The sequence below is a fragment of the Acinonyx jubatus genome, chromosome B4 (assembly GCF_027475565.1).
Source record: "Acinonyx jubatus isolate Ajub_Pintada_27869175 chromosome B4, VMU_Ajub_asm_v1.0, whole genome shotgun sequence".
Taxonomy (NCBI): Eukaryota; Metazoa; Chordata; class Mammalia; order Carnivora; family Felidae; genus Acinonyx; species Acinonyx jubatus.
Window position 1 is genome coordinate 101264364 of NC_069387.1, and position 118412 is coordinate 101382775.

At 37.8% G+C, this 118412-nt stretch overlaps 1 long non-coding RNA gene across 1 annotated transcript; it reads left to right on the top strand.

Annotated features, from left to right (window-relative positions):
- Nucleotides 1–3729: 3729 nt before the first annotated feature.
- On the top strand, nt 3730–55566 carry LOC128316444 (uncharacterized). Its single transcript, XR_008300370.1, has 5 exons — nt 3730–3948; nt 16612–16861; nt 24771–24887; nt 27063–27147; nt 55037–55566. It is a non-coding gene; the product is annotated as an uncharacterized LOC128316444 (long non-coding RNA).
- Nucleotides 55567–118412: the final 62846 nt, after the last annotated feature.

Here is a 118412-nt window from a genome sequence, read left to right on the forward strand (position 1 = left end):
GAGTTAGGTGGAACAGTGTCCTAAAGTAACCACAGTTCATAAAGGCATGAATTGAAAAGCTGAGCTAGCAAGGTAGGAGTAACAGCTCACAAACACATGTGGGTAAGAAACATAACTTGTATCATTTTCCTGTGATTGAAACTAATATCCATTTTGAGTGCTGGTTACCGTCAGTGGCTGAGATATCATCTCAGTCATTTCAGGGTTTCACCATCCCATACCCCAAGCTTGTAGCCAATGTCTAGGATGGTTTATAGAGGATCAATGAAGGGGTATGGAGGCTTTACATCTTTCGTTGCTTGTTTTGACAAATTCACCCAGGACTGTGCTGAGATGGACATTATTTTTCTGGTCCTGTTCATCAACCCTTGCAGGTTGCTGCTAAACTATCTCTAGCTCATGGTTTAGTGGGAAGGAGAAAATTTTGTTGGTAGTTGTCCCTTTTGGGACCATGGGATCTCTATGAGCTTAGTCTCTCTCAGCCTATACATTCCCTGTAGTCAATATTATCTCACTGGTCCTGCACCTTACTGAGCCCTGGATCTCAGAGTCTCCGTGTAACATCTGAGAGAGGGAAGTCCAAGACTCTTTCATTCTCCACCTCCCTCACTCCTCTGCCACAAATCCTGGATTTGGACTGTGGGTAATGTCAGGGCATGGGACTCCTGTAGAGACCCAGAATCCATATTCTTGTCTTCCTTTCTCTGAGTCATTATCTTTCCCAGATCTGATTTCCAAAGTGAGCCGTAAACACTGCCTCTAGTTGATAGTATGATCTCACAAGGATGCTATTAATAGCACATATTTATGCCTTAAGCTCTTTATTTAGCTACTTTTGAAGTTATAAAGCCCAGGTCGTAGAAACTCAAAAGTTAAAATATTTGACACTTTTGTTGTTTATTCTTTTTTTTTTTTTTTTTAAGAGAGAGAGAGAGGATGCAAGTGAGTGAGGGGCAGAGTGAGAAAGGGAGACAAAAAGAGAGACAGAGGGAGAGGGAGGGAGGGAGGGAGAGAGAGAGAGAGAGAGAGAGAGAGAGAGAGAGAGAGAGAGAAATGGGGCTCACCCAGGGCCCGTGTTTTACCCAAAGGGGTGGCTTGTGTTTTACCCAAAGCAGGATTTGTGCTCACCCAATGTGGGACTCAAACTCATGAACTGTGGGTTCATGACTTGAGCCGAAGTTAGATACTAAACGGCTGGCCACCCAGGCGCCCCTGTTATTATTCTAAACCACCTAAACTGCTGCCTAAATCGGAGAGTGGGTCATATGAGAACAGAAAGTATGGAAAAAGAAAATCAAGTCAACCGAAACACACAAAATTAGTGATTTATAACAAAACGAGAACAATGCATGGAACTGAAAGTGAACTCCTAACTCAAGTCCATGAGCCAAAAGTTGGTTGTCAAAGCTCAGAAGATAGTCCCAAACTTAGACAGATTATCTATGTATCTATTATCTATCTATCTATCATCTATCTATCATTTTCCTCCCACAAACCTAGACAGGCTTAAACAGGCATGAATTAAAAATGAGGTATAGTAATCAGTGGCAATGAGAAAGGACCAGAAGCAGGCTTAGAATAATTTTAAAGACTCTTTAAAGGCAAGGACTTATGCCTCTGGTTTGTATCCAGATATGACCTATAGCAGCACCAAGAATGAATTCATTCTTTTAAGTTCAAAACTTTATGATGACACTACAATGGATTAAGAATGACTGGAATCACACTGAAGAATAGATTTACAGTTTACACAGACTAAAGTGGTTTTGTAGCTCACTGGTTATGAACATGGACCCTAATGTCCTTTGTAGCTCAAGCTCATTCATTCCATCATCCTTATTGCTGTGTTGTAACATTGCTTCTTCAGCCCCAGTAGCCCTGAAGACTTCTTGCTTTGTCATTTATTGTCCAATTTTTGTGAACACTCCAATGTGAGATTTGGCTTCTTTTCAGTCTATATATTACATTTAAAAACAAAATATAGTTGATGCTTGAACAGTGCAGGGATTGGGGTGCTGACCCCCTATGCAGTCGAAAGTCCACGTGTAACCTTTAACTCCCCCAAAACCTAACTGCTAATAGCTTACTGTTGACCAAAACCTTACTGATAACATAAACAGCCAATGAACATGTATTTTGTATGTGTATTATATACTGTATTTAGAATAAAGTAAGCTAGAGAAAAGAAAATGCTATTAAGAAAACCATAAGAAAGAGAAAATACATTTACAGTGCTGTATTTGTTAAAAAAAATCCTCTTATAAGGGGACCTGTACAGTTCAAACCTGTTTGTTCAAGGATCACCTGTATATGGAAATATATGGACTTGGTGTAGTAGAGAGTTTATTTGGGAGCCAGATAAACTGAGGTTACAACATTGACTCTAGTATGTTGTATGTACTATGTCATGTGTCCTTGGGTAGCATTATTTTATATAGTTCTCAGAATCCTATTGCATCATCTATAGGAGACCAGTAACTCTCACCTTGAAAGGTTGCTGAAGAAGAGTTGATGACTAATTCCTATACTGCCAATATCCTATGAGTATATGAAAAATGTTGATTGAGTTCAAACATTTATCTGGACCACCATAGTAATAAAAATAATGAATTATTTATATTCATGTAACACATTTAGATTCTACTAGTAGTACTTATGCACCTAAAAAAATAATATTATAGGCAAAAAAAAAAAGAAATGATAGTCTTTAGTTGACATATTTAACTTTCTGGTTTTGTTTTATTGGTCTAGTTTTTGGCCATAACATATAGTACATGTCTTGATTTAATAAGGTGTCCTTAATCTGCTGATTTCAGGGTGGAATTGAAATCCTAAGTATACTGACATATATTGTCAACCTTCCTCTCTTCCGACACATTCCTTCAGGGATATTGAAGTATACTTTGTCTTTAAAAATCCTCTCTTAACCCTGAGGCCTTCTGCTATTCTATCATACTAAATAGTTTTTTTCCTGTCTAATCTTCCATCCAAAGTTGAAATCTTTGATTTTGCGCATAAGAGTTATTTCTTAGTTTACCACTCAGCTCTCAGGTACTTCTAATGAACAGAAAGTAACCTAAATATTTCAAACAGGACAAAAAAAGAAACTGTAAATTACCTGCTGCAGTGCCTCAAATTTGGTGTACAAAATGGAAGCTTAGATTGTGGGGTTCAATTGATCCTGTCATTTCTGTTCTGATGCTGTGAAAGTTTATCTGCCATGAATTGATTATCCGCCATGCAATTTCTGGGCCTAATTTGGAGATTAAGAGACAACATCCAGATGGCATTACCCTTTGTTTGGGTCAGGGAAAACCAAGGAAGATGAGAGGGGAAAAAAAAAAAGAACAAGATAAGAAGGTAAGGGAGATCATAATCAGGGATATTTTTTGGTTGTAAGACATAAAGGCCCATTTAAGCTCTCTTAAAGGAAGATGAATTTTTTAACAAGAATTCTGGGATATCTTAAAGGATCCAGGGTCAGAAAATCTACCTTTTGCTTCATGAAAAAATGGGAAGTTGTCAGTAATTAAGAAAGATTTCTTTTCTTATATTCTTGGTCTTGTATCCACTTTCTCTTTTCACATGGCCTCATGTTTCTGCCTGTTTCTGAGTGTCTATTATTTAACCTTCTTCTCTCTGAAATGTGGTTCTTGCAGCTTCCTTATCAGTACAATTACACCCAAATGCCCACCCTGGTTCCTGACACTACAGTACCTCTTTAACTCTAGTTGATTCCCAGGTTCTGGAACTCCTAGTTCAAATTCTTGAGTGAGGGGCTCTGGTGGACCAGCACAAGGGTCAGATGCCTGCCAGTGATCCAATCAGCTGTTGACCCAGGAGGAGCGAGGTTATTGATATAAACGGCTAAGACTGTACAGAGACGTGGCCTCTCAGAGAAGAAGGCATGAACTAAAGAAGCATTTGAAAATGTGTTCATGACAAGCAGTAGGCTGAATACCCAGGGTGGTTTTAATTCACAGTATGGTTGCTGAGGAACAGTTTGGAAAAACAGCATATGGTAGTATTTCTAAATGTGTGTGTGTGTGTGTGTGTGTGTGTGTGTGTGACAGAGAGAGAGAGAGAGAGAGAGAGAGGGAGAGAATGAATATCGGATTCTCACTACAGAGAACCCCAGACCTAAACAGGAAGGAAAATAATCTTCCAGATACCAAAAATGAGTCTAAGAACAGTAGGTTGTCCTAGGGCTGGAGGATGGGAATTGTTTAGACTATCCAGAAAACTGAACCTGGATGGCAGGACCCAGAGGAAAAGCCTTCTGATGGAATGAGTGTGTGTGTAACAAGAACTGTTAATAGTTCAGTGCAGCTTTAACTTGTACGTGTCCCTAGAGCGGATGTCCTATACTCTAAAGGGTCCAGATCATTCAAGCCCTCCAGACTTCTATGCGAAGTATAGATGAAATAAATAAGGCAAACAAAAGAAAGTTAATTGAAGTAGAGAAATGACAGAGCTGGGGACAGGGAGAGGGAGAAAGAGAGCAGGAGGAAAAGGAGAGGGATGGAAAGGAAGGGATGGAAAGAGATTGTTTGGTACTTTAAACTTAGACCAAGCTAAGTACTGGGAAGCTACTTTAGAAACAATCTTTTAAAAATGTACACCCAGAAATTCCCATCCAATAGGGTAAGTTAGCTGGGTCCTTGGCCTCCATATGAATGTTGTCCAGAAATGGAGTAGGGGTAAAGTGGTGCTGCTAGAGCTGAGCCAGAAGGGAAAGGTTTGGGTCCAGAGACGTAGTTTTTTGCTGGAAAATTGCTATTTCCTTCCTTCCTTCCTTCCTTCCTTCCTTCCTTCCTTCCTTCCTTCCTTCCTTCCTTTACGTCTTTCTCTTCCTCCCTTCCTTCCTTTACTTCTTTCTCTTCCTCCCTTCCTTCCTTTACTTCTTTCTCTTCCTTCCTTCCTTCCTTTACTTCTTTCTCTTCCTTCCTTTACATCTTTCTCTTCCTTCATTCCTTCCTTCCTTCCTTCCTTCCTTCACTTCCACTCTTGGTTGGGTGCTAACGAAGACAACACTCAAGCTCTAACAATAGATGAGTTGGGTGTCAAAATCTAACATGCTGGTCTCCAAGTAGAATTTAAAAATGAAATAGTCATAAGAAAGTGCTGGCACTGATTATTCCTGGGGAGTAGGATTGAACTTGGGGAGGAGTAAGAAAAGGGATGTTACTTTTCGTTTCATACTACTTTCTAGTGTCTGATTTTAAGAAAGAATGAAAAAGTATGAGCACCTGGTTGCTCAGTTGGGTGAGTGTCCGACTTCAGCTCAGGTCAGGTTTGTGAGTTCGAGCCCAGCATTGGGCTCTCTGGTGTTAGCACAGAGAACGCCTCGGATCCTCTGTCTCCCTCTCTCTCTGCTCCTCTCCCTCTTGTACTCTCTCAAAAATAAACAAACCTTTAAAAAATAACTGAAGTGTATATTAACTTTATAAGAAAACAAAAAATATCATCCATGTCAAGAACTCACAGAGATGCGTTAATAGTGAAAACTAATATTAGTAGTTTGGTTGGAGTATTAGGTTTTAGTATAGGTGGGTTCGTTTTTAAACGTCTGAAGTTTATCCTGCTTCCATAGCAACATTTCAAGTATTGAAATGCTCCTCCTTTGCCTTCTTAAAAAGAGAATATTTGACGATTCAGTAATATAATGATTAGAGTATGTAGCAATTTACAGGAAAGGTCACAAAGTTCAGTATCTTGAGATTTATGTGAATCTCTAGGCTAAAATAGAAATACAGTCTAATGCATAATTGGAACATAAGATGTTCTTTTAAGAGTACGGTATGTGATTCCAGGATTCTAGAATAAGGGTATGGAAAACAACAACAAAAAATCTGTTAAGTAATAATGACTTCACTACAGCCAATTGTTCTTAAGTACTTTAATATTAAATTCAGAAGAAGGTGGTACTGTGTTATTATTATTATAATCATGGCACTGTTATTTAAAATGACTGGAAACCAAATCAAATCCAATATGTTGCCTAGCAACTACAAGAAACAAACACTTTGTTTCTTAAGCTAACTGACATTAAAACATTACCAAAGATTCCTAAAAATACCTGCTTCAGAGTTCAGTTCTCAGTTAATCTTTTTAGTTCTCAAACATGCTTTTTTCCTGTTGGAACATGTGACATTAAAATTCCTCAGATGCACTTTAGTAATTATCTCCGTAATTCATCTACTTTCTTCTGTCTCAAACTCCAGATAATTTGAAGTTGCTTTCATATTAGTATTCTAAAATGATAAATTAAATGCCTATAAACATGAATAATTTAGCAAAACTTTTGGCTTAGAATGTAATTTTTGGTGCTACAGACGTGTGCTGAAGAAAGAAATGGATCGCAGGTGTCTTTTACGAGTAGAATCCCACTAACTGGGTCCTCATCCTGAAAAGACATGATTCCTGAGGGAGGAGGAGGGACACTTCATAGCTCTATCACGCAGAGCAGGATTAGAAGAAGTAGATCTTGCAGATGAAGGCCTTGCCTAAATAGGAAATCTACAAATCACCTAAACAAATGTGATTCCCTGGAGGGGAGTTAGTTTATACTCCTGCTATGAGAAATATCAGCCAGTCACTGTTTTTTGACAACACATTTAAAGTATTGAATATTCTAACAAGAACAAGTTATCTTTTGTCTCATTTGCTTAGAGATAAATGGAGATAAGTCAGGCAGAGAAGACGTAATGTGGATAGATAATCAACTGACTGTTGTGTATTTAAAGTCAGAGAAATAAAAATAATGATGCTAGCGAATATTTATTAAGCATTTATTATGTGCTAAGTACTAGGTAAATGCCCTACATTTAATCCTCATAATTTCACTTGAAGTAGGTAGCTAGAGTTACTCTTTTTAAATGTGAAGAATTAATGGATAGAAAGTAACTTGCCTAAGGTTGCACATGGAAAGTGGCAGAACCAGTTTTAAGCCTGAGTCAGTCTTGGTTCCAAAGGTCTGGTTCTTGACCATGCGAGTATACTTACATCCCTACTTATTGTTTGGAAATAGCTATTCGTCTATATTTCTAGGTTTGTATTCTGTTTTGACATTTTATTAAGATTGCCAGATAATTAAGAGATGGATGAATTACTGGAAACTAGAACATTTGTATTTTGCTGAATTTAATCTAGGTAATCAATAAATCTTACAACAAAACAAATAATGCCATCTTATACATGTCGGCTATATGCCAACTCATCCTATTTTTCTACTGTGTTTTGTATAATTTTATTCCTCTAGAGCCTAGCTCGGAGCCTTAAGTATAAGTGTTCGGTGAAAAATTGTTGAATGAGTGAATCCTGTTTATATTTCGATCTTAAATGTGATTACTTGTAGTAGTTAAGTCTTTCTGTGTGTTGAATTTGTCAGGATCTAGATATGGTAGCCTCAACAGAAGCACTATGAATCATGGTAATATTCACATATTCATATATATATATATGTATATCACTCAAAACATCTACAAAGCATATATATACATATATATAATTATAATAATAATTATTATTTAATCCAATAACCCTGTGAGATGGGTCCTACTATCCTTCTTTTATGGATAATAAAACTGAGGCAGAAAGGGATTAAGGAATTTGTCAAGGTCATAAAGTTTGTAAGTAGTGCAGCCAGAATTTGAACACAGGCTATCTGGCTCCAGAGACTGATGGCCTCGAAAGTGTCAAGAGAAGAACTGAGGAGTGCCAGCCTGCCTGGGAAACATCAAGCTGTCTTTGCCTTCTTTTCCTCTTCATCCAATTTCATATTCTTTTTTTTATATTCTTTTTTTTTAATGTTTATTTGAGAGAGGGGGTGGGGAGGGGCAGAGAGAGGGAGACACAGAATCCATGAAGCAGGCTCCAGGCTCTGCGCTGTCAGCACAGAACCCATGAACTATGAGATCGTGACCTAACGCCCAACTGACTGAGCCACCTGGGCGCCCCTTCAACTTCATATTCTGTTCCGCACCTCACCCCTACTCCTTTTCCCCACTCCCAAGAGTTACACTTAGGGCGACTGAATTATTTATTACACAGACAGGGACACTTTTTCGAGGAAAAGGCATCATTAATTGGTTGAACTACCAGGGCAAAAAGTATGAATACAGACTGCTCTGGAAACTGGGATTTTGAATCACCATAAATATACTGAGCCTGTTTTTCTTGTTTCTTTATTGTTTGAGGTTGTATGATGTTAGTAGAGTAACACATGTGTACCGCCTTTGATTTTGCCCGTGTGTATTGCAGGATATTAAGCTGTTTCTAATAGTTTGCTATTAGAAAATGGCCATATGTAATCTTCTGCCTTCATATTCCACACATACGCATGAGTAAATCTGCAGGACAATCTCTGCTAGGCTAAAAAGCATGCATACTTATAGCTTTGATGGTCTTTGTTATGTTATACTTCAAAGAGGTTTTACCGATACTCGACATGCATGGAAGTGTGTGAGCCCAGTGCACTTGCCAGCAGAGGACACAATAAATATCTTGGGTCTTCACCTATCTGATAGGTAAAAAGTGATATTTCAATGTGAAGTGTATTTGTCTTTCTCTCATTTTTGTTTTCTTGTCTATTCTTGTTCTTTCCTTTTTTTCCCTTTTGTGTGGATGGCTTTGCTATTTGATTTGTGTGAGCCCTAATATAGCCCTTTGTGATACTCGTTGAAATGTATTTTCCAAGTCTATCATTGGTCTTTTTGTGTTGCTTTTAATAGTTTTTGCTATACAGAAATTTTTATTTTCTTAGAGTTGTATTTATTTGTTCAATTATACTTTTAGGTTTTGAGTCACACTCCCACACTCCAGTGTGGGAGGTCTCCCACACACGAAGACTGTCTTTTTTTTAAAAAAATGTGCCATAATTTCTTCTGATCCATCTGAAATTTATTTTGTATTCTGGTGCTACAGATAGGATTAACCTGTTTTCCAGATGACTACCCAGTTTTCCAAAACCAGTAATTAATCCACCTTTTGCCACCATTAGTAATGCCACTTTCATTATATACAAATTCTGGTACTTATTTGGGCTTTTGGTAGGGCTCCGTTGATTCCTCCCTCTACTCATATGCAGGTACAGATTGTTTTAATTACTATAGCTTTATAATATGTTTTAAATATCTAATAAGGTTATTTCCTCACTGTAGACTTTTTTTCTCCCCAGAATTATTCTTTCATGTTTATTTTATATATTAACTTTAGAATTAGCTTGTCTGGTTGTAAAAATTCTACAGTTATTTTAATGAGATTATGTTAACTTTTAAATTATAGTGGAGAAAATTGGTATTCTGATTACACTGTGTGCTCCTATCCAAGAATATGCTATGCCTTTCCAACTGTCCAGGTTCTCTGTAGATCTCTTCCTCAGTGTTTAAAAAATTCTCTTCATATGGATCTTGTGAACTTTATTTATTTTTATTCCTCGGAATTTTCTTTTACTGTTGCTATTATAAATGCAATTTTCTTTCATTGTATTTTCTAACATGTTATTGTGTGGCCACATGAAAATGTGTTTAATTTCTTTTAAAGAATGGCTTACAAACACATGCATACATCCCAGATATAAAACTATATATAAAACAAATATGATATTCTTTCAAAAAACATAAAGTTATTATTAAAGTTATTAGAATTATATGTTTATGCACAGCATACAATGTATCAGTCTATGGACTTGAATATTCAGATGAATATATATAAGGATTCAATATCAAAATCAGCACACATATATTACATTGCTTTAAGCTACCGCTGGGCTTTCCTTCCATTATAGTCAGGTTGTGAATTGTCTCTAATTTATGAGGAAGAGAATTTTAGCCAGCTGGTAAAGGCAAGAGAAGACCAATTTAAATTTATTTCCTTGTCTTTTGTTTCTCTTTTTTTAAATTTGTTTTTAATGTTTATTTCATTTTGAGAGATAAAGACGGAGCAGTAGTGGAGAAGGGGCAGAGAGAGAGGGAGACACAGAATCCGAAGCAGGCTCCAGGCTCTGAGCTGTCAGCACAGAGCCTGATGTGGGGCTCGAACCCACAAACCGTGAGATTATAACCTGCGCTGAAGTCGGCCACTTAACCAACTGAGCCACCCAGGCGCCCCTCCTTGTCTTTTGTTTCTATCTCTTCTCCCTCATCAAGATATGTCAGTGACATCAACTGATACATTCTAAATTCTTTCAGAAAAGAGAAGAGAGGAAAAAAAAAAAACAGCAAAAAGCCTCAACAACCAAAAAATGCATTGTTCAAACTCCTTGGGTTCTTTTAGTCTCAGAGAAAAATTCAGGGAATTCCTTCTTTCTGTGATATAATCTTGTTGGATTCAGATTATGTTTACTCAGTTTATTCCATAATTAAGAAAGGAGAAACATTTTCCCTTTTGGTAACAAATGTGTTTTACCCCACATAATTCTGTAGCTATTGTAGTGAAATATAAAGTTTTGTGTTAGACCACACGACCCCTTGTTACCCACAGTTATGTCGCTTACTGACTCTGTTTTGCTGTTCTCTTCAGTCACTGCTGGGCTCACATGCCTCAGTTAGGAGGTTTTTTTTTTTTTTTTTTTTTCCTTTCTTGGTGACTGTACCAACATGGCTACCAGAAGGAGAGGTGTTGACACATAAGTGAGGTGCTAAGGTCATTGGCTAGCAGTGGACTATTGCTCACACCTTCTTCTTCTTCTTCTTTTTTTTTTTTTCCTGACTGAAGCTGGCTTTGTTTGATTTCTGCCCCAAATGAGGTTTTTAGAATATGTGAGGAAAATATCTTCAGTAAGAGAAAACAAACAAAATAAAAAAAAAAAGTTTTCCCCTCACCATCCAAAAGCTTTGTGATGATTTTGTTTCTGAAGATAATTTTAGAAAATCATCTCCGTACCATGAGAACACACATTTGTCCCTGTTCTTGACAGCCAAAAGTGTTCAAGATGAGGACTTCTCTAAACAAGTAGCTTCACATGAAATGATTATGAATGTTTGGAAATTCCATGCTGGATGTGTGGAGAGGAAAGTGTCACTATGTTAGGAGGTGAACATTTTTGCTTGGACTGAATGTATACTGATGTCTCTCAAAGGAACCATTAACTGTGTAATAGGTAGGGATGCAAGTAGGATGTGATTTTCTAGCTAAATAGTGCCACAAGGCAGGCTTGGAAGTCAGACAGACTTGGATGGGAAATCTGGCTACATAACACACAAGGATCATGCATTTGGTTCCATCTCTTAATCTCTCTAGACCTCAGCTTCTTCATCATCTTAACTGTGTGTGTTGGGGGGGTGGGTGTGGGTGTCTCTGTGTGTGTGTAAATGCTCTTTGTCAAATCAGCTAAGATATATAAAAACACCAAACCAAGTGCTTAAAAAATAGTGGATACTCTTAAGTTTAAAAACTAGGCGTGGTAAGAGTGTATTATAAACATCAAAACACTGGAACGTGTAATTACCATGACAGTCAAATTAATGGGCATTTGATTCAGCTACACTGAGCTGTTAGTGGCAGTGAGCTGTTAGTGCTATGAAGACAAAATGATGTGGGGACTGGGGCCCCTGGGTGGATCAGTCGGTTGAGCATCCAACTTCGGCTCAGGTCATGATCTCACAGTTCGTGAGTTCTAGCCCCGCATGGGGCTCAGTGCTGACAGCTCAGAGCCTGGAGCCTGCTTCGGATTCTGTGTCCCCCTTTCTCTGCCCCTTCCCTGCTCATGCTCTGTCTCTCTCTGTCTCTCAAAAATGAATAAACATTAAAAAAATTAAAAAATGATGTAGGGACCATCTCTTTCTTTGGGAGCAAAACTTCATGCCAGCTGTCAGTCAAAGAGGAAGAATTTCAAACAATCAGTCTTTCTTAAAGTACCGCTGCCATAAACCAAAGAAAGATTTTCCTATTTATAGTGTGACACCAAAGGTTGGCTGGACATTGTTTCAACAAGAATTTACTAAGTGTATGAAAATACCCAGTACGGGCTCAGTCTCCTTCTCCAATGAGATTATTGTCTCATTAGAGAAATCAAGATATCCATGCATAAAGCAATGAAACCCAGCTCTGTACTGAATTGAATTATGTACCGAATTTCAAAATGCATTTCAAATTGAAGGATGCCAAAGCCAAATAGAAAGTGCCTGTTCAGATATTGTGAGGATCTATTACTCCTGGTTGCCTGAGATCACTGTCCACCTTCTCTGCCTACTTCTTTTGGAGAGTAGCTCTTCAGCTCCAATCACATGGTTGTGGAAGGGACTATCTATCATGTTTTTCCTGACTTGCTCTTTATATACTCCCAACCCTGCCCCCATTCAGAGGTGGGTAAGTGACCTGGGTTATTCTAGCATATCACCCTATTGCTCACAAGGATTGGTCATAATTAGGGAATGGCTCTAGCCAGGCTAGATGGAATACTTTCCTAAGTATCTTTTTATTTATTTATTTATTTATTTATTTATTTATTTATTTATTTATTTATACAAGAGAGAGTGTGAGCCGTGGAGGGGCAAAGAGAGAGAGAGAGAGAGAGAGAGAGAGAGAGAGAGAGAGAGAGGGAGAGAGAGAAAGAAGTGGGCTCTGCGGTTCTTAAACTCATGAACCCTGAGATCATGACCTGAGCCAAAGATGGATGCTGAACCAAGGGCGCCATGCAGGCACCCTTCCTAAGTATCTTTTGAACTCGAATTGGGGAATTTTTTTCTCTTTTTTTGTGATGAAGATAATAAGATGTGAGCCTTGAGGTGATAAACATTGTTTCAGCTTTGTGGCGAAAATTTGATTGTGAGAATGATGGTCATGGTCAGAGAGAGGTGGATATACCAAAGGGAGAGAGAAAGAGGGACATTGAGGCCCTGGTGCCCTTGGTTGCTGACCCTGAGTTTTGAACTGAGTTCTTGTCACCCTTAGTCAAAGAGTCCTGAGTTAAATGATGATGATGATGCCATCCTGTAAGACATTGCTTGCTTCATTTGCCTATTTTGGTCACCAGGGTAATGACTACAGGTCCCATTTAAGTGTGAGTTAGCCCTCTTTCTGTGACAGTTTTCAAAGGAATCACTTTTTGTGCACTCGAGAAGAAAGTATATTCTGTTGCTTTGGGATGCAGAGTTCTAAATATATCTGTCAAGTCCATCTGATCCAATGTATCATTCAGGGCCCTTGTTTCTTTATTGACCATGTGTCTAGATGATCTATCCATTTCTGTAAGTGGGGTGTTAAAGTCCCCTGCAATTACCACATTCTTATCAATAAGGTTGCTTATGTTTATGAGTAATTGTTTTATATATTTGGGGGCTCCGGTATTTGGCGCATAGACATTTATAATTGTTAGCTCTTCCTGATGGATAGACCCTGTAATTATTATATAATGCCCTTCTTCATCTCTTGTTACAGCCTTTAATTTAAAGTCTAGTTTGTCTGATATAAGTATGGCTACTCCAGCTTTCTTTTGGCTTCCAGTAGCATGATAAATAGTTCTCCATCCCCTCACTCTCAATCTAAAGGTGTTCTCAGGTCTAAAATGAGTCTCTTGTAGACAGCAAATAGATGGGTCTTGTTTTTTTATCCATTCTGATACCCTATGTCTTTTGGTTGGCGCATTTAATCCATTTACATTCAGTGTTATTATAGAAAGATACGGGTTTAGAGTCATTGTGATGTCTGTATGTTTTATGCTTGTAGTGGTGTCTCTTGTACTTTGTCTCACAGGATCGCCCTTAGGATCTCTTGTAGGGCTGGTTTAGTGGTGACAAATTCCTTCAGTTTTTGTTTGTTTGGGAAGACCTTTATCTCTCCTTCTATTCTAAAAGACAGACTTGCTGGATAAAGGATTCTCGGCTGCATATTTTTTCTGTTTAGCACACTGAAGATCTCGTGCCAATTCTTTCTGGCCTGCCAAGTTTCAAAAGAGAGATCAGTCACGAGTCTTATAGGTCTCCCTTTATATGTGAGGGCACGTTTATCCCTTGCTGCTTTCAGAATTTTCTCTTTATCCTTGTATTTTGCCAGTTTCACGATGATATGTCGTGCAGAAGATCGATTCAAGTTACGTCTGAAGGGAGTTCTCTGTGCCTCTTGGATTTCAATGCCTTTTTCCTTCCCCAGTTCAGGGAAGTTCTCAGCTATAATTTCTTCAAGTATACCTTCAGCACCTTTCCCTCTCTCTTCCTCCTCTGGGATACCAATTATGCATATATTATTTCTTTTTAGTGTATCACTTAGTTCTCTAATTTTCCCCTCATACACCTGGATTTTTTTTATCTCTTTCTCCCAGCTTCCTCTTTTTCCATAACTTTATCTTCTAGTTCACCTATTCTCTCCTCTGCCTCTTCAATCCGAGCTGTCGTCGTTTCCATTTTGTTTTGCATTTCGTTTAAAGCGCTTTTCAGCTCCTCGTGACTGTTCCTTAGTCCCTTGATCTCTGTAGCAAGAGATTCTCTGCTGTCCTCTATACTGTTTTCAAGCCCAGCGATTAATTTTATGACTATTATCCTAAATTCACTTTCTGTTATATTATTTAAATCCTTTTTGATCAGTTCATTGGCTGTTGTTATTTCCCGGAGATTCTTTTGAGCGCAATTCTTCCGTTTGGTCATTTTGGATAGTCCCTGGAGTGGTGCGGACCTGCAGGGCACTTCCCCTGTGCTGTGGTGTATAACTGGAGTTGGTGGGCGGGGCCGCAGTCAGACCTGATGTCTGCCCCCAGCCCACGGCTGGGGCCACAGTCAGACTGGTGTGTGCCTTCTCTTCTCCTCTCCTAGGGGCGGGATTCACTGTGGGGTGGCATGGCTCGTCTGGGCTACTTGCACACTGCCAGGCTTGTGGTGCTGGGGATCTGGCGTATTAGCTGGGGTGGGTAGGCAAGGTGCACGGGGGCAGGAGGGGCAGTCTTAGCTCGCTTCTCCTTAGGTGATCCACTTCAGGAGGGGCCCTGTGGCAGCGGGAGGGAGTCAGATCCGCTGCCAGAGGTTTGGCTCCGCAGAAGCACAGAGTTGGGTGTTTGCGCGGAGCGGAGCGAGCAAGTTCCCTGGCAGGAACTGGTTGCCTTTGGGATTTTGGCTGGGGGATGGGCGGGGGAGATGGCGCTGGCGAGCGCCTTTGTTCCCCACCAAACTGAGCTCTGTCATCCGGGGGCTCAGCAGCTCTCCCTCCCTTTGTCCTCCAGCCTTCCCGCTTTCTGAGCAGAGCTGTTAACTTATGACCTCCCAGACGCCAAGTCGTGCTTGCTGTGGGAACACAGTCCGTCAGGCCCCTCCGCTTTTGCCAGCCAGACTCGGGGGCTCTGCTTGGCCGGCGAGCCACCCCTCCGCCCCGGCTCCCTCCTGCCAGTCCGTGGAGCGCGCACCGCCTCGCCGCCCTTCCTACCCTCTTCCGTGGGCCTCTCGTCTGCGCTTGGCTCCCGAGACTCCGTTCTGCTAATCCTCTGGTGGTTTTCTGGGTTATTTAGGCAGGTGTAGGTGGAATCTAAGTGATCAGCAGATCGCGCGGTGAGCCCAGTGTCCTCCTACGCCGCCATCTTCCTCCAGGCCCTCAAAGGAATCACTTTAAATCAGAACCAGTGGTGTACATATGTGTAATATTATTCAGCCATGAGGAGGAAGAAAATTCTACCATTTACAACATGGGGTGGGGGAATTGGGGAGATGTTTAAACGTCAAAACTTGTAACTAGTAGATAAATAAGCTCTGGAGATCTAATGCCAACGCAGTGATTATCATTAACAATACTGTAGTCTAAACTTCAAAGTTGCTAAGACACTAGTTCTTATCTATTCTCAACACAAAAAAAAATTATAGGTATGTGACATGATAAAGGCACTAGCTAATACTACTGTAGTCATCATATTGCATGTATAAATGAATCAAAGAAAGGATTAGTTTAAAAGAACCTAAATGAGTAGAAATTGAATTTATATAATTGAGTACATAGCCTCCCTCTTTTTATATTAAGTGGAGTACTCCTGATTTCACCATTTACTGGTTTTATGGCTTTGGTTTATTTTTGTTATACTTATTTACATGGCTGATATATATATATATATATATATATATATATATATATATATATGATGATTATATATGACTTACCTAAGAGGCAGTATAGGATAATGGTTAAGAACATAGTCTCTGGAGAAAAGACTTCCTAGGGTCAAATCCTACCTCTACCATTTATAGAACTTGTTTGTGATTTGTTGGGACCTGGAGCAACCTTTAGTTGTATTCGTTTCCTTATTTGTAAAATTGTAGTAATAGTGGTATCTACCTTATAAAGTTGAGATGCAAGTCTCATGAGTTTGTGTGTTTAAAGCTGTTCACATAACAAGTACTATATAAGTGTTAATATTTATCATAATGACCTTAGTCATAACTGGATTAAATTCAATCAGTATGGTAATGCTTTCTTCATGATTAGCACTCTGTAAATGTTAATTGCTGTGGCTGTTGATATTTGGGTTTTGTTCCAGCTCTACATTGACAGTTGGCATGCCACCATCAGATTAACTTTAGTAAAGTAACACTTTTGTCAGGTTTTACTTATGCTGAACCCTTTGTAGCTGCCTATGACCTATAGATCATGGTCCTTTTCAGACCATCTCTACTCTAATTATTTTAATCTATTCCCCAGGATTGCCTCACATGATCACTTCACTTAGTTAAAAGATTTTCTCATCACTCATTGTGCTTCAAGAACTGTGAGGAGACTGAGATTTATTTGCAGACTAACAAATTAGCCTACCACGACTTCATGGATGCTGGCAAAAGACATGAAATTCCTGGGACATTACTCATAGCAGAGCAAGGAGCATGAGCCTCATGTTTGCATCAGTTGTCCTTGCTCCAGGAGTCCACTGCTGGGGGGATGCAAAGGTGCCCAGGTAGGTGTTCCACATGCAATGGGCTTGTGTCATGGCTGAGGAACTCCAAACTTAGGGTGCCTAATATTCTCTGTTTGGAAATCAAAACTCAATAAATGGTAATTTCATAAAGCTTAGTTGCAACGTAGAATCCGAAAGCACATTTGTTACTATGCTGCACTAAAAACCACTGGTCTATCTTGCATTTTGGATGAGTCTTGTACCCATGTATGATTTTGTGCCACCATAGATCGGTCATTGAAAAATATTAGTTCCCTGAATCATATAAATTCTATAAATGTTGATACATTTCAATATATAATATTTAAAAAATTGTTAATACTGTCACCTCAACAGAAAAATCAAGTTTTGGGAAACAATTTGGTTTCACAGCATCAGGTACAAGATTTCCAAAAGTCTAATTTTCCTAGTATTTTAATTAGGATAAATATTACACTTTTTGAATAGTCCTTGAAAGAAGTGTTTTGAAAATCCTGCTTGCAATTCAAACTTTGACATAATTGCTTTTCTTTGAGATAAGTATCATTTCAATATGTTAGAAACACTTTCTGTGTACTTTCCATTTCGTCTCATACAACATTTAAGAGGTTTGTACTCAAGAGTAAAGATTTTGACAGGGCACCTGGGTGGCTCAGTTGCTTAAGCATCCGACTCTTGATTTCAGCTCAGGTCATGATCTCAGATTCATGGGACTGAGCCCTGCATCAGGCTTCCTGCTGTCAGCCTGCTTGGGATTCTCTCTCTCTATGTCTCTCCCTCACTCTCTCTCTTTTTCAAACTAAATCAACAAACATTGGAAAAAAAAGAGTCAAGATTTTGAAAAATTAGTAATTTTTACTGCTTCTTTAAAGATATACTTGGGGCGCCTGGGTGGCTCGGTCGGTTAAGCGTCCGACTTCCGCTCAGGTCATGATCTCACGGTCCGTGAGTTCGAGCCCCGCGTCGGTCTCTGTGCTGACCGCTCAGAGCCTGGAGCCTGTTTCAGATTCTGTGTCTCCCTCTCTCTGCCCCTCCCCTGTTCATGCTCTGTCTCTCTCTGTCTCAAAAATTAATAAACATTAAAAAAATTTTTTTTAAAAATAAAGATATTCTTAGTTAATGGTGGTGAAGAATGCAATAGCATTCTAGCATAGTTGGCTGCCCCTAAATCGTCATGCTAAGTTGCCACCAGCTGTACCACCACTGTTTTTTCACACCATTAGTGCAAATGTTAACACAGTTAAAACAGCAGAAAATATCTTAGTATTACTCTGAACATAATCTTGACCTTGTGGGTTTCTGGGAATGGTCTCAAATACTGCTGGATTATTTGGGACCATTTTTTGAGAACTGCGGGGTTAGTGAAATCTGTTAGGAGAATGTTATAAAAGGAAATTGAAAGGAACCTGAACACAGAATGTAAAGCATGAAAGAAATGCAATTTGAAAAATGGAGCACACTGATTCTGATTTGTATGAAAAGTTCAGGTACAGATATATGGTAGCCATTAATTAATGAGACTGAATACAGAATGTTCTGATTTAAGGATTTATATGAAGGCGGCATCCACTCATGTTGAGGTCATGGGAGTTTGCATTGCAGAGTGGTTTAAAGCATGGTCTGTCTCGGCTCAAATTCCAGTTCTGCCACTTTCTTAATCAGTTTGTGCCTTGGCTTCATCATCTGTGAAATGGTAGCATCTACCTCAAGTGGTGGTTATGAGGATTACATGAGTTGATAGTCACAAAATGTTTAGAACAGTGCTTGGCACATAGTAATACATCTATGTGTATATTAATCCATAGATATAGAATCCATAGATATACATGATATATATATATATATATATATATATATATATATATATATATATAATTTTGCTAAACAAATGAAGTAGAAAAGGGAAATATATGAAATTCCTCTGGGAGAGTATTGGGAGAGAAGAGAGCTGAGGGTTAAGTGCAACTGATAGGAGCCACGAAAGGAGACAATATTGAAGGAGGCTATGGGAGTGGGGGGGAAACTCTGGAAAGTGGTATCCTGAAAGCCCAGGAGTAGCGTGCAACAATGTGGTCAGGAAGAAATATGAACCATGAGATGGCAGATGATGCATCTGCTTTATTCTAAGCTCAAATCCTTGGAGTTCACACAGTACCTGATGTATAGTAGGTGCCCAATAAATATTTGGTGAATGAAAATGTTATACACAAGTCAGAAAAGATAAAGGCCTGAATATATTATGTTTAGCAATAATAGGTCAGTTGGGTGCTAAAACCCCCTATCTAGTGCCAAACTAATGTTAGAGTTTGATGTGAAAATCTTAATCTGCGCTTTAACTCTTAGAGTTACGTTCTCTTATTACCATTGTCTCATTACAATTTTATAAAACCAGCCTGAAATCTCATTTTTCAATAAATAAATTCTGCCCATGATCCACAGTTATATTTTTAGTCTTTTTTTAAAAAATCTAAATGGCAAAATTAGTCATTAGATAGAAGACCTGGTCACCACCCAGGCCACTGAATGACTCAGATTCCATAATTTGACCTCATATTGAAAATATGAGAGCCAGAGTTTATCTGATGAGTAACAGTGTAGCAGTGTTTTCTGCTTTTCAGTTTTACTGTACAGAAAAACAGAGTCATATCTAAAATACTGGTTTTTCTTTTATTTGGGCCAGTGGCAGTATATTTCTTTTTATTGAGAATGCTCCGATTATAAAAATCTCCACGGTGATGGTGATTATAATTGAATACCAGCCCCACATTTTCTGGCCTGCTTAGACCAATGGGTTCCATTTAACTGGTGTCAGAATGAATTTTCTAATTATTACATTAATTTTGCCACTGCCTTGCTTAAAAACTTTCTGTGGAGTGTATATTCAACCCCTTTAATCTGGCCAAATTCATTTTTCTGAATCCCCCTGCAGAAACCCTATACTTTAGTTACACTGGTCTGCTTTTCTTTTCTTGAACTCTCCATTCCCCTACTTGTTTATCTTTTGCTAGATCTATTCTTAGATATCTTACAGTATTTGTTTTGAGTGGAATTTTTTTCTGTTATATTATCCAATGGATTATTACTGGTGCTTAAGATTATACCATCGATTTTTGTATATAGCCCTTTTAAGCATAAATCTGCTGACTCTTTTTAAATTGAAATGGCTGAATTTAGAGGCCATTGAATTTTCTGTGTAGACAACCATATTTTCCACAAATGCATAGCAGTTAGGTCTGTTCCCTTCCAATTATTATGCCAAAGAGTTTTATTGGCTTGTACTTACTAGAACCTACACTAAAATGTTTAATAGAAGTAGTGATAACTGGCATGCTTGTCTTTTTCCTGACTTTTAAAAGAATGCTTCTCAAGTTTCATCATTAAGCTCCTTGATGAATAACAATATATGTGAGTCAGCATTCCAAATGGTTAAGACCTAGACTCTGGAGTAACTTGCCTGGGTTTAATTTCCAGCTCTGTCACTTAACTGCTGTGTTATATAGGATAAATTAACTCTGGCTTCATTTTCTCATGTGTAATATAGGGGATGATAGCACCTAATCATAGGTTGTTGTAAAGGTTCAATGAGTTAATACTGATACATAGCAAGCAGGATATGTGTTTCTTATATAAATATATTGATCATTTGAAATTTCTCATTCAGTATACTGCTTGAATTTATATTATTATATCGAATGGCTTTTACATTCCTAAAATGTCATATTTCATAATGAGGTTTGCTCATATGTGGAGTTTAAGAAATAAAACAGATGAACATAGGGGAAGGGAAGGCAAAATAAGGTAAAAACTGGGGCACCTGGGTGGCTCAGTTGGTTAAGTGTCTGATGTCTGCTCAGGTCATGATCTCATGGTTTGTGAGTTCAAGCCCCACATCAGACTCTGTGCTGACAGCTCAGAGCCTGGAGCCTGCTTTGGATCCTGTCTGTCTCTTTCTCTCTGTCTCTCCCTCTCTTTCTGTCTCTCTCCCACTTGTGCTCTGTCTGTCTGTCTCTCTCAAAAATAAATAAAATGTAAAAAAAAAAAAATAAAAAAATAAGATAAAAACAGAGAGGGAAGCAAATCATAAGAGACTCTTAAATATAGAGAACAAAGTGAGGACTGCTGAAGGGGAGATTGGTGAAGGAATGGGCTAAATCAGTGATGGGCAGTAAGGAGGGCACTTGTTCGGATGAGCCCTGGGTGTTGTATGTAAGTGATGAATCACTAAATTCTACTCTTGAAACCATTACTACACTATATGTTAATTAACTTGGATTTAAATTTTAAAAAATGATGAGATTTAAAAAATACATTGTTCATTTCTATTCATTATTGTATTGGAGGTTTTAGCCAAGGTAGTTAGGCAAGAAAAAGATATAAAAGACATGTAGATTGGAAAGGAAGAGATTAAACTACTTGCAGATGACATGATGTTGTATATAGAAATCCTACAGAATTCTCACAGGCACAAACATGCATGTGCATGTGCACACACACACAAACTATTAGAACTAATAAATTCATCCAAATTTCAGGGTACAATATCAATATTCAAAATTAAATGTATTTCTATACACCAGCAATAAACAATTAAAAAGGAAACCAAGAAAATAATTCTATTTATAGTAGCATCAAAAAGAATAAAATATTTAGGAATAAAGTTTAAAAAAGTTACACACTGAAGACTCTAAAACATTTTTGAAAGAAATTAAGGAAGATCTAAATGAATGGAAAGATATCCCTTGCTCATGGATTGGGAGATATATTATTAAGATGGAAATATTCCTCAAACTGATCTACAGATGAAATATATATATAAAAAAATTCCAGCTGCCTTTATAAAAAAAAGTGACAAATTAATCCTAAAATTATATGTAAATGCAAGAGTCCCACACTAGCCAAATCAATCTTGAAAATTAACAAAGTTGGAGGACTCACATTTCCCGATTTCAAAATGTACTACAAAGTGATAGTAATCAGTGCTGTGTGGTACTGGCATAAGGATAGATCTATAGATCAATGGAGTAGACTTGAGAATCTAGAAATAAATCCTTCCACTTAAGATCAATTAATTTTTGACAACAGTGCCAAGGCAACTCAATAAAGACACACAGGTCATCTCAACAGGTGGTGCTGTGACAACCAGATCTCTACAGGTAAAAGAATGACATTAGGACCCTACCTTACAACATATACACAAATTAACTAAAAAATGTTTAAAAGCTAACATCATAAAACCCATAGAATAAAACATAGAAATAAATCTTGTGACCTTGGATTAGACAATGGTTTCTCAGATACGACACCAAAAGCACGAGAAACAAAAGAAAAAAAAAAGGGGATTGCATCAACTTAAAAACTTTTGATTTTTAAAGGACATTATCAAGAAAGTGGTAAGATAAACCACCAAATGGGAGAAAATATTTGTAAATCATATATCTGATAAGGGATTAGTATACAGAATACACGAAGAACTATTATAAATCAACAATGAAAAGACAAGTAACCCAATTAAAAATGGGCATAAGATTTGAATAGACATTTCTCTAAAGGAGATATACAAAGGCTAGTAAGCGCACAAAAAGATGCTCAAAATCATTTGTCATCAGAGAAATGCAAACTATAATGGGATACCTCTTCACACCCCTTCACACCCACTAGGATGGCTATAATAAAAGATTAGGCAATAACAAGTGTTGACAAGGATGTAGAGAAACTTGAACACTTGTACATTTCTAGTGAGAAAGTAAAATAGTGCAGCTTTTCTGTAAAAGAGATTGTCAGGTTCTCACAATGTTATACATAAGGATTACCACATGACCCAGCAATTTTATTCCTACTATGTAGACACTGAAAACACAGACCCACACACAAAAAATTGTTCACAAATATTTATATCAGCATGATCCATAATAGCCCCAAAGTGGAAACAACCCAAATGTTCACCAACTGATGATTAGATAAACAAAAGGTGGTATATACATCCAATGGACGTATTATTCATCCATAAAAACGAAGTACTAATACTTGCTACAACATGGATGAACTTTGAAAACAAGCCAAAGGAGAGAAGACATTCATAAAAGATTAGTATCATATGATTCCACTTATGGTAAATATGCAGAATAGGAAAATCCATAGAGACAGAAAGTTAGATCAGTGGTTTCTAGCTAGGCACAGGGAGCAGGGCCTGGCAGTGACTCATGGGTATGGGATTTCTTATTGGGGTGATGAAAGTGTTCTGGAAAGCCTGCACAACTTTGTGAATGTATTAAAAACAACTGAACTGGACACTTTAAAAAGGTGAATTTTATCTCAAAAATGTTTAAAAATGCATGGTTGATTTAACTTTCTAGTATTTAATTCAGGATATTTGCATATATGTTTATGAGTGAAATTGTTCTTTGCCTTTTTTTCTTACACGGTCTTTATTTGGTTTTGGTGTTTGGACCCAAATGATCAGACTTCTCTCTTATTCTTATGTATGAACTGTCCTTGTTTCTCTTCAGGTCTAATTCCACCTTAGCACTAGTTCCTAGCCCCTCCTGCCTACTTAAGGACTTAATTCCAGAAAATTCTCCATCTATTCCTTATATTGATATTTCCCCCTCTCTGTTATCTCCTTGATAATTCTACTAAGTATTAAAAAATGATGTAATACCTCTTATTGTGAAAGCACTCTCCCTTGACCCCACATCCATCTCCGGCTACTACCATGTTTCTCTGCTCGTCATGATAGTAAAATGTACTGAAAAATTAATTTGTGGTCACCAGCAACTTCTTTTCCTTCCATCCTCTCTTGGATCCAATTTATTTTATTTTTTTATGAGAGAGAGAGAGAGAGAGAGAGAGAGAGAGAGAGAGCAAGCAGGGGAGGGGCAGAGGGAGAAGGAGAGAGAGAATCTCAAGCAATATCCATGCCCAAACTAGAGCCTGACATGGGGCTTGATCTCATGACTGAGATCATGGCCTGAGCTAAAATCAAGAGTTGGATGCTTAAGTGATTGAGCCACCCAGGTGCCCCTCTTGGATCCATTTTAATCAGGCTTTTGTCCTCATTTGCACACTAAAGCCACCAGTTAAATTCTAATGGTCAGCTTTCTGTTATCGCCTTACATGAACTATCAGAAGCATTCGATTAAATGATAACTCTCTTCTTGAAATATTTTGGATTTACTTTTAGGATGCCACTTTCTTGGCTGTATGATTGAAGGTCATGGCTTTTTGCTAGTTGTCAAGTCCTACAGACCATCACACTTCCTTGCCATATGGGCTTCTCCAACATGGCTGCTTACTTCATCAAGACCAAAAGGAGAGTCTCTGACCTCAAGAAGACCTCAGCCCCCGATACTGTCAGACTTTTTACCTAAGTCAGACCCACCAGGATAATCTTGCTTTTGATTAATGCAGAACAAATTGATTTGGGACCTTAATTACATCTCAAAATAACTTCACCTTGGCAATATTCTATTGGTTGGAAGCAAGTCACAGGTCTTACCCACACTCAAAGACTGGGGATTCTATAGGGCACAGAACACCAAGGGTAAGAACACATAGGGGTCACCTTAGAATTAGGCCTGCCACACTCCTTAACTGTTTGATCTCTAAAATTGTAATTCCTCAAGATTTAGTTCTTGTGTGCCTTTGTCCATTGTGCTGAATATCTTGCGCCTTTCCACATTTGCTTTCTCCCTTCTCGTCTTTCATTTGTGCCCTAAGAGGTTATTTGAGTGCACTGTATCAACAGATTTCCTTCCCTCGTCTTCCTGTTGGAAGCTGGGAAGAGGGTGAAGTTGGGCTATTTATTCCTCTAGACTCCTAACTGCTGTGTTTCTTCCCTTGACTAAAAGTTATAGCTTTTGTCAGGAGGCCCTCTCCATTCAGCCACCTCTTCTGTGTTCCCAGTAACTTCTCCCTTCTCTTACCCCTACAGGTTTTCTGTTGTTGGGGTAGTGCATCGTCCCTTATTCTTTACCTTAAACCCTGCCGCACCACTTAAATGGACCCTTTATTGGACTCTTCTCAAGGAGTGTACTTCCTGGACTGATGGGTAAGTCTATGTGTTCATCCTTGCTGATCTCATCAAGTCTCATGGATTTTAATTTAATGATTCCACTGATGACTCCTAAATTTTTAATAGCCTGGACCTCTTCCTTGGGATTCCTACTTGAAATTTCCACTTGGATGTCTTCTATATATCACAGACTTAATATGTGCCAAACCTCCCAACTCTGATTCTCACCCAACTTTCAACCTCAAGCCTGACCTTTCCACATACTTTCCAGTCTCAGTAAATGGTAATATCATTCTTTCAGCTATGGAGGCCAAAAAGTCTGGAGTTATTTTTGCCTTTCGATGCACCATTCAATCTAACAGCAATCCTCTTCCCTCCTTCCTTCTCTCTCTCTATTCAACTTATATTAAGATTTTAGCCACTTTTTACCACCCCCATTGCCTCCACCTTGGCCCAAGCCATCCTCATCGCTAACCTGGATTCCTTGAGTGGACGTTTAGCTAGTTTTCTTGCCTCTTTCCTTGCTCCTACCATTTCATTCTGGTCTTTTTTGAACAAGGCTGTCCTAGTGATCTTCTCGGTGTAAAAGTCACATCTTGTCTCTTGTGTCCTCAGAATCCCTCAGTGGCTTCTCACCTCACAGAGAGTAAAAGCTTAAGACTTTAAAATGGCTTGGTAGGCTCTGTGTCATCTGGCCTTCTGCTATAATTCTGACTTTTCTCTTTTACTCCTCTTCCTTATTCCACTCCAGGCTCCTTGCTGTTCCTTGAATGTGTTGTGCATGGCCCTGCCTCAAAGCCTTTGAACTCCCTGGGACACTTGTCCCTTACCTATCTATGTGGCTGGCTCCCTAAAATAACACCTTTTCACTAGGTCTTCTCTAGCATTTTCTATAAGATAGTACCCTTCCTTCCAATTTGGTGCTCTTTTTCCTCCTTACCTTAGTGTATTTTTTCTTCCTAGGACTTTCACCCTCCGACATACTATATATTCTCTTGTTTATTTGTGATCTGTTTCCCATACTGTCCCCTCCCCTGTAACTGGAATGTAACCTGAATACATTAGGGACTTTATTTTGTTCACTTATTTTTCTCCAGTACCTAGAATGTTGCCTGGCATTTCGTGCTGCCCAATAGATAATTGTTGAGTAAACAAATTGAGTCAATTGATGAAAAGGTTTGTGTGATTAGGTGTTATACTGGTTTGACAGACAACTCCTATAAAATCTCTAGAGTTGTTTTGTTTGGGGGCTCCTGATCCATAGTAATGTTGGAGATAAGGCTGATACAGTTATGGTGCTAGGGGATCTTTGGATCACTTCTGGTCTTAAAACTGTGTCATTTTTCCTCATATTTTCTCAGGTCCAACACTTCCTAATAAACCATAGTCCCTAACAGCAAGCCAACTGTTTTTTAGCCTCCTCCATGTTTCTGGTAGTCCCAGTGAATCTGCAGGCATCCTGCCTGGTTCTGGCTACTCATCTGCCCAAGCTTTGCTCACTACATTGCCCCTCTGTTCTGTTTCTGGTCTGTGGAGATATTTGTCTTGATTTCATACCCTGCTAATGTCATAGGGATTTTATCTTTTTAGACATTTCCAATCATGACCGAGGGTTTGGAGCAGAGAGGGCATGATAATTTATGAACTCACTAAACCATCTTGACTAGAAGTCCCCACGCACTTCCAAACAATGTCGGAATCATTGCCAAATTTAAAATCTAGGAGATAGCACATAAAAATTCAGGTTTATACTTTATTTTGAAAATTTGTAACATCTGGCAACACTCAGTCTGCATTTCTGCCTGTGACAACTGAGTGGAGGTAAGTAAATACTGAGATCTTTAGGCAGCTCATGTACTCTACAAGTTGCCAAGTTCTCACCACAGCACATTTTCTTCAACTTGACAGAAATGCTTTCGCTCCTTTGCTTTATCTGCCTCACCCCTGTAGGCATTTTAATTTGTGATTGCTATTTTGGGTATATGATGAGCTACAGCATCAGGTAATTTAATAAGAGGTTAAAAAATAAAAGCCACCAAAACCAAAAACATACTCTTTATTTTGAATAGTATTATGAAGTGGGGGGAGAGAGAGAGAGAGAGAGAGAGAGAGAGAGAGAGAGAGAGTATTCACTCTAGTGTGAGTTTTTTCTCCTATCTCTTACAGTCTAAAATTTCCAAACTTACTAAGCCTGCAACTTTTTTCTTTTAGGCCAGACTTCTTCCCTTAAATAATTTTCTTTTGGATAAAACTCTGTATCAGGGAATACCCTGGAATTGAGTGATGCCATCACACAGTGAGTAACACAGCACTGAGAATGTAATGTGTCTATAAGATCTCTCCAAGTCAAGAAAGAACTAACTCATTTGATGACACTGACAAGCTTTTCTTCCTGAATCAAACTGAGCAGTTATGAGAAACAGATTTTTCGTATATATAAGAATCTAGGTGATCAGCTCCTTTTGCCCAATTACCACAGATATTCTTTCCAGAATAATCTGTGGCCAGTTTCAAGCATTTTTATACTTCTTGAATTATAAATTTCTGGTTTATACTAAATAGTGACTTCTGTCCCTAATGTACAAGTTTGTAAAAGAATGGAATATACATGGATGGACATTTGCCTAGTTTCTGAGATGTGCAGAATATCAGAAAAATCTGCCGCTCCCCCTGTTTTCCCTGCCAGTGAGTCATGTGTTAGAGATGATGATATTTCTCATTTATTGAGGTTGATGCAATTAAGCTATTGTTGAATAGCAAATAAATCCTCTTATGTTTGTGCCATTTGTCATCTCTTTATAGATTTCAAGTTTGCAAGGGTGCTTTACACAAGGTTACTTGCTGCTTTCTGAATACTCTGCCAGAAAACTTAATTATTACTTATTAGTTCCATACTTACTTATGGCATTTGCTTACCTGTGCCTAGGTGAGGGGCCTTCTTTGTAATTCAGATAGTTTAATTTTTGAAGTATATATATATATATATATATATATATATATATATATATTTAAAAAAATTTTTTTTCAACGTTTTTTATTTTATTTTTTGGGACAGAGAGAGACAGAGCATGAATGGGGGAGGGGCAGAGAGAGAGGGAGACACAGAATCGGAAACAGGCTCCAGGCTCCGAGCCATCAGCCCAGAGCCCGATGCGGGGCTCGAACTCACAGACCGCGAGATCGTGACCTGGCTGAAGTCGGACGCTTAACCGACTGCGCCACCCAGGCGCCCCTGAAGTATATTTTTGAAGGTATAATTGTACCTTGTTTTTCTGTTCAATTGTTTCCCTTCCAAAAGTTAGAATTCCTTCAAAACAAACATTTACTAGAGTTTAATCTCTACATTTCCAAGGAAGAGTCACATGGGACAAGGTTGAAAGCAAATCAAATATTCAGCACAAAAGGGAGAAATAAAGTTAGATACTATCAATATTTGTCTAATCCAAGTTTGTTTTTTTCCCCTAAGTTTGAGTTGCATCAATTCACCTTGAATTACAAATATTTTCATTTATTTTTTAAAATTATTTTGTTGTTTGAATACAAGTCTTGATGGTCGATTTCATTCAGCATTTGAGGCAATCTTTAGCTGCTTACTCAGGAATTAGAAGGCAAGTTACAATTTCTTGGGAAGGTACGGTTCATAGAACGGGATAGGAAAATGAACTTTATGGACCCATCTATATCATCTGAGCCTAAGGTTAGACAATCCTGTTTGAGCTGTCTAGATTTAAAAGTGTCCCTTAAGTCAGAGTAGGCTATTTCCAGAAGTTCTAACAATTTCCTTTTCCCTCTTTACTTGTGTTTAAAGCCCAAAGCCCTCCATAGTTAGTTTGTTTGTTTATTTAAATCACCCTACAAATTGGGCTACACTGTCTTTTGAAGCTCTGGGATATGTTGGAAGTGCATGTTAAAATTCTGACTGCAATAGAGTTATTCTCAAAAAACAGCCCTGCATTTTCTGCCTCCCTAGTAATAGTGTGATGGGTATCCCTTCCACACTGAACTACAACCTACCTAACCAGGACCTGCAAGGCATCTCCTTTAGTTGGACTTCTCAGGTGGCCAAGACAGAGAGTCACTTACATGAATGGGGATATTTTGTAAATACACGAGCACATGAACAACAAGAGAAGGAGACTCCTTAGCGGCTGGGGGATTCCTTCATGGAATCCCATTCATCATTGCTCAGCGTTCAGTTACCACAGCTCTAGTGATCTAACAGCATCTTTGGTGACCTGGACATTTGCCTGCTCTCAGAAGTGGGCATCCATTGTTCCTTTCAAATTCCAATACCGTAGCTTTCCTTTATTTCTGATTCTCTCTTTCTCTAACTCATTGTCCACTGTTTTTCCCCCTCATTGCTTCTGCCTTCTTCTATTCTCTCCTCTCTTTCATTCTCCGATTCAAAAGTACTTTTGATTTTATTTGAACTTCTAATGGCTTACTACTCAAAGTCTAGTCCTTAGCTCAGTCGTATCAGCATTAACTGAGAACTTGTTAGAAATGCAGAATCTCAGGTCCCCCTTCCAGACTTGAACCATCTTCTGCATACTAGTAAGATCCTCAGATCTGGAGAAGTGTTGCCCCGATGTGCTAACCCCTTAACTTTCTCCCAGCCCCACAGCTTCTATTTTCTCATCTTTTTTCATGCTTTCACCAGCATTATTTAATTGAGATCCCACAGTCTATATTTGAATGATGCTCACACTGATAGTCTTAACTCCCTGTCCTTTCGTCTCTTAAACATTTCCTCCCATTTATCTGACAAAAGCCCAACTATGGATGAATGGATCTCTGTTTTCTCTGTGCCTATGAATGAACAACTGGCACTGCCACAAAAGTCACCCATCAGGACAGATTGGTGCCGATACATCGGGCACTTTAAATCTGCCAATTCTTTGCTCCCCTGGTAAATTCTCTCCCTCTATTTTCAAAAATTGGTTTAAGCATTCTATACTCTATTCAAACCTCAAATATTCTTAGCTTCTCCTCAGTCTCAGCAGATGACTTCACCTCCTACTTCCTGAAGAAAATAGAAGGGATCAGATGGGAACTCCCTCAGCTTCCTGCGACCAAATTCATACAGTTCCATCTGTACCCATGTTTTTCTCTTTTCCTTCTATTTTAGTGTAGGATGTAGTCTTCTGATTATTTAAGGCCAATCTCTCCACCTGTGTTTTGCATCTCATCCTTTCATGCCTTATCAGGGATGTAACATTATCAATTCTTCCTTTTCACCTCTTCTCTGCTGTTTATTCTACATATCCATCTCAGTTGGATTATTTCCAATTACATTTAAAGCTGTTCATATCTCTTCTCTATTAAAAACAACCACCTTTTCTTGACTCCCGCTTTCCCTTCCAACTCCTTTTGGTATTTCTCATTTCTTAAATTCTAAATTTTCTAAAGGGCTTAATTATTTGCCGAGTCCATTTTTTCACCTCAAACTCACTCCTCAACTCTCTCCATTATGACCGTTGTTTCTAGCTCTGCACCAGAACCACTGTGGCTCAGGCCACCGATGACCTCCACGATTTAAACTAAATGAATGTTTACCAGTAATTCTTTTCTGATCTCTGAACACTCTTGTCCCCTCTGTGTTTTTGGTAATATGTTAGTTTTGGCTCCCAGGACACAGAGCTATCCAGGTTTTACTTCTTCCTTTCTAGCATTTCCTTCTTCGCTACTTTGCAGATACACCCTTCTCTGTTTGGTATGTTCTGAGCACTTTCCCCTTTTACTTTACATTCTGTTACAGGTTGGGTTCTTCAGATCAGATGTTGTGCAGAGTTTGGGATGCAAAGTGTTTATTATGAATCAACATCTGTGGAAAGAAAGCAGAGGTGTGAAAAAGAAGTTGAACTTTGCTGCAGTCCCAACAAAGCTTTGGCCAATCTGGGCATGAGCGCGGGGGCATTCTGAATCATGGACTCATCCACCATGAAACTGAAATGGCTGAGCCTTCATACATCTGCCTTACTCATTCGCTAGATGTGGGGTGTCCAGGAAGAGCATGAGGTCTGGTGTGGAGATTCTCTTACCTGAGGCAGATGCTGAAGGAGCTTATAGCTGAAGAATATCTGTTGGGAGATGTGAGTGGTGCATCTTTGTGTCTATCACATATTCTCTCTCTAGATAGTATTTTCCATATGCATGGCTCATCTTCATTGAAAGGCTAATGATTCTCAGATTTATACCTCCAGTCCAGACCAGACCAGACCAGACCAGATCATGTACCTAATTGCCTATTCAATATCTCTACTTGAGTGTCTCAAAGAGTTCTCAAGCTCATGTTTAAACCCTGTAACAAATCTGAATATCCTGTGAATTTGTTCACCTCTCCCCTTTTCTACTGCTATTGCTCTAGCCCACACTACCATTTTCTCTAGCCTGAGAAGTCACTCTGTTTGGTCTTCTCATATGAGGTCTTCTCTTACCTCTTTCATCACTTTGTTATTTTTTAAAATTTATTTTTATTTTTAATTTTTTTAATGTTTATTTATTTTTGACAGAGAGACAGAGAGAGACAGAGAGAGAGAGAGAGACAGAGCATGAGCAGGGGAGTGGCAGAGAGTGAGGGAGACACAGAATCTGAAACAGGCTCCAGGCTCTGAGCTGTCAGCACAGAGCCTGATGTGGGGTTCGAACTCACAGACTGCGAGATCATGCCCTGAGCTGAAGTCGGACACTCAGTCGACTGAGCCACCCAGGCACCCCTATTTTTATTTTTATTTGAGAGAGAGAGAGAGCACATGTAAGCCAAGGAGAGGGGCAGAGTGACAGAGAAAGAGAATCTTAAGTAGGCTCCATGCCCATTGCAGAGCCCAGCGTGGGGCTGGATCTCATGACTGGGAGATCATGACTTGAGCTGAAATCAAGAGTCGGATGCTCAACCGACTGAACCACCCAGGTGCCCCTCTTATTGAGTTATACTCAAGTATAATTTTGAGTATATTACCATAATTTTGAGTATGTCCCATACCTTGAGGGACTTACCTTTGTTGTTTTAGGTAGAAACCAAAATAATAAATATAGCCCTCTAGGGCTTCGGTGGTTGGCTCCTATCTGTGTCTCCAGCCTAACTGCAATCTACTCTTTTCCTCAGTCTCTGCATTCCAATGGCACTGATTTATTATTTATTATTACTTTTTAAAATTTTCTCTAATGCGTTTACAAGAGTCTCACAATATTGTTCTCTCTACTAGTAATGTTTCTCTCTAATTTAGCTTGTTAGCTCTGTTTCTTCTCCATATTTCAGCTCAAGCCTCATTTTTTTTCTGGTTAGCCTTCCTTAAGCCTCCCATATTAGGTCAGCCTCTGAAAGTATTTTGTTTTATTTCTTCTTAGCACATGTATTAGAATGTAAAGATATGCTCCTTCATGTGATTATTTGACTACTATTTGACTTCTCCATTAGTAAGCCTCATGAGTACAGAAAACCACTGTCCATTCTTCAGTGTCTGTAGTACTTAGTGCACTGTCTGACTCACAGTATGTTCTCAATGCATACTTGTTGAATGAATAAAAATGTCCTAAGCTAGAACACCTGATAGAATTAGTAGAATTAGTAGAATTAGTACCATTTAATATGGAGTCCATTATGCAAAATTTTTGTTCCAAGCTAACTAACAAGCTCTTAGTTCAGCCTATCAGTTGCTTCTGTAGAGGAAATTGGTGGAGGTATGTGTAGTCCAATCACATGGACTCAACCAACCTTGCATTAGAAGTTACATGCGGTTGCTTTCTGAGAAGGTGCCTATTGGTATAACAGGTGTTGGAGAATGACAACCTCCTCTCCTGGTTAGACTTCTAGTTTATTTACATTAAAGATTAGATGACATTAGATCAGAGTCTTTGGTGGATGTAAGAAATATAAAACTTACCCATACTTCTCTTTACTGACTGTCATATATAGTACCATTCTGAGCAAATCCTTAGTAAGCATGTCTATTGAATGTGCTATTAATTCTGATTGAGTAGAGTAGGAAAATTACCTTAGGAATGCTAACTGTAGCTAATGGACATTGCACAAAATCTAAACATTTTGTTCATATAAATGCACTAACATTAATGGCTTTCATTTGACTGGAAAATTCTTAAGGTGATTTGATAACACACAAAGTTCACCAATACCAGCCAGGTCTGAGACTTCAGCTGGGGGCAGCTGTTTAATGCTGCACGATTAAGTCCTTTCAAAATGCAAATTTAAAAGAACACCTTATTCAACTGCAGCTTCCAGGGAAATTTAGAAAGGCAAATGCAATTATGCAAGTTGGACAGCTGCCAAAGAAGGAGTTGGCCAACATCTTTAATTTTGCAAAGAAGGTCATTACCAGTTTTTATATATAAATCTCCATCTGCCCCTGGAGAGATAATGAATCCTCTAGGGTACAAAGTGAAGAGATGTTTTTCATGGAGAATCAGTATTATGTAAACAATAGTGTTGATGCCAAGCTACATAGAGCATCTGCTGTCAAATAGACAACTATACTGTCTATATCAGACAATGCTAAGTAGCAACCAAAGTCTAAAGCTTTCATTATGCATGGACTTTTATTTTTGTATTGTGAACAACTGTCTGATGATATTGGACAGAAGACAAGCATGTCACTTATCATCTTGTCTCTCAAAAAATGGCTTATAAGAAAATCTAGTTGAACATATACAACCCACATTTAGAAAATAAATGTTAGTAAATACTTACTTCTGATATTTTTTACACCCAAAGTAAAATCTTGAGCTCAGTAAAAATTCTTTTAGTATATTTTATCGTCTTCTTTCTTTCTTGGGAAACTAAGAAATCAACTGAAAAGAATTTATTTTTTTATATCAAGAATTTATAAATAGATTGGCTCATTCAAAATGTATTTGTTTTATTGGGTCCCAGCAATGCCCAAGGCAATGTATTGAATATTAGAGATACAACAGTGGACCAAACTAGACAGTCCCTAGCTTTCTTAGTATTTATAATGCAGTGAGTGGGGAAGACTATAGTGAAGTAATCACACAACTATAAAGCTATGACTGTATCAAGAGGAGTCAAGATTTCAATGCTACAAAAATTGAAATTAATCTGATGGATGAATTGATGTGGTCAAGGAGGTCAGGGAAGGCTTTTCCTTCTCTGAAGATGGGGACTTTGAACAGAGCTCCAAAGGATGAAAAATGAGAGACTTGCCCAGCAAAAATAAGAGACTATGAGACCATTCTGTGTTGGGAGGTTGACTGTTATGAAGGAAGGACTGAAGGAAGACCAGTGAGGCTTCAGTGGAGCAAGACCAGAGAGGGTGTGACATAATGAGGGGGTAGCAGGAACTGGATCTGCTGGGCTCTGTGCACCACGTTAAGGGTTTTGATCTTTTCCTTCAGAGAAATGGAAAATGCTAAAGCATTCTGAGCAGAGGAAATGAGATCCAGTTTGTATTAACTCCTAAGTTTACTGTCAATTACATTTGGATTGCCAATATATATTAACTGAATTATCTGTGGAATAATACATGTGTGCAGTCTAGTTGCACATTTTACTTCACACTATGTCCTTAAGTATAAAGAGATATTTTGAAAATTAATTTGGATACCCATCAGCATTTTGAGGATGAGTAATGATTTGATTAAATTGGATTCATTGAAAAAATTAAAATAGCTTTGCTTTTTAAGTATTGAATCAATTTTGGTCAATGAAGGATTTTAGAAAGTGAAGATTAGTAAGCATTTTGAAGGTAGATGAATAGAGGGTGACACCAAGGAATAGAATCATGGGAATGTGTGGAAGAGAAAGTGAAAAAATAAAAGATTAAGCTTGGGTATTCAGAAATATAAAAAGTATAAGTTTAAGTCTGAATGCAAAGGGGACACTTGAAAAGTAAAATAAATGAAGACAAGTGACATGCTTTTAAGTTTTCCTTTTTATCCATTTTGTCAGCCTTGCATCTCTTCCTTTTGGTTAAGGATTCCCTCATATTGTTAGCCCATGTGGTTTGAGTGGAATTTACTCCACCCATCAGCTCCAGAGGTAGTCACTCAGAGTATTCCGTTGCTTAGGTTGAAATGATTGATTTAAGGATAGACCTGTGATCCAAGAAGATAAATAGGAGTCATTTTTGTAATAATTTCTGAAGCTAATGGGAAAGATGTGCTCTCTTTTTGAGGGGGATGGCTACTGTAAATGATGGATTAAGATTCAGGTGTTCTCCTTTACTGCCAATAATGAAGAATTTTCCTGAAAAAAAAAAAAAAAACACTAGATAGGAAAATGGTGTCAATAAATGGAGAAAAAGACAGTGACAGTGATTAACCCCTGGAACCAGATATACTTTGAAATTTCCAGTTATATAGCCTCATCAACTTTCTTATGGGTTTAAGCTAGTTTGAGTTGGGTGTATGCCATTGAAACCATGAATCTTTCCTTTGCACCAAACTTTCCAAAAACTCATATCTGGATCAATCTAGCAATCTGTCATCTCTGTATACCTGGGGTCTTAAAATTGAAGAGTCATTACAAGAATAGCTCAGAGTTGCAAAGTACTGCAGGACTTTACATGAACTACCAGGTTGGTGCCATGGGACAGTCATGGTTCATAACATAGTTGGGACCTCAGAACTACCTGGCAATATTTTTTGTGTATCTCTGGTTAAGGTCACTCCCACTTTACTCAGTAGTTGTATTTTAATTTCATTTAAAAAGTCTCTATTCCACCAATTCTACCTTTACTCTCAGTAGATGATATGCTGCTTTTTACTTCACTGAGAAAATTGAAACCATCTGGTCATATTGTCTCCCTGCTTATCAGTGGCTCAGAATTTGCACTCATTCTTTCTTCTTTTCCTCTTGGCACACAGGAAGAGAGGTCTTTCCTCCCGCTCAAGATTAATTCTATCTTGTGCTTTGGTTTCCATTTTCTTCACTTCATTGGGGACCTCTGTTGATCTTCCAGTCTCCTGTGTTATCAATTTCTGTCCATTGGTTCTTTATGTGTGTATATTCTTGCCAATTAAAAATAATCCTTAATTTTATATCCTTCTCTACTTATGGCCCACTTGCTCTTCCTTCGTTCCTTCGTTCCTTCCTTCCTTCTTTCCTTCCTTCCTTCCTTTCTGTTCTTTCTTTCTTTCCTTCTTTCCTTCTTTCTTCCTTTCTCTTTCATTGCCACACTTATTGAGCTAGTTACATATCTCCATTTCCTCACCTTTCCTCTATACTTTAACTCACAGCAGTCTGACTTCTGCTTTTACCTTGGTTTAATCTAATCAGGTAGAGGTCACCAAGGACTTTCATATTGCCAAATATTTTCTCTCCCTTTCTTTCTTGACCTCTCTGCAGCACTTGACATTGTTGATGGCTCTTGCTTTCAAATAGTATTCTTTTTTATCTAATGTGCCTTGAGCCTTTCCAGTGATGTTCCTCTTAGCTCTCAGGTTGTTTTCTTCTATAGCTCAGTGTTTCATGACTGATATATTAAATAGTTATTTTGGGCCAGGCCCATTAACTTATATAATTATAGGCACTATTATTATGTTTTACATAATCATTTACATAAATAATTACATAATTGTTATGTTTTACAAATTGGAAAGTTGACACTTTGAGAGGTTATATAACTTGTTTAATATCATGCAGCTTGTAGGACACGAGTCAGGACTTGAATCCAGATCTGCTTTGTATTTTTAAGTAAACTTTTTAATGAATATAATATACAAACAGATATATGAATAGTTGATGAACTTTCATGAAGTGAACACACTGTGTAACCAGCAAACAGACCAAGAAGCAGAATGTTCCCAGTACTTCAGAGCCCCCTCATATTATCACAACATTGCCGCAGAAGGGTAACCAATATCCAGACTTCTAACACCCTGGATACTTTGTTTGTTTTTCAACTTCATGTAAATGGATCATGGAATCACACAGAATATATTTAAAGATTAATTCATTAAATTCTGTGTAAGAAAACTCATTCATTGTTATTACATCACTACTAAAATGTACTTTATTGTATAGTTATATCATTATCTTTTATACTTTTGAATGGACTTTGGCATGTTTGGAATGTTTCTTTGGCATGAATATTCTTATATATATCTTTCAGTGGACATTATATATATTTCTGTTGGCTATACTTCCAGGAGTAGACTAGCTGGGTCACGGGATGCACCTATGTTGGTTTTAGTAGATACTGACCAATAATTTTTCAACTAATTTTATCTTAATGATTGACTACTTTAGATCCTATATGCCTAAAATAAGCCTATTGTTTTCCCAGTAGAATAGAAAGTTTTTCTTTGTTTATTGATCATATCCCTTACATACACCGTTTACCCAGAATTATACTTATATGTATGGAGATATTTTTATTTGTTCCAGTATCAAGCTTTATTATTATATTGATTGAAAACCTTATTTCCTCATTCACCCCCAAAAGTAGAATCTTAGTCTGAGTAAAATTTTTTTCAGGTGTAGTTTGTTCTCTTTTCTTCTTATTCAAATGCCATGGACACATCAGCTTGAAGTTACTACATTATTGTGTTCCTCCACATGTGGCTGCCTTTCATTTGTTCATATTTAAACACTGTTCATGGACATCGTAGTTAAAGATACCATAGTCACATCCTTTTGCTTAAACATCTTTCCTTGGGAGAGGGGAGAAGATTTGCTTCAGTCAGTGCCACAGCAAGTGATTAGTGCCACAGCAAGCAATTATTGTTGCACAGTGCCCTAATTGTCATTTCTACTTGGACCAGCTGAATCAAACCCTAGAAAATCATGTGTGATGGAACACATACTGCTAACCCGGTGGTTTTCTGTCAAGAAAGCCCATTGTGAGGACTAATTTTCCACTGTACACTTTTGAATAAAGTCTCTCTTCATTCTTTGAGAGATTCCTCTATCCCACAGATATGCATAAGTTAAAGCCCAGCATTACCAAGCTGCAATGTTATGTGAACATATGCAAGCAAAAATGCCCCAAATAATATCCTCATGTGTTTGGCTGGTTTGTATTTACTTCTTGCATCACTCATGCTCCAGCTGTTTCTTCTACCCATTTTATCAAGTGAAGACTTGCCAAGGCATCCATTGCTACTCTTGTGTCAAGGCAGGGAACAATATCATCTATGTTTTATTCTTCTTACATGGGATTCCTCATAAACCAAAAGAAAAAATACATTTTTATTGAAATATATTTGATGTATAACATTGGGTAAGTTTAAGGTGTACAACATATTGATTTAATCCACTTGTATATTGTAATATGATTGCCACTGTAGTGATAGTTATCTCTATTACATCACACGATTAACATTTCTTTTTTGTTGTGGAAATAATTGAGGTATAGTCTCTCAACAAGTTTGATTATTATTATATAATATCATTGTCTATATTCACCATATCATGTGTTAGATCCTTAGGACTTATTTAATAGATACATATTATTAAGCAGTTTTTAAGTGCTGTAGACACACATAGTTTATGATCTCTAAACTCTTGGGGAAAAATAATCTTTTTTTGAGAATGAATGCTTTAACTTAATATAGAGACACTGTACCAAAAAGAATAAAATACTTAGGGATAAACTTAACCAAAGAGGTTAAAGATTTGTACTCTGAAAACTATAAAACACTGATGAAAGAAATTGAAGATGACACAAACAAACGGAAAGATATTCCATGCTCACGGATTGAAAGAACTAATATTGTTAAAATGTCTATACTACCCAAAGCAATCTACAGATTCAATGTAATCCTTATCAAAATATCAACAGCATTTTTTTTCCAACAAAACTAGAACAAGTAATAACTAAAATTGGTATGGAACCACAGAAGACTCTTAAGCGCTAAAGCAATCCTGAGAAGGAGGAACAAAGCTGGAGGTATCACAATTCCAGATGTCAAGTTATACTACAAAGCTATAGTAATCAAAACAGAATGGTACTGGAACAACAACAACAACAACAACAACAACAACAACAAAAAACAGACTCAGAGATCAATGGAAATAATCTTTTTATTCCAGAAATAAACTCACATATATATGGTCAATTAATCTATGACAGAGGAGGCAAGAATGTAAAATAGGGGAAAAGACTGACTTTCCTATAAATGGTGCTGGGAAAATTGGACAGCTACCTGCAAAAAAAAAAAAAAGAAACTTCCTAACATCATACACACAAATAAACTCAAAATGGACTAAAGACCTAAATGTGAGACCTGAAGCCATAAAAATCCTAGAAGAGAGGACAGGCAGTAATTTCTCTGACATCAGCTACAGCAACATTTTTCTAGAAATATTCTCCCGAGGCAAGGGAACCAAATGCAAAAATAAACCATTGGGACAACATCAAAATAAAAAGCTTTTGCACAGCAAAGGAAATTACCAACAGAATAAAAAGACAATCTACTGAATGGGAGAAGATATTTACAAATAATATATCTGATAAAGGGTTAATATCCAAAATATATAAAGAACTCATAAAACTAACACCAAAAACAAAAATAAAAACCAAACACCCAAAACCAATCTGATTAAAAAATGGGCAGAGGACCTGACTAAACATTTCATGAGTGCAAACTGGGCTTTAGGCTCTGCACCTGCTTGGGATTCTCTCTCTCCCTCTCTCTCTGCCCCTTCCCTGCTCTCTTTCTCAAAATAAATAAATAAACTTTATTAAAAAAACATAGAGGTATTGTGATGTAATACACTAGTGGTCAACATTCAGAGTTCCATAAATTATTTTTCTATATGAATAATGTGGAAAGTATGTCTCTAGAAGTGAAATAACTTTTTTTTTCACTTTTCACCTTTTAAAACTAAGCTTAACATTCACATTTACTGTGATTCTGCAAACCATAAGAAGTAAGAAATTTTATGAAGTGATTTAATATATGACTGATTCATTTTCTTTAAATGCTAAAATACTGGCTCAAGATAAGCCAAAGTGACAAAAAGCCAGAGTTAGGCTTTGACTTTGTTTTTGTGTAGATTGAATTACTCATGTCTGTTGATTAGCCCATGATTTTGCTTTTTTAATTTTGCATGTTGTCACAGGTACCTAATATTACCTGTGTTCAAAGGAGTAAACAGCAAATAAAAGGAATTTCTTTTAATGTTTATTTATTTTGAGAGAGAGTGAGAGTGAGAGACAGAGAGAGAGAGAGAGGGAGGGAGGGGCAAAGAGGATCTGAAGCGGGCTTCTGTACTGACAGCAGAGAGCTCCATACAGGGCTTGAACTCATGAACCCTGAGATCATGACTTAAGCCAAGGTCAGATGCTTAACTGACTGAGCCGCCCAGGCATCCCTGGGTTATTCACTTATGTTGTAAGTCTAAGTATTCTGTCTTTATTTTCTCTCATCCTTTCAATAAGGTGAGAATCTTTAGTATCTTCCTCACTATTATACTTGAGAACACTAAACTGTTTCAAAGAGTTTCTTCAGTTTCATTCAGAGGGTTATTTTTTCTTCTTTTTTATATTACAATTTTCCTGAGAGGGAAAAAGCTGTTGCAGATTTTGGTATTGGTACAAAAATAAGTTCACTTGGATATCCAAGGAGTCAGGTCAGTCTTTTGAACTCCTCTGTAGTCTCTCGATTGTTGTGTCATTTATGTCAGGTAACTTAAATGCATCAAATTCCTCACTGATAAAACAGCAACTATAATGACATATTTATTGAGTCAGACATTGTTCTACCTACTTTATATACATTAATGAATGTAATATTCACAAGAAATCCTGCGCTAGCTACTAGTATGATTCCTGATTTATAGCTAAAGGGAAGATACTATGATTATCCCAATTTTCCAAAAAAAAAAAAAAAAAAAAAAGCAAGAAAGAAAGAAATGTGGGGCGCCTGGGTGGCGCAGTCGGTTAAGCGTCCGACTTCAGCCAGGTCACGATCTCGCGGTCCGTGAGTTCGAGCCCCGCGTCAGGCTCTGGGCTGATGGCTCAGAGCCTGGAGCCTGTTTCCGATTCTGTGTCTCCCTCTCTCTCTGCCCCTCCCCCGTTCATGCTCTGTCTCTCTCTGTCCCAAAAATAAATAAACGTTGAAAAAAAAATTAAAAAAAAAAAAGAAAGAAAGAAATGAAATTGAGGCCTGGTTAAGTTGAGGTTAAGTTTCACACCCAAGGGACACATGTAAATGTGTAAATGGCAGAGCTAGAAGTGAGTGGAACTCTACCATATTGTCTGTTACCTACACGGTCGATTTGTGAGAATTAAATGGACAATTCTACTAAAAACATCTCACTGGGGGTGCCTGGGTGGCTCAGTCGGTTGAACATTTGACTCTTGATTTTAGCTCAGGTCACGACCCCAGGGTCATGGGATCGAGCCCTGTGTCAAGCTCGGTGGTGAGCATAGGGCCTGCTTGGGATTCTCTTTCTCTCTTCCTCTGCCCTCTGCCCCTCTCTCCCACACACACTCTTTCTCTCTCAAACAAAACAAAACAAAACAAAACAAAACAAAACAAAACAAAACAGACAAAACAAAACACCTCACTGCGAAGTTTGTCTAATTAAGTGCTCAGTAAGTGGTGACTATTATTTTTATTGAGACAGCATGACCGTGAGAATGGAAGGTAAGGTGTCATAGTCACTGTGGATCTCCCTAACTTGGAACCGTGCTTTGCGATGAATGGCTGAATATAGTAATGAGTGCTCTTAAGACAAGATTAAATTAGACATAATTGGTAAAAAACCATATATAAAGGTACAGAATGTTCTAAGTGCATCATAAATGGCCTTGCGGTTTGTTTTTATAGTGATAATAAAGTTGAGAAAGGGTTGTAGGAGTAGGAGAAATGAGACTAAAAAATCCTTAGGGGGGTCTGGGTGGCTCAGTTAGTCAAGCGTCCAATTGTTGATCTCGGCTCAGGTCATGATTTCACAGTTCATAGGATCAAGCCTCAATTTGGGCCCTGTACAGAGCCTGCTTGGGATCCTTTCTCTCCCTCTCTCTCCGCCCCTCCCCCACTTGTGCTCACTCTCCTTCTCTCTCAAAATAAATAAATAAGCATTTAAAAACATCTTTAAAGATGCTGTTACAACAATTTTATTGATATGTTTTTTTAATTGTGATTACAGTTACTAGCAAAAAAAAAAAAAAGGAAGGAATAAAAAAAGAAACCCATGATAAAATGTCACTTTGTTGTAAATTTGTCACAGCCAGAAGAAAGGAAGGTATTCTGTGATTTGCTGGAATTAAAAATTAATGATTATTCAATCTTTGGGAAATTTTGTGAATGCATAGCTATTACAAATTACTTTGAATGAATATCAGAAACATTATTAATGTAAAATTTTTGTTAATTCGTCCCTTTTTGAGAAGGAACATACTGCATTGATATATATGTACATATATACATATATACATATTCACACAAATATTTCTAAAAACATGGTGATGCTTTGTTGTTCTTCACTCATAATACTCAAATATCTTATTTTAGTAAGATGTAGTAATGACTTTAGGAAGTCATTCTTACTAAAGATAAAAAGGTGAGGGGCGCCTGGGTGGCTCAGTCAGTTAAATGTCCGACTTCAGTTCAGGTCATGATCTCACAGTCCGTGAGTTTGAGCCCCACATTGGGCTCTGTGCTGACAGCTCAGAGACTGGAGCCTGCTTCCGATTCTGCGTCTCCCTCTCTCTCTGCCCCTCCCCCACTCACGTTCTCTCTTTCTCAAAAATAAATAAAAACATTAAAAAAATTAAAAAATATAAGATGAGACCTCAGCATTAAAATAAAGAGTCTCTGTATTAAATTTCTTATAAAACTGTTGTGGTCAAAACTTTTAATTCTTGGAGTGCCTGGGTGGCTCAGTTGGTTAGGCATCCAACTCTTGACTTTAGCTCAGGTCATGATCTCACAGTTTGTGAGTTTGAGCCCTGCACTGGGGTCTGCTTGGGATTCTGCTTGGGATTCTGTCTCCCTCTCTCCCTGTTTCTAAACCGTGTGCTCTCCCTCTCTCTCAAAATAAATAAAAATAAAGTTATGAAAAAATTTAATTATTGAACATTAGATATGCTATATTAGGTGTGGCCAGTAATATTTTAGGCTAAGAAAACAGGCCATCAGTTTTGTGAAACTGTATCCTTTTGGATCACATTCAAAATTTTATACATTTTAAAAAGTATAAACAAGGTTTATTCTAAACAAGACAAATATATAACTGTATGGTTATGATCACTTATGTTTAAATGATGGGAGGAACACTTTCAAAAGTTAAATTTGTTTAAATAATTGTAATTTCTAGAGACATTCTACTTGACAAATTTCTGCTGTAATTACATCTCTAAAGAAAGAGGAAAGCAGGGGCACCTGGGTGGCTCAGTTGGTTAAGCGTCCGACTTCGGCTCAGGTCATGATCTTGCAATCCGTGAATTCAAGCCCCACGTCAGGCTCTGTGCTGACAGCTCAGAGCTTGGAGCCTGTTTCAGATTCTGTGTCTCCCTCTCTCTGACCCTCCCCCGTTTATGCTCTGTCTCTCTCTGTCTCAAAAATAAATAAAGGTTAAAAAAAATTAAAAAAAAAAAAGAAAAGAAAGAGGAAAGCAGACATTCTTCTCATGCTTCACTTACTAGTTTCCACCATAGCTAACAATGTACAAATGCATGTTCAACCCTCAACTTGGTGGTATATGTACTATGAATGCGTAATTTTTTTAATGTTTATTTATTTTTGAGAGAGAGAGAGAGAGACACACACACACACACACACACACACACACACACACACACACACACAAAGCATGAGTGGGGGCAGGTCAGACACAGAATGGGAGTGGGATACACAGAATCGAAGCAGGCTCCAGGCTCTGAAATGTCAGCACAAAGCCCGATGTGGGGCTTGAACTCACAAACTGCGAGATCATGATCTGAGCTGAAGTCAGACTTCTTTTTTTTATTTAAAAAAAAAATTTTTTTTAACGTTTATTTATTTTTGAGACAGAGAGAGACAGAGCATGAACGGGGGAGGGGCAGAGAGAGAGGGAGACACAGAATCGGAAGCAGGCTCCAGGCTCCGAGCCATCAGCCCAGAGCCCGACGCGGGGCTCGAACCCGCGGACCGCGAGATCGTGACCTGAGCCGAAGTCGGACGCTCAACCGACTGAGCCACCCAGGCGCCCCTGAAGTCAGACTTTTAACCAACTGAACCACCCAGGTGCCCCATCTTATGTGTATTTTAATATTAGATTCAACTAAAACATCAGGAAGAAAATATTAGAATTAATAGAACTTATATTTTCATTTTCTTTAAGACAAATAACTACTAGAATTTTTTTTAAAGTTTATTTATTTTGAGAGAGAGACAGAGGAAGAGTGAGCTGGGTTGGGGGGTGATCAGAGAGAGGGAGAGAGAATCCCAAGTAGGCTCTGTGCTGTCAGCCCAGAGCCCGAAGTAGGGCTCAGACTCACAAACTGTCAGATCAAGACCTCAGCTAAGATCAAGAGTCAGATGCTTAACTAACTGAACCACCCAGGATCCCCACTACTAGTCTTTTAAAAATCCTCAAATATCGATTAAAAAATTCAAATTCAGTGTTTTTTAGTGTTGAAAATTTATTTTTTAATTTAAATGCGTATAAATATTAAACTAAGTTTAAATTCCCAATGCTAAAATACATACATACATACATACATAAATACATAAATGTATAAATACATAAATAAGCAAACAAATAAATAAATTCCCAATGCTTATGGTTCTTACACGACCAACAAAACTAACACACATGTACAAACTACAAAACCAGTAAAATATAAATTAGCGACATTAATTTAATGTGATGGAGGAGGTTTTGCTGGAAAGAAATTGTTAGTTGTTATGTGAATACTGACCATTAAAGGGCAGGCTCTTTGGAGCTTTCTATGTCTATACTATGACATATTTTGTCATTAATTTTGTCACCATGTTTACAAGTTGGACTATAAAGAAATCTTTGTACAGCATGCCATGATATCACTGGTCTTCACTTGGTACGGAGTCATCATTTAGGTATTCAGTCCATGGCTGTTCTTTTCTCATTAACTAATGAGAAGACTCCCAAGGATCAGTTTGAGACAATGATTTACAGAATTTTCCCTTCAGAGACTATAATGTCCTTTAAACTCATTTTGTTAAAATTTATGAAAACATGTCTGCTAGTCATTAAGGTGTGATGGAACAGAAAAAGAATGCACACTTTAAAGGAAAAAATATGAATAAAGTGGATTTCCTGGAAAGATTGCTGCTGATTATGGACATTTTAGAGCTGATGTAATTTTCTAAATGGCCACGAATTTACAAATACAATATTACAGTAAGTTTTAAAAGATGTTGGGTATATCAGGATCATCACAGGTGCCATAATTCTTAAGAATTTTAAAGACTTATTAAAGTTCTTATTGTCTCATTAAATTTTGATCCCTGTTACTGCATTTCTTTAATAAACCAAAAGTAAACTCAACTTTTCTAAGTAAAATGAATCTTTAGCACTGTCTCTAAACAATTAGCAAGATACTCAAGTCTTGATTTTTCTCTTAGGGTCACTGTAAACTTTATTTGTCTAAGTCAAGTCAAAAAAACCAAAAAATAAAACTTGGGTAAGAAAATTGGGATTTTTACTCACATTGTTAGTTTCTTGATGGATGGACACTACCACCAAGAGATATATTCCAGTGGAAAAAAATCAACATATAACAAAACAAAGAATCAGCAATTTCAGTATCAATGTCATTATAAACTATACTAACTAGCAGCAGGTAACAATTATCGAGTTGTTGCAAAATGATAGGTGCCATGCTAACTGCTCTGTCTGGATTTTCTCATTTAAGCTGCCACCATAACCCTGTGATTAGGTACTATTATTGCCCCCATTTTGCAGATAAAGAAATGAAGTAGTTCGCCTGAGGTCATGTGGTCAGTGAGTGGCAGAGCTGGAATTTGAATCAGGCAGTTTGACTGTAGAGCCTGTTCTTGTGACTCTAGGTTGAGAAACATCACCAAATACTTCACTGGTTAGACCGATATGGACAAGTAAACAAATTTTTCTGTCCCATTAAGGATCCCCTTCTCAATTTGCATTTATTACATGGTTAGTAGCTTAAATAAGGCCCTTACCTGTTATTTTTATATGGAAATACTGAAAACACCATTGCCAATGAAGTACAAAAAGTGAAATTTATTTCTCCTATTTGCTAAATTGACAGTAATTGAGAATACTAATTCTTAATAAAAGAGAACTACTGCATAAACGTGGCAAATCAAAGTGACACAGAGAATTAAATGAGTCAATTATCCTTTAAAAAATCTATTCTAGTATTTTGTTAAAAATTTACATTTTTAAACATTCTTTGGACACAATGAACTATCTGCTGTGTAGTGAATTCCTCCCTTGCTTGAAGTGATGCCTGATTAAAACATTAACCAGAAGCATTGCAATGTTGGATGCCAAAAGCAAACAGGAATGCATATATTTCATGTAGTCTAGCAAAGAAGAATTCTTGAGAAGACCAACACAACAACTAAATAAGGTGGCATTGAAAGCATTAAGTATAATGTATCAACAAAGTAATTTTGAATTGTCTCATAGAATTCAGGCATGGAAATAAACAAGTAGAACTTTGTGTCTGTTCTGCTGGTGAATAGGTATTTTTAAACAAATGGAATGAAAAAAAAACAAACCAAAACACTATATTCTTACCTAGATTTTTAAAAAAAGTTTTTGTTAATGTTTATTTATTTTAGAAAGAGGGAGAGTGCAGAGTGCAAGTTGGGGAGGGGCAGAGAGAGAGAGGGAGACACAATCTGAAGCAGGCACCAGGCTCCAAGCTATCAGCACAGAGTCTGACATGGGGCTTGAACCCAGGAACTGTGAGATCATGACCTGAGCTGAAGTGGGACCCTCAACAGACTGAGCCACCCTGGTCCCCTGGGTTTGTTTTTTTTTTTTTTTAAACCTATGGGAGATGTGTTACCTCTTGAAGGTGGTGAGATAATAGAAAGGTGGGCAAACATGAATGTTATATTAAAAACATTATAGGGCCCTTGGTTGGCTCAGTCAGTAGAATATGCAACTCTTGATCACAGGGTTGTGAGCTCAAGCCCTGTGCTGGGCATAGAGCTTACTTAAAAACTTACGTATGTTTTCTGTTTTTAAAAGTAAACTGTGATCCTCAAAAAAAAAATTCCAACAATGCAGAAGTGTTTAACTAAAGAGCAAAAATGTCCTATAATTTTATTTACCTTGTAAAATATTCTTACAGATCTATCTTCGCATATAGTAGCATGAATAGAATATAGCCTACATCCATGTTACATGTACAGATTTTATTTATGTTATATGTACACATGTACATATATTTTCTTTTCATAAAAATTTTTACATTATGTATGATGCTTTGTGACTGACTTTTTTTCATTTTAAGAGTATATCTTGGACATCTTTTATTTATTTATTTATTTATTTATTTTTTTAAATATTATATATAATTTATTGTCAAATTGGTTTCCATACAACACTCAGTGCTCATCCCAACAGGTGCCCTCCTCAATGCCCACCACCCACTTTCCCCTGTCCTACACCCCCCATCAACCCTCAGTTTGTTCTCAGTACTTAAGAGTCTCTTATGGTTTGCCTCCCTCCCTCTCTGTAACTTTATTTCCCCCCCTTTCCCTCCCTCCTGGTCTTCTGTTAAGTTTCTCAGGATCCACATATGAATGAAAACATGGTATCTGTCTTTCTCTGCCTGACTTATTTCTCTTAGCATAATACCCTCCACTTCTATCCACGTTGCTGCAAAAGGCCACATTTCATTCTTTCTCATTGTCAAGTAGTATTCCATTCTGTATATAAAACACATCTTCTTCATCCATTCATCACTTGATGGGCATTTAGGCTCTTTCCATAATTTGGCTATTGTTGAAAGTGCTGCTATAAACATTGGGGTACAAGTGCCCCTATGCATCAGCATTCCTGTATCCCTTGGGTAACTGTATCCCAGTTTGCATTCCCACCAACAGTGCAAGAGGGTTCCCATTTCTCCACATCCTCATCAGCATCTGTAACCTCCTGATTTGTTCATTTTAGCCACTCTGACTGGCTTGAGGTGGTATCTCAGAGTGGTTTTGATTTGTAATTCCATGATGAGGAGTGACGTTGAGCATCTTTTCATGTGTCTGTTGGCCATCCGGATGTCTTCTTTAGAAAAGTGCTTGGACATCTTTTGATGTTATTATGTGTTTCCTCCCAGTGACTGCACACTATTCCATTGTACCATAATTTGTTTAACCAATTATTTGTTGATGATATTGGAATTGTTTCTAGTTTTTCATCATCACTGAAACATACAATAAATATACTTTCATACATTCAGTTAGAATTTGGTGACTATATCAGTTAGGATAGTCCAAGTTATGCTTCATTAGCAAGCAAACCTGAAGTCTCAGGTGCCTGATACAACATAGATGTATTTCTTGTTTAGGCACTTTGCAAATTTAGGTGATTCTTTGGGGTAGTTATCCTACATGCATTGGCTTAGCATTATGAGATTCTTTGATTTTATGACTCATCTATATCAACAAGTACTTTTATGATCACTGTGACAGGAGAAGCATGAGCTAGAAAGTCAAGCACTATCAATTAAATCATTCTATTACAAGGTAACTTTTGCTACCATTTTATGGACTTAAGGAAATAACATGGTCTTGCCTCACTTCATAGGATAGAGAAATGCAATTATTCTATGTGACTGGTAGTAGAAGAGATCTGAGTACTGCCAAATGGAAGAAATAACTGCCACAGTCATTAACTCACTGATTGACTGTGAGCAATAAAAACAGTCCAAGGTACCTGAGAATTTTGGAGCTTAACTAGTGAGCAAAGGAATGTCATTCCTATGTACTTAGAACTTGGTGACCATATTAGAAGAACTAATCATTCTTCTTGGAATGATTATTTATTTAAGATGGGATGGAGATTGTGGTGGGGGTTGGATAAGCAATTATACCTGCTCCTGGGCCAGAAGTATTGCCCCAGCAATTGCTGTTGACAGAGGAATTTCATTCTGGAGAACAAAATGCAATGTTGAAGGAGAAGCTATAGTTTGGGTCATAGGTCAGGTAAATAATTGGCAGCAGCAAAAAAGATGAATTTGAGTCCTGTTATCTGAGTAGATAGCTGGAGACCAGGACTGGGAAATCCAGAGTTGGTGGCACTTGGGGTTCCAGAGTCTTTGACTTGGCCTTGGAGATTGATACGGTTCTGGATGGGATTCAGGGTCAGAAATGCAGTATCTCTCAGGGGTATCATGACATGACAAGACTAGTCTAGTAGTTCCCAACAGTTATGAGTTCATAGTATACTTTGTAATGCTAGAAAAGATAAAAGGATGAATATGAGTTTTAAAAAATAGGAAATCTTAGGAAAATTTAAGATTTTATAGAGTTGTTACTCATTACGCTAGGTGTGTTTTCACACTGAGGACCTGTTTGAACAGAGCTTTCTTTTGCTCTAAATGTCCTCTCTTGTAGTAAAATTCTAAAGAGGCATATGACTCTTCATACCCTTCCGTTGTGACCCCATCTGTCGTACCCTTCACAGACAATTGCTGTATTGATATCTAATTTAGTTATCTCTATTTCTTTATCTTCAACTCACTTTAATGCAAAGAGAAGATTTAAAAAAAAACACTTATTGATTTAGAAATGTAAGGCCTTGATTAATAATTAATTATCATTTGACATTAATTAGACAACTCTGTTGATCTATCGTCACACAACATAAAATGCATGTACTATTGACTTTCAAAGTATAACATTCAATGATTTTTAATATATTCACAGTGTTGTGCCACCGCCATCACAATAAATTTTAGAATACAGTATTTCTCCCACTTGTCTATGGGGGATAGATTCCAAGACCCCCAGTGGGTGCCTGAGACTCCAGATAGTACTGAACCCCATATATATTAAGTTATTTCCTATAATACATACCCATGATGGTTTAATTTATAAATTAGGCACAGTAAGAGATTGACAACAACAACTACTAATAAAATAGATTATAAAAATATCCTATAATAAAAGTTATGTGAATATGGCTTCTCTCTCAAATGTCTTATTGTACTGTACGTAGTCAACCTTCTTGTGATGATGCGAGTTGATAAAATGCCTACATGATGAGATGAAGTGAGGTAAATGACATGGATATTATCATGTACTGTTTGGCTATTATTGACCTTCTGACATATTGTCAGACCTGACATATTATTCTGACATATTGTCTGACATATTGACGACCATCTGTTTCCTGACTTGAAGTTGACCACCTGAAATGAAGGGAAAGCAAAATGGTGAATGCGGGGGAGGGGGGTCTACTATGCTTGGAGAGAAACTATTCCTGTGAAAATGTGGCTATGACAGTGGCTAGCAGTCAAAATCTCAGGAATCAAAGGGTGAGCTCTTTTCTGATTTGAGCAGCCCTTGATTTCCAGGTGCCCTATTTTAGTAGAAGAGGATTAAGAGTTCCCTGGAGGTAAGGAACCTACACTTATTGATTACCTATTATTTGTTATGGTGGGTTCTTCAAATATTTTATCTTATTTCTCACAGCAAGTCTGTGAGCTGGATAGTATTATAGTAGTTTTTAGGACAAAGGTGGAAAAATGACACCCCAGAAGGTAATTCAGTTGTTTAACATCCCATACCTAGTAAATGGTGGAGTTGAGAGTCAAGCCTGGGTCTGTCTGACCCCAGAATCATGCAGTCACATGGTTAGCTCCTCTGTCAGGTTCTAATCAGTTTGAAGCACATGTCAGCCTGTGGTGGAGAAACCAAGACTGTGTTTGGTCACATGCCCATAGAGTAAACAACGTATCTCTCACATTCACCTACGCCTATTTTTCAAAATATATGGTTGATTTTATGATTAGAAATTATAAATCTAATTATATCTTTAATAAATTTAGAGTTTCCTTTTGTCATTATATAGTAACAGTCTAAGAAAATATACCCACGGGTTGAAAGCAATATTGTGCAATGGCTAAGAATTGAGGTTCTGGAGGAAGAACACTTTGCATTTAAATCCTGGCTTTGCTATTTATTCTCTAGCTAGGTGACATTGGGCAAGTTATTTCACTTCTCTAGAGGTCAGTGTCTTTCTTGTAAAAGGTAGATACCATTGAATTTATAAAATTGCTATGAGGATTAAATAAATTGATGAATGCAAGTTACTTAGACGGCACTTGGCTCAGACTAAACACTTAAGTTTTAGTTATTATTATAACTTCTGTCTTACAGGGAACTTAGAAACATTCTGATTTTAAGAGGGAAAATACTTGAAATGGGTAAGAACTTCTGCATTCGAGTCCAATTCCATCCCTTAGGGCCAATGACTTTGTAAAGTTACTTAAACTTTTTTGTATTAGGTTTCTATAGGTGTTTTAACCATTTCAATGATATGTATGTATGATATATATATCATACACACACACACACACACACACACACACACACACACACACATATATATATATATATGTGGCACCAAACACAGCCAGTGAGAGAAATCATAAGTGCTCAAACATGACAGAGATAAGAAATATGATAATTATGATTTAATCATTAACCATAACTTAAAATTTACTTACATTAAATCACTTTCCAAAATAGTTATTTAAGGAAGTGTGTGATGAGAGCAAAAATAGCAAAATTACATTTTTTTCAGCAAGGTTTATGGACCTGTCTCTCTGCTAGACGATATTACACAGTAAAAAATGATGAGGTTCCTGACTATAAAGGAACTTGTCATCAAATTGGGGTATGGGTCATCCACAAAAGGGATAATAGTTGTAAAGCTCTCAGTACTCTGTCACACAGTGGGACCTCAATCACTAAGAGCTGATATCATGATGATGATGATGATGATGATGATGATGATCGTTTTATTAATTATCAAAAAGTACATAACAAAGAGCTAAACAGTATAATATCAACAACCAGAGTCTAAGGCCATCAACAATAAGGGGCTAGTTGGAAGGTAAAGATATTTTTAAAATGAGAGCAACATGAGTTTAAGGTACAGTGAATTCTTGTTATTTGCAGTAGTTATGATCTATGAAGTTCCTGAGAGCACTGAATCAGGGAATACTGAAGCTAGTTGCTTTAGACATTACACACCGCTTTTAGGGGAAGTACAGGGTTAGGTTCCTGTGAGTCTCTGGTCAGGACATTTTCAACAACTGATCAGTACATAATCTTACTCTGTGTGTGTCTCTGTTTAAAGACCTTTATTTAATATACATCGTTGATTCATCGACATTGACCTCACAGCCAACAGCACTATAACTCACATCTGAATGAAGATTATCTAACACACGCATTCTTTCTGTAAGAAATCACAGCTACTTATGCTTAGGAATACTTGTCAGCACTTCAGCACTGTGCGTGGGGGCCATTTTAAACAGCGAAATCACCAACAGGAAACACCAACATGCAAAAGACATAGTATTGAATAGATGACAAAAAGGCCACTTGTTTATAGTACGAGAGCTGAAACAATAGGGTAGAATGTTGCCTGGTTAGATTTTACCTGGGAAGGTGTGCTCTCCATATATTTGAGAGTGACTGGGAAAATGGCGTCACTGCCGATTTTGAGGGCTATCAGTATACTGTAGCCAGTTGGTGCATTTGCAAAAACTTTACCTGTGAATAATGTACACTGTAAATCTGGAGGACTGGCTTTGAGGAAGAGGCGAGTTTTGAGGTAGGCCTTGCGGGAGGAGCAAATAAAGGTGAGAGAGATAGATGAGGAGAGATAGCAGGCCCTAAAGGGATGTAGTCTCCTGTAAATTCTTACCTTCCTGCCCACAGATTGTTTGCTAACTCTGGGATACCATGCTGTCTCCCAAGCTGAATCTTTGAGTTTGCAGTTTCCTGTTTATTAAAGAAGCAGTTCAATAATTAAACATAGGGAGGCTTTTAATTTACACAATACAGTATTGTTAGATGTCTTTCCATGTTTCTTTTGTCTGTGAATGAAAACAGTCTGGAGATTTCCCACTTAGGGATAGATATCAATTAAAAGCCCTGGGTTCAACCTGCAATTAAATCTGCAAATCAAGACAGATTATTCTCCTTATTTTGTTGTTGTACACTTATCTTAGGCAGAGCAGAGATAGAAAACTGGGGGACAACCAGGGAGAAACTTTCAAGTCTTATAATGCTTTCCAATCCCTAAATTAGCTTATGTTGTTTTTGATTGCCTTTAAGTGGAAAAAAATGATTTTCCCTTAATCCATAATTTAAACATTGCTTCTCCAAGTGATAAAAATAGCATGTAGGTATTAGTCAAAGATTTTCTTTTTCAAGATTTGGCTGAAAACCAAACTAAAACTTCCATGTGTTCCAATAAACCCAGTGTTTCTCATAGGTTGCTATTTCTAATCCCTGTTTCCATGGAAATGGACTTTTTACATCGGCAAAATGGGGATGAGGTACTGAGTGATTTATACCTACTGTTTGATATTTTAAGTGATTCATCACTGCTCTTTTTCTTTACTGTAGAAAGTATACAAGGATATTTTTCCCATAGGGCTCTCAGCCCCTCAAAAAGGGAGCTCTCAAGATACAATCCTTAAGGGATAGAGCCACAGCCAGCGTACCCCTTATAAGACAGAGGCTGCAGTGGTTATGAGAGAGTAAACGTATAAGTCACTGTAATTTGCTGTTCTGCTCAGAATGGTTTAATGGACATGGGAGATTTACAAAGCATTTACAATATATCCTGCAATATGAGCTAGGGGATAGAAAACATTTAAAAATTATTATTTTTTTCATGTTTTTATTTATTTGAGAGAGAGAGAGAGAGAGAGAGAGAGAGAGAGAGAATGAGTGGGGGAGGGGCAGAGAGAGAGGGAGACACAGAATCAGAAACAGGCTCCAGGCTCTGAGCTGTCAGCGCAGAGGAGCTCATGGGGCTCAAACTCATGAGCTGCAAGATCATGAACTGAGCCGAAGTCGGATGCTTAACCCACTGAACCATCCAGGTGCCCCAAAACATTTAAAAATTATTATTAAAATCAATAGCTCAAGAATGACCTTTATTTTTTTTTTTTTTTCCTCTGTACGATATTTTCCCCTTTGATCAATCTAAGAACCCTCGGATGTTCACTTAGTCAGAAGGATCTGTGATTTGGTTCTGATCACCTTCCAGAAAGGAAACTGTGTAGGTCTGGACTGTGCTCTGTGGCCATTGTTGTTGCTTCTACATTAATGGGAATAATTCATTAGCCAAAAGTCAGTTCTGAAAGGGTCAGTTGTACACATGGCTCCTGACAAATTCCCTTTGCTCCTGAGCTAAGCTTCCACAGTCTGGAAAGTGGGGTTCCCTTCCACCTATAATTGATAGATTGACACTCAAAGTTTATCTAAAAATTCGGGCATTTTAGTTGTCCTACCTATTGGTAGCAAGTATTGTTATTTTAAAAACATAGTTTATACTAACCTTATTAGTAGTGGAGGTCCATGTAGACCCATGCAGTTGATTTCAACTTTTATTTTTTATTTATTTTATTTTTATTTTTTTAAGACTTATTTATTTTTGTATGAGAGTGAGAGAGACAGAGCATGAGCAAGGGAGAGCAGAGGGAGAGGGACACAAAGAATCCGAAGCAGGCTCTATCTTCTGAGCTGTCTGCACAGAGCCCGACACGGGGCTTGAACTCACAAACTGTGAAATCATGACCGGAGCTGAAGTCAGACGCTTAACTGACTGAGCCACCCAGGTGCCCCAGTTGATTTCAAATTTTAAAAACATACTTTTAAAATTATTATTATTATTATTGTATTATTATTATTATTATTATTTATTTTTTAAAGTTTATTTATTTATTTGGAGAGAGAGGAGAGAGTGAGCAGGGTAGGGACAGAGAGAGAAGGAGAGAGAAAGAGAATTCCAAGCAGGTTCCGCATTGCCAGTGTGAAGCTTGATGTAGGGCTCGAACCCACAAACGGTGAGATCATGACCTGAGCCGAAACCAAGCCTTGAGCACTTAACCAACTAAGCCACCCAGGTACCCCCAAAGACATACTGTTTTTTTAAACTGCTAGAAAGTGTTTGACTGAATTCATTATGTTAACCTGTGTTTAGGTGTTATGGAAAACTAATAACAAGCCCATTATTTTACACAGTTAACCTCTTTCCCTACTCCTTCCAGTTGGCGTTGGGGGTATGAGCTATTCTTACAACTCTAGAATGTTTATGCAAAGGAAGAATGATTCAGTCTGCCTGTAGTCATTGTGCTAAGATGAATAAATCCTTTCCTACTTTTGTTTTTCAAGTTCCTCTACTTTCGCTTTTTCCTCCGTGGCCGCTTCCTATCTCAAATGGAGAAAATAACAGTACAGTAGAAGACAATTCTTTTCAGTTACCAAGGCAAATGTTTTTAAATTCCCCTCTCCAGCATGGAAGCTCCTTGATCTTGGCACCGATCAAGCATTAAATAAGAGCTTGAAGAAAATTGTATAATTCCTGGAGGCTTATGAATAAACATTCAATGAACAGTAAAATGGAAAGCCCCGATTTTAGAAAGTGAGTGCGTCTTGCTCTGTTCAAATGTTTGCTTTAAAAGCACTTAAGAAGTTCCTGCAGAATCTCTTGCTCTCTTTTTCTAACAAATCCTCCTTGCTCCTCCTCCATGAAAGGTTGACGTTACCACAGGAGTTCAAATAAAATGGCATGGTACAAGTCCACACAGGCCAAATGCCTCTAAGTTCTTTTTGTGGTCGTAAGTGGGTGGAATATATATCCAGTTTTCTTAACACAAAGAATTCTAAGTACTTTCAATATTTTAGTGTAAGAATCAAGGTAGTCACACACCTTCTCATCCTGGAACATTTTTATTCTCGTCACCCCCTCCCCAACAGTGTCCTCCCTTCTGATGTTAAGGCTCTTGGATGCTTGCCAGAAACACAAGGCTGAATGGAGACTGTTCTCACCCCTCCTTTACAGTCTACACACACTTACAACTGCATTATAATCCAATTAATGTAAAATAAGGAAACTATTTACATTACAGTCTTGCCGTAACATATTCATCAGGAGGCCATGTGGAGAGATAGTAGAAGGGGGTGCCTGGTTCTGTATATGTTATGTCACTGAATCGTTACACATGTGAAAGCAGTTGCTGTTTTGTTTTGTTTTGTTTTGTTTTGTTTTGTTTTCTCTTTATTTAATAGATGAAGAAACTGAGTCTCAAACTGGCAAAGCAGCTTTTTTTCAAGGGCACAGAACTAGTTATAAGGGGAACCTGAGGTTGGAATCCATGTTTATCTGAGGCCCACACCATTCATGTAAAGGGGGGGAAATGGTATGGTGTTGATGTCCTCAGTGCAATTAAATAGAAAATCGCTTGGGAAGAGTTCCAAAATTAATCTGCTCCACTTAAAAATTTTTATTCTGCAGAAAGGTTATTTGGTCTTCAAGGATCAGCTGAAATTAAGTAATGTTCTTAACTCTGCTAACACAACCTTATTTTCTCTTATGTAACAATGTATCCAGCCAGACCTCAATTAATTCCAGACCTATGAATCTAAATGGTTGCAAACTGGCCCCCGGGGCTACTCGGAGGGCAAGGAGAGACCAAAGAAAGAGGCAGACCACTCTAGGTTGGTAGGTGGCAGTTTTAAAAAGCAAGGGAACTTACACATGAGGCTTGTCTCCTGTGGCCATAAGACAAGCAGATCTCCACACCTGCTGGCCAGAATCTTAGTTTACCGAGAGGTCTTAACTGAGTTCGGTCACTATACAGTTCAGATAGTCTCAACAACACATTGCTCTCTCCAAGCTGTGTCCTTGATTATGGCTCCGGCTATGAGAATGGTGGGTGAAACGTACATTCCAAGGATAGGGTTGGAGATGAGAAACCTCCTATGCTCTGGGTCCAGCTCATGGGTCAACCAGCAGTCACATCTTCTCGACGACCTCCTCAAACACAGCTGATTGATACATCCACTCAGAGGCCTCCCAGGCACCTCAAAATCAGTACAGGCAGGTTGTTGAATATGAATATAGTGGTGGAGGGACTGTGCCATTAACTGGCTGTGTGACTGAGCAACTCCCCTAGCCTCCCTGCCCCTCTGACTTCTCATTGGTAAACTGAGGACTGTATAGAATCTATCTGATGGACTTGCTATGAGGCTTTGGGAAAATAATATATATATGCACACACACAGTACCTAGAACAGCATCAGGTGCAGAGCTATTTCTGTGTAACTGCTTGTGTTATCATCACCCAAATAGCCTTATTGCTTTATTTCCCCAAGGCTAGATGTCTACATGTGTTCCTTGGGTGACCTGACCTGGCATGCAGTTGTCTTGTGGTCCAAGCCAGAGGACTGGGCATCAGCTCTAACTCTTTCCCCTCCCTCACCCTCATGTTTAATCAGTCACCTATTCCTGTTGATTTTAGCTTTAAATCTTTCAGGAATACCTACTTCTCTTCATCTCCACCGTCACTTCACTAGTTGGAGATACCATCTTGTTTACCTTGACCACTTGAATAGTCTTCTTGAAGATCTCTTCCCTTTCATTCCCTCCATTCCCAATTGCATCCGGTTTTCTCACTGCAGTCAGGGGCATTTGAAAAGTGCAAGTCTGACTGTGCGAGCCCTCAGCTTCAATCTCGTTATGATTTCCTGCTGTTCTTGAGGTAAGCACCACAATTTTCATTTTAACAAAGTCCTACTGACTGACAGTCTTGTCAGAGCCATCTCTCACCACTTGGTCTTTGCTTCCTGAACTCCGACCACCAGAGCCTTCGTTTGTTTTCTTGTGGGCTTCATATCCTTTCTGGCTGTAGGGTCTTCTTACTTGCTGTGCCTCATTCTAGGATGTTCTCTTTTCTCTTCCCAAAGTCACTTCCTATTAATTCTTCAAAACTCAGCTCACATGGTATTGCCTTGACCCTAAGACTGGACCTAATCCACCTGTTATATGTTCACACCACTCTGTACTTCTCTTTAATAGCATTTATTTAACATGCCATAAAATAATTAACTATCTCGTGTGCTAGAATGTAAGCCCCACGAAAGCTGTCCTATCACTGCCGAATACCTATCATCCAGCAGTGTGCCTTGCACATATTTGGCATTCAATAAATATTTATTTAATGACTTTGTCAATTTAAAACTCAGTCATAGTGGAATAAAAATGAAAGTACTGTTGGTATTTTTAAAAGCCTACACCTTTTTGGGTTGCCTGCATTGCCCAGTTGTTTGAATGTCCAACTCTTGATTTTGGCTCAGGTCATGATCCCAGGGTCTGGGATCAAGCCCCGCATCGGGCTCCACACTTAGTGTGGAGCCTGCTTGGGATTCTCTCTCTCTGTCTCTCTCTCTCTCTCTCTCTCTCTCTCTCTCTGCCCCTCCCCTGCTCATGTGCTCATGCACACACTTTCTCCAAAATAAATAAATAAATAAGTAAGTAAATAAATAAATTCACTTTCTCCCAAATAAATAAATAAATAAATAATAGATGCCTATACCTTTGAAAACTATCATATAACTCCTTGCAAAAAGAATGGGCTTATAATTGCGAAACTGGTTTCAAGATAATGTTATGTTCCAGGTATCTGATAAATGAAAACTTTGCCTTGCTTCTGGAGAGTCATCAGTATTATTTCAAGTATGATGGGCTTTTTCTGGCCTGAGGTTTTCAGTTTGAATTTAGTTCATATATAAATTAAGTTGATACTTTGTCTATTGATTTATTCTAATCACCTATTGAAATTGGGCTATCAAGGGAAGAATTGCCAGTGTTCATATTCATTTTAATCTAGAAAATTATGAAGTAAGCACTATCAGGAGTGAAGCACCCTGCTAGATGCTGTGAAGGCTACAGAGCTGTATGAGGCAAAGAACTTACTCTGGAAGCAGTTTACAAACTAGTAAAGGAGATGAGTGAAGCACTTGAATATCCAAATTCAGTAGATTTGTGGTGGGGCCAAGATTCTGACTTTTAAAAAATCTCCCCACGTGTGACTTGCATAGTTATCCCAGATGGTTTGGGGATTAGTGTTGTGTGGCTAACGTTAATAATACTCTGAATCCTATACAAAACATCATCCGCTGGTGGGAAGGGTGCCATAAGATCCAATTATTTTGCAAGTGGAACAGTTCTATCTTGAGTATGCAATGTAATAAATACTTGTTGAATCTTTATAATTTCATCCCTTTGATATTGTGGTAAATAACCTTTAAATGGGGCACAAGACAAATATACCATGTGGAAAATCAAGGCCAACCCCCACCCGCCATGAAATGTACAACCCCTCAGCTCTTCCCCCACTCAGACTCTTTTAGGGGGTGCTTAGAAGAGCCTCAAGCTCTTCCATTTCTCAATACTTGCAGCTTGTTGTCATCTAGGAGCTCCAACAAGTTGATACTTGGGCCCCAGCCAAGACCAATTAAATCAGAGAGGCCAAGAGGGGCCTATTCTGTGCTATCAGCAGAAGGGAGCACTTACCTAACTTGGGGAAAGACCCAACTCAGTTGTCTAGTTAGGGCCAGGGATACATTTAATAATAAAATAGTTACAGTGTCTTAGTTCTTCATTGCCTTCTTTATTTCTTCAGGAAGGCATGCCTTGGATCAGGGTGGTGAGAGCAAGGTTGTGGGTGAAGTTGGGGGAGAGGAGCTGCCTGGTCAAGAATGTTTTAAGTGCTTATTTTAGGTGCCTATAGATTATGTCACACAAAAGCTTTAGTAATGATTGTGCATCATCAGTCTTTTAAAGAATCTGCTTAATTCATAAATGTTTAGATTGGGAACCAAAAAAAATGTTAGAAAAGAAAAACTAAAATTAAGAAAATATGCTGAGAAAAAATTGTGACTAAATTAGGAATATCCTGTCTTTCAGTAAAATTGTTGAGAGCTATTTTAAAGAAGACATGCAGTAGAGGTAACTGTGGGCTTTAAACATCTGTGGAAAGGAAGTCACATCAAAATAAACTTAATGATTACTCAGTTATTTTAGTCATGTTAGAGATAAAAGACATACCAGGGTTTATCCTTCATTTTAGAGAAGTTAGGTTAGTTTGTCTAAGGTCACACACCTAACTGTCTTAGGAAGATTTCTCATATACTTGCTAGACTTATAAAGGAAACAGACATTGTGATATTGATCCAGAAGAGGTTATTTCAACATATTGCAGAGATTTTATGTTTGCACTACATATTATCATTGCTCTTAGACAATATCAAAATTGTTCTAATGAAGACTTTTTCTATCTGGAAAGCAAAAATATTAGTTTTAATCTAGCCTATATAAATGTTTGAAGATATATATATATATCATATATATCTTCATATATATATGTATATATGTATAAATATATATATGTATATATGTATAAATGTTTGAAGATATATATATATCTATATATATGGAATTGCAAGTGTCATTAACATTAATGTTAATAAAAAAATGAAAACAGAACATTTTTGTTCCATTCCCCAATCTTGTCTTCCCCTACCTTACACCCCTTTTCCTACCCAGATGTTATGGTTCTGGATAAGAAAAAGGAGATTGATATCCGTGGTATGACTGCATTTCATAACTATTGCTGAAGGTGGTTTATGGAAAAGTTTACAAAGCCCTGGAACTTTACTGTCAATATATGAGGGTGCACCCAATGGAAATCATGAATGGCTTGGTTCCAAAAGGCGCTGGGAAAAATAACATTGACCATTTGTAGATAAAAACATTTCCATCAAAACATGAGCAGACTGTTTTTTGGATATGTTCAGAGTTAATTGTAGGAGCAAATATCTTATCATATCATTAAAAATAAAAGGGAATTACTCCAAGATCAACAAGGAATGAATGGATGCAAATCATAACTGCTGGGGTGTATTGATGAAAACATTTGCTGGCTCCAAGGCCATGGTGCCTCATCAGCTGTTATATTCAGATGTCATCAGTCAGTGTCTGTGTGTGGCAAAATGTACGTATGAGACAATGAAGATTCTCCAGCTCTTGGCAGCTTCATCTTCTCATGAAATCATCATATCTTCCTACTTCTTTTAGGACAGAATGGCCTTTGCATTACCAGGAACCACCTCTTGCTGACGCCATTGCATTTTTATGATCTTCACAGACTACGTCTGGGGTCCCATGCCATTAAACTGGTTTAGGTTAAGGTTTGTGTCCTAGTGGATTAATAATCATCTTTGTGTTTGTTTTATCTCCCCAAAGACTGAAGTTCCACCTTCTTCATTTTGCTTTCCTTTATCTTTCCTCTTCTCTTCTCCACATGTTTTTATTAATCCCTTCTATCTCTTTCTTCTCCGTATATTTCCTAAGCTGATACAGTTTATAGGATATAAGAAATAGGATATTTCTTATGATCTTATATCTTCTTAAGATTTAATATATATCTTATATATATAATATAATGATCTTATGATCATATATCTTTTCATATAGGAAAATCCAAAAGGGTTTTTGGATTTTCAGGCAACTAGAGCATATTCTATAGGACATGAAGATTTTTGTAGCCATTTTGTGAAAAACACATATGCAGAAGCATACACACATGTACGCACACAAATATACACATAGACACACAGACACACAAGCAATCCTATACTCCATTCCTCACGAGTACTCATTATGTATAGATGCTTTGGATTGAATTATTCCATATTTTAGAACACTTTGGCTATATTCGATTAATCATTGCTATACAGAAGGCAATGTAATAGTGGGTATTAAACTGTTTTATGTGTAGTTTCTATCTTTCTACTTAGTTTAATTGATTCACCAGTAAAATGACTATTTCTTAGCACGATAATGAAAATAATAATATTTTTGAAGCATTTTGTTTTACTTCAGTGAATTTGCTAAAAAATGGTGTCCACCAATTTGACAAATAATACCTATTGTTTCAATTTACCAAAAATATCTTTTAAATGTTGGTCATTGTTATAGCAAGTTATAATGAACAGGATGGTTTAACATCTGCTGATGTTGGCTGCGCTTGCTCAAGTGAGTGTCATCAGAGGGTAGCTTGGATGTGGACTGTATAATGTAGGTGGCAGAATGGCTTTATTTGTTTCCTATTGGTGCTGTAAAAAATTACATAAAATTATTGAAATGCTATTCAAATAGTTAAGAGAAACAAGACTTTGTTAAATTACTAATATTGGGGAGTTGGCAAATGGGCTTTTTAAATTTAGTCATTTAGCTAATAGAATTGGTTTTAGAAATTTGATTTTTGGTATACTGACTTGCTCCTATTTCAGATACATAATATCATTAGAGCTTTACAGTAATTCTGATTTGTTATTTTGTAATAATTCTAAGTAATTGTTCTTTTTGTAGTGGCAAGTGGCTAGAGTCATATCCAGTTTTCTTAACCCAGATTACTCTGAGCACTGTGAATCATATTAGGATGCACAAATCATGTCAGTTTGTCCCATGACTAGTGATGTGAAATCTGATAATTTAGTGAAAGTTATCCCATTGCTAACTTACTTTTTTTCTCTTTGTAAGCTATAGCAATCTAAGTGAGACATACTATGAGAATATTTAAATATTCTGTATCTCAACAAACTTTCACCCAATGGTTTTAGCACCCATTCATGATTTTTGCTTAAATCAATTATTACCTCGATGGTTGCAAAAGTTCGTTTTCTAATTCTAACATTCATTCTACATTTATTAGCTGGCATTCTCCTATAAAGAAATTCTCTTGCACCCCTTTTTCTTTGGTATCACTTGGACACATAGTCCAAAAAAATTTTTAAAAATGAATTGACTATCATCATTATTTTTTTCTGCTACTAAAATTACCCCAAATTTAGACTTAAGATATCTCTTGTGTCCTTCTGATTAGTCTATCAGTTTTTGAGCTGCAGGCTCATTTTGCACTTTCCCTGTCACAGATCTGGAAGCATTAATTTCTTTACGGAGACTGACAGTGGGATGGTGTCTAGAAACAAAAATCTAGCACTAAGTGTTTTCATTGCTACTATGCTGTTGTTGCTTCTGGGCCCTTGCAGAGGTCAGAACTATAAATATACTGAAATTAAAAAAATGTGTTCATATTGATACCTCTATTTTAAATCAAGCAACATAGGGTTCTTCCTTAACTTCTTCCATATGTTCATCTTCCTTCTCCATCCGGGAGAACTCTGGTTCCCCAAACATTAGTATACTTATTCATTTGCTTTAACATGCACTGTTAAGTTCAGAATATTTTATTTTTTAATCTCTGTGTTGTGCTATAAACATGCATTCTAAGAAGTTTTATTTATTTATTTATTTAATTAAAAAAATTTTACATCCAAATTAGTTAGCATATAGTGCAACGATGATTTCAGGAGTAGATTGCTTAATGCCCCTTACCCATTTAGCCCATCCCCCCCCTCCCACAACCCCTCCAGTAACCCTCAGATTGTTCTCCATATTTATGAGTCTCTTATGTTTTGTCCCGTTCCCTTAAGTTCATCTGTTTTGTCTCTTAAAGTCCTAATGAGTGTAGTCATATGATATTTGTCTTTCTCTGACTGACTAATTTCACTTAACGTAATACCCTCCAGTTCCATCCACATAGTTGCAAATGGCAAGATTTCATTCTTTTTGATTTCTGAGTAATACTCCATTGTATATATATACACCACATCTTCTCTGTCCATTCATCCATCAATTGACATTTGGGCTGTTTCCATACTTTGGCTATTGTTGATAGTGCTGCTATAAATGTGGGGGTGCATGTGTCCCTTCGAAACAGCATACCTGTGCCCTTGGATAAATGCCTAGTAGTGCAATTGCTGGATCATAGAGTAGTTCTATTTTTAGTTTTTTGAGGAACCTCCATACTGTTTTCCAGAGTGGCTGCACCAGCTTGCATTCCCACCAACAATGCAGAAGAGATCCTCTTTCTCTGCATCCTTGCCAATATCTGTTGTTGCCTGAGTTGTTAATGTTAGCCATTCTGACAGGTCTAAGGTGGTATCTCATTGTAGTTTTGATTTGTATTTCCCTGATGATGAGTGATGTTGAGCATTTTTTCATGTGTCACTTGGCCATCTGGATGTCTTCTTTGGAGAAGTGTCTATTCATGTCTTTGGCCCATTTCTTCACTGGATTATTTGTTTTTTGGGTGTTGAGTTTGAGAAGTTCTTTATAGATTTTGGATACTAACCCTTTATCTGATATGTCATTTGCAAATATCTCCTCCCTTTCTGTCAGTTGCCTTTTAGTTTTGCTGATTGTTTCCTTCGCTGTGCAGAAGCTTTTTATTTTGATGAGGTTCCAGTAGTTCACTTTTGCTTTTGTTTCCCTTGCCTCCAGAGACATGTTGATTAAGAAGTTGCTGTGGCCAAGATCAAAGAGGTTTTTGCCTGCTTTTTCCTCGAGGATTTTGATGGTTTCCTGTCTTACATTGAGGTCTTTCATCCATTTTGAGTTTATTTTTGTGTATGGTATAAGAAAGTGGTCCAGGTTCATTCTTCTACAAGTCACTGTCCAGTTTTCCCAGCACCACTTGCTGAAGAGACTGTCTTTATTCCATTGGATATTCTTTCCTGCTTTGTCAAAGATTAGTTGGCCATACGTTTGTGGGTCCATTTCTGGGTTCTGTATTCTGTTCCATTGATCTGAGTGTTTGTGTGCCAGTACCATACTGTCTTGATGATTACAGCTTTGTAGTATAGCTTGAAGTCTGGGATTGTGATGTCTCCTGCTTTGGTTTTCTTTTTCAAGATTACTTTGGCTATTTGGGTTCTTTTCTGGTTCCATACAAATTTTAGGATTATTTCTTCTAGCTCTGTGAAGAATGCTGGTGTTATTTTGATAGGGAATGCATTGAATATATAGATTGCTTTGGGTAGTATCAACATTTTAACCATATTTGTTCTTCCTATCCAGGAGTATGGAAACTTCCCATTTTTTGTGTGTCTTCTTAAATTTCTTTGATAAGCTTTCTATAGTTTTCAGTGTATAGATTTTTCACCTCTTTGGTTAGATTTATTCCTAGGTATTTTATGGTTTTTGGTGCAACTGTAAATGGGATCTATTCCTTGATTTCTCTTTCTGTCACTTCATTGTTGGTGTATAGGAATGGAACCGATTTCTGTGTTGATTTTATATCCTGCAACTTTGCTGAATTCATGAATCAGTTTAGCAGTTTTTTGGTGGAATCTTTAGGGTTTTCCATATGGAGTATCATGTCATCTGCAAAGAGTGAAAATTTGACCTCCTCCTGGCCAGTTTGGATGCCTTTTATTTCCTTGTGTTGTCTGATTGCAGAGGCTAAGACTTCCAATACTATGTTGAGTAACAGTGGCGAGAGTGGACATCTCTGTCTTGTTCCTGAGCTTAGAAGGAAAGCTCTCAGTTTTTCCCCATTGAGGATGATATTACTGTTGGGTCGTTCATATATGGCTTTTATGATCTTGAGGTATGCTCCTTCTATCCCTACTTTCTTGAGGGTTGTTATCAAGAAAGGATGGTGTATTTTGTCAAATGCTTTCTCTGCATCTGTTGAGAAGATCATATGGTTCTTGTCCTTTTTTTATTTATGTGATGAATCACGTTAATTGTTTTGCAGATATTGAACCAGCCCTGCATCCCAGGTATAAATCCCACTTGGTCGTGGTGAGTAATTTTTTTAATGTATTGTTGGAGCCGTTTGGCTAATATCTTGTTGAGGATTTTTGCATCCATGTTCATCAGGGAAATTGGTCTATAGTTCTCCCTTTTAGTGTGGTCTCTGTCTGGTTTTGGAATCAAGGTAATGCTGCCTTCATAGAAAGAATTTGGAAGTTTTCCTTCCATTTCTGTTTTTTAAGATAGTTTCTTTTCTTTTTTTTTTTAAACGTTTATTTATTTTTGAGACAGAGAGGGACAGAGCATGAACGAGGGAGAGTCAGAGAGAGAGGAAGACACAGAATCCGAAGCAGGCTCCAGGCTCTGAACTGTCAGCACAGAGCCCGACGAGGGCCTCAAACTCACAGACCGCGAGATCATGACCTGAGCCGAAGTCGGATGCTTAACCGACTGAGCCACCCAGGCGCCCCAGAACAGTTTCAAGAGAATGGGTGTTAACTTTTCCTTAAATGTTTGGTAGAATTCCCCTGTAAAGCCATCTGGTCCTGGACTTTTGTTTTTGGGAGATTTTTTTATTACTAATTCGATTTCCTTACTGGTTATGGGTCTGTTCAAATTTTTTATTTCTTCCTGTTTCAGTTTTAGTAGTGTATATGTTTCTAGGAATTTGTCCATTTCTTCCAGATTGCCCATTTTATTGGCGTATAATTACTCATAATATTCTCTCATTATTGTTTTTATTTCTGCTGTGTTGGTTGTGATCTCTCCTGTTTCATTCTTGATTTTATTTATTTGGGTCCTTTCCTTTTTTTTTTTTTTGATCAAACTGGCTAAGGGTTTATGAATTTTGTTAATTCTTTCAAAGAACCAGCTTCTGGTTTCATTGATCTGTTCTACTGTGTTTTTTTGGTTTTGATAGCATTAATTTCTGCTCTAATCTTTATTATTTCCTGTCTTCTGTTGTTTTGGATTTTATTTTTCCTTTTCCAGCTCTTTAAGGTGTAAGGTTAGCTGTAAGGAGACCTTTTTTCCTTCTTTAGGAAGGCCTGGATTGCTATCTACTTTCCTCTTATGACAACCTTTGATGCATCCCAGAGGTTTTGGGTTGCCGTGTTATCATTTTCATTGGCTTCCATATACTTTTTAATTTCCTCTTTAACTTCTTATTTAGCTGATTCATTCTTTAGTAGGATTTTCTTCAGTCTCCAAGTATTTGTACCTTTCCAATTTTTTTCTTGTGGTTGATTTTGAGTTTCATAGCATTGTGGTCTGAAAATATGCATGGTATGATTTCGATCTTTTTGTACTTGCTGAGGGCTGATTTGTGTCCCAGTATGTGGTCTATTCTGGAGAATGTTCCATGTACACTGGAGAAGAATGTATGTTCTGCTACTTTAGGATGAAATGTTCTGAATATATCTGTTAAGTCCATCTGGTCCAGTGTGTCATTCAAAGCCATTGTTTCTTTGTTGATTGTTTGATTAGATGATCTGTCCATTGTTGTGAGTGGGGTGTTGAAGTTCCTACTATTATGGTATTACTATCTATGAGTTTCTTTATGTTTGTGATTAATTGATTTATATATTTGGGTGCTGCCACATTTGGCGCATAAATATTTACAATTGTTAGGTCTTCTCTGTGGATAGACCCCTTAATTATGATATAATGCCCTTCTTCATCTCTTGGTAGAGTCTTTATTTTAAAGTCTAGATTGTCTGATATAAGTGTGGCTACTCTGGGTTTCTTTTGTTGACCATTAGCGTGATAGATGGTTCTCCATTCCCTTACTTTCAATCTGAAGGTGTCTTTAGATCTAAAGTGGGTCTCTTGTAAACAGCATATAGATGGATCTTGTTTTCTTATCCATTCTGTTACCATATGTCTTTTGATTAAAGCATTGAGTCCATTGATGTTTAGAGTGAGTACTGAAAGATATGAATTTATTGCCATTATGTTGCTCGTAGAGTTGGAGTTTCTGGTGGTGATCTCTGGTCCTTTCTAATCTTTGTTGCTTTTGGTATTTATGTATGTATGTATGTATGTATGTATTTACATTTTCATCTTTTCTCCCCTTAGAAAGTCCCCCTTAAAATTTCTTGCAGGGCTGGTTTAGTGGTCACAAACTCCTTTAATTTTTGTTTGTCTGGGAAACTTTTTATCTCTCCTTCTATTTTGAATGACAGCCTTGCTGGATAAAGAAGTCTTGGCTGCACATTTTTCTGATTCAGCACATTGAATATATCCTGCCACTCCTTTCTGGCCTGCCAAGTTTCTGTGGATATGTCTGTTGCAACCTGATCTGTCTTCCCTTGTAGGTTAAGGACTTTTTTTCCTTTGCTGCTTTCATGATTCTCTCCTTCTCTGAGTATTTTGTGAATTTGACTATGATATGCCTTGTTGATGGCCAGTTTTCGTTGAATCTAATGGGAGTCCTCTGTGCTTCCTGGATTTTGATGTCTGTGTCTTTCCCCAGGTTAGGAAAGTTTTCCGTTATGATTTGCTCACATAACCCTTCTACCCCTATTTCTCTCTCTTCCTCTTCTTGGACCCCTATGATTCTGATGTTGTTCCTTTTAATGAGTCACTGATTTCTCTAATTCTTAAATTTGCTCTTTTGCCTTAATCTCCCTCTTTTTTTCTGCTTCACCAATTCGCTATAAGTTTGTCCTCTACATTGCTGATTCTCTGTTCTGCCTCATCCATCCTTGCTGCCGTGGCATCCATTCATGATTGCAGTTCAGTTATAGTATTTTTTATTTCATCCTGACTAGTTTTTACTTCTTTCATCTCCGCAGAAAGGGATTCTAATCTATTTTCGACTCCATCTAGTATTTTTATTATCATGATTCTAAATTCTGGTTCAGACATCTTGCTTGTATCTGTGTTGGTTAAGTCCCTGGCTGTCGTTTCTTCCTGCTCTTTCTTTTGGGGGTGAATTCCTTCGTTTCAGCATTTTGAAGGGAGAAAAGGAATTAATGAGGTAGAAAAAAAATCAAAATTAAAAAAATTAAAATTAAAAAAATTATAATTAAAAAATTAAAATCACACACACACACAAATAGAATAAGTGATGCTAGATCCTAGGTGTGTTTTGGTCTGGGTGTGAACGTGGCTTGATAGATTAGAGAAAAAAGGGGAAAGAAGAAAAAATAAGGAAATTGTTTGAAAATTTGAAAAAAGTGAATACACTGAAGTAGACTAAAATGAAATGATGGAAGTAAACTAGAATTTGAAAAAACTTGCACAAAAGTAAAAAATATAGTACAAAAAATTAAAGAAATTTTTTAAATAAAAATTAAAAATAAAAATGAATTTTTTCTCTTTCTGTATTCAAGAAAAAGAAAAGAAACGAAAGAGAGAAAAATGAAAAAAAAAGGAAATCATTTGAAAATTTGAAAAAATGAATACACTGAAGTAGACTAAAATAAAATGATGGAAGTAAAATAGAATTTGAAAAAATTTACACAAAAATAAAAAATATAGTAAAAAATTTAAAGGAAAACATTTTTAATAAAAATTGAAAATAAAAATGAATTTCTTCTCTTTCAGTATTCAAGAAAAAGAAAAGAAATGAAAAATAGAAAAAAAGAAAAAAGAAATAAGAAAGAAAGATGTTTGAATAGATGGACCTGCTAACAGACTGAAATATGACTGAAATTACTTTGTTTTACCCTAGAAGTCAGACTATGAAGTGCTTTATAGTCCATAAACTAAGCAGGCGGTGAGACTTGTGTTCTTGAATAGCAAGGTTGGCCCCATTGGGTGGGGCTTAGTGTAATGGCTCTGTTCTTCACTAGATGGTGCTGCTAGCCTTGGGGTGGATTGTTGTGGCACTTGTAGGTGAGTATGTGCATGCCCGGGAGCAGTGAAAATGGCGTCACCCATCTACCCAGTCTCTACTATTGGAAACTCTGTTCTTCCCGATCAGTAATCGAGCACTTGTCCTTTGTCTTCAGCTTTCGTCTGCTCCCCGCTTTTACGCTGTCTGCGACCAAGCCCCAGGTAGTACCTCTCTCCCAAGTTTTGTCTCAGATGCGGCTGTTTTCCCCGGCCCCTTACTTCTGAAGGACTGTGGTTTTGACCCGTTCTGCCCCTCTGCAGGAAGGTCGCACCGAGCAATGGCCAAATGAATACTGGCTGAATATCGGCTGCACCCAGGAATGCTTGCTGGACCCTGCTGCTGCCAGTGCCGCGAGACTGCGGCCAGTTGCCAGCCTGCCTCAGAAAAAGTTCGCAAGATAGTGTAGCAGCAGCTTTTCAGGGGTTATGGAAAATCACAACACACATCTGGCACCAGTATTCACCCTTAACAACCTTATTCCAGCACCAGAGAATGTGGCCATTCTCTGGGGTCTGCTGGGCCCAGGTTGCTCAGTCTCTACCAAATGTCCTTCCAGCAGTGGAACCACTTCTCACCGTGTGGCCTGAGAACCTCTCGGACCCCACTCTGCTCCTGGGGATTTGCCCTTCCCACCAGAGCACTGCCAGGTATTGAGCTACGGGGTTGCAGACTCTGCGCTCCCCCTGTTTACAGTCTTAATGGAATTTAAACCCTTTCCTTTCTCCTTTCTCCTTTTTTAGTTCGGTCCCTGCGGCTGTTTCCAATTTTCCACTTTCTCTCCAGCTGCTTTTGGGGAGGGGTGCTTTTCCCATATTCTCCCCACCATCTCTGTCCTCTCTCCACACACAAATGTACCTCCCTGTCTCTCACGGCTTTTCTCTCCCCAAGTTCACCTCTCTATGCTGTGTACCTGCTGAGTTCTGTGGTTCAGGTTGTGCAGATTGTTGTGTTAATCTTCAGATCAGTTTTCTAGGTGTACAGGATGGTTTAGTGTTGGTCTGGCTGTATTTCATGGACGTGAGACACACAAAAAACTTCCATGCTGTTCTGCCATCTTGTGGGTTTTTTTCAGAAGTTTTATTATATTTGTTGATGTGTATGATTTTTTAAAGGATGTTCAGACAAATTTGGATTTAAGAAGATTTCATTATTTTATGGGGACACAGAAAACTACACACTGCCTTGTTAAGCATTTAAAGCTTGAGTTGATCCATCCTTTCAATTCACATTTTGTTATTATTGTCCAGAGAAACACCTGACTGGCCACACTCAATGTCAAGGGATGAGAGAAGTGCAAATCTACCATGTGCCTAGAAGAGTAACTGGAATACCACTGGTAGCCATCACATTAATCTCAGTGACCAAGTGTTTATAAAATAAATAACCAATCACTCTTCATTAGGGCTTTAGCTATTCTCTTAGACTAGATTGCCCAAGTAAAAGCTTACATGAAACTTTTTACTAGGGGATACGGGAAGCTGGTGCGAGTGAAAAGGAGAATGAGGAGAGAAGTTGCTAGAGCCAAAGAAGAATATAGTCTGGTCTTGGTACCAGCTGGTATCAAATGCAACTGATTACTCACTCTTGAAGGGCCTCCTTCCAACAGGCTGTACTAAATTACTGCATCTCTGAATCATCCATCTTGGGAAGAGGTAATTACCCATCAGCTTTTATCTCCCATTACTCAAAGAGTTATTTAAAAAAGTGTTAGCTTCCCTGTGTTTTGGTTGTGTATGTATGTGTCCTGAATAAGCAAGGCAGGGTCTTACATCTCAGTGGTGACAGGGAAGCCCTGGGATTGAAGATGGAAGGTGTATTCATTGGCATGAATGGTCAGGTGCTATTAGGTGTACCTGTTGAAGCCCATGTAGAGTTGGTCATCAAAGTGAAGGCTCATGTAGACCAATTGGACAAGGAACCCAGAGGCAAATGAGGCTAAGAGTATTTAGGGTGGCACTTAAGAGGATCTGACATAATCATTTCTGCCTCTAAATCTTAGTTACCATCTATAAATATATATAAAATAGAACTCATCATGTGTTCTCCAAAACAAGTTGTTTTTTTCTTACTCTGACTTTTCCTTTAATGACATTTGAATTATTCAATTAATTTGGAGTTGAGAACTTGGAGTTATCTATGACTCCTGCTTCTTCTTACTCTGTAATCACAGTAAGAAGCCTAGTTATATACAACCTAACTCCACAATGGCTCTTGAATCTGTTATGTCATTTCTATTCCCAATGCCATCATTTTAACTCAGGCTTTAGTACATTTTGCTTGAAATAACCCCCCTTCCCTGATGTTTTCCCTACTCTTTGTCTCTTCTTTCTCTTGTTCACTCTAAAAACTGCTTACCAGCATAAGCAGATGCTTCCTAAAGCATCTGATAATGTTTTTTTTTTCTTCATAATATCAGCCTATTCTGAGTCTACCAAATTAATCTTTTTTTTCCTGTAGGATCTAGAACAATCCACACATCAATAAACCTACCTTATGTACATGGTTATGTTTTATTACTATCCATGTACCCAATTGCAGCTAAATTGGATCTCACAGGTTTTCTTGGACACACTGTGCTTTCTTGATTTTATTCTTTGCTCATATTTCCCTCAGTCTTAAATGCCTTTTCTACTACTGCTGTCTTTCCAAATATCCCTGTTCCTTCCAAGCTCATCTTTTAAATGACCCCCTTCAGGAAACCTGGGCAGTACCATCAAACCTGTCGTTTTCATCACTACCACTAGCCAATCTCTTGCTCTGCTCTTCTTCACTTCTTATTTGGGCCATTTTTAACCTTCCTTTAAAGAGATGTGTGTGTGTGTGTGTGTGTGTGTGTGTGCACATGCGCTAGGGGGAGGGACAGCTACTCTATTATCAGAGACCAGGAACACTCTGAGTTGCTGTCTAGTTTAAGAGCTTCCCAAGGCAGGGAAGAGGTGAACTTGGTAGGCTCAAATGAATTAGAGGTAATTATGCTGCAAGGAGTTAGACTAAACTCCTTGACCATACAGATTTGTAGAAAGTTCTTCTCAGCTGTCTTCAGGCTATGAAAGCATAATTAAGACAGATTGATGCCAATTTTGCAAAGACAGTTAACTAAGATATCTGCCGATTTGAGCAAACTGGCAAGACTGACAGGGAGGGGAGGGGCAGTCTTCTTGCGGCTTAGGAAGGTGAAGAAGACATTGAATCTCATGTCCCCCAAATGTTTAATTATACACAAACTCTGAATTCAATCACATTTGCAAATTATAGTGAACAGTAATTCAATCAATAAATCTCTACCACAGCTCTTTAGAGTAATATGAAATACTGTTTAATTCGCATCATTTCAAACACTCAGATATCATTTGCTTAGTTTGGGTGGAATTATTTTTACTAATAGCAAAATTGGGGAGAAATGACTCTTATTGCATTAAGCTGACATTTTGTACTAGTGAGAACATATTTTGGTAGGAAAAAGATGAAGGCTAAAAATAGTATCCTAGAGAAGTCATTTTTATCAGGCAGAGTCTGACTGAGAGAGGTCCTAAAACTCTTGTCTGAAAAACTGTTTCATCTTCGATCTGTTTTTTCAGTCATTTGAAGAAAGAGAACAAGACTGTCTTTTGATATTGATACTAGATATTAAACAAGGTTTCTGGTTTCAAAGTAAATAGAATTTATTTATTGAGAAGAAGCCTGCTTATAAGGAGGAAGCTGGCTAATTTTGGTTCATTTCCCTGGAATCACAATTTTCTATCTGATGGGAATGTGAGGAGCATGATTGTTTATGCTCCAGAAAAGACAGTGGGAAGAAGAAAGGAAATAGCATCAAGCGATTGACCTTTTGGCCCAGTTGACAGCCACAGAACCAGGATTTTAGAATTAGGATCACAAGGCCTCAGGGGCGCATCTTTCTAAGGCAAATGAAATGTGATTCTGAATTCTCTGAACAACGCAGGACTCTCTCCCACCTACCTCTTGAATCTATTCTTTTCTCTTCATCATTTCTTCACAGGATAAATGCAACAGCTTTTTAGCTGGTCTCTTGGCCACCAGAGTCACCTGGCTTCAGTTCTTCCTGCAGTCTACTGGAAGTTGATTATAACTGCATTATAACTGGAGTTGACAGAGGCTGTCTGTTTTGCTCGCTAGACAGTACTTGGCCATAATAGATAAATGAAAACATTAAGAAAAATGAATGAATAGAGCATTTTCCAAAATAACAAATTCAAGCAATGCCACCGCTTTGCTTATAAGCCTGTGTTGTTCCTGTTGATTATGGGAAAATATCAAAATCCCTAAGCTTGCTCCTTCCCATCAGTTAGTAGCCCCTTCCCTGTGCTCCCAATACACCGTGTCACTGTATTGTGCTGATTTGTTGACATATCACTCTCATACTTGAACAGTGAGCTCTGTAAGGTGGAGATTATGTCTTATTTCTCTTTACATATTCAAGACCTTAATATATGCATTTTTGGTACATGGTAGGTATTCATTATTTTTTTTCCATTGTAAAATGCTAGTTGGTAAACACAGTCTTGTTCACTGTATTCATATGATGTATGTCAATTCGAGGAATATCTATTGAATGCCTTCTATATGTCCATAATTTCTTGACTCATGATTCTGTAGACATAATATTTCCTTCCACCAGCTCTTTTTAGAGACTATGGTTGGTTTCGTTTGCTTGTTTTCCTTTTACAAAAGTTTTAGTCTTCTCTTACAAGCTATGCTTCAATTCTTTTGGTTTCATTAAATGAGTCTCTTCAGACCCACCTCTCAAGCTACAAAAAGCTTGAAAATGCTGTTTTTTTTTGTTTTTTGGTTTTTTTTTGCATTTTGGTCTTTGGCTTGGTTATGTCACCACCACATTAAGCCAATCATAGGATGGTGATAAATTTCTAATTATCTTCTTATTAACATATTTTTTCAGGCAATGCAAAAAAGATGTGTGCCAAATTATATCAAAGCAGCAACAAAGATTTAGTGACATAAATGATAATATGTATTATTTCTTTAGTGTTTTTAAATATGCCAGGCACTATGCTGAATCCTTGCTGGGTTATTTTATTTAACTTTCACAACAACCTTGTGAGTAGGCACATTTTACAAATGAGATCATAAAGGATTAAAAAAAAAACTTAATTACTTTCTCTAATGTCACCCGGTTAGTAAGAAGCAGCACATGCAGGATTTGAACCCAAGTCTCTCTGATTGTTGAGCCCAGATAGTCCCACTGCCACCATTGTTTCTATTCTTCCTTCCTTCCTTCAATTACTTTATCTGAAAATCCAACTAGTGATTTAACATCATGGTTCTTTTCTTGCACAGGTAATTGAGGAGGCTATAATACCTGCTAAGAGCATTTCTTATACTTGTTTATAGTGAATAATGTACAACTTCCTTTCCAAAAATATCATAAGGATCCCCTCTTTCATAAGGATCTCCCCCCAAATCCTAGTTTGAGAAATACTGATTTAAGAAACTGAAGTTGAGGGGCATCTGGATGGCTCAGTCGGTTAAACATCTGATTTCAGCTCAGGTCATGATCTCACAGTTTGTGGGCTAGAGCCCCACCTCGGGCTCTGTGCTGACAGCTCGGAGCCTGGAGCCTGCTTTGGGATTCTGTGTCTCCCTCTCTCTCTGCCCCTTCCCCTCTCATGCTCTGTCTGTCTCTCTGTCTCAAAATAAATAAACATTAAATATATACATTAAAAAAGAAACAAGTTTTATTCTATGAAAATGTTATTCAATTTGAACTATTTCTTCAAAACAGAAGTTTTAGGTTTTAACAGGGTAAGGTGAATTGTTAAAAGCTTTCCATGAACATAAAATCAAAAACTTCAAAAATATTACATGTTCACAAATTTGTCCTTGGACTCTGGCTGGGGTCTTTAGGCAGTGGCAGAAGAAAGGATCACATGGGGTGAAGGAAAGGGGATGGCCTTGGCACCCCTACAATTTTCATTATCCACTTCTGTTGTGGATGAAGTGGTGCTTTCTCCAGATCCTGCCTTCAGTACCAACACCCTCATCCCTCCACAGGCCGGAAGTGTTGGCTGCTGGGGGCTCACAGCTGATCCCTCCCCCAGGAAATTCTTTTGCCTGCCAAGCTTACATCTCATTAGCCGGGCCGGCGTATTTCCTATGACTAGTTGATGGGTGAGTAAAGGGTGAGTGGGGGTGTGAAGGGGGAGGGGCACAAAGGCCCAGCTCCTTGCTTCAGTTCAGGTCAGATATGAGGGACCATTCCAGCTTCAGAGCAGTTGGTGGGAGAGGCTGAAGCCTCTGTTGCAACTCTCCTGCACTTCGACTTCTCCCTCTGCCCTGTCCTGCTTCCTTTACTCCCTTATAAGTGTTGTTCTGGAAAATCCCCACAATCCCCACGTGTATGCAAATCCTTGGCTGAAGACCAACTCATGACAACCTTTAAAGCCACCTCGAGCCTTTAAGATGAGGCTCCGAGACTTACCTTTATGTCAGACTATTGCCCCTTAAGCTCCTCCACCAGATACTCTGGAAGAGAACTCCTGACACTAACGTCGTACAAGTGTAGACATTAACTATCTGCAAAAGTCTCCTCATCCATAGAAACCATCTTATAGAAGTCTCTAATTCCTCCCTGGAGGGAAGAGTCGATACAACACAAAGTAAATTCGGTCACGTCAGGTTAAAAAAAAATAATAGCGGCAGCTTGAATGATCTTGTTTAGTTTTCTAAATTGACCAAGTGAATAGAACAATTGACACCAAAACTCTTTACTTTGCATCATGTAGATGGTTTAATATTGTAAGGCAAGATTTAGGCTAAGGGAATTTAGCTGACATTATGAGGATGATAGGATAGTATATAACCATAGCGGGAAGTTCTCTGTGGGTTTCTGGGGCTAGTGACCAATCCTTTCATCCCTCAGTAATCGTAAACAGGAACAATTTGTTTTGAGTTCCAGTAATTGGAGGTGTGCCTGAGTTACTGAGGAGTAAGGATGTAAAAAATGTGCAGAGAGTATATGAGATGACACACACTTACAATTTGTACTAGTTTCTGAACATGATTTTGTAAACGTGAAGAGATAATGCAAGACCATCATTCAGCTAATATAAAGAATTCAAACCAAAAATCCATCTGAGGCTCAAACAATCTTTGATTCATTTTAGGCTGATTAAAAACAAACAATTGCCAAAACCATTCCTTTCCTTTGAGTTGTGTAGATAACTAAAAAGAAAAAAAAGTATTTGAGATCACATTTAAACTTGATATACAGACCACACTTCTACCTTATGAACTTAGTTCAAAGATGCATTCTGATGTATAAACAGAAGAAGTGCACTGTCACCCAACACCAAAATAAGGTCAAGCATCTGTGTTCCCTTTGCATGGCCATCATGATGCCTTGATAATCAATGGAAGGCAAAAAAACCTATCATCCTTGTTCATTTCACAGGGCCATGGCAAAGCTGAAATGAGGCTGGCAGGCAAGGAGGAAGGTAGAAGAAAGGTACTTCTAATGTACAAGGTACATTGCGTGGCTGGTAACTAGCACTGCTATGTAACAGAAGAGGGGAAAAGTCTCCTAGCTGGTCAAGATGTGGCAGTCGAGAAAAAGTCCAGATGTAGATTCAGAAGATAATTTTTTTTTTTTTTTTTTTTTTTTTTTTTTGCGTAGTCTCTGCTGACTGTTTATAGAAGTAAATTTCAAGGTAAGCTTGGCAAGGGACAAGAGAGATGAGTCACATTTCTCCAGTCTCATTCCTGAGATGCTATCTTTTTACCTTTCTGAGTATGCACAAGTCTGGCACTGGATTTCTGCTCCTTTATGGGAAACAGTATGCAAACACTCAAATAAGAGCAGGGCAGTCATTTTTCATATATGCTTTGTTTTCATTTCTATGACTTGGAAAGATCAAGTTTCCAAATGCAGAAATCCATGTAGTTGCTCTGCAACTCGAGTCCTTGCCTGCACTCTGGACTTTATAAAGCACTCTCGACTTTATAAAGCAATTAGTTTCTCTTGGAAGAGAGAGCGCAGGCTTTGAATTAAAAACCCTTTTCTCTGGATCTTGTTTCACATCAAACAAAACCAAATTCATTTAGAGAGTAGAAAGGTAGGAATAAGACTGGTCGGTACCTCAGTCTCTTTGTGTTTTAATTATATTTTTTCTATGTTTCTGAAACAGTGTCTGTGTGATCAACTATTATGTCTTAACCAGCTCAGCCGACAGATGTTAACAGCAAGAAACTGCCAGTCCCTTTTAGAATGCAATGACTTCTAAGGTTAAAAATCTTGACTTGTGGGGCACCTGGGTGCCTTAGTCAGTTGAGTGTCTGACTCTTGATTTCGGCTCAGGTCATGGTCTCACAGTGGGTTGGAGCCCACATCAGGCTCTGCATTGACAGTGTGGAGCCTGCTTGGGATTCTCTGTCTCCCTCTCTCTATGCCCCTCCCCTGCTCTCTCCCAAAAATAAGTAAAATAAACATTAAAAAATCTATAAAAATCTTGACTCATAGTAGTAGCAGAAAAGACCATTGGACAGTTTCCTTATAGCTTTGTAATGAGGCTGGGATCACCCTTTCTTAATTTTAACATCTTCAATCATTGCCTCATATTTTGGCTTTCTTTTCATTTCCAAACTTCCCTAAAATAGTTGATATTTGTCATCTCTATTTCCTGCCTATTCATTCTTTATTTTCTATAGGTCCAAATTCAGTCCCATACTCTCCTGAACTCCTTTTCGTAGTCACCAGTGAGCTTTTAGGAGACACATCTAAAGACTTTTTTTTTAAATAACTGACTCATGTTTTTTGGACTTCTTATAACATTTGCCTTGTTGATTGTTCTCACTGCCTTGAAATTCTTCTTTTCTTCTCTGAACTTTTGTGAAAGTATATAAAATAGTTTCTCAGAACCAGCACATACTATTTCTCTAGTTTGGTCATGGATTAAACCAGAAAGTTATTTTTGATTCACCTGCATCTCTTTTCTACTAAGTCTTGTCTATTTTTCCTTTGTCATATTCTATCTCCTTTTTTCCTTCCAAGTCCCACTGTTACCACCCTTGTCCAAGTCCTATGTCATACTTGTTCTCAACTGGTCTCCTTGTATTCAGTTTTCCCCCCATTCCAACTGTTACTAAGCTAGTACCAGATTTTTCCCTCCAAACAATTTTTTTAAACAAGTCACTCCATCATGCTCTGGCTGGATTTAAGTGGCTGGATTTAAGCCAGTTGGGACTGTATCTGTTCTGAAGATATATTTCCCTTAAAGCTAGACCAACATATCCAGTGAGGAGTAGACAAAACACATTAGTGGTTGTCTAGGATGTAGATGTTAAAGCAGAGCAATTTACTTGGAAGCTCTGGAGTGCTTGAGATAGAGGTCAATGCAATCAAAAGCAATTTGAAGGGTAGGTTGTTGAAATGGAGCCAATGCAGAAATGTGTTGAAGAATATTAGGGACTCTAGGGTTGCCTGGGTGGCTCAGTTGGTCAAACGTCTGACTCTTGATGTCTGTTCAGGTCATGATCCCAGAGTTGTGGGTGGGATTGAGCCCCTCATTGGGCTCTGTGCTGGGTGTGGAATCTGCTTAATCTAAGATTCTTTCTCTCTCCCTCTGCCCCTCTCCCCCACTCGTGTGCTCTCTTTCTAAAAAAAATGGGGGACTAAAGAACAAGACTGTCTGAGGACAGATGAGGGTAGACATTATCAGGTGATCAAAGAAATAATCAATGGATTAGGGTAAGCAAATTTTGGTTGTTATACTACTAGAGAGATGTGGCGGTACAAGGGGCAGGGAGGGAGGTGACCAAGCTGAGTTCTATGGTTTCTGTTGTGATTTTTGCCTAAGGAGTAAAGTAGTTCTGAATGGGCTTAGGAATTATCTAAAGAGGGAGGGTAAGGATTTCCTAGGCTGATTTGCTGGAGAATGGTTTTTCCATGATTCCTTTGTATCAACCTCTTATTTTAACCAAATGAATGTAGTAATTTTTCATGAGCTCATTTCCATGTCTCTGCCATATTCCCTATCAAACCATGATCTTTCTTCTCTTCTTTCATGAATTTTACCGTTATTTGAAAATAAACTCATGTTTTATCTGCTATCAGTTCTTGGTTCAAAACAATGAAAGTGGATGCTAGCTAACTTAAGCCCTACCTTCCTTTCTGCCACAAAAAATATGAGGAGTTGGAATTTACTAGAAGGATCACAGAATTCACAGGAGGTTAGAAGAGCACAGGAGGTTTTGGGCATCTGGAACCAGGAAAACTCTAGAAGGTCAAGAAGGAGGAGACAGATAGCAAGCATCTCAGGGCAAGAGAAACCTATTAAGGACTTAGTCCCTGCCACTGTAGCTGTCATGACCTTGACCTTTAAGTATTCCTTATCCCTTGCATTCCCCTCAGAATTCCAAGGCCTGGCATAGAGCACCTAGTTAGCCCAGACTAAGTCCTATGTCCATTTGTTTGGTCAGTTTGTAGAAGGGATCTCTGTTTCCATAGTGTGCAGAGAACAGTAACTCCAACCAAGAGTATTCACACTGTGGACTTTTCCGAAAGGGAGAGTGGAATATTGTTAAGAAAAGGACAGTCAGATGCTGGAGAGCCCCAAATAACAAATTCCACTGTCCACCTCCTCCATGAATCATTCCTTTGTACCCCAGCTCAAAGTGACTGCAGCTGCTCCATAAAACTTTCTTTTCCTTCAGCCATTAGTTTGGGGCATAGTTCCCAACAGTTAATACTGTTTTTCTATGTCCTTTTTCCTTAAGAAGATGGAAAGTCCTTGAGGGTAGGAGCTTTATCTTTGTGTCCTAGCACTCAAAAAAGGACTTTGCACACCCATGTAATAAAGAATTCTTTTAAAGGATGACATTGGCCAACAATTTCATTTCCAGTGAATGGTGTCCTATGAGAATCAGCTTCATGTTTTATTTCATTTGATGTGCGATGAATGAGGAGTGGGTGTGTTAGGTACCATGTAGAGCTATATTTTCTCTTGTGATAATAATGACAACAATAATAAGTGGCATTTATCTAGCTTTATCATGTGTCACTCATGGAGTGAAGTGATTTACATGACTTCATTTCATCCTCGTAACAGCCATGTGTGATAGGTTTCATTATTTTGGTCTTTCTACAGATTATGACTTTCCCAAAATTTCACAGCAGATCAGTGTAGAGCTGGAACTCAAAACTGTTTCAGTTTGATTCCACAGCCGTTTTAATATTTTGCATTGCTTAAATAGAAAAAATGAAGTTTAAACAAACATACAATTTTAATAAAGATTTCATCTCCATCATTAACTACTTCAGTTTCTCAGTCTTACCTGGGAACTTGTTTGAAATGCAAGTTCTCAGGCCATACCACAGACCTGCTGAATGAGAAACTCTGGAGGTGGGGCCCTGAGCTCTCTTTTAGCAAAAGTGATTTTACATTGCCTTCTCTTACAAATTTTGTTGGAGTATCAATAAGGATGTCAAAAAATCAATTATGGTTCTATCCCTCTCAAACTTGCTTTGGATTCATTAAAAATCTGGCCAGATGTTCCAGACTTACTATATACCAATTACATGTGATCCTCTCTTCTGTAAGACATAAAATTGCTGATCATTTCAACCACTATACTCTTCAGGACCAGGTATGTACTCCAAATGAATGAAGGTTTCCTGCCCTGCTCCTCTCACCTACATATCAAGCATATTGAATATTGCAGACGTGGTTTTGAAGATAATGTTGGGATTTGTGAATGTTTTCTCCCACTTTCAACAGGGAGATGAGTCAGAAATGGGGAGATGAATAGTTAATTTCCCCTCTTGTTATTCATCTCTTCTGTTACATTTATATTAAGAATGCATTTTACTTGACTCTTTTAGTCAGTTCATTTATTTTGATCTTTGAGTTTAAAATACAGGCAAAGTGACTAAACCCATTTAAATTACCAAGATTAGGTTTTAGTTACTTCTTTCTCTTGTCTCTAAGGAAAACAACCCTAATGTTTATTACTAAGATATTGCTCCTGTATTTAAAATTTGCTTGCAAAAAAGGTTTCCTTTCTTTATTTCTTCCTTCTTTCACTTTAGCCTCTTCTTCCCTCTTCTCTCCCTTCCCCCCTCCCTCCCTGCCCCTGGCTCCACTTTCATTATTAAGAAAGAAACAAGGAAGGGAGGAAGGAAGGAAGGAAGGAAGGAAGGAAGGAAGGAAGGAAGGAAGGAACAGAGAAAGAAAGAAAGAAAGAAAGAAAGAAAGAAAGAAAGAAAGAAAGAAAGGGAGAGAGAGAAAGGCCAAGGGAGAGAGAGAAAGGCCAATGAACATTTGCTGAGCACTTACTCTGTCTCAGAAACTGTACTTACATCTTCAGATTTTTTTCCCCAATCTATTTTCTTGGTAATCTTTCCTACATTCAACCATCTCTTTCTGCTGAGACTTTCACCCTTTCCCTCCTCACAATTTCTTACCTAGTTCTACTGATTCAACTTCATAAACATCCTTTGAATCTGTCTTTACCACTTTATCATCAGTGACTTACCCATCTTTCTTTTTTTTAATTGTTAATGTTTTATTTATTTTTGAGAGAGAGAGAGAGACAAAGACAGAGACAGAGAGACAGAGAGACAGAGAGAGAGAGAGAGTACTAGCAGGGGAGGGGCAGAGAGAGACACACACACACACACACACACAAAATCTGAAGCAGGCTCCAGGCTCTGAGCTGGCAGCACAGAGCCCTACGTGGGGCTCAAACTTGTGAACCGCGAGATCATGACCTGAGTTGAAGTCAGACACTCAACCAGCTGAGCCACCCAGGCACCCCTGACTTCCCATCGTTCAGGCTACGTGTCTAAATGACCTCTGACCTGGTTCCCCTGACCTCATTTTCCTCAGTTCCTAGTACATATATTTTCCATCACTCTTAAAATAATCTTCCCAATATACAAATCTAGTCAATGATTCATTCAACAAACATTCATTGTCTATTATTTTTTAGACACTTTGTGCTGTGAATGCTTGTGTATGAATATGAGAAGGCTTAAGACCTCAAAATGTTACCTATTCAGCAGAGGACACAGGTGTATAACTGGACCATTATTCTAGAATGTGATTTGTAAGAGAGAAAAATATGCATATAGTGTTAAAGAAGCACTAAGGAAAAGTACAAGACTCGGGGGCAGAAGTTGGAGGAGGGACTCAGGCATGACTTGCTGGGCAAAGTATCTCCTGAAATGATTCTTGAAAGATTACTACAAGATATTAGGGACAAAGATGAAGGTAGGGCTGGGCATGGGTGCTGGAGGAAAAGGATATTCTGAACCCAGGGGTAACTTTAAGCAAAGGCAACAACAAGAACCACAAAGAAATAGCTTGAATTGAAGAACTAAAGAAATTCTGTTTATTATTGTTTTAAGGTACTAAGTTTGGGGATAATTTATTTTGCAGAAATAGATAACTAATGCAGCAACTGAAGGGCTTTCTATAAAAATAGTACAAAGAGAATATGAAGAGGATTGGTAGCTATAAGTGATGGAGAGGATGATACAGACTTAAGAAACTCATAGGAATTAAAATCTTTAGGATATGAAAATTGTTTGGATGGCAGTGAAGTTGAGTGAGAGTAAAGAAAATCAAGGATGACTCCACAGAGAAGTTCCCGGTTGAGCATGGCATAGATATTATTCCTCCTCCTTAAAACCCATTAATGGTTCCTCATTATCCTGGAAGATATCATGAACTATGACTCCTGTAAGCTGGCTCTTTGCTGCCTTACTTACCAACTTTCTTATCAGTGACCCTTCACTCCTTCCCCTCCCCCACCCGCCCCATGCACTTGATATAGGAACACTCTCTTGCTTTTTTAGAAAACGTTGTGCTTGTGATGATTCCTCTTCTAGGAATGTCTTTGCTCTTCAACCCAACCTCAATCGCTCTTCACACATACCTCACTTACACAAAACACTCTTTCAAGAATTCCATGTCCCTCCCACCCAGCCACCCACCCCAAGTCAAAGTTAACTATTCTCTCTTCTGTGTTACAGCAGCATTTTCTACTTATCTATGTTGTTACATTACATCATAATTATGTATTTATAGGTCTGCCTTTTCTTCTAGACTATGGACTCCTCACAAAAGGCCGATTGTCTTACTTATTTTGTGTAAATGAGTATGCTGGCACCTGGTATATAGGAAGTGTTTAATCAATGGTACTGGCTATATGAATGAAAAAGTGTCCTCTAAAATCAATGAAGTATCATTATATCTTTCCCAAATTTAAAATTTCTTCATTTTGAGATTCATATTAGAGATGCTTACACTTGGAATTTACTCGAAATTAATGTAGCTTCAAAGAATCTGTGACCACTTGTCATTGGTCTCTCCACAGACTAATCATTCAATCAACTTTTCAACTGGTTTATTATTTGTTTCTTTTGTTTATTTATTTTTTTTTTGTTACTTAGGGAAAGGCATTTTGCATGTCTCTCATTTCTTCTATTCCCACTAGTCCAAAGGAGATGAGAAAAACATGGGGCAACTGTGGACCCAACTTACAACTTGGACCTAAGCCTGAACAAGCCCGGACAGATCAGACAATGCATTGATGTCTGATCAAGAAAAAATACTGTTTTTTAGAGCCACTGAATTTCAGCATTGTTTGTTAAATGGCACTGTGGAAGCAATAGCTGACCGGTACAATCAGAATTTCATTTTTTCTTTCCCTGCCGTTCTCAATGCTACATTCTATTTCTTTCACTGTTCATCTGCACTATTGCTATAGATCACTGAGAGAAGTCTTCCAGCCTTCAGTTTCTTTTTATCTCATTTTATGTACCATACCAGATTACTCTTCCTGTTCTAAAACATTCGATGATTTCATATTATTCTTTAAATAAAGTCCATCTCCATTTATTGAAATTCTATCCATCCTTTGATGTCCATCTCAAATGTGATCTTCTTTGGAGACCTGTTACCTTCCTCCCAATTGATGAGTTCTCATTTTCCTATGGACTTTAATATCTCCCAATCCCCCTATGCCTTAGCCCCTCGTAGCCACCATTCTACTTTCCATTTCTATGAGTTTGGCTTTTTTAGAATCCACGTATAAGCGCTAAGATACAATATTTGTCTTTCTCTGCTTATCTCACTAAGTGTAATGCCTAAGGTCCATCCATATTGTTGAAATAGCAGGATTTCCTTCTTTCTCATGGCTGAACAATATCTCATTGTATATATAAACCACATATCCTTTATTCATTCGTTCATCAATATCTCCAACTTCTTTATTTTTAAAATTTTAAAAATGTTTATTTGTTTTTGAGAGAGACAGAGAGCAAGCCAGGGGGAGCAGACAGAGAGCGAGACATAGAATCCATAGACTCCAGGCCCCGAACTGTCAGCACAGAGCCCAGTGTGGGGCTCAAACCCACAAACTATGAGATCATGACCTGAGCTGAAGTCAGACACTCAACCGACTGAGCCAGCCGGGTGCCCCCAATATCTCCAACTTCTAAATACTGAAGTTCTATAGACTTAGGTCAATGAAAATATTCTCTTCATTTTTTGTTTATTCTGCTTAGAAATTAGTGGCCTTCTTGAATCTATGGATTGATGCATTTTATTAGTTTTAAAACATTATTTGTTATAACCTCTTCAAATATTGCTTCTGTCCTCTTGTTTTTGGGAATCCTGTTATATATGTCAAACTTCACAGTGTGCTCTAGCCCTCTTAACCATATGCTATGATTTTTCTCTTCTGGATATTTTTTTTCTGAGTTTTTCTAGTTTCCCATTTCTCTCTTCAGACAGATATGATTTGCTTTTAAATCTTTCCATGGTTTCTTAATTATGGTAATTATATTTTTAGCTCTTTTCAAATTTGTTATGATTTCTTTTTATAGTTCTCAGTTGTCTGTTTCCATGAATAAAGTAAGCATGGTTGTCTTAAAATCTTATTTTGAAAATTCCAATATCTGGAGCCCCTCTGGATCTCTTTCTATTGTCTATAGTTTCTGCCATGTCTTCTTGTGTGCCTAGTTACCTTTGATTGTTTTTCAAATATTACAATGGAAAATTGACTATATAAGTACTTTGAGGTCTACACATATATTATATTCCTGAATAAAGGACTCTGGTGGTTTCTGCCAAGTTTCTGGGGGCATTAAAATCTGTATCACATTAACTTAATGTCAGGTTTAAGATTTTCTGGACTACTCGGATGATTTGAAGCCTGAATGATTTTTGATGCTTTTCTGAGGATATGAGTATTTTTATATTTAGTTAAACATTTAGTTTTTAACAGAAGAGTTGTTCTGAATTATTTTGTCTACTTTTTTGCTATTCTCACTCTCATGCAATCTCGTAGAGCCTCATGGCTTTAAACATTTTCTCTTTATATGTTGATGAAGACTGAATTTATTTCTTTAGCCTGGACTTCTCTCTTGAATTCCAATCTTGTACATCCAGTCTTAATTTGGATGTTTAATAACATTTTCAAATTAAGCCTGCCTGAAAATAAACGTTTGCTTTCCCCCAAAGCATGCACTTCTTGAAGTCTTTCCCATTTCTGTTGATGGCAATTCTATCCTGGATACTTAGTATACAAATCTTAACATCTTCCTTCTTTTTTCTTTCTTTCACATTCCAAATCAAATCATTTGGTAAATCCTCTTAGCTTTATATTTAAAATATTTTGAGAGTCCAGTCACTTTCATCACCATTATTTTGGTCCCAGACAGAATCTTTTTTTATCTGGATTAGTGTAATAGCCTCTTACCAGGTCTCCCGGCCACCACCTTGTCCTCATATAATTAAGTCTCCACGTAGAGTATAATATAATACCCTTTTGACCTCAGAAGTATACCTCATGATATATTGTCAACCTCATCTACTACTCAGTGCCTGGTTTTCTCTGCTCCTTCTATCCTAGCTTCTTTGCTGGTTTCCAAATATTCAAGGAATGCCTCAAGCTTTTGGACTTGCTCTTCCCTCTACCTGGAATGTAGTTTCTCCAGACAAACAAATAAAGCTATGGGTCTTTGTTCAAAAGTTTCCTACCAGGGACGCCTTTTCTGACCACCCTCTTCACAATTGCTATCTTCACCCTACTTCAACCCATCTAGATATCTCAACATTCCTTGTGATTTTTCTTCTGTTTTATTTCTTAAAAAACCATTTATTTGAATTTATTATTTAAATAACATTTATCTCTATCTGCATACATACTATGTTTTTTATTTATTTATGTTTATTACTTATGTTTCTGTCTCTCCTCACATTCCACTAGAATGTAGGCTTCACAAGGATAGGGATTTTGATCTGTTTTGCCTACTATTCTACTTGCAAGACCAGGAATATTGCTTGGCACATGATAATGTTAAATGAGTATTTGTTGACTGGATCAATGTTGCTACTCACAGGAAAAAAGAGCAAATTTTGTACAATTTCAGTTATGAGGTCTTATTGAGGCAAAAAAAGCCCTCCCCCCCCCCTTTTTTTGTAGGACAAGACAGTTTGTTTAAAATATAATCAACAAGAGGGGTGGCTGGGTGGCTCAGTTGGCTGAGCATTCGACTCTTGATTTTGGCTCAGGTCATGATCTCAGGGTTGTGACATCAAGCCCCGCGTCAGGCTCTGCACTGACAATGCAGGGCCTGGTTGGTATTCTCTCTCCCTCTCTCTTTGCCCTTCCCCATCACACATATATTCTCACATACTGTCTCTCAAAACCAAACAAACATTTACAATATAATCAACAAGAAATATTTAATCTCTCAAATTTTATTCTGTTAAGGCAATTGTAGCTGTCCAATTTATAATGAAATTCCAGTGATTATTTCAGGTTATAAAGAAATTTCTAGGTGACAAAGACATAATGTCACTGAATTGCTATCTTAGTAAAAATTCAATTACTCTCTAGTTCTATATGCCTCCTGCACAATCAATTGTGAATACTTATTTTCATGTTTACACAATGAAAGACATTGGTATAATGTTTCAAATAGATCACTGCCTGGACAGTGCTTTGATGAACTTGTGGGAAATGGATTTGAACAAAATCTAGTGCCAAATTAGATATTTGACCCTGGACACATCAGGACACTGATTTGGAAGTTTTAACATTATTCTACTCAGTGCTCATATCTTAATATGCTTTCAAAACATTAATTATTGCTGACCAAATTCTGAGAATTTATTTTTAATCCTGATTTTACAGATGAGGAAGCAAATAGAGAAGAAGTTAAATGGCTTATTTAAAGCCACATCACAAATTAACAGCAAGTTGGGACTCTATGCCAGGCACTCTTGTCTCATGTTTCTAAGTTTATTAATGTCATGATCTGATGCCAGGATAATCATAGGAACCTGGGCCTGGGGAACATGATTTACTTTCTGGGGGTGCTGTCATGATGACTGAAGAATTTCCCATTAAAGTCTGGGACAAGACTTGGTTCAAGTTGATTAAAAAGTGGAGCTCTAATTTGTATTTCTGTTTTTTTAGGAGAGGTATCTTCTTGATGACTTTAAACCTTTTAGATAGAGGTACTAATATAATAGGCTCAATGAAAACAATAGAGTTTCACATGGTCTGATGTTAGTACAATGGAGTATTACAGTTTGAAAGTAAAATTAGGGTTAAAGATTCCTTTTCAGAAAGGATAGAATTAAGTTAGATGTGATTTTCCTAGACAACTGCACACTTATTATGCAGATGTGGAGTAACTTGTTATGAATCAACATGTATTACCTTACAATCAAATATATACCTTACAGGTATAGGAGACTCTTACTCAATCTTGACTTGGGCAAACACATCCTTCCTTAAACTATTGAAGGATAGTTAACATACAATGTTATTAGTTTCAGAAAGGGCTCCATTATGTTAAAAAGAAGGGCTTAGAAGTATAGTTATGCTTGGTTAAAACTGCCAATTTGTTGACTGAATTATTCTTTCATATTCTGAGTTTCCTCATCTGTAAAATAGTGGTAATCATAGAACCTCTCTAAGGTTGTTAGAAGAATTGAAAGAAGCTAAGTTGAATGTTTAGCATGGTGCTTGGCAAGTGGTAAGTACTACAAAATTGTTAATGCTATTTTTCTCATTTTCCTCCTCCTTCTCATTTTCTGGGGTGTTGTGTTTGTGATTTTTAATGAGCCTAATTTATTTCAATAAAATAAAGATATTAACAAGTGCTCAAGGATTTAGATTTGACCATAGCACACAGCCTATCATAGGAAAATAATATTGAAAATGACACTTTAAATGAAACAAATTTACAATAATTTGGAAACCAATTGGATGGTTTTCTTTCTTTTATTATTATTATTATTTTTTTTCTATTCAAATTTTTATTTAAGTTCTAGTTAGTTAACAGTGCAATATTGATTTCAGGAGTAGAATTCAGTGATTTGTCACTTACATACAATACCCAGTGCTCGTGATAACAAGTGCCCTCATTAGTACCCATCACTCATCTAGCCCATCCACCCACCCACTTCCCCTCAAGCACCTCTCAGTTTGTTCTCTACAGTTTATTTCCCTCTCTCTTTCTTCTTCCCCATTCCCATATGCTCATCTGTTTGTTTCTTAAATTCCACATGTGAGTGAAACCGTATGGTATTTGTCTTCCTCTGACTGACTTATTTTGCTTAGCCTAATATACCCTAGCTCCATCCATCTAGTTCCAAATGTCAAGATTTCATTATTTCTGATGGCTGAGTAATATTCCATTGTGTGTGTGTGTGTGTATACACACCATATCTTCTTTACCCATTTATCAGTTGGTGGACATTTGGGCTCTTTCCATTACTTGGCTATTTTTGCTAAAGGTGCTATAGACAAGGGTGCAAAAATCTATATTTTTGTATCCTTTGGGTAAATACCTAGTAGGAGAATTGCTGGGTCATAGGGTAATTATATATTTAACTTTTTGAGGAACCTCCATATTGTTTTCAAGTAGATGCACCAGTTTGCATTCCCACCAACAGTGTAAGACCTTATCCTTCTCTTTATTACCATTATCCAGGATGAGGATCATTAAATGAAGATTGAAACATATGTTCTCCAGATGAGTGGAAATGGGGGGACAGTGAGGCATTTTTTTATCTTCTTTATTTCAAAGATTATGAGATCTTTTGCTACCAGATACAAGATAAGAATATAAACTACTTTAATAATCAGATGATTCCAACACAGAAAGCCAACTATACTATCATTTCAAGCAATAAAAGCAATTGTCAAGAAAATATAAAGGCATATTTTAGATAAAAAAGTGGCAAGTGTACCATAACGGACTGTAGCTGAATAGTGAACTGATGTGTTCTCAGAGAATCAAAGTTAGAGTAAAGGTAGAAATGTAAAATTAATATTGAGTACTGGCACATTGCTAACACCAAAATGTTTTTTGGGTAAATGAGTAAATGAATTGGTGAATGGATGGTTGGTTCCTAGCCTCCAAAAATGTCCAGTGTGGCAGATATTTAGATTGTCTTACCCATCATCTTTTCCAACCTCCTTTTCGTGTGTCCTTTAGTACTGCAGAGGCTAGAAAGCTAAAAACCACATCTCCTCGCAAAGGTGTCAGATGTGATTTAGGTCCGGCCAGTCAGATGAAATCACATGAGACCTAAATGTGGACCTAAGTTCTGCCCTGAAGAGAGGAAGAGCAAAAAGTATCCATTTTGCTAGTGCAAATTGCTGTTGAGGTGGATGACACGGGGGCCGGCCTTGGAAGCGGCAGCTCCTTGATCATGGCAGGCGAGGCAGTGTCTAGGAAGTCCATTCCTGCAGTGGGAACTGGGGACTTATTCTTGGACTCTCTGCCCAGATTTTATTTATTCATTTCTCTTATTTACTCTGTAAACCTTTTGATACCTCGGAATTATAGCAAATCCATTTCTGTTTAAAGAGGTTGGTATGGATTCTGTCCTTTGCAACTAAGCTTGGACTAACACTGCAAGTGGTTTCTTCTACTTCCATGTCACAACTTCATCCTTCCTCACTTTTTTATCGCCTCGCCTTGGTCAAGGCCTCGCTCCTTCCCTCATTAAATATTCCCTGATAATCCAACCACTGTGGTTCATTTGATTCACTAAAAGGTTTTGTGCTTCTGTTGAAATTTCTGTCATATTCTGTCTCATGAGTTGGTCTTCTTACTCTGTTCAAATGCAAGGTTTTGAGGAAATGTACAATTAAAATATAGTTACAGACCTTTTTGAACTTCCACAGTGCTTATCACAGTGCCATAGGTGTAGCTGGTACTTCATGAACGTTAGAAGAATTTAAATAAACTCACTTTAGGAATGCTCCCTTTCAAAACACTATGTGTAGGGGTGGTGTGTCTATAGTTGAAACTATAATATACATGTTGATGGCCACTCTGTCTTCAACTTAGACCTCTTTCCTGTGCTTCAGATTCATTCTTCTGACCTCTTTCAGGACATTATCATCTAATGTTCCATTCACACTTTATGTTTGTTTCACGTGTTTTGTTTTTGTTTTTAATTTAAATGTATTTATTTAAATTCAAGTTAGTTACCATACCATGTAGTATTGGTTTCAGGAGTAGAACCCAGTGATTCATGACTTCCATATAACACCCAGTGCTCATCCCAACAGGTGGCCCCCTTAATGTCCATCACCCATTTAGCCCACACCCCCATTACCTCCCCTCCAGCAAACTGCAGTTTGTTCTCTGTATTTAAGAGTCTCTTATGGTTTGCCTGCCTCTCTGTTTTTATCTTATTTTTCCATCCCTTTCCCTACGTTCATTGGTTTTGTTTCTTAAATTCCACATATGGGTGAAATCATATGATATTTGTCCTCTGACTGATTTTGTTTAGCATAATATACTCTGGTTCCATCCATGTTGTTGTCAATGGCAAGATTTCATTCTTTTTGATGGCTGAGTAATATTCCATTGCATGTATATACATGCATACCACATGTATGCATGCATACATGCATACCACCATATACATGCATACATACCACATCTTCTTAAACAATTTTTTTTGTTGATTAATTTATTTTTGAGAGAGAGAGAGAGTACAAGCAGGGGATGTGCAGAGAGAGAGGGAGACACAGAATCCAAAGCAGGTTCCAAGCTCTGAGCTGACAGCACAGAGCCTAACATGGGGTTCAAACTCATGAACTGCGAGATCATGACCTGAGCCACAGTCAGACACTCAACTGACTGAGCCACCCACGCACCCCTGTACCACATCTTCTTTATCCATTCACCAGTAAATGGACATCAGTCAATCTCTTTCCATAATTTGAATATTGTTGATAGTGCCGCTATAAACATTGGGGTACATGTGCTCCTTCATTTCAAGTTTTTACTTAAATTCCAGTTAGTTAACATACAGTGTGATATTAATTTCAGGAGTAGAATTCAGTGATTCATCACTCACATGTAACACCGAGTGCTCATCACAAGTGCCTTCCTTATTGACCTTCACCCATTTAACTCACTTTAAACCAAACACTTCCCAAGCTATGTTCACTATCTATGCCCTCAAATGTGCCTTTCTCTTTCTGTCCCCTACGCTAATGAATGGCAGAGATCTTCATTGTCTTAGCATCATTCAAGTCAAGTCCCTGAACCACAGCTTCAAATATGTATCTTTCGTTTGTTAGGTCCATCCAGTAGCCAAGTCACCTCCACCTAAATTCCATCCAAGTTCACCTGTCTCCTTTCTTCATTTCCTCTGTATCATTTCTCACATGGACCACAGTCTGATCTTCTTCATACTAGCACACACTGGTCTTGGTGTAACAACTTTGACATTTTTTAAAGTTGTCTTTCAGCTTTACTGACAATTTTCTTCATTTCAACTGAAGTTGAAATAAATGCAGTGCAGCTGCCTATGATTTTCAGAGGTAAATTGCTGGTGTCTGTGGACAATTTTGAGTGACCGTACTTGGAGTTTACTCTCCAGGTAGATTGATTTTCATGTCTGCTTCGTTCACTGTTTGTGGTCAGTTTTGTCAGATGTGTTTTCAGCAGTTTTTGCATTATTAATTAAACAAATAACCCCATCAAATGTCATTATTTATTATTAGTTATTATTTTGTTAAGAAGTAGAGCACAAGGTTGAAAAGTGAGGACTCTGGGGTCATCAGACTAACTGGATTAGGATCACCCAGGTTCTGCCACGAATGGCCTGGTGACCTTGGGCAAGTTCCTTTATTTCTCTGTCCTTCAGTTTCTTTATCTGCAAAATGTGGAAAATAATAAGATTTACCTCTGAATATTGTTGTACGGATTGAATACGTCAGTATATGCAGGTGCTTAGAATGGTGCCTACCACTTAGTAAATATATGGTGTCAGCTATTATCTTTACTATGTATTAAACGGGCATTTGAGCTTTTAAAGTATCTAAATGGTGTGAAATTCCAACTAATTAAGAGAGAAGGACTGGTATCTTTGGAGATATATATGGACTTCAGTGATTTTAATAACTGAGTGATTTTTTTATACTTGTGAAATAAATATACATAGAATAACTTTTTAAAGTTCACCTAATTTACTACATTTATCTTCAGGAACATAATGTACAAAGATTGAATTGTCCTGATAACTGTTAATAAAAAGTAGCAAGCTCTGCAAGAATCATAAATAACCAGTGGTATTTTGGGGCGCCTGGGTGGCTCAGTGGGTCGAGTGTCCGGCTTCGGCTCAGGTCTGTGCTGACAGCACGGAGCCTGCTTCGAATTCTGTGTCTCCCTCTCTCTCTGCCTCTCCTCCACTCAGTCTCTCTCTCTCAAAAATAAATAAACATTACAAAAAAAATTAAAATAACCAGTGATATTTCTATATCTCTTGCAGATGTGTATTGGAACATGATGGTCTTTTTATTCTGGTACCTTTTTTAAAAGGTAGGAGTAGGTAATTATATTCTGTCACATTTCCTGAGTTCTTAAATCATATAAAGTAGGTTGGTGATTTCAAGGAAAAAAAAGGCAAGATATTTTTATTAGCTGTAAGAATAAAAGTAGGCTGTGAAATAGTCTTTCTCTTATTTTTGTCTTTTAGATTAATTTGTGGAACTCAACATCTGTTGTAGCTTATCTCTTTTTCCTCTAATGGAAAGGTGATATTAATGACTCATTTTGTAACCATCAAGATACACCGTCAGAAAGTAACAATGTTCAGGTAGGGAAATGTAGGAAATCAGACACTTATTTATTGGCATTCGGTGTCCAGGGGAGAAGAATACTGCCTCCAGGAACTTGGGTGTGCTGAGCACCTACTGTCCAGCCCTCACACTACTCCTTTCTAGTAGGTGCTCACTACATATGCACTAAGTGAAGAGGTGTTTTCTAACAGGCAGACTTGTTTCATCAGAACTTGCCATGCTCTGAATGAAATCTCCTTAAAGGGTGTCAACCTCCTATTGTTTTGCTTCCCAATCTTGGGTTCTCTGAAACTCAAATAGGGTATCAGCCACCATTCAAGATTTTTCACATCAGTTCAATGGAGACATAGAGTCAAAAATTTCGGGTGGCTTGGGGCGCCTGGTGGCTCATCGGTTGAGCATCCGACTTCAGCTCAGGTCATGATCTCACAGCTTGTGAGTTCAAGCCCTGTGTTGGGCTCTGTGCTGACAGCTCGGAGCCTGGAGCCTGCTTTGGATTCTGTGTCTCCCTCTCTCTCTTCCCCTAACCCACTCGAATTCTGTCTCTGTCTCTCTCAAAAATAAACAAACATTAAAAAAAAATTAAGAAACAAAGAATTTCGGGTGGCTCAATTTCTACAGAGCTTACAAAGTTAGTGACTGATAAATATGTTTTTCAGTGTAGGTCAGTAATAGAAAGAAGATTTTTCTATTTTAAGGTTAGCAGCACAATTTGTCTTTGGATAAAAATAAGCTATGTTTAAGAAAGTACCCTAGCAGCCACTCTGAGAATGAAATGGGAAACTGTCCCCCACCCTCTATCACCCTCGCCTCCCTCATTTTCAAGTGGGCTTGGCCAAGATAAGATAGACAGATCAGGAGGGGGCTGTGTTGCTTGCTTAGTATACTGAACTGAACTTTTGAGTTTTTGAAAGAAGACTGAAAAAGACTCTTGAGAGGGAGGAAATTAAGAGAAACATTTAGATCAGCACTGTCCATGAAAAGCATGATGTGAGTCATCCATACACTTTTTTTTAAGTTTATTTATTTTTGAGAGAGGGAGAGAGAGACAGAATGCAAGTGGGGGAGGGGCAGAGAGAGAGGGAGACGCAGAATCTGAAGCAGGCTCTGGGCTCTGAGCTGTCAGCACAGAGCCTGATGCGGGACTGCAGGACTGAAACCTACAGGTGGTGAGATCATGACCTGAGCCAAAGTTGGAGGCTTAACTGACTGAGCCACCCAGGCACCCCCAGCCATATACTTTAAAATTTTCTAACAGCTATGTTAAAAAGTAAAATGAAACAGGTGAAGTTAATTTTAGTGATATATTTTACCTTGACAGCATGTCCCAATTTGGACTAGCCAAATTTCAAGAGCTCTGTGGGCACACGTGGCTAGTAGGTTACTCTATTGGACAGCACAGAAATAGTGAGAGGACCCCCAACATCATAGCCAGAGTCTGGAGTCCTGTGAGAAGACAGGCAGTTAGAGTTCCAAGTGGTGGGAATGGATGAGGACTCTGAACTTAACATTTTTCATTTGTTTTCTGCGTTGTTCTGAGATGTCAGACACCCCCGCCTCGCCATTATCCCTATGTGTTTGGTAAGATTCTAGAATGTAAGATATTTTCAGTGAAACTTCTTCGTATCTATATTGGTAGGAAGCACTATTCCTAGGCATTCACCCAATCTAGGAATGTAATGTCTCTCTTTTTCTGGGAGCCCGTAGAGCCAAATCCCATTCATTCTACCGACTCAGTATCACTTGTATCTCTTTCCTCCAGTCTGTCCCCACTTTGCTTTGTTTTTATTGGACACTCAAAAGAAAAGGGGTTGTATTCCATATTTGGACCACACAGAGAACACAAAGCAGACATCGGAAGCCAGATGTGAGTGAGATGGCAATTCAGCAGAAAGACAAATCAGAGAGGGCGTGGAGATCTGGCAGGGTGGCAGGCAGGAAGTTTCCCACTCTACATTGGAGGGGAACTTGACTCATTTTTATTCAAATATGAAAATGAAATCTGGTGAACTCGGGGCCACTCAAGCAACTAATGATTTCTATGGGAAGGCATGGGTATGAGACCTAGGAAAGACCACTTGGAGTGAACTAACATAGTAGTATTCCATCTCGAAAGAATAATTTGGTGGCAAAGGCTGACCTGACCTAATTGGGTACAAACCTGGCATGAATTGACAAAAGGCTATTTATAGTCTTTGTTTTCACATTTAGGGTGAGTATTCATACATTTTGTAGCAGATATATCAATGTATCTGATGATGGTACTCCACATAGGGTGTTAACTAACATAAGGTATATGTACTCTTAGTAACTTTGTGAAGTCCCAAAAATTTAGAATTCCAAATTCCTCCTGGCCTCTTGGGTTTCCAATAAGGAGCTGTGGATTTGAACTTGGATTGGAGGTGGCATGGGGATGGGGAAAAGATGACCGGGAAAAGCTTTTCTAGAACACTCAAATCACAGCCTAGAAGTCACTCCTTGAGTCGCCTCTCTTTACAGTGATCTCTGCTGATAGACCCACCCCCTTTCTATCATTAATTGAACAAATGTTCTTTCTCTCCTTCCCTTACCAGCTTTTATTTCTTCCATTCTTTATTTTTTGTCTCCCACCTTCTGGAGTCCTGTAGGGTCACGTATAATTCCTAATGTAAAATTCTAGCAATGTTGGGTAGTAGGGAGAAACTCTCGAATCTAATTAAGGGATGCTGTTGATCAAAAGTTCACCTCAGAGGGTTTTTTGTTTTTTTTTTTTTTTAACAGAAGAGATTTGATTCAGATTCAGGTCGATCATGTCTGATTAAGTGTGTTGCTTGCTCTTAAAGGAATGAAGAAGGCAGAACAAGGGTAGTAAATATGGTGCTCAGAATTTCGCATCTGTCACCATTTTATTTATAGCATAGTGATTCTGATCTTATCGGAAGAGTAAGCTGCTTATGTGGTATGCTCTTCAGGTGCACTATCTACGTCCTATATCTAGAGATTCTTTCATGCTGAAAGAGTTAATGGTGCTATAAATAGGGGCCCAATTTACCCTCAGAGAATAATTTACTTGGCTGGAGAGAGGTGTATATTTCTTCTGTGTGTTCAGAGGCATCCCAAATGCTCTGACACTTTGTAACTCTCTTACTATAATGTCTGATGAAAACAACAACAACAAGAATGAATGTCAGTAACTATAGAAGTGAGCTTGCTCTCCCTCAAATAGAGTCCTACATGACCAGAGTTCATTGTTTCTCATAAATCTCTCCAGAATATTTTTTTTTCTGTTTATCTTATGGAGCCAAACTTCTTTCAAGAATTATCCCTCCTCTATGTGATACTCATTTTGAAAATGCCTCTCTTTCTATGCAGCTTTGACAGAATAATGTGTTCCCTACTGAACAGAATGTAGAGTAATTTCTTATCCAATAAAAATGAAAGAAGAAAGCTGTTCAAAAGCAACTTTCTTTTTTTTTTTTTTAATTTTTTTTTCCCAACGTTTATTTATTTTTGGGACAGAGAGAGACAGAGCATGAATGGGAGAGGGGCAGAGAGAGAGGGAGACACAGAATCGGAAACAGGCTCCAGGCTCTGAGCCATCAGCCCAGAGCCCGATGCGGGGCTCGAACTCACAGACCGCGAGATCGTGACCTGGCTGAAGTTGGACGCTCAACCGACTGCGCCACCCAGGCGCCCCCAAAAGCAACTTTCAAATTGCCCTGCAAAGAAAACTCCAGAGAGATACCCCAGCAGGTTGGGAGATCAAAGGGTAACACTCAGGGTTCATCCATTTGCATTTATCATTCATTTGAGCAGCTAGTGATGTGCCAGTCACTGGATTTTTGCTATTTCTAAGGCAACAAACAAATACAACAATTAGTGGAGAAAAGGCCTGCAGTTTCGTGGTAGATGGAAGAAAACTTACAGTAGGTCTTAAGTTCACAGACATCCATTGGCATTGGTTTTCACTCAGGGGCCAAGAAGAGCAGTTGTCGCTCACCTTGGTTGAATCATGGATCATCACTGAAGAGTAAGGACCCTTTCCTCAGAGAAAAGAATGCACACACAACAATTTTATATAACATAGGGAAGTGTATGGATTCTCTGAAGCCCGTATCTGTAACATGGGATGAGTCTAAAAAAAGAGACATAGACATAGATACCCCTTATTTTTTTTTTAACTCTTAAAATCTGTTTCTAATAATTATGCTTTGTTTTATATTTGCATCTTGAAGAAATTACAAAGACAAAGAAGACAAAAAGTGTTCAGTTATTTAATTATAGAATTCTGTGTAGCTGAAATAAAAGATAATAGGATTCACAATAAGATTAATTTCAAGATCTTGGCAAGACAGAGTAGGCCAAAACAAACCATCTTGTGATTTCTCTCAGGTCTAAAATATAAGTTTGCCTGAAGACATTAAAAGAAAAATTCTATCTAAAAACATCTGTGAGAATAGGGCCATTTTATTTGTACTTAAATTAGTATTGTTGTTTCAGAGCATGGACTTGGATCTTTAAACATTTTCTGTCTCCTTTAGATGGACATCTTGTGGAGGGTAAATCTCCAGAATGGAGGGAAGGATGGGGATGAGACGTGGGGGAGCAGTTAACTAATCACTTATATCACTGTGAATGGCTCTCCAACTTTATGACATTTAAAAATTAATATTAACTTAAAGAGCATCATGAATTATGTGCCTTATAGAATCCAAACATATGTGAATATGTGAATATTAACTTGCTATTACCTTGCAAATCACTTATCACAGATATTATCATATTTAAGTTTTCTTTACAACCATGTATGGTAATTGTCATTACCATTCTTATTTTCTTGGTTGAGGAAATCAAGGTCAGGGAGGTCAAATAACTTGCCTTTCCAATCCCAATTGTGATGGATCTGGGACTTCAATCCAAGTTTGTGAGTTCCCTTCTTTTTGCTCAATCAAGAACAGTACATTCCATTCAGAATCACCTGGCCTTGCAGCATCTTGGTCTGGCTATCACTATCAGTGAGAATTTGTGAAATTACACTAATTTCTTCTAGGACCAGAAAGGACCAGGGTTATGCAAGCACTAGGCTCCTTGTCAGAGAAAAGCAACGGAAGGTAGGGTGTAGTGAAGAGCAGTGGGCTCTTGGGAGTCAGGGAGTTTGGTAGCAAAGAATGAAGAAAATAGGCTTCCTTACTGCTCAGCTCTGTCAGAGCAATCTGACAGAGTGAAGTTTGATGATGATGTGAAAGAGGCCTTTAGGAATGAGAAGGAAAAAAAAAAGCAGGGAGCCAGTCAACTTTGTGCTTCATTCTTTGTTAAGGAAGATGCTAAGGAGATTTTCCCTCCCAAATTCCAACTTGAAGCTGAAAGGTCAGAGGTACCAGAACAAATAGTGACAAAGGCACAGTATGTTCTAAACCTAATGACAAAGTAGATGCAAATAAATAGCTGGAACTGGAGGGCACTCATCCAAGAGGAGAGCAGAGTTCTTCTTAAGGAACTCAAGAGTAAAATAGTCTGTGGGTCTAGGGCAATTTATAATCACATGTGACCCTTGAGTGTTTCTAGGACTTGAGGACAGGTAACAAATCCAATCCCCTATTACAAAAATCCAGTGTTTGTCATTAACTTGTTTTTCCTTCTATTAAAAAAATTAGTTCATAAATGTTTCCTGAGTATCTAGTGTAAGACATTATGAAATAATTATGTGTTTTACTTTTCAAATTTCTTTTACTAGATTTCCAGAAAACTCAAGGAGTTTTCAGAATCTGCACAAAAGTCCTTAAAGACCTCGCAGCCTGTCTGTTCAGGAGTTTTGCTGTAAGTTCACATCACTACTTTAGGGAAATAAAATCACAGACCAATACTCCAAACCTATAACACAGTTGATAAGCAATACTCCTTAGGAAAATTAGTCTCTATGTAAGACAAAAAAGCAGACACATGCCCTAGGTTCCTAGCATTATTAAGCTTACAACAAAAGAGCTCTCGCTAGGCTCAGATGATACTGTCAGAAAGCAGGCAAAGTAGTTTCTCATGTTTATTGTCCAAATTAGTCTAGTTTTTTTCCTTCAGGTAATTTAAGAGATGATGTTTTATTGTCTTCTTCTAAGTAAGAGTCATGGTTTTTGAATGAGGGTTATAGGAAAGTGTATGTTTATTTCTTTTCTGTCCTGCTAAACTGGAAATTGTTCCCTAGAATTTCTATAGAAGGATAGAATGGCCTTGAATTGAAACTTCCAAGTGCACAGACTTAAGTTTTTTTATTTCAGACTTTTCAGTCAACCTGAAAAACTACCAGAATCAGGCAAGAATTTTGATACACGTCTTAACAATAGAGACATTACTAAAAGAACAGCAGTATGTAGGTGAAAAGGCATTTTTGCTGATCATTGTAAAAATGCAACAATTAAGGCAACAGAACTATAGAAATTCCAAATAACGCTCACTCACAAAGGAAAGCTAGATTTCTGCTCCCTCCTCTACTTTTCCATGGTAGTTAAATGTGGAGGCTAGGGCGGGGGGCGGGGGGGGGGGGGGGAGGAGACAGTGGCTCTATAGAGTCATCCTTGGGTATTCTTGATACTATTGAATTAGGGGCTCCTAACCATTGCTGGTACCAACATAGCAACAGCCATAAAAGACTTGCGACATATCTATGTATCTTTTAACTTTAGGACCACATGGTATGACTGCTCATTCTAGAAAACTCCATGTAACCGTAGGTCATGTATTAATGTTCCATTCTATTTTATTTTTTAAAAAATTTAAAAAATGTTTATTTATTTTTGAGGCAGAGAGAAACAGAGCATGAGCAGGGGAGGGGCAGAGAGAGAGGGAGACACAGAATCCAAAGCAGGCTCCAGACACGGGGCTCAAAGTCACGAACCGTGAGATCATGACCTGAGCTGAAGTCAGACGCTTAACTAACTGAGCCACCCGGGCGCCCCCTAGTTTCCCTTTCTTATTGTAAGTATTATCTAGCTCAAGAAGTGAGTTTTCCTATTTTTTTCTTTCAGTTCTTTTTCTCATTGGCTTTCTTTCTTTCTCCTTTTTTATTGTAAAGAGAAGGAAATCAGACCTCATGGGATTAGAGGAGGGCTTGCTTGACCTTCCCAAATCTTATTCATTCTGCGACTTGCATTTTATAGACAGTAAATAAATCAGGTTCTTCTTACATCTATCCATAAACTATTGCTGAGTGAGAAATTAATATGCTCTTCAGCAGTTGCCACTATTTATCTGGTATTTTTTCTCATGTGAAATAAAGAGTCGACATTATGTCTACATGTAATATGAAGATGACTATATGAATGTGCTATTAATTAGAACTGTTGTCAAAATTATGAAGGCTCAACAGTTGTTTTTTTCTGTTTTATTCTGAAATATTGGTTGAGCTGAATAATGTTGAGTTAGTGTACCAACTTCAGGCTTTCAGTCATATTTGTATCTCTGGACTCTACCTAGGAAGTGCTCAATAAAGAAATCTCTTGAGTATCTACTCTGTTCCAGGACATCTTGTTATTTAGGAGGGCTCTGGATCTAGAATTGGGTTGGCATTGTGGTTCCACTGCCAACTAGCTCTGCAAGTTCCCAACCTCTTTGTATCTCAGTTTCTTTATTTGTAAAAGATAATAATAGTGCCTTCCTTGTAGGGTGTAAGAGTTAAGGAACATATCGTATCAGGCTACTTTGGGATTGTTTGCATTCAGATCCATTCCTTGACCATTCTACTTTGTATCACTGAGGGGCTGACTCCTCAGGCTGCATTCCCCAGGCTCCTTGTCAACAGACTTGTGGCTGGTGGAAGATCGGAGTTGTGGAAAGAAAGGAGAAGCCAGCGCATGTATCCCCTTTCCTCTCTGCTTGGAGATATTGTCAAGCAGTAGCTGCATTTCCTCCATGACAGTAGCCCCTGCTGGACAGACTCACCTTGCTTCCTGCTTCCTTCAGATGTCCCCAGCCTCTGGGCTCCTACAACATCACCTCCTTCTTTTGTCTCTTCATCCTAAGGGTGACAGTGACCTCCTGCTATTGCTGCGGTCTGGTTTTCCTCACTCTTCCCTGTTGGGCTATCGGTTCCTCCAGCCATTTGTATGATCGAATTCCCTGAATCAATTTCTCTGTTGTAAATTTGTGGTTTCTGTTTTCCTGGTAGGTTCCTTTTTGGTGCATATGTATAAAATATTTAGTATACTACCTGCCAATGATAAATTCTCCTTGTATATAGGTATGAACAAATATGCACCAAGTAGAAATGAGTAAAGCTGCAAGCATTTTAAGTATGAGGAAAAAACCCACAATTCTAAAATCCATAAAGCTCTAAAAACTTGAGTTCTTAAATTTTTTTTTTAACGTTTATTTATTTTTGAGACAGAGAGAGACAGAGCATGAACGGGGGAGGGTCAGAGAGAGGGAGACACAGAATCTGAAACAGGCTCCAGGCTCTGAGCTGTCAGCACAGAGCCCGATGCGGGGCTGGAACTCACAGACCGCGAGATCATGACCTGAGCCGAAGTCGGACGCTTAACGACTGAGCCACCCAGGCACCCCAAAACTTGAGTTCTTAAAAAATAAGTTTGTGGCAAACTCATTTAATTGCAACTTCTGACTTGAATTGACACGACACTACCAATAGTATTTATTTATCCCATTCGGTGTGATTTTATGTTTTTATTGCATAAAAATTGATGTGTTTGATCTCAAGAGACTGATCAGGCTTTAGTGGGGATGTTACATAATAAATGGAAGGTGTACTTATTCTCTGTATAAACTCCAAAAGATTCTGAATTCAGAAATCCATTGGACCCAAGTGTATGGAACACAGGAGTGTGTAACTGTATACATTGTAAGAAAAAGAAAAAGTTATCTTTGAAATGGACCTTGTAGAATTGGTAGAGATAAAGGCATATTGAATAAAAAGAAAGTTTTGGGGAAAAGTGTGGAAAAAGGGAAAAATGAGGTGAATGTAGAAAATGTAAGTAGGAGTAGGAGGAAGTAGAGAGAGAATAAGTTGGATTCAAATCGTAAAAAAACCTTAAAATGTTGGATTTTTTTTTTTTTTTTGAGGTATGGAGAACCCTTGAATTTTGTGCAGAGGAGAAACTTAAATGACTGAGTTTAAAAGAACACTAAACTAGATAGGCTGGCATAAAGAAAAAGCTTTTAGAGGTAGAGATACATTCAATAGGCTGCTTTGCTAGGATGAACAGATGTGATCGAAGTGAGGCGCAGTGGTTCCCCCTTATCTGCAGTGTAAGTTACCCACAGTCAACAGCAGTCTGGAAGCGGGTAATCCTCCTGACGAATCATCAGAAGGTCAACAGTAGCCCAACACTACATCACAATGCTGGCACCACTCACCTCCCTTTGTCTCACGTGTAGGCATTTTATCATCTCACATCATCACAAGAGGGGTGAGTGCATTACAGTAAAATATTTTGAGAGAGAGACAACATTCACATAACTTTTATTACACTATATTGTTATAATTATTTTATTATAGTTGCTGTCAGTCTCTTACTGTGCCTAATTTATAAATTAAACTTTATTATAGGTATGTATGTATAGGAAAAAACACAGTATATATAGGATAAGGTACTACCCACGGGTTCAAGCGTCCACTGCGGGTCTTGGAATATATCCCCTAAGGAAAAGGAGGGGACTATTATAAGTGGTATGCAAAGCAAGGTACAAATATAGAATCTGTAGGAGTTGGCCGAATATAGGAGAAGAGAAAGTGTGATGGTTAATTTTATGTGCCAATTTAACTGGGCTAAGGGATGCCCATATAGCTGGTAAAACATCATCTCTGGGTGTGTCTGTTTCTGGAAGAGATTAGCCTTTGAATCAGTAGATGGAGTATGGAAGATCTCCCTCACCACTGTCGGGGAGCACATCCAATCCACTAAGGGCTTGAATAGAACAAAAAGGTGGAGGAAACACAAATTTCATCTCTGCTTGCGCTAGAAGACCCATCTTCTGCTCTCGCACATTGGCGCTCCTGGTCTTCAGGCTTTCAGACTTGGGCAAGTACTTCTCTGTTCCCCTGATTCTCAGAACTTAGGACTGACACTACAGCATTGGCTTTCCTGGGTCACCGCTGGCTTTCCTTGCAGATGGGAGACTGTGGGACTTCTCAGTCTCTGTAACTGTGTGAACTAATCCCTCATAATGTATCTTTCTATGTATCAATATATATCTTATTGGTTTGGTTTTCCCCGAGCGAACCCTGACTAATACAGAAGCAAAGAAGAAACAATTCATTTTCCCAGCACATATGCCACAGTTCCAGAATTACAAATTCAATGACTACACACTTACGAAAAAAAATTCCCAAGCGATTTTTAGGGTGTTGACTTACTGTGAATTTAGAATCACTCTAGGGTGATTATGATGGTGATATGGGTGATATGCAAACTTTTATTTTGTGAAAAGAGTTTATTAAATAGACATTTATCCCTTTCCTTTGCAAAATGTCAATCACCAAACCACAGTCATATTTTTCTCATTGTCCAAGTACCAGTGAAACTGCAGTCTCATAGAAACAGATGCACTTCCCTAATTATAAAGTGTCCTGCTTAAAGGCAAATACAGTTTTCAAATTTACGACTAGTTCCTTTTTATTAAGGGGGTCTCCTTATGACCAGAGCAGGATTAGTTGTGGTAAGTGTAAAGATACCTGGATTAGTTTGCCAGAGCTGCCATAACCAAATGCCACAAACCCAGGGGCATTAACAACAGAAATTTAAAAAACAGTTCTGGGGTCTAGAAGTCCCAAATCAAGGTGTCAGCAGGGTTGGTTCCTTGTGTGGTCTGTGAGGGAAGGATTTGTCCCAGGATTCTCTCCTTGGCTTTGTGGATGGCTGTCTGTCTGTGTCTCTTCACATTGTCTTCTCTCCATGCACGTCTGCCTCTGTGTCCAGATTTTCCCTTTTATAAGGATATCTGTCACATTGGATTAGAGTCCACCCTTGTGATCTCATTTTAACCTTATTACCTCTTAAAGATTCTATCTTCAAATAAGGTCAAATTCTGTGGTCTGGGACTTAGAACTCCAACATGGCTTTTTTGGGAGGGGGGATGTAACTCAACATCACACCATAGGTGTGGCCTTATGACATGCATCCCTAGGCCCCATTACAACATAAGGAAAGGTTGTGGAGTATTTTGAGAACTTGACTGAGATTTAGCTGCTGAGCAGATGAAGCTGATAGGCTGGCATAGATAACTCTTTCAAAGAGGAAACTTGATAATCAATTGTAGGGTGATTATTTGTTTACCAAATCCTCTTTACTTCTAAAATAAAGGTGTTCTCTCCAATAAATTAGAGCCTGAATACATCATAATCATCTACCTATGAGTAAAAGCAATAAAATCATTATGAAAAAAATTTTTTAAGCTGTACTTTTATTTTATTTAAACATTTGTCCCAATTAACTTTTATTTACTTGACTATACATTTCTGACAATAGGACTTTGTTTTACGTTCAACATACAGTAAGTTTGTCAAATGAATGAATAAACTAATGAACAAATAACTTTCTGTTATATGCTATTGCATTATCATCTAGGGAGTAGAAAAAGAAGAGGAAACAAATAATGGAATGATAGAATCCCCTATAAAAATTGAAATACAATCATGGAACATTGCAACTTAGAGACTTTGGAGACCCCTGTACAAGAAGATCAGTTTCTCTTTTACAGTAGAGAATGGGGTTCAAAGAGATCAATGTTTCTGACATCATAGGATGAAGTTCGTATCCAGCCTAAGAATAATGTGGTATAGTAGGAAAGTAGGCATTTTGAAATCAGAATTGTTGTTGTTTTTTAACAGTAATCATGTATTCTGAAGATCTGCAAGTCGGCTGAGGATTAGCTGCTCTCAGCTGATTTGGTGGATGTCTCTGTTGAGATTATTTGGTCTTTCTCATGGGTCTTGGAGTCAGCTGATCTAAACTGGGCTGGACTTTGATTTGAATTTGCTCTCTGTGTCTTTCATTCTTCTTCTGGCATCACTGGGCCAACTTGGGTATGATCTCATGGCAAAGACAGAGGAGCAAGTGGGCAAGCCCAATTGTGCAATTGGGCAATTCCCCCTCTTTAATTAAAGAAAGGATCTGTGAAGTTGTATGGCAAAGACCATGGATGTGGAGGGCAGGGCTATGAAGAACCAGGGTTGTTAATCTACTATAAATAATGAATACTGGGGGGTAGGAGACAGAGGATGGGAGTTTGTGACTTTTTTTCATGGCAAGAATATGGTACATTAAATCTTGGCTTTACAGCATAGCTTCCAGAAAATTGGCTGTCCTCATTTTCTTCATCTATGAGCAGGGATGAATGGTATCTGTATTGCTGGATAATTGTGAAGAATAAAGAGATGTAATTTTTAAAACATTTGTCATTTAGTATATTTTTGAATTTATGTTACATCTCTTTCCTCTTCCCCTTCAGAGTACGATTTCAGGGTGTAGATACCTAAAACAAAAAAGATTATTATAAAGCAAATAAATACATACACAGTACAAAACACAATAAAAGCAAATAAATACAAAATGACAGTGTGCGCTAATATAGAGAAGGAACATAATGTAGGAAAAATTTCTTGTCCTGAAGAGGATTTTCAATGAAGATGAATGGACAGAAATAGAGAGGGTATTCCAAGGGTAGAGGGGGAATTTAAAAAATGTGGAGATGATGTCAAAATGAATAAATTTAGGTCACCTCACAATAGTGCCTTCCCCCCTTATGGGAGACTAGAGAAAGAGGCCTGTCCTAGCTGAGTCCTTAAAAATGTGAAAAAATATCTCTTTTCTTCTAGGATTTTTTAGATATCTGTAAAAGGGGAGAGAGGACCCAAGGAGGCTGAGCTTAGACATGCTTTGCTTCTCTCTTATCTTCTGATCATTTCTCACTGTTTATTCTAACCCTTGCTAAAAATGGATATGCCATTATATTTTTATTCATTAAATATTTATTGAAGGCTGAGTATGTGCAAAACATTATATCTGATGCTGAGGAGAGGTGAGGAGGTAGTGGTAGTGGGTTGTGTGTGCTGAGATGTATGACAAAGATTTCTGCTATCAGTGGCTCAATATTCTCCATTTCCCCCTACACCCACTAATCTCCACACTTTTCCCCTGTGCTGTGTCTCATATTGGTCTCTATGAATAATGTCGACTGAGCTCTATTGCCTTCTGGCTTTCATTAGAGGTCCGTCAATGGGACACACCAGCAGGTCGTTAGAGACTGGGAAGTGAGGGTTAGGTTTGCCCTGTAGCCTTGACAACTGGCAATGGCCACATTTCTAAAAGTCACAGCTCCTGTGGCAGCCCTTTCCTAGAGCTACAGCTATAGCTTCTCCTGAGTTCTGGTAACTGCTGTCTCTCTTGACCTGGGGCTGATGTTAGCTTCCCGGTGTTGCTAGTCCTGGGGTGCTTCATCAATACTTGTTGGTTTCCCTTAATCCCCCCATGTCTTAGTAGATAGCCCCTTCACTAAATCTTCTTCAGTGATCCCTTCTGATTATGCCATCTGTGTTCTCTCAGGACTCTGATACAACTTCTGACTGTAAAGTCAATATATAAATTGAGGAACAGGTGGTACTAATATGCTTTCTTCTCACATAGAAGCTTTGCTGGATAGGTGAGTGATATCCTATTTTTTAATGTATATTTTAATACATTTACCTTTTTGTTTGGAAAATGATTTTATCTGGGTTATAGTTGCTTTTTTTCTTCCCCCTTCTTTCCTTCTTTCTTTCCTCCCTCTCTCTCTCCCTTCCTTCCCTCTCTCCCTTTCTCCTTGTCTTCCTTCCTTCCTCCCCCTCTCCCTCTTCCTTCCTTCCTTCCTTCCTTCCTTCCTTTCTTTCTTTCTTTCTTTCTTTCTTTCTTTCTTTCTTTCTTTCTTTCTTTCTTTCTTCTTTCTCTTTATGGTTACTTGCTATGTGCAGTCAGACAAGAAAGATATTTGAAATCTAAGCAATGTTTGGGCAAAACTATACAACTAGTGTTTTGAGGAAAGAGATTAGCACTAAATCCAGATAATTTTGTGCCCATTTTATATGAGAAAAATTTTAAATCCTGGTGTTTCTATTTACGTGTTATACTTTTTCATGACTTATACTTCTAAATACTGCATTCTCAATAACTTACCTCCCCCCTTAAATCCCTACTGTACATTCCTCTTTAAATCTTATTCCATGGTGTATTTGAAATACACAATAGTTCATAAACTTGAATGTATAATGGCTTAATTTAATTTTTCCCCCATAGCCAAACTCAACTTACCTTATGAATCCTATTTACAATTTTGGCAGTAACTCCTTCTTGTTAATTCAAGGTTAACTCATTTTTTATGCCATTCCTGGATGAACAAGAGCTTCACCCAGGGTCTGGATTCTGCCTACTTTGTTTCCTGTCTAATTCTCTGATGATCTGTTGCTGTTCACATGAAGCCATGTGAAACCACCGGTAGTTCCCCAAACAATATGCGTGATGCTTTTCCTGCTGCTGTTTTCAGACGTGTAGTTCTTTTAGCTGGGTAAACCACATTCCCCCTACTCTCTCTTCACCTTATTCACTTCCTATGAATACATACATGTCTATTCTCTTTGACTTCTCTTTCAAAGCATTTGATAAGTACCTAGCTTACAAACGTCTGATGATAGTAAGATCATTCCCATTCCAAAGATAAGGAAACTTATGTTCAGAGATATGCATCAAAAACTAATAAATATATCAGTTGTGGGGTTGGAATTGAAATTTCTATTTCTGATTCCAAGTTTATGTCTTACTCTCTACTTAACATAACGTAGCTATTTATTCATACAGGAGATATTTGTGGAATTCCTAATATGTACTAATCACTGGGATACAGGAATAGTTTAGAGGATCTCACGGTTCACTGGGAAAGGGTTGTAAGCAGAGAGGTAGGTATAACACCATTTACAGAAGAGTTAAATGGCAGTGGAGTTAGAGGCAGAGAAAGTGACACCCTCTTGTGAAAGCAAGAGAATTTTTCCTTAGAGAGATTACATTCAAGTTAGGTTTTGAATATAAGTAAGGTTTCCCTAAGCAGAATGAGATTCAGGAGGGATAACTGATCCTGTCTTCATTTAAAATTTTGATTTTTGTTTATTATGAGTTTTTTGCATTGATTTAGATTTTTTTGAAGTGTTACAGATATTTTTTTTTTAACGTTTATTTATTTTTGAGACAGAGAGAGACACAGCATGAACGGGGGGAGGGGCAGAGAAAGAGGGAGACACAGAATCGGAAGCAGGCTCCAGGCTCCGAGCCATCAGCCCAGAGCCCAACGCAGGGCTCGAACTCGCGGGGCTCGAACTCGCGGACCGCGAGATCGTCACCTGAAGTTGGACGCCTAACCGACTGAGCCACCCAGGTGCCCCATGTTACAGATACTTTTTAAAAAGCATTTGTCTTGATTCCTGAGTTTTTTAGTGCCCCCTTTAAACTTGATGTTTGAAGCAAGTGCCTTGCTCTTCTCATTCTAGTCCTTTTCCTGTGAGTCATGGAGTTGGAAAAAGTATAACTTTTCCAATGAAAGGTGACAGTTTAGCCTTGGTAGAGTGAGGGGTGTGAGTTTGTGGCAGCGGTGGGAGCAGTGATTGTCCAAAGATAGGGGTACTGCTAGATTTGAAGTGGCTGAACAACAGCCTAGAAACTTTGGTTTTGAGTTTTCAAAAGAGTCATTGGAAATCTTAAAAAATCCAGAATGGTAAAATCAGAGTTGATTTTAGAGAGATGTCTTTATAGAGGACTGAGTGGATTTAAACATGGCAATAAACTAAGAGTTGGTTTCATCAAACAAGAAAGATTGGAAATCTAAATAAAATCAATACAGCTAAATATTGTACTGGGGTAATTTGATCTTATGTTTAATTTGTAAATAAAAGTTTCTCTTTCTAATTATACACTGAAGTTTTTCTTCAAGGAAGGATTACTTGGACAAGGTGTTTTAAAAGATATCATCGTCTGCTTTTTCATCTTTAACTCGTCTCTAGTTAAGCTGTACGGTGATAGTGAAGTGCAACTTTACCTCCACCATATAGCACCTTCTCTGACCAACATTGCTTTTGCTGTTCCCAAAAAATCAATAGCAAGAAATCTCAGACTTGATTTTGTTTAGCATGTCACCACCTAGTGAAACGACAACAGCAAAAAAAGCAAAATAAGTGCAAGAAGTCTGAGCAATTGAAAGTATCTCCCAGTCGCTCGAGAATTGCCTCTCATAATACTTTACTGTTTTCAACCCTAATAAGGAGAAAGCTCTTTCACTACATAAATGTTCAACTCATTCTACTGTGGTTTTTTTCATTAGTTGACTTAGCAAGAGCCTTTGACTCTGAGAGTTTTTGTGTTTTGTTTTTTTACATTATAGCCTATAAGGTGGAAACATTGATTTACCTAATGAAGTAAACATCCTTGGAAGAAAATTTGTCCAAATATAGGGCAACCAGGGTCATGCCATGTGTCATTAATTAAATCATGCTTTTTTTGGGGAGGGGATCTCAGAGTAACTATACTGGGGAATCAAGATATGAAAATGATAAATATTGGCTGCAAATAGCATTTAATGTTCCTGATCAGTTTGCACCATGTCATCAACAAGAGTCATAGCTATAAACGTATGAAGTTAAAAAGAATTGAGCAAAGGCTATAGTAAGTTCTGGAAAAATATTAGTTACTTTGGGAGGCAATAAGTAGCTTTATTTTGGCAGTGACTCCTGGCAGAGTTGGAGAATATCATTTAATAGATTTTTCTGAATATGTTCCTAATAGGATATCTTCGTTATGAAACTCAATGCCAAGTGCCTTATCTTGGAAGTTATTATTTCTTCTTTCAGTGGACAGAGAGTTTTTGAGGAGCCCATCTTCAGTTTGATGAAGAGAACCTTTTCTAAGCAATTAGGAAAATGAATATGTATTTGTGGCAGATGTGAATTAGGATTCTGTCATCATCCTTCTCTATAATTTCCTTCCTTCCTTTGTTATCGCTTACAATGTTATAGTTTCACATTTTACATTTAAGTCTATGATTCATTTTAAGTTTTTTTTTTTTTTGTATAAAGAGTGAACTATAGGTTAAGGTCAAATCTTTTTTTTTTCTTTTTTGGCCTATGGATAGTCAATTGTTGTACGCCATTTGTTGAAAAGAAATCCTCTCTCCAATGAATTGTTTTCACACTCTTGCCAAACTGAGGATATTTGTGTCTATATTTTTTTAGATTCTTTGTTCTGTTCCATTGATTGCTGTCCTTTCACTAATACCACCCTGTTTTGATCACTGAAGCTTTAGAGTAAGTCTGAAAAAATCAGATACTGTGGGTCTTCCAACTTTGATCTTCCTTTGGCTTTGAATTCTTTTGGTTATTCTCATTCTTTTACTTTTCCGTTTAAATTTTAGAAACAGCTTTTTATATATTCTGTGAAGAAGAATCATACCTTTGGGTTTTTGATTGGAACTTCATTAAACCTACAGGTCATTAGGGGAGAATGGGCATCTTAACAATATTCTGTCCTCCAATCCATGAATACTGTATATCTCTCCACTTTTTAAAAGGTCTTCTTCAATTTCTTTTATCAGTTTTTGAAGTTTTTAGCATACATACCATGCATGTATTTTTGCCAGACTTGCACTTCAGTATTTAACCTTTTTTTGAGCTGTAAGTAGTTCTTTTTAAAATTTCAGTTTTCATTTGTACATTCATAACATATAGAAAAACAGATGAATTTTCATACTGATATTATATGTTGTGGCCTTGTTAAACTCACTTATTAGTTCCAGGAACTTTTTTGAATCTATTTTGGGGTTATTTTACATAGAAAATCATGTCACCTGTGTATAGAGATAGTTTTACTTCTTTTTCCAGCTGAATGCATGCCTTTGATCTTTATTCTCTTGCTGTATTGCTATGGCCAGAATCTTCAGGAATATTGAAAAGAAATGCTGAGAGCAAACATCCTTGCCTTGTTCCTTATTTTATTTTTTATTTTATTATTTTATTTATTTATTTTTTGAGGGACAAACACACTTTAATTTTAAAATGGGGCCAAATTGTAGGCATAAAGTATTAACATATACAGAGGTATTTAAAAATAAACTTTTCCTCCTTATATCTTCAAGCAAATTAGAATAACCCTAGTAACTCAATATAACCAGGCTCTTTTTCTATAAAATAATTATACCTTATTACTTAAAAATATAGTTTGAGTAGCAGTTGAAGCTGACTAGATCCAATAAATCCACTATAGATTTTCTTATACTCATCAGATACTGATTTAATTTTTTTTGTATTTTTATTTAATTTTTTTTAATTTGCATCCAAGTTAGTTAGCATATAGTGCAACAATGATTTCAGGAGTAGATTTCTTAATGCCCTTTACCCATTTAGCCCATCCCCCCTCCCACAACCCCTCCAGTAACCCTCTGTTTGTTCTCCATATTTAACTCTCTTATGTTTTGTCTCCCTTCCTGTTTTTATATTATTTTTGCTTCCCTTCCCTTATGTTCATCTGTTCTGTGTCTTAAAGTCCTTATATGAGTGAAGTCATATGATATTTGTCTTTCTCTGACTAATTTTGCTTAGCATAATACCCTCTAGTTCCATTCATGCAGTTGGAAATGGTAAGATTTCAGTCTTTTTGATTGCTGAGTGATACTCCATTGTGTGTGTGTGTGTGTGTGTGTGTGTGTGTGTGTGTGTGTGTATACACATATATATGTATACCACATCCTCTTTATCCGTTCATCCATCGATGGACATTTGGGCTCTTTCCATACTTTGGCTATTGTCAATAGTGCTGCTATAACCATTGGGGTGCATGTGCCCCTTAAAAACAGCATACCTGTATCCCTTGGATAAATACCTAATAGTGCAATTACTGGGTCATAGGGTAGTTCTATTTTTAATTTTTTGAGGAACCTCCATACTGTTTTCCGGAGTGGCTGCAGCAGCTTGCATTCCCAGCCTTGTTCCTAATTTTAAAGGGAACACATACAGGTTTTCAACATTATTATCTCATTTGTTGATATTTTATAAATTCCCCTTATCAGGTTAAGAAATTTTCCTTTTATTTTGACTTTTTAAAGGTTTTTTAATCATAAAAAATTGTGAATTTTGTCGAAGCCTTTTCTGCATTTCTTCATATTATGCGGTTTTTCTTTAGTATTTTAATCTGATGCTTTATTTTGATTTTTGAGTGTTGAGCCAGCATAGCATTCCCAGGATGAACCTAAGTCAGTCATGATGTATTATCTTTTTTAAAACATTGCTAAATTATATTTGCTAGTGTTTGCTTGAAGAAGTTTGCTTTGAAGTGTTTGCTTTGTGTCTAAATTTATGAGCAGTATTGTTCTATAGTTTTATTTTATTGTAATTTTTTTGGTGTCAGAGTAATGCTGGCTTACTAAAATTAGTTTAAAAGGGTTATCTTCACTTACATTTTCTGGAAAAGATTGTGTCACATTGGTGTTATTTGTTTCTCAAAAGTTTAGTAGAATTTGCTAGTGAAACCATTTTGGCTTGGAATTTGCCTTGTTGAAACATTAAAAAACTTTTTTTTAATGTTTATTTACTTTTGAGAAGGGGGGAGGGTCAGAGAGAGAGAATGGGAGAGAGAGAGACAGAATCTGAAGCAGGCTCTAGGCTCCAGGCTGTCAGCACAGAGCCCAACACGGGACTTGAACCCACCAACTGTGAGATCATGACCTGAGCTGAAGTTGGATGTTTAACTGACTGAGTCACCCAGGCACCCCTGAAAAAATTTTGAATTTGATTTGTTTAACAGATATATGACTATGTAGGTTATTTATTTCTCTTGAATGGGTTTTAGAAGATTGTCTACTACAAGATAAGATAAAGTGTAATGATTTTATAGTTTTTGTCTTTTGTGTTATATGTAAGAAATCTTTGCAAAAACCAAGGTAATGAAGATCTTCTAAGTTTTCTTCTAGAAATTTTAGCTCTTAATTTAAGGTTTGTGACCCATTTCAAGTTAATTTTTGTATATTCCATGAGTTAAAGAATGAGTGCATTTCTTAATAATGTGGCTATCCAATTGTTTCAACATCATTTATTAAGATTATCATTTCCCTATTGAGCTGCATTTGTACCTTTGTTGAAAACCAATTGACCATATATGTACTGGTCTATGTCTTTAGTTGCTATATCATTTTTTTTTTATTTCAATGTCTATCTTTATACTAATATCCAACTATATTAGTCATTATAACCTTGTAATTTTTGGAATCAGAAAGGCAAATAACTCATTCATCTTTATCAAAGTTGTTTTGTTGATTATCTTTCCTCTTTTTAGATGGTAAAGTTTTATTGATTTCCTATGTTATTAAATTTCTACCAAAACATATACATAACTATACAGTTCTTGTGGATTGATATATTATTAATATTCTATTATTTATTTAGTTTAAAAATATTCCCCTCTTTATTATGTGTCTTTTTTTAAAGTTTTTGTTTTAATTCCAGTTAATTAACACACAGTGTTACATTAGTTTTAGGTGTACAATATAGTGATTCAACACTTCCATATGTTACCATGTACTCATAATCATGATCCCCATCATCTATTTAACCCATCCCTCCACCCCCACCCCTCTGGTAACCACCAGTTTGTTCTCTATAAGTAAGAGTGTGTTTCTTGATTTGTCTCTCTCTCTCTCTCTCTCTCTCTCTCTCCCTCTTATTTCTCCCTTTCTTTGTTTGTTTTGTTTTGTAAATTTTACATATGAGTGAAATCATATGGTATTTGTCTTTCTCTGACTGACCTATTTTGCTTAGCATTATACTCTCTAGTTCCATCAATGTCACTGCAAATGACAAGATTTCATTCCTTTTTTATGGCTGAATAACACTCCATTATATCTGTCTATCTATCTACTATCTATCTATCTATCTATCATCTATTCATCCGTACATACGTACACCAGCATCTTTATCCATTCATGGATCGATGGACACATAGGGTGTTTCCATATCTTGGCTATTGTAAATAATACTGCTATAAACATGGGGATGCATGTATCCCTTTGAATTGGTGTTCTTGTATTCTTTGGGTGACTGTCCTTTGAATTTTTACAAAAAAGCTTGTTGGGATTTTATTTGTATTGCATTTAATCTATAGATCAATTTGGGGGAAAATGACATCTAAACAATATTGATAACCTGATCCATGAATATGGTATATGTCTCTATTTGCTTAGACCTTTAATGCTTTTACAGCAATGTTTTGAAGTTTTTAGTATAGGTCTTACACATATTATATACTGTCCTTTTGATATTGCTTTTATACTTTGTGAGGATGAATCATAGCAACCTTTAGTCTAGCGTTGTTTTGCTCCACTACTGAGGTAATACCTTCTGAATACTTTGCCTCATGCCCTATGAATTACAAAGTTTTCCACTGTGACTTATGGGAACATGAATGATTCCTAGCCCTATGTGAAATTTAGACATTGTTACCTTGGTTCCTTTCTGGTATTTTTGTTTGTTTGTGTTTTGTTTTGTCAGCATCAGGTAGTTGATGTGTACATGCATGTACTAGTCAATACTTAAAGAAATATTTAAGAGGGACTTTCTGAAGATCTCTGGAGCTTTCTTTTACAGCCCTCCACTTTTCAATACTGTGCTTTGCAAACTGTAGCTGCCTTGGCTTCTCCCATCTCTCTGCTAGTCTCCTCAACTTACAGGGGTTACCATACTTTGTCTGGGGTCCTCCCTCCACACAAGGAGTAACCTGGAGCAACTGAAGTGCTCACCACACTCTTTCTCCTCTCAGTGATGACTGTTCAGTGTTGCCTGATGTCCAATATCGGAAAGCCATCGTTTCACATATTTTGCACAGGTGTTTTGTTGTTTCACAGGCTTTAGTTGTTTTAGTTCATAAATTAAAATTTGATCTGTTTACTCCAACTTTGCTGGAAGCAGAAATAATATTATTTTTAAAATCTTCCTTCTATTTTTATCTTTTTGCATGTTTATGTTTGTATTTTGAAAGCTACTTTTCTCTACCTAGTGTGGCAACTATGACTCTTATTTTAACTGCTGTTTTTGAGGTAGAAGTTGCAGATAAGACTGATTCTGTAGACAATGGAGATATAATATAGACACTGTTTTATGTGTGAAAAAGTTTATTACTCACACAATGAGGCTTTCTAAGGAGAGCAAGGCAGGCTTCCAAGCATATCTGAAATAGCTTGCAAGAGCAAGGAAACGGTGACTGACTTGGCTTTTATTGTGATTATGGTGGGGCTGGGGTAAAGTACCATCTCACTAGGGCAGGCTTACATGTGTGAACTTCCTCCTGGAGCTAAAGGAGAGAGCGTTCTTATCAGCTTGCCCACAAGTGGGACATAAGGGGAAGTGGGTGTGGTAAGTCTTGAAACTGTCAGAAAACATCAAAAGTGGAGTCAGTCTCTTAATTACAGCTCACCCTTGATATTTGACTGATGACTGAAATGGGTCATGCTTCATTTAATTTAATTTGAGCTTGTTTAAGTCTGCCATTATGGCACTCTATGAGACTTATAGCCTAAGCCTAGTAAGGGAGGTGAAAACTTCATTAAATGTCTTTTTCAAAAGCTGAGCATTGTGTATTTTGTGAAATGAAATGAAATGAAATGAAATGAAATGAAATGAGTATCTTGCTCACTTTTAGTAATGTTTGGAAATTGGAAAGGTATAAGACTTGTCTTAGTGAGTCCTTATATTGTGCCTCTCATATGTGCAGAGACATGTGAGATTTTGATTTATATTTTGGGTATCTGTGAACAAAAGATTCCCAGAGTTCTTTGCCCTAAACAAGGTGATGTTGAGTAAAGAATGGTTGTTGTTGAACTAGATGGACAAGCCAATGACATCGGCTCAAGAGCCTGTAAAAATGTGCAAATGGTGCCGGTTATTGGCCAGGGCATCCAGTGCATGAAGTGTGGCCCCTTGTGTCAACCCTTGGTTCCCATCTATGATTTGTGGCATCCTAGTTAAAGCAACAGCTCTGCAGTGAGCATCCATCATGTGTTGGTGGTACTGTTATCCATAAAATATACAAACTCCCTTTGCATTTCACTAAGCTGCTCCCAAGGGGCTCCCTCGGCAGGCAAGAGGTCAGTGAGAGGGATGAATTCCTCCAGAACTGAGGCATCTGACAAGTGACTGAAAACGGGAAACTACCCCCTTCCGGTAGGTGGGGTATACCAGAAAGCCCAGGTTTGACTCTATCCTGTGAGTACTATTTCTATTTTAACAAGAGGAACTTGCCAGCCTTGCTGCGCTTGTAAAGTGTTGATGCTTTTATAACCCAAGTCATTATAAGCAGCTGGGTATGGACAGTCACAGTCAAAGCCTGTGAGAGCCTATGTTCCTGTGATGACCCAGTATGTGGTCAGCAATTGTGCCTCTAATGGCATATAGTATAGTATATGTGTGTGTGTGTGTATATATATATACTATATATCATATATCATATAGTACATAGTATAGCTGAGGAGGTCAAATCTTTACACCTGAATCTGTGGACAACTTGTAGCCATCACGGATAGTCCGTAGACTCCAACAGGTATTAGAGAAGGTTGCTAAAGCCTCTACAATAATGGTGTCTCTGGGGGAATACTAAGGAACTTACAATCATATTGCAATTTGGACAGATTCTAGAGCCTTTTACTGTAGGAGTCTCTTCAAGGTGAGTCATTTTGTGAGAAACAGCATAAATAGGCTTAAGGAAACTTTAAAATGAGGAATATGTTGCCTTCAGAACACAAAAGTGCCTAAAAGATGTTGAGTTTCTTTTAATGCTGTGGGTGCTTACAGAATCAATAACTGTTTTATGACAATGTTAGGGATGGAGTGGTCTTTAGTTTACATATTGATTTTCAGGAACTTAACCAAGGGACCATGTACAAATTATGGCTCAATGACCCATCTTTTTTTTTGTGCGTGAACTCCTTTGTGAGTGTTTGTATGTCCTGAATGAGTACATCAAGTGACTCTCCTTGGAGGAGGATGTCATCAGTATGTTGTGACTATGGGGATTTTAGGCAAGACAATTTTTCTGATGGCTAAAGTGAGGCATATGGATGTGTCCTCTATTTTATTATGTTTATTAACTCTCCTAAGAGTGGGTATCTTGTTCAAATTTATTGCTATCTCCAAGTATAACTAATTTGAGCATTGGTGTTGATTAAGGTCATGAAAGTTTGCCAATTGGCACATTTCGGCAGATGTTAAAGGTAGTCTAGATCCTCTATTGTAGAGACACAAAAGCTGATAAGCACCCTTTTACCTTTCTATTGTGTACATTCTTTTAGTTTTGCATTTGGATTTCCAACTGGATCAAATTGTGGAACTCTGTCTCATTATTTTTATTTCCTCTCCCTCTATGTCCAAAGTTTCTCCCCCACCTGTGGTTATTGCATATTCTCCAGTGGAAGTAGGGAATGCTCTTCATTTTTCTACCTTGTTCATGTTTTAACTTTCTTCCACCAGAGAGTTTGTAATCAGTGTCATCAGGATTAGTGGCCTCCTCCATGGCAATGGTTGCCTTATAGGATTTAAGATCTCCAAGTTTAAGTTGAATTTGAATTAATACCTTGGTTGTATGATGGGAATGTCAGGGTATTTTCTGTATAACTCTGAGGATCAGGATTTTTTGGCATGAGATGCACAGGCTATAGCATCAGAAACAGCATTTTTGGGGGTCCTAGTAAACCATCTGCTTTTAAGAATGTGACAGCGGTATACTACATGGTGACTACTATTCCTCACGTAAGTGACCAATTGTAAGTGGTTTGTACAAAACATAAGTGAGCTTGTATATTCCACAGTGTATCAGCCTTTATCCTGATCTCTATAGATTAGAACCATTGCCTCGCTGAGACATGCAACCAATTGTCACAGGGTAGGAATCATTCTCCTGAACTTAGCCTCAGTCATAGCTTATGCCAGAATTGGACACATGATTCAATCTGAGATACACAGGTAGGTCTCGACTAGGACATGTGACTCAAGAGCCACTTT